General features: G+C 36.4%; 3 protein-coding genes and 3 long non-coding RNA genes across 9 annotated transcripts; 3 read left to right on the top strand and 3 right to left on the bottom strand.

Annotated features, from left to right (window-relative positions):
* Positions 1-797: 797 nt before the first annotated feature.
* Positions 798-83446, bottom strand: Ns2 (nucleostemin 2). 4 transcript variants are annotated; one of them, XM_069839789.1, is made up of 5 exons: positions 83300-83446; positions 76518-76633; positions 63102-63225; positions 55255-55372; positions 798-5984 (listed from the first exon to the last, which is right to left on the bottom strand). In XM_069839789.1, the coding sequence occupies exon 5, from the start codon at positions 5973-5975 to the stop codon at positions 3654-3656; it is 2322 nt and encodes a 773-aa protein (XP_069695890.1). In that variant the 5' UTR covers positions 5976-5984; positions 55255-55372; positions 63102-63225; positions 76518-76633; positions 83300-83446; the 3' UTR covers positions 798-3653. The 4 variants fall into 4 exon arrangements, with proteins under 4 accessions (XP_069695890.1, XP_069695889.1, XP_069695888.1 ...); XM_069839788.1 differs by lacking the exon at positions 63102-63225 and adding an exon at positions 79827-80084 and having other exon boundaries at positions 83300-83382; XM_069839787.1 differs by lacking the exon at positions 63102-63225.
* Positions 34528-36272, top strand: LOC138708620 (uncharacterized). The gene is made up of 3 exons (XR_011334726.1): positions 34528-35774; positions 35874-36088; positions 36198-36272. It is a non-coding gene; the product is annotated as an uncharacterized lncRNA (long non-coding RNA).
* A 5672-nt stretch (positions 83447-89118) lies between the features above and the next one.
* Positions 89119-90545, top strand: LOC138708619 (uncharacterized). Its single transcript, XR_011334725.1, has 2 exons — positions 89119-89412; positions 90006-90545. It is a non-coding gene; the product is annotated as an uncharacterized lncRNA (long non-coding RNA).
* A 1408-nt stretch (positions 90546-91953) lies between these two features.
* Positions 91954-94091, bottom strand: LOC138708535 (myb/SANT-like DNA-binding domain-containing protein 3). The gene is made up of 4 exons (XM_069838650.1): positions 93837-94091; positions 93597-93735; positions 93127-93452; positions 91954-92001 (listed from the first exon to the last, which is right to left on the bottom strand). The coding sequence occupies exons 1-4, from the start codon at positions 94089-94091 to the stop codon at positions 91954-91956; spliced, it is 768 nt and encodes a 255-aa protein (XP_069694751.1).
* A 2158-nt stretch (positions 94092-96249) lies between these two features.
* Positions 96250-97958, top strand: LOC138709198 (myb/SANT-like DNA-binding domain-containing protein 3). The gene is made up of 3 exons (XM_069839786.1): positions 96250-96781; positions 96962-97132; positions 97478-97958. The coding sequence occupies exons 1-3, from the start codon at positions 96518-96520 to the stop codon at positions 97895-97897; spliced, it is 855 nt and encodes a 284-aa protein (XP_069695887.1). The 5' UTR covers positions 96250-96517; the 3' UTR covers positions 97898-97958.
* Positions 97286-98093, bottom strand: LOC138709199 (uncharacterized). The gene is made up of 2 exons (XR_011334870.1): positions 97952-98093; positions 97286-97610 (listed from the first exon to the last, which is right to left on the bottom strand). It is a non-coding gene; the product is annotated as an uncharacterized lncRNA (long non-coding RNA).
* Between the last annotated feature and the right edge of the window lie 23803 nt (positions 98094-121896).

Raw genomic sequence — 121896 nt, 5'->3', positions numbered from 1 at the left:
CATTTAAGTATATAGGCGTTTTTAAAAGCTTTATAGTAAAAATGTCAATTTCTGAATACTAGATACGACAGAAAAGCAAATAATAGGTAAGGAAGCTTTCGCATGAGTTTCTTAATAATGCGAACATAACCACAAAATGTATATTGAGAAGTCAACACGGAGATGGAAACCTGCAGCATGACTGCGGCTGCAAAAGTAGCGCCTTGTGTGTGAACAGACTCGCAACCTCCAGTTGCAACTTTTGCAGCACTCGGGTTGCGCAACACGAAAAGTAGCGTGCAGCACGCTACTTTTGGCTTACGTGTGAACATGACACGCAACTTTTGCAGCTGCAGTACAAAAGTTGTGCTGCAAAAGTAGTGATGTGTGAGCATACCTTTAGAATCCTCAAGAGAGCCATTTTTAGAATGTATAAGAATTCAATGTGTCAATAGGTCAGCAAAATTTGTTTTTATGTTCTTTAGCTTCAGCTACTGAAAGTAGTTAAATTCTTCCACAGGCTTTGACCACTTCTTGAGATATTCTATGCAAATTTCATAGAAATTAATTACATTTTCATGAAATGTTCCTACATTCTCTGTGGAATTCATTTGCAGAAATTGAATTTAATTACAGTTTTACTTTTAGTGGTAAGAACTGATGTTTTAGCTTATCAAGCGAGAACTGACATGAGCAAGTCATAGACTTCCTTCCACAATAGAATTACACTGCTCAGAAAAAGTTTTGCACCACTTCGATTTTTTTAAATCACAGTGAAGCTAATAACCTGAGGGGGTAAGAGATGAAAAACACCAACCTTCTGAAACTGAAATAAAGATTTATTGTAAAGGTAACAAAACACTGACAAAAACAAAGGCATTATTCGGGGAAGTGCATCTGCCTGTAAAACTCTGAAATTAAAACATCTACTCCTGCCTAGCTTCAGTATCCTGTTACCCCACCCCGTGCATTACAACATGCTCAGACCCTTTGCGACATGCTGTCCAGAAAGTGATTGAGACAATTCTCGTCCTATCTGGCCCATTCTTCGACAGCAGCTTTCCGAATGTTATCCAGGGCTTGGGATGAATTCCTACATCATTACACATCTCTCTTCAGTTGGACCCAGGCATGTTCAACAGAATTCATGTCTGGAGACATCGTAAGCCATTCCATCTGACTGATTCCTACCTCTTGAAGGAAGCTGTTTACAAGACGAAAGCAGAGTTCATGGGCATTGTCGTCTTGAAAAACAAAATTGTCTCCAAATTCTTGCTCAACAATGGACTGGAAAATCCTATCCTGATATTCCACAGATGTCAAATTGCCCTAGATGGCAATAAGCAGCACCCAGTGTCCATACATGATACCAATCCAAAACATTACAGATCCATCAGTCTGCTGGAACTGTGGAACTGAGTACATAAGATGCATAACCCTACCCGGCTCTCTCCACACTCTTCTCTGACGTTTGTCAGGCATCAGACAAATTCTGCACTTATCGCTGAAGAAAATATTACGCCAATGTTCCAGATTCCAATCCAAATGCTCCCTAGCCCATCTGTTTCTGGTGCTATGGTGCAGGGGAGTCATCGCTGCTGCTCGCAAAGGTCTCCTGGAGTGTAAGTTGTCCATGTGGAGATAGTTTCTGACTGTTTGGGTTGACACAGCCCTTCCAGTTGCGCGCAATAGGGCATGGCATAGCTGTGTTGCGTTATCTTCTCAATTTCTACCAGCCGTTATTTGCAGCAAGTCTTCACACGATAGTGGTTTCATGTTCTAACAATATCACTATGACGTCTTCAGACTGATTTCCCTCATGCTGAAGCCTTGCTGACAGAAGGTAGTCTTCCTTCGTCTAGGCTCTCGTGCTACTCTATGCATTGCTAACTTAACTCAAAATCTGCTTAAAATCACGTTATCAATGAGAAAGTGGAAGTCCTGATTCTCACAGTAGTAAATCAGGGCTCCATCTTGAAGTGAAAATGTGAGAAGTGGTAGTGATTCGCAAGATTGCGCCTCATCTATCCCCCTCAGGATTACTACCTGAATATGCTTGATGTCATCAACTACAAGCTTGTCATCAGGATAGGACACCTCAATGATGGCCATCATGTATGAAGTCAAGGCTTCCCTATAGAAGACTCCAAGGTTCAGTGCCCCTGTGTCTCTTAACAGGTTTAGCCTTTGCCGAAGGTGGTGGTGTGTCTGTAATGGTCCTAGTTCTTTCAGAAGTACCTGGCCCAGTTTGGGTCCCACTACCGCTAGGTTGAGGAGAGGGACCCGGTTGAGTGTTCCCAGTTTCTTTCTCCTTGCCTCTAGCCCTTTGTGATTTCCTTCTAGCCACTCTTAATAACTTTTTAGTGCTCAGGTGCAGTCAATTTACAGAAGAGGCAGTGATGCCCATTTCCTCGTTGGGTGATGGGTTTCCCTCAACTGGAAAGTCCCTGTCACCCCTCTTTGCTTTTGAATCTTGTGTTAGTAGTTCTTCCATAGGAGTCCCATGAGTACCAGGAAAATAAAGGTCACACAACACAGAGCCCCGATTGTATTGGGAAGGCTAAATACTGCAGGGTTTTGCCTGGTGCCCTGCAGAGATCATTAGCGACACCATTATTTTACTACTCCAGTGCCATACAGCCCTCGGCACAATGCATTTACATTGGCTTGAGTAGACCAGAGCCCATATATGGTAGTGATGCTTCATCTGGGAGAATCGCTGAAGTCCCTCAACTGGGAGTCCCTTTGGGTTGGATGGAAGCTACTTCATCTAGTACCTCCACCATGACCAACCTAGTATGAGTATCTCTGCCAGTACAACTCCCAGTTTCATTGGATACACACAAGCCCTCCCACCAACTTCAAAGTCATGGGGCTTGTGGGGGGGGGGGGCTGTGTCTTACTTAGATGGATTGCAATAAAACTTCGAACTCTATAGTGACGTATATTCTGCAATAATTTCCCTTTTTGAGCAGTAGCCCAACACATGACTAAGTGTTTCAACTTCCTGGCATCTTGGCTGGCGGCATAGTTGATCTGTCAAGGAATGACCAGGAACAGAGATTGTACTGCTAATATGAAGTAAACTGTAGAGATTAGATTACTTCAGACAGTCAAAGATTGCACAATAAAAAAAAAAAAAAAATTAAATGAAATAACATTTATAAAATCAAAAGTGAGAATCTGGTACAATATTAAGTAACTTGTCTCTTGTCTCATATGCAACAAATTACTGCAGAAACAGTTCAGTAATATGCAACTGAGAGTAGAAGGAATATCAGTGAAGTGATAGCCACTTAATGCTAGAACAGACTTCCAACTCTAATCCTTCAGCAAGGAAGAAATGTACAAGATATTCCCAACAACAGTTACATCGAGAATTAAAACAAACAGTGGAAAAAACAGAGACATTGAACTCCAGCAGTTGTATATTATGCAAAAATGGCAACTCTAAAATGAGTGCCAAACACCTAATAACCTACTCTAGCCTTAACAAGGAACAATTGAAATGAAGGAACATGATAGGCCTGTACAGGGAAGCAAAGAGAATTATGTGACCCTCAAGAATTTGCCATTAGAAACTCTATAATGAGTTTTCCATCGTCAGATTACATGTTTACCAAATTGTTAAATTTACACAATAAGAAATTACATTTAATTTTTATCAAACATGTTTATAAAAATTTCTTCCTAAATCTGTTCCTGTTTTTTACATTAACTATTCCATAGAAATTACTACCTGTACGCTTTGGTTTCATTTGTCTATCTATTCTCCTGCGCATCTTACTTGTCAACTTGGCTGATACCTCTTGCTTCTTTATCTGTCTTTCATCATAGTTCATGTCCGTAACATCAAAGGCACCACTGGTTGAATGTGTCTGTATATATGATTCCACTTCAGAACCACTCAAACTCGATTCAGAGTCTGATTCCACTTCTAACTGATTTCCTGTTCTCTCTTCTGCATTGTTATTATCGTGTAACCTTATACAATCAGAGTCTGTGCTGCTATCTGGAAGACAGACTTTGTTTTCTTCATTTGGATTTGTAACAGTATCTGTAGAGAAAATTGGATTAATCCTAATTCTGCTGAAGTTCTGAAAGCCTATAACTGTTTTCTTAGCTGCATTCTTGTAAACAGGATTTGAAACTATTTTCTGATTTAATACTTTATCCAATTCTTCATCATCAATTTCACTCAATTCTATGTCAGAATCATCAAACTTTTCACTTCCAGGGACTGTACTACTGCCTGAAACTCTTGCGAAATGTTCCAACTTTTGCTTTTTATCATCATCTGCTGTGTAACTCAGATTAACTCGAATTTTATTAAAATCTTGAACAACTTTGAACACAGGTGTAACAACAATTTGATTGGACAGCTTTTCCAGTTCTACTCCATTTTCAGGGCTGATGTCAACAATTTTCTCAATCTTTTCACCAGTTACATTACTGCTTTCTGGCACTACGGCAACATCTATATGCATGTTGCTTTGTGCACCATTTCCTTTTCGCACCCCACTCCCATTGGTTTCCTGTTGATCCTCTGTGGGACTTGGTACAAATTCATTACTTAATGGAACTTCAAAACCAGGTGGAAACACATAAAATGGCAGCTTACCTCTCTGCCAGTCATTTAGAACAATCCGAGCAACAGCACTAATGTCTGGTTCACCTCCTTTCAGCAGTTTTCCCATTCTTGTGGCCAGTTTCTCTAAAAAGTCTTGTGGAGATTCCCAATCCTGTACTTTGTAAGTCTTTGCCATGTACTCTCGCTTCACCCTTTCAAGGACACTTGGGATGTAGTCCTCTGGGGTCTCCACCAATTCAACTCTCACCACACCTTTTAGAACTTTTTCAGTGTCACTTTCAGCAGATGGATACACTACTCCTGGACAGTCAATGAGATAAATCCGACGCATTAATGTAATGTATTGCCACACTTTCGTTTCTCCTGCAATAGGTGCAACTTTACACACCTTCTTAGACCGTAAAGTATTGATCACAGAGCTCTTTCCAACATTTGGATAACCTATGAAACCAACACTAATTTGCTTCTTATCAATATGTAATTTTGCAAACTGCCGTAACAAATTAATCAAAGAGCCTTTACCAAAGGGATGAGTCAAAGATGCATGGAATGCAACTGTGGGGTATTCTGCACTGAGGACTGCAACCCATCGTTGGGTGACCCAGGTGGGCACCAAGTCCACCTTGTTCAGTATGAATATCAAGTGTTTGTGTGGCTTCTCTGTGTGTAGATACTTCTCAATGTGTGGTGAGCGGGTGCCGATGGGATCCCTGGCATCCAGCACTTGCAGAACGACATCAGATGAATCTATTACTTTGTACAGCTCATTCCAGATGCGCTTACTCTGTCCTGCAGCCATGATCCATTCCCTCGGTGAGTCCTTTATGCCTAGATCTTCACGAATCAAATCTCGGTCCTTGTTAACATCATACGCTTCTGATGATTCTGCAGCTATCTGAGACAACTCATCTAAACTTCTGATTTTTAAATTAGGTTTCTTCCTTCTCTTTTTGGAGCCAAAAACATCCTCAAAGCTTTCTGTGTCCAACAAATGTACTCTAGCATGCTTTACCTTCTCATTAAGCAGTGTTATAGGCAGCTTAGTGGGCCTCATGATAACTTGGTATGGATCCTTCACAGCCACTCCCAACTCTTTCTGAAACTTTTGTAATGCATTTTGTGTGATGACTCTGGAGTTCCCAAACCACTTCTGATTGGGTTCAACTCTTGCTATAGTTCCTGATGCAAGTTTCCCTTGAAATGGAGCAGGACTGATAATCTGTCCAATTTTGTTGCGTTTTGGTTTGAAATTTCTGTACATTTGCAGCCTCTTGATTGTAGACTTGCTTCTTACAACAGCAACTCCCTTTAAACCTTCTGTCTTGCGTTCAGGATTCATGCTATGGCCAGAGCGATTGAATCCCTCTTTCCTAGGGGCTTTTGACGTTGATTTCGTTTTCGCCATCTTTACTTTCTAAGGAGAAAAAAAGAGAACTGTCAATAAACAAATCAACAACCATGCATTTCAATGAAAAAGGAGTTCATTTAGATATATCAGAAGGAAAAAAAGGTAAGGAGTGGTGTTGAAAAGCGAGAGGGGATTATGTGTGAAGGGGCACAGACAGAATCATACATACATATTTATTCATACATCATGCTTACTGGCTATGGTTCACCACCACATTGCTGATATGAGCTACCATAACCTTCTAATTACAACATTTACTATTTATCACATCCTAGATGTGTGCTTTTTCTATGTTTTATGCTGTACTATTACAATCATAATCTACAAAAAAAAAAAGTACATTCACTATTCTCTGTCCTATTTATACACCCAAACTAACCTACTTTTACCAAACTCGTCCCCCCCACAACAGCACCTTCTCCATTCTCTTTCAAATCCCCTGCATCACTTCCAACAAAAGTCCGTATGTCATTCTTACCCTACTAAACTTTACCTTTGCTCATGCACTGTACACTTTCACTTATACTTTTTCTCTACACTGCTTTTGTTCTTTACCCTTGACTATTACACTTTTTGATTATGCTGTCACTTTCCATATATTTTCACTTTACACTTAATATTATGATTCTTTACTTCACTATTTCACTATTTTTTTTCTCACTTCATTCACCCTTTCTCACCCACTAATTATGCTTCCTCACTATTAGGGTACGGCCATTCAAGCTATATTTGTAGCAAGTTTTCTGCTACAAATGTACCTGCCTTAATTGTCGCAAAATGGGTTACCACATGGGCGCTACAATTACTGCTAGTTTCTGCATTAAATGTCGCTATGTGTGGCCACATGACATGCCACACATAGCGACATTTGTAGCTAGTTCTTTTGCGTTTTGCAGCACTCAGCAGTAGTGTGGTGGAAGCTTTCTTCCGAGTTGGATTATGAAGCCAAAGTCGCTTTGTGTGTGTTGTTAGTGTACATTATTAGTCACACATAATTGTAATGCACATGAGAAGAAAATTTATAGTAGTGCTATAAAGTTAACTTTTATTCCTGTGTCGATTTTACAACAGGCAATATTGTTCATCAGTAACAATCAGAAGTACGATGTGGGTGAAGGGTTTGCTGAAAGGCTGTATAAAGACCTAATTTCTCGTGGTTCTGTAGAAGGGTCATTGGGATTTACAACAGATTAGACATGCTCTTCCCTTGTCAATATATGAATTTCTAAAGCATCTCCAAGTAAAATGAAGTTTTAAACATGACCCAAAACACAACACAAAGAGGCAATCTGTTTGTAACATATTTGAGAGATCTGTCTTGTAAAAGAATTGTGTTTTTTAACAAATGAAGTCGCTGTAAAGGGTTTACTGGAACGCTATTGTATAGATCTTTATTATTGAAGGATACCTTTGGTCGAAAATGAAAGAAAGAAAAAATATGTACTCTCAAAGAACGATATTTTGAAAAGAGTATAAGTTAACACATCTATTATAAAAGTTCTCTTTTTCCTGGTTTTGCAGAATGCTTATCGGACATTGCGGAAATTTAAATTTGACCCTTATATCCGAAAATAAAACTCAAAGTGGAAATGTCTTTATAACACAATAATATTTATAAACAATCCTGATTTGTGAAGTCTGTACTGGAAAAGAATTGTACGTTTTTTTACCAAACGAAATTGCTGTGAAGGGTTTGCTGGAATGCTTTTGTATACATTTTATTATTCAAGAATTCTTTAGGTCGAAATTGAAAGGAGAAAAATGTATGGACTTTAAAGAAAGATATTTTGAAGAGAGTTGAAAAATAGGGAACTTAGCCTGGACTATACATAAGCGAAGCAATATTTATTGGCACCATATTGTTAGTAACAAAATACGTCATATATATTGGCATCGTATTGTTATGAATCTGTCATAATAATAATTTCCCATCTAGAAGTCAATTTCCCTCTCTACTTCACTCCCTCATAAACACAAGTTGATTCTGTTGTTATGATTACATGTACATACTGAGAATTTCAACCATTAAAAAAACGGGGTTTCCTTCAAATTTGAGAATGCCTTTCTCCCATTGTACATCTTATTCAATAGAAAACAGAGTTTACGTTCTCTTATACATGATAGATCACGTTTCTCAGATTATTAAATTTCGGGGAGGGGGAAACTGAAAGGTGAATCTCAAGGTATGTTACAGTCTCATGTCTCATAAAGTGTCTGACAAACAAAAGATATTCTCACGCTATAAGATAAGCGGGGTGATACAAATTGTGATATCTTATAGCTAATTCATCACTGCACTCAACAATATCACTTGTTTTATTTTTTAATACATTAGGCCTGAATAAAATGCCAAGGTGTTGTATGCTTGGCTGCAAATTCAATTACCAGAAGGGAACTTAGTGGCGATATTTACTTTTCCTTCTGGTGAAGTAACAAAAAACAGGAGTAAGATTAAGAAAATAGTGTTTAAAATTAGCTTACGCATGTATCCATTCGCATTTGTAAATTTACATTGCACTAAATTATTCTAATTCTCTACTGTAAAATGAATAACTTTGATTTGTTACTTCACTGTTTTGAAAGTCTTAACTGTGTGTCCTCTACATGACATTTGATTTTCGCTTTCTATCTCATTCCTAAAAAATTAAAGCATGGCCATTCATTTTACACGGTTGTTTGTACTTTTATTACAATTTTTTTGTTTTGTTTTGCATGATATTTATTCTTTATTTATTGTCAGTTAGTAGATAAAAGTCTTTTGACTTGTATATTCTTTAACTTGCTGAGTCTCCTTTGGGAATTACTAAAGCGAAAATGAATATATTAATATAAATTTAAAGTTTCAAAATATGGAACATACTAAGAAATTCCCAGTTACTAACAACAATGTTAATTCGTTTAAGGTGGAAAATTATTGGTCACGAATAGGCCTAACATGTCAGATGCTTGCCCCTAAGATTTAGTTTATTATTACTATAATTATTCGCTGTTTCTAAAATTAATTTTCCCTAATAAAGGATTGTTAATACGTGTGGGTAGTCTACTGAGAGGGAATTTTTGTAGAATAACTTTACAGTATATTTAAATAACTTGAAAGTATTTCGTTGACTAAAGAAACACACGAATATCACTTTATTAATACTTTATCGCTGATCATTCTTGCTATTATTATTATTATTATTATTATTATTATTATTATTATTATTATTGTTGTTGTTGTTGTTGTAAAATTAAGAAATGTATGTAAAAAAGTTTATACAGGTTTTCCTACGTATAATTTAAAAATTATAAAATGCCAGATTGTGCCGTGTTCGGATGCAACAATTATGCGAAGAAAACCAAAGGCAGAGAAGTCAAATACTTCCAGGTTAGAAGAAATGATGACCTGGCTACAATATGTAAATGAAATTACAAACATACTGACATACCGCACATCGCAGCAACATTTGTAGCTGCACGTGTAGCCACCCATGTGTGGCCACCAACAGCAGTATATATCGCAGAAGAAATGGACCCAAACCCATTTGAGTTGCGACATGACCTTGGGATGCGCCAAACTTGCTACATTTACTGCTCCGTGTGGCCGGTTGCATTTAACTGAATGCAGTCTATAATTCCAGCTACATTTGTCGCAGAAAACTTGCTACAAATGTAGCTCGTGTAGCCATAAACTTACTCTACTAAACTTTACCTTTGCTCATGCACTGTACACTTTCACTTATACTTTTTCTCTACACTGCTTTTATTCTTTACCCTTGACTATTACACTTTTTGATTATGCTGTCACTTTCCATATATTGTCACTTTACACTTAATATTATGATTCTTTACTTCACTATTTTTTTTCTCACTTCATACACCCTTTCTCACCCACTAATTATTCTTCCTCACTATTGCCGTTTCTGCCTTTGTCTCCTGCGTCATTGTCTTTTGTCTTTCTCTTTATGCTTTCCTTTTTTAAACACAAATAGAATCAATATGTTTTATGTAAATGCGTTAAGTGCAAGAATGACACAAATGAATGCCAGTCATATTCTCCAGATTAGTGCATGACTTGTCTGATAGCCAGCAGAACACATAGGCTATGAGGACCTCTGTACTGGTTTCATGTGCTTGCACACCTTCATATGTTTCGATGGCTGAGAACCAGACTGTTCTAAGTCCAACTTTTTGTACGAAAGAAATCTGTGTTTCATTGTATTCCAGTTCTTGTCTGCATATATGAATTGAACAAAATTGTAAATATTCCTCTCCATAAGGTTGCTAAGAAGGTATTCCAAATTGTTTCATGAAGCTTTGAATGTCAGGAGCTTAAAATAACTCTCCTGGAAAAAAAAAAAAAAATAGTAAAATGGACTTGCAACAGTCTGGTTCTGAGCCATCGGTTTGTTGCCAGTTTTCATCCATTAAGAGTATTGTCTCCAGACAATTACAAGTAGCCTACATTTCTTTTTAGTTAATCTGTGGATGAAATTCCAGCTAGTAAATTTGTGGAGGATATAATACGAGACCAATAAAGTTTCAAGCAAATGATCAGTTTTGTGCATATGAGCAACTTGCTAGCTTTGTTGAGTTTCCATCAACAGGGAGTACTATCTCTAGGCAACTGCGAATACTACTTAAACTGTGGAAAGGATTTCGGGCCAGCAACTTGTAATAATACACTGACCAGAAAAAAAAAAAAAAAAAACCGATCACTTGAAAAAAATACTAAAATTCCAAGTTTAAATGTACATTATGAAGTAATCCCAGAAATAACATAACTGTAATCATACTCAATTTATAGATTACACTTTTATGAACTTGTGACACGTAAATTCACACCTTTCACACCAATTTTGAATCAAAGACCGTCATATGTTCATAAATCTACACTATTGTTGAAATTTTGTAAAATTTTTCACTAACTTTCAGCTGAATATTTGTCCACTAAACTTCACTGAAAATGATGTTGATGCACAAAACTTAAATTCACACTAACAATAACTGAAACAAACACTCAGTATCTGGTATGTCCCCCTCTGGCCCTAATTACAGCTGCCATTCTCTCAGGCATGGTCTCAATTAAGGTTATGATGTCTCTCTGGCCGATATTGTCCCATTTCTCTTGGAGTGCTGCCCGCAGATCACCTATGGTCTCCGGAACAGGATTACGATCGCAGATACGTCTATCCAACCTATCCCGGAGATGTTTTATAGGGTATAGGTCGGGACTCCAAGCTGGCCAGTTGAGACAAACAACCTCCAATGCATCAAGATACTGTGATACGCAGCGCGCTGCATGTGGACGAGCACTGTCATGCATGAATATGAAATCATTTCCAATGAATGGAGCAAAGGGCACGATGTGATCGTCGAGAATCTCGTTGATGTATCATTGAGACTACCATTCTCGACAATCACCAATTCCGTTCAGGCCTCCATCACGGAGCCTCTACCGAAAGACATCCTTGCAGACAATGTACACTCTGCATACTGGTCTCCAAACTCTTTCCCTACCATCTGGGGATTTCAGGGAGAAACTGGACTCATCAGAGAACAGTACACTGCTCCACTGCTGCACAGTCCATTGGGCATGCTGACGAGCGAACTGAAGACGGTCGGCTCGGTGCTGTCTGGTCAGATCTGGTCCTGTAGCAGGTCGTCGTGATTGAAGATTTTGTTCTTCAAGGCGTTGTCGAACAATCCTCTCACTGACATTAACACCCCGCACATGTTGTAGTCGATTCCGAGCTTCAACTGCTGTGGTATGGCAGTTTCTCAGAACCTGGCTGACGAGAAATTGGTCATCTTGGGCTGAAGTCTTTCTTTTTCTGCGAGATCCAGGTCTTCTGGAGTAACTCTGTGCTTCCCGGAACCATTTCACAACCTCTTGCACCATGGTGTATGGTGACAGCTCTGGCAACATCTTGGGGTGACAGAGGCACTGTCTGAACTAAACTTGCTGACGAAATGGCAAACAAACCATTTTCGATAGTTGTTATTCATTTTCAAAAAGAAAGGAAAGCAATAAAACCTCTTCATTTGTTTATGATGGCCTACCCCACATGTTCAGCACAGAAACACACTCCTTCATTCGTACGCGATAAACCGAAGATTAATTGGTGTGAAAGGCGTGAATTTACATGTCAAAAGTTCATAAAAGTGTAATTTTTAAATTTAGTATGGTAACAGTTATATTATTTCTAAGATTACTTCATAATTTACATTTAAACTTGGTTTTTAGTATTTTTTTCAAGTGATCGGTTTTTTTTGCCGGTAAGTGTGTTTTCGGTATACGGCATTCTTCATCACAAAGTATAAAAATAGGTTACGGTATGCTTAGCATGAACAGTAGATACTACAATTGTTGAGTTTAAGATAATTCATGTTGTCTGAAATACTGCAAATACACTGCTAGCCATAAGAGACAGTTACATTTATTAAAGACACGTGATAATATTAAGTTAAAAGAAGGAACTATTTTGCAAGAAATAGCAACCTGACAGAAATGTAGTGGTGAAAATGTAGAATGAACTAGACTATTGCAAGGAGTATATACAAAGATGTGGTCATGGATTCATCAACATATTCCGTATTACTGTCACTAGAGTACAGTAGAACCCCGATTATCCGTCACCCTATTAACCGATTGATGGATTATCCGTCTGTCTTTCTCGCGCTTTTTTCTACAGAAATATATAAAGTACTGTACATTGTATTAGCACGTTATTTTTTTAGAGAGTGTTATTACAAGCCTTTTCCCTTACACAGTATAGTCTACTGTTCGAATTGTGGTACTGTATAACTTCTGTATAAAATGTCTTCTACGGATGTCAAAAGAAATCTTGTTAAGTATCGGAGAGAAAAGATGTAAATAATTGAGTGGTTTGGGGAAAGAGAAATTGTGGTTCATCTCTTAACAGAATACAAGTTTGGAGTGTATAAAGTACGTAAGTCCACAACATGAGACCATTTTCCACAGGCAGCCATTACAAGGAGTTTTCTTACCCTTCTAAACCCGTCATTGACAATGAGACAAATTAGTGAACTTGTGATCCACTACCTAGCATGTTAAATATAAGGCCATAGAGGAATTTACCGAAGTGTATTGTTCACTAAATTTACGAAAATATTACATGGTACTGATTATCCGATTTTTTCAATTAACTGTTCAGCCCAACCCCTTCATTAACACGGATAATAGAGGTTCTACTGTACTAGAAATGTGTGTTGACATCCATCCTACATATTCAGTATGGGTATCTGAATTGTCAGGACCATAACTCTTAACATGATCACAGCACTGCACCATTGTAAAGTGACACATAATTACTCACCGATTACGGAAACAGAAAATTTTGTTTTTGTACAACCATTATGACAAATAATGCAACACAAGGTAGGCCTAGTTTAAAATATGCTTATAGCTACTGAAATTGTTGACAGAATAGAAATGACAAGCAGTAGGGAAAATGAGCCATAAAAATTGTAAAATGCAGAAATAATCTTCAAATATAAGAATAGTCCTCGGTAACTGGTCCACAAATCTACAAAGAGAATGCTATGATCACTGACAGATGGAAAGTATACTTCTTGAAATAACTTGAAGAGGTGAGTTTTCATAAGCTGATTTTGAGGGCAATTCATAAACATTTGGGGCCTTAAACATTTTATTCTTCACGATGGCAATGGAGATATGAGACATATGAGTGTCAAGTGATTATTTTGAAAATTCGTATCTCGAAGGCTAGGTCTTCTCCGGATGTAGAATTTATAGGGAGGTTTCTTATTTCAAATGGAACGTATGGAAGAAAAACCGTTATGAAAATCCATTATCACTTGGTGAGCCTTCCTTGTGGGTCAATCGACAATCTGTTCCTTTTGTCTGTTCAATGTGCTGATATCAGTGAGAAAACCTTGTCAACATTAGCATTCTCTTTAGAAATAAGATAAAAATACTCAGCTAGTTTCAGAAGTTCAAAATGACGATTTTCATGCTTACTATCACTGAAGTAGATTACCTATCATTGCAAGACAGCTTTTCAAGGGCAAAAATATATTTGTTACTTTATCAATGATTTTAAGAAACGGTGGAAGTTGTGCTGGATTTTTGACAGGCTTCTGGTGAAGTATTTGGAATGATTGAAGGTTACAGTTAAGTTTTCTCATTAGAAACTCAATGGTATAGTTAAAGAATCTTGCATCTCACTTACCAAAGGGACATTTCAATTGCGAGCATAAGTTCTTTTTCAGAAAATTCCTTTGTAAGCAAAAGAACAATAATTTGTTTCATTTTGAGTCCTGCCTCATGAAAGGGTTTTTTGGGCCACTCAACACCCAAAACTGATGGATCCCGTAATGTTACACTACTGGGTTTCTACTCGTATTAAGAAATCTTCATTTCAGACTTCAACCATTTCGAATATTTGCCAGAAATCTGCCTTTTTGCACTCTGCACAACTTCTACTGTTTCTTAAAATCATTCATAAAATAACAAATAGAATTCTTAATTCCTTTAAAATGCTCTCTAAACAATCTGATATTTATAATCTAGTCAAAACATACTCATATAATGATTCAGAAAAGTTTTTCTTCTCGAACATTATTTCAATGAACTCTTTACGAGTCACCAAAAAAAGGTGTGCGTTGACAGTTAAACTGCAATATGCAATAAAAAGACGAAATGTTGTTTCGTACACAAAAATTCCATGCAAGTGAGTGCCGATTTTTATAAAATCTCAGTATAAAAATGAACTTCATGACCGAAAATTTAATTTTAATTCAGTAATTTCGAACACTGTTATTACAGTATTGATATGGAATAAACCCATTAAACTTTATATAAACCAAAAGTGCATACATTTAGGCAGACTTTCAACGTGGAACGTGGAATTTAAAAAATACAGTAGAATTCCTGTATCCGGCAACTATGGGACAAAGCCAGTGCCAGATAACTGATTTTGCTGGATAATTGGAAAATACGTTTATAGGTTATGTAAAGACATGCTGTATTGCACAAACTTTTTTTTTTCATGTTGAAATGTAGTAAGTTTCATAGAGATATTTAGAAATAAAGTTTTGAAAATGTACAATGTTTATTTTTAGTACTGAATACAGCAATGTACAGTTTCCCTAGAAAAGGATGAGACGATTGAGTATTCCTAAGTCTCAGATGCAAGACACTGTGCATGATCAGAAACCAGAGCACTGATACACAAGATAACGAATACTGAGTTACTTAAATTCAGGCTATTTGGTTTGTTACTAGCATCGTTCCGAAATTCACTTCAAAAACTGCAAAAAATATGATAATATTACGTAAATAAAAGGTAAATATATACATAAATCGTGTAGTTAAAGCGACAATGAACCTTCATGACTAGATCGACACTCCGCACAGAAAGGAAAACTTTCGTGTCGTTTCAATAGCTCAGACGCTAAGACTTCTGCGTGTCGTGTAGAAGAGTTCGAGTTCGATTCCTAGTCTACACAACGATTTTTTTTTGTCTAAATAACTTTGAAATTGCTAAATAATGTTGAAGTAGAGTTTTACAAAGTCCTCAGATTAATTATTAAATGCATATGTTAAGTAACAAATTGCAGTATCTTTTGCAAAATCTTGAATGTTTAATTTGTCAATAATATTTCTGTACTACGTATATACTATAAGACATTAAAAGAATTTGCAATAGATTTGGGATCCTCTACTTTATAATCACTGGTTTTAATGAAAAAATATTTTCTTTCTTAGGATATCTACAAGTTTAACTTTAATAATATTCCGAATAGCTGTAATTGCATTATCTGAATTTTGTACTTTTCTATTCAAATGTATTCTATTTCCCTCTTTCATTATTTTTGATAAATTACACTGTACTTCTTGTAATATTTAAGAACATGAGGATCATTACATTGCAATTCATTACATATGATTCTTATTTTTAATACATGAGATTTTGTAGTCCCTGCGTTATCTACATGTTTTTACTTTTGAATTTTTTCACATTGAGTGGAGAACATCCACTGAAGTGATTCTGAAATTAAGTTAAAAATACAATACATTTACTCTTAATATCAGTAGTACCAGTATCATATACGTTTTTTCCAAGATTCATTTTGTAGACATAAATGTAAGTAGTCACTAGATACAGCATTTACGACCCTTTTTTAGTTTTTAAATTAATACTGTTCAGTGACATTGGAAACACTTAGGATTTGTTTATCATGTTCAGACAAGCTATTGATTATAGGTTCTGTCGAATAGGAATTCAGTCTAATTCTGTGTACAAAACTTTTATCAATGGCTGTGCTACTTCAGCTTGTATGCTGGTGGGAAAACGACTCTACCGGAAAAGTTCCGTCACTACAGATCACAAATTCCATATGAGATTTCTAAAGTCTTTTCTTTACAAATTCAATGTTGGCTATAAATATTAATAAATAATGTAAGAAATATGAATGATTGTAGTTAGAAGTCTGATTTACATTATAAAAAGCAAGAAGTTACAGTCCTTGGTCAAAATTCGAACTTTCGATGTTTGGTTTTGTCGTCCAACGCATAAGCACAGACCTATTTAAGGCTTATGTTAATAACCTAGAATTTAGCTGTAGCAATGTGGTGTCATAACTTGGGATTTGTTTACTTAATGTAATTAGATTTAATTTGATTAGTTTCGCAACAATAATTGGACTTCCTGTTATATCCTGTTATTATGCAAGATGCCCCTTATTTCAATAATTCTATATCAGGTTAAATAGTCATTGTCTGCACTAAAGTATTATCGTCATCCCTCATTTCTCATCGTAATGGCGAACCGACGTGACATGAGACAGCGAGTTATAGCTCTAATTGAAGCTGGATATGGGGCTAGATCTGCTGGCCGTTTGGTCGGTGTTCCTGGAAGTACAGCCACGAAGGAGTTTATCGTTACCAAGATTCAGGGGAGGTCGAAAATCGCCCTATTCCTGGGCGTCCGCGGATTTCTTCATTGGAAGAGGATGCTCTCTTATTCGAGACAGTTCGACTGGATCCCTTTCGGATTGCTAACGAAATAAGAGCAACATCTAACTTTCCCGGTTCTTCACAGACTGTGATCAGCAGGTTGAGGAACCGCTGTATTAGGAGCCGGAAGGCTGCGCAAACGGAAATATTGGGGGAAGCACAAGCTGTCAACTGTCTTGCCTTCGCTACCAATCGAGTGGATTTCGATTGGAGAAATGTATGATGGTATGTGGACAAGATTTTAAATTAACAGGTCTCTTTTTGTTTTTTTATGATTTTTGTTTCAGGAAGAATACTTTTAACTTCCAAGTAAGATTTATTTATTTTTTGACGAGGTTCAGCCCACTTGTAGACCCAAAAGTTGGGCATAAATTATTCCAAATTTTTCGACAAATTATACAGTCGAGGAACTCTGAACAAATTAATTACACCTCAATAAAAAAAAAAGTTTTACCTGGGATCGAACACGAAACGTTACGGTTATATGGCGGAACCGACACACTATTATATGAGCTACCGAGACAAGACAGTGACAGCAGCAGTCCAGAATGTAGATCCGATAGCAGGCATTTGCCATTCGGTACAGAGAAGCAATGATATTTTGTTACCCGAGCTATGTTGTGAAATCGTGGCCTTAAATGGCTGTCTTCTTCGTGATCCTTATTCTGATCCTTGTCCTTGTTGTGGTCCTTGTAACAATTCTTGTTCTATTTGTCATGGTACTTATCGTTATACGTCGATATCGAGTGAACCGCGCTGTAGAACTTTAACTTCCGACAACCAAGAATCGTCTCATTCTTTTTAAGGGTAACTGTACATTCATCAGTTCATAATTATTGGGATAAATTTTAAAACATGGATGTCACCCTGCCCCCACCACACCTCTTGTATCCAGCTACCTCTCTCACATTCTCATCTCATCTCACTCCACACAAGACATATTATGAACCTGTCACAGACTACGCAGTTTCTCCAATCTTACAAACAATGATAATTTCGATGTAGCAAGGGAGAGCCTGCCAACGTCTGCCAGGCTTAAGTTGTAGATATATCTTAAATATTCGGAGCAAAAAAAAAAAAAAAAAAAAAAAATTCGACCCTTGGCGGAGGGGAAGAGAGAGAACATGTACACAACCTGCAAAGATGCAGTATCTACCCAAGACCTGTATGAATAATTCGGAGCATGAACTTACATTGAAGATATAATCGTAGCAGAGAAGAGGGCCCAGAGAAAGGTAGTAGGCTAATACCACTACATGTCAAAATGTTATCCATAGCTGGGAAAATGCGCTATGTTGTAGGCATAAATTGCATTCCCGAAATGCTAGTTTCTCTAATTATTTTGCTATATTTCTCTCCGATTTTTCACTCTTTCCTACTGCTTTCACTGTTCTTTCTTCAGCTCTTTTCAGAGGAATACCTAGCCCACACTTTTTTTCTGCTTTACAGAACTTAAATACATTATATATAATCTTTCTACTTTGCAAACATATTTTGCCCGCAGTGACTTCTAGGCAGAGTTTCCATGTTTCAAAATTACACACAATGCTATTACTATGTGTAGACTACTTTCGAAGCAATGTTGCTAACTGTACAATCTGGATCATACATGTGCGATAATTTGGTAACATATACAATTGTACGATACAACCTGTGGATGGTATGTAAAATGTACGATCCTGTCGGCAAACAGGGTAAAACATGTCAAAAAGAGAGAACTTTAAATATTTATTACAATTTACATTTGAAATTTTATATAATTATACATTTCTGCAGTATTACGGGTATATTTCATTTATACCTTTATAGTAGTGTCTGTATTTAGCACTTCTGCGTTACAAGCACTGTACATATCAGACTATCACAAAACATATTTCTATAAACATTGCTCTCCTATGTCTCCAAGTCCAGGTTACATGAGAGCTTGATTTTGGTAAACATTATTACAGTGACAAGAAATCACGTACTGTCCATTACTTGTGGCTATTCAAAAAAGATGCTGACAAACATTCCTTTGTTTATATCCAAATATCTCAGAGAAGCACTGGAAGGGATGGTGAACAGGAGAAGAGTTTGGGGCAGAAGATATCAGATGATAGACGACATTGTGATATACGGATCATATGCGAAGACTAAGAGGAAGGCAGAAAATAGGAAAGACTGGAGAATGTTGGGTTTGCAGTGAAAGACCTGCCTTAGGCAGAACATGTATGTATGTATGTATGTATGTATGTATGTATGTATGTATGTATGTATGTATGTATGTATGTATGCATCCCAGAAAAATAGTCCCTCCAATCCTCTCAATAGCCTAAACATAATTACTGTTACCATGTAAGAAAGTAGCTTAATAACTAATAAGTTGGTTGTAATGATTTGAGAACCCCATAACAGGAAAAGGAAATAAACATGCAGTATTCATTATATAGGCCTCTTTTGTACAGTCCACACCTGTGGAGTAACGATTATCGCGTCTGGCCAGAAAACCAGGTGGCCCGGGTTCGAATCCCAGTCAGGACAAGTTACCTGGTTGAGGTTTTTTCCGGGGTTCTCTCTCAACCCAATTTGAGCAAATGCTGGGTAACTTTCGGTGTTGGACCCCAGACTCATTTCACAGGCATTATCACCTTCACCTCATTCAGACGCTAAATAACCTGAGATGTTCATACAGGGTCGTAAAATAACCTACTTAAATAAAAAAAAAAAATTTTTGTACATACAAAGGAACAAGAAACAGTCTGTTATGGTACTTGCTTGTGCCAGTAGTGTTTCATGGTAGTGCACGGGCACTAAGAAATCAGGTGTCATTGTGATAGGTTCTCACATGAAATAATGGCAATGAAAAATCTACATCCGGTGTACCTCAATACACAGGACAGAAACAAAATTGCAGAAAATTATAGTAAACAATTCCTTAATTTAAAGCTTGGTTTTGCTCTGATGAAACAAACTGTAAAAGGGCTAGATGTAGGTTCTGGCTCTTCTCTTCCCACTGTTGTTGGTCCTTCTGAGTATCCTCCCAAGGTAAGGAGACAAAATGTTACAAAATCATTTTATGTGCTGATATTTAATTTTTAACAATTATTTACTTATAAGAATTTTAAAAAATCATTTAAATAAAACAATGTGGAGGGATGCAAATCTAGCTTTCAGGTAAAGCTCCCTGTGAAGCAGACTTGAATAATTTCAAGAAAAAATTGTTCCCAAGCCGCGTATCAATCCTGGGACCTCTGGCTGAATGTACCAGCACTCTAACGACTGATCTACCCAGGAACTCCACCCGACACAGTCTCAATTTTTCCGCTTTTATCCACATACATTGAGTGGGCTGACGACATGCCAGAACCTGCACTCAGTGCACACAAACTCTGCATGACTAGAAATTGTGGTTTTCTGTTAACCTACCTACAGTAACATATATATTATACAAATTCACTGTGGAGCGAGTTCAGGTAAAATAATCAAAATAGACCTATTTTATATGTAGTGTATGATCCTCCAGTAAACAGCCCTAGTAGCTGATGCACCCTTTTCAAAAACCCCTCTAATTGACAATCCTCTAATCAAAAGTACGATAATTTGGAACCAATTGTATGATGCAATCAAGCCTCAGAGATGGCAACGCTGTTCCGAAGTAACCTCCTTTCCACACAGTGACGAGTGTACTCCTGATATTGCAGTGCAGGTGAGTTGGTTTATAAACATGCCAACAGTAAAGATAGCTGTTCCGAGTAGTAAATATTATTCATACTGTGCTATTATTGACAATTAACAAAAAATTGTAATTCACACTTTTTAACATCTAAGAACTTTGGAACTTCAGACAAGCAACAGTTCAGGATGTTTAAGAACTCAAAAAATCTCATATTCAACATTCCAATTGGAAAATGTAAATATAGTACAGAGTGCAGTGATAGGAAAGACCTTCTTTCCGATGCTAAGCAGACAAAATTAGAATATATAGTCCGGATCAGGTTACTTAATACTCAAAGGGTGAAACCTAACCACTTTTCCCTCCATTACTACATATGTTAGTGGATTCAGGTGATTTTCTATTTTGAAGGCTGAAATTTCTTTTGCAAACTTCGTTTCGAATTTCGGTACTGAAAAATACTACAACTGGAAGTCATTTTCTAACTGTTATGTTGGCAGCAGTGACAGCAGTTGTCGGTAATGCAAATTCTGAAAATTCAAATTGTTCTAGATTTCTGTGCCGATTACTTACTTACTTACTGGCTTTTAAGGAACCCGAACGTTCATTGCTGCCCTCACATAAGCCTGCCATTGGTCCCTATCCTGAGCAAGATTAATCCAATCTCCACCATCATATCCCACCTCCCTCAAATCCATTTTAATATTATCTTCTCATCTACGTCTCGGCCTCCCCAAAGGTCTTTTGCCCTCCGGCCTCCCAACTAACACTCTATATGCATTTCTGGATTCGCCCATACGTGCTACATGTCCTGCCCATCTCAAACGTCTGGATTTTATGGTCCTAATTATGTCAGGTGAAGTATACAATGCGTGCAGCTCTGTGTTGTGTAACTTTCTCCATTCCCCTGTAACTTCATCACTCTTAGCCCCAAATATTTTCCTAAGAACCTTATTCTCAAACACCCTTAATCTCTGTTCCTCTCTCAACGTGAGAGTCCAAGTTTCACAACCATACAGAACTGGTAATATAACTGTTTTATAAATTCTAACTTTCAAATTTTTTGACAGAAGACTAGATGACAAAAGCTTCTCAACCGAATAATAACAGGCATTTCCCATATTTATTCTGTGTTTAATTTCCTCCCTAGTGTCATTTATATTTGTTACTGTTGCTCCAAGATATTTGAATTTTTCCACCTCTTCGAAGGATAAATCTCCAACTTTTATAGTTCCATTTCGTACTATATAATGGTCACGAGACATAATCATATACTTAGTTTTTTCGGGATTTACTTCCAACCCTATCACTTTACTTGCTTCAACTAGAATTTCCGTGTTTCCCCTAATCGTTTGTGGATTTTCTCCTAATATATTCACGTCATCCGCATAGACAAGAAGCTGATGTAACCCATTCAATTCCAAATCCTCTGTGTTATCCTGAACTTTCCTAATGGCATATTCTAGAGCGAAGTTAAAAAGTAAAGGTGATAGTGCCGATTACTGGAAGTTGAAATTTGAACATACTGTGGCAACCCTGCTAGAAACTTCTCGTTGCCTCGGGAGTCGAACACGCGTCCGGCAGAAGGGAGGACGCGCGAGAAGAGAAGAGAAAATGCTGTGAGACGCTGGCAGCTGTATGCGGGGAGAGAGGAAGGCCAGCACTGTGGCACGGCGCATGGCGAAGGGAAAGGGGGAGAAAACCGACTGCAATGGACGTACGTAGTCCGAGTGATGGGGAGACCGAGAATAGTCCAGAAATCGAAGGCTCGCGAAGTGTTACCTAACAAATAAAAGCGAGCAGCCTTTGAGAGGCCAGTTCAGTTTTGGACAGCGAGTTCAGTTTAGAACAGCGAGTTCAGTTTAGAACAGCGAGTCAGTCTTGTGAAGTAGCAGTGGACGAGCAAGGAAGCCAGCCTTCGAGATCTGAGTTCGACTTCAGGAGGACTGCAACTGTGGCAGCAACGCAGCGAGTGCGGCGTATCCGGAAGTCTTGAGTTCGAGTGCAGTGGACTGTCTCTGGAAGCCTTGGGTTCGATAAAATTGTGAACTTGAGTGAATGAGCTAGAAGAACTAGCCAAGGCAACAAACTGTGAACTGAAAACTGACAGTTTTGTTTTATAAATAGTGCTTTGTGAACATTAGTTGAGATTAGCAGTACATTGTTGTTCTCAATAATCCAGTGAATTGTCATTGTCGTCTGTGGAGTGCAATAACGAATACTGTGTTGCTGTGTGGAGTGAAATACCCATTGTTGATGGGAATGTTTAAATTCAGTTATAGAAAGTCATTCTTGTTGTAAATAAAAGTAACATTATTCTTTTGACTTAAAAGTCACAATACTAATAATTAATAATTAATATCAGTATGTTGTGTACATCAATTTTCGATGCCTGTGCGTCCTACTTTAAATGGTTCAAACCTACCCGCGCAAACGACAGTCTCTGTTTTCTCTCTCTAAGAAAGCAGGTTGGCTCGCTTTTCCCTCTTGTGAGGGAGAAAGCAAAGATCGCGCGACGACGAGTCACGTTGGCAGTAGAAATGCCCCCAGGCACTGTGATGTCAACCCACGCTAACACCCCAAACAAAGAAGAGCTTAGTGACATCAGCTCCGAGAGGGGTATATAAGAAGGCCCAGCGGCTGATAGCGTTAGAATCGACCTATTACTTAAAAGCCAAATTGGCTAGTCTCTTATATTGAGACAACTCATCCTGCCTAAGGTATTTCCGTGGTTTTCCCAAGGCGTTAAGACAAATGTCGGGATGAGCCCTAAAAGAAATGGGCCACGGACCTATATGCCCTTCCCCATAAAATCCCCCTTTTTCTTTTCTAACAAACGACTTAATGCCCTAGTTCAGAGTTTATAAAATTACTATATATATGTGCAAGGTCACTGATGTAATTGCAATGCGAAAGGACAGGGAACCTTCCAACTGCAGATTCAGAATTCACGGCGTCTCCTGGAGGTCTTCACTTGCCTCATCATCTAACAACAGACAGTCTTCTCGACGCCTCCTGCACTGCGAAATGACACAGTTCATTTCAATGTGCAGATTTACACCAGCCATCTCCTCCTCGTCCCGTCCCGTGATCATTTGATCACATTTCCGTCCCCCTCGCGTATGTGGTACCTAAGAGGTTACGTCCATTTTCGGTTTTCCCCTTCAAAATTTTCTAGAGTTCCTTCAGTGGAGCAGCGTAACCCGGAGTGAGACTAGTGGCCAACAGGCTTGGAGCTCACAAATTTAGTTTCGTACAGTCCCCCAACCCCTTGCAAGGACGCGTTTGCGTACCTTTTAAATTTGTCCTCCCAATTCTCCTCTTCGATTTTTCAATTTTTTGATAGGGTTAGACTAGTCAGACGGGGGTTAGCTAGCAGCTACCCTCGTCCAGTGCTCACTCTTCTCGCTTAGGCGCAGACACTTGCTTTTTGTTTGGACGTGTCTACACACAGCCACCACCCCAGGAACAGGGAGCCGGCCACGCCCCTGTCTCCTGTATTCTTTCCTACACCAGCCGAATCTTCCTCACTTCTTATGTACTTATTTTATTCTCGTCTCGCCACAGGCCTCATCACCATCTCCAACCCGCACACTTCTCTTCCCTGATCACCCTTATCTCTCACCATCCTGACTTCGACTCCCAGCCCTTATCCCAGCTAGTTCGATTAAACACAACCATCTCCTCAGCCCCCCTCTAGAGTAGGTAAGTCGCGAGTGTGCTCCATTGATCCGTCGATGATAGAGGTCACCCTTCCCCACTCCTCAAGTCGGTAAGTCGCACAGTACACTGTGTTGATCCTCCGATGCCAGGAGCTTGTTCTCGAAGTCAGTAAGTCGCACAGTAACGCTGTGTTGATCCTTCGAACTAGAGAACTAACCTTCTACCTCATTCCATCTCTCTCGTTTTCCTGCCCCCCCCCCCCACAAAACACATGAGAGCAAGCCGATTTTCCCCAGGCACTCCCGTTACCCCTACCTCCCTCTCACTCAAATCGTACTTTACCATCACCCATCATAATTCTCCCGGCATCGAAGCCTCAGGTAGAATTTCTAATTTCTATAACGACTCCCCCCGTTACCCCTACCATAGAACTAGGAGGGAACCATAGTTATACTTTCTTTGTTAGCCTATTTCTATAATAAACAATTGTTACTTCAAAAACAGTCTTTCCTTTAACCTTCACCACAGTTTCGTATCATCACTCCTTCCACCAGCTGCAGCCATCTTGTCACGTCTCTCCTGCTTCCCCTCCTCACCATGACTACACGTCGGAGAGAGGAACCACCACAGAGACCGGCGTATGACAAGTATTAATATTAATACATAATAGTTACTTTGTGTGTTGCGTTGTGGTTACAATTCAAGATTATAGTCAGATAACATACGGTGTGAGACATGCACTTGGGTGATCGACAGAAATGCCATTTCACATTTTAATTAATTTCTTTCGTGTTTAGATTTTTACTACAATAATGTCAAAGAAAGGAAACAGCATGGCAGTGACTCCTCCCTGAAAGAAAGTGTGTGCCATTCAGAGTATACTTCAGGAATCTGTTCATATGTATAATGAACTGAAGAAAGAAGATAATGAAGAAATTATGCACATGGAGACAGCAATTATAACTAAAATAGCAAAATTATTAGGTGTTAGTATTCTTAAGCACACATCCATTTCAAAGTGGCATTCAGTTTTCGGAGTTCATACTAATAATTTCACGTGATCAAACAAAATACTGTTTAGTCAAAGAAATGAATTTCATGTTATCAGAAAAAAATGCATTTTAATATTAGATCATATTATTCTACTAATTACCAACAAAATGTGCGAGAGGTCCGGGAGGAAAATATAGGCCTACTCTTTCACAAATTATTGAACCATTTAGAAAACATCTCTCTACATAAAGATGAGATGTGGTAAATAAGTAAATAAGCAAGACATTATTATTGTTAATACTATATTATTATTATTATTATTATTATTATTATTATTATTATTATTATTATAGTACATGGTATTGTGATTTTACTCTCTTTGGTAATATCTGGTATTAGTTGAAAACACTGAGACGGCCAAATTAGCATTTTAGGAACTGCTCTTACATAATCCTCACTATACAGACCTCCAAGATTATACTGTCAGTGCAGCAGTTTAGTTATTTTTACAAGCTTTACCATCAATGTCATATTGCGTGTGTAGGATCTTTGGGTATACTAATAGTCCATCGAGTATTATCGAGATTCTGTTTCTATTGTCGTGTGTTATAGACTCCTGATTATAATATAAGATGTATGTGTAGAGACCCAAAGTATAATATACCTGCACTTGTGCCCCAACTGTAACCTGCAGAATATTTTCAGCATTTTTCCTCATGTCAGTGAATTTTTTGAAGTGTAGAATTATATTGAACTTCAGAAATAAAACAAATAACTCAGAACTCAGGAGGATAGATCACTTGTGTTCATGTACAGCTATGGAAAATTTGGAGTGCTTTTATTGTATAAGTTTCGCTTACAACACACTATACATGTGCAGTAAACAAGAGCCCCTGCATATATGCTTCTTGTGGACAGCAAGTTACATAACTTACAGATGGACTCCCATCAAGACTAGCTCCAAATTTTAATTCCACATCTGTAGCCGACTGATTTGGATTTTGTTTTAATATATATATATATATATATATATATATATATATATATATATTGGTGATTAAGGCAGTGATAAATCATAGTATGCAAATTTGCAATCAGATATTTGACTTAGTGACTGAGGGAAACAGTGAAAAATAAAACCTAGCTAGACTGCTCAGCTATGGAGTTCAAACCAGACCTCCAGAATGTGAGTCTGAAACATTACCATCTGAACCATCTTACTCGCAATGAGCATTTTAATTAATAAGTTCTTATTGAAATTCATAAACTGGCTATTCTCGAAGTGTTCTGTGCATGGACAGCAATTTGCACTCAAATATTTTGTATTTTATTTTAGCAAGTTTCCTCGCATTTTTTACATCTGAAATCATTACAGCAAAATTTGACTTAACAATTAAACGAAATAAAAAGATAAAATTCCGAAACTTAACCACGTTAAGAACACATGATAAGCATAAACTAGTAGGCCTACACTAAAATATGTATGGATTTTTTTTTTTTTTTTATCTTTGGAGAAAGCAAAAGGATGCAGTTCTGGGTTTCGTCCTTTATTGTAGCTACAATTTAAAGCCTGAGCAATATGATCCTTAGGAAACCCTCATTCTTCTAATAAATATTTCGTTCTGTATGATCACCAGACATTGAATTTTTAAGCACTAAAAACTGGAGTTCTAGGTGCCTAAAATAAGCTCAAAAATTTAATTAATTAGGCTCCATTTTAGTAAAACTAGGCATTTTAGGCACATATGATTAGGCTTCAAATCTATTTATTTCACTGAAATTGTATACTAAAATACACAAAATATGGCAAAAAAAAAAAAATGTAAGAAATGGCGGCAGACTACTTACTTATAATCTTTTCGCTGTAAGAAAAATCCTAATGTAAACAATAGCACGTGACTGAAGTGAGGCTTCAATGGCCACTGTTTGGCGCCATAGATTCTCAGTACATGTTCCCGCCTACTGTTGTACATTCTGTTTCATGTTAAACATTTCCCGTTACTCATCAAGTAGGCCTAACCTCACTACTATGCAGTTGTTTGCTTAGGAAACGTTTACTTTATAATTACTGCAATTAAATTATCACATAACTTATTATATACCTTTGTTTTTCCGCTTTTGAGAGGGTTTCCATTCTTATGATTAATAACCACACACACCGAGGATACAGAAGCCGTACTATGACAACTACGAGCTCAAGTGATGCCAGCTTGTTACAAGAACAGACTACCGCGGTGTTACTGTTGGTATTCATCCGCGTTCATTGTACATAATAATATATAAAAATAGTTTTTCTTTTACATAGCATTTTACATATGAGTGAAGTTATATGTTTCATTGTATTTAACAACTAGAATTCAATTTTTTATTTTCAAATAATACAAGATTATGGTTTCCAAATACGAACTATATTTTCCTGCGTCATGTGAGTGTTTCGACTAGGAGCCAATCATAGGTATGACAGCAACGTGCTTATGTTTACATTAGGATTTTTCTTACAGCGAAAACAGTATAGTTACAATGGCTTTTAAGGAATCCGAAAGTTCATTGCCGTCCTCACACAAGCCCGCCATCAGTCCTTATCCTGAACAAGATTAATCCAGTCCCTCAAATTCATTTTAATATCTTCTCATCTATGCCTTAGCCTCCCAAAAAGTCTTTTCCCCTCAGGTCTTCTAACTAACACTCTATATGCATTTCTAGATTCACATATTGTGAATTGCCCATTGTGCAACTCAAACCAAGAAATGGATTCGGAACACCTCAAAATCTGTGCTTCAGTGGCTGGCCATGATAATATCTTTGAAAAATATTGGAGTGCAAGAGGTCAAATGACTTTATTGTCAAATGCCTGGCATTAGAAAACAACAACAACAGATTCACATATACGTGCTACATGCCCAGCCCATCTCAAATACAAAAGGTGTGTAGCTCTGCATTATGCAACTTTCTCCATTCTCCTGTAACTTCATCCTTCTTAGTCCTTATTCTCGAATACTCTTAATCTCTGTTCCTCTCTCAAAGTCAGAGTCCAAGTTTCACAATCATACAGAACAACCAGTAATATAATTGTTCACAAATTCTAACTTTCAGATTTTTCGAGAGCAGACTGGATGATAAAAGCTTCTCAACCGAATAATAACAGGCATTTCCCATATTTATTCTGTGTTATTTATATTTGTTACTGTTGCTCCAAGGTACTTGAATTTTTCCACCTTCCCAACAGGTAAATTTCAAATTTTTATATTTCCATTTCACACTATGTTCTGGTCACAAGACATAATCATATACTCTATTTTGTTGGAGTTTACTTCCAAACCCATCTCCTTACTTGCTTCAAGTAAAATTCCCGTGTCTTCCCTAATTGTTTGTGGATTTTCTCCCCACATATTCCATGTCACTTTCATGAACAAGCAGCTGATGTAACCTGTTCAATTCCAAGCCCCTTCTGTTTTCCTGGACTTTCCTAATGGCATATTCTAGAGCTAAAGAGTTGATCTTCTCAAAAGAATATTGGACAAAGTTTGTATGACATCAATAGAAGTGATATTTCTCAAAAGTTACACAGTTAGTGTAACCTTCTTAAAGATAGGTACAATTATGGACTCCTTACTTTCCCAAATAGCATGTATAAGCTTAAAAATTTTACTACATATTGTGTTTCCATCCTCTGCTGGAATCTGATCAATATCTGAGACTTTTACTTTTTCAGAATTTCTATCGCAATTTCGACTTCAGAAAGTGTGGTTTCGGGTATATATGGCTCAACAGTTTGTGTTTGAACTTCGTCCTGATCATTTCTATTTGGCCTATGCACATTTAGTAGTTGTCCAAAATAGTTTTTCTATCTGTTCAGGATGGAATGAGAGTCTGCAAGCAAGTCACCATTCTCATCCTTGATCATGTTTACCCTTGTCTGATATCCTTTCTTAAATTTCTTTATGCCCTTATATAAACCTCTAATGTTTTCTTTCAAGTAATTTCTCTTCTCATTTCTAAGTGTACAACTCGCTTTCCGTTTTTCACTGAAATACAGTGAAACCTGTTCAAATCGGAACCTGAATAATCCAGAATCCTATCTATTTCGGAACAATTTATTGGTCCCAGCGAAATTCGTATGTAATATGTGTAATTTTTCCTGAATAAAGCCGAAACTGCCCAACGCGGAAATGGACACTGTCTGCTATTGTTAAAAAAAAAATAATATTTTGGATACACTACTTTAATGTAAACTATATTCTGAAGCAACATGTACTTTCAAGGAATGTACGAAATAAGTAGGTCACTAAGATGAAAACAAGTTTTCTTTGCAAAATTTTAGAGGGTGCGAGGATGTGTTGGCCTGATGTTCATAAACTTTATTACGTCTATTGACTAGGCAGACGAGTCCCTTCGAAGATTTTCGACAGTTACGATTTTACTGTCATAACTGGGCAGAATATAAGTGTAGTGATTTCATTATAAAATGTGGCAATTAATTAAGTGATGAAGTAAAAGATATTGAGTTAAAGGAAAATGAGAAACGAAGTGTATGGGAAATGTGGACAACTAAGGTGCAACACTGAAAAATAAAGGCCATATCATGAGTGAGTGGCTTGTGGTCAATAATGGGGACATAAAAAAAAAAACAGAAAACAACTGGTTACATAGAAACAAATGAACTGTTATGGGAGTGGATTCCTCATACTAATTTCTGGATCTATTATGCAAAGCAAACCCTTGAACTAGCAAAAAAATCAGATAAGCCAGAATTTAAGGTTTCTAATGGATGGCTCCTAGTTCAATTAAATTAACCCTGCGTAAGTGTGGCTCAAGACTGCAACATCTTTAGTGTGGCCGGTCTCTCAGACCATCCTACCAATATATTCTTTCTTTTTAGTTTTATTTCATGTTATGTTTGTGGGTAAGATAGCTGACTTAAATTTTGAGATATCTTGTGTTCAAATTAAGGACAGGTAGGTATCAGGTCTTGGGTTCGAGCCTGTTATTGCAATACAAATTGTTTAATTCCGTGTCCCATTCATTGCAACTGGAAATACTTATAAATTGTGAAAAGATGAGAGAGTGTTATTTTGAAGTTCATGGAATTTCATAATATATAGAGGGGGATTCTATAGAATGTTTTGCCTGAGGTCTGGCTTTAAATCTTGTCATTCCAATGAGAATTTTTTTCCTAAATTCTGAATATGTGGTAACTAGATAAAAGAAAGATTTATGGGCCTACTCCGTTGTGTGAATTCAGATTTCAATTAGTTACATTTTGGTAAAGAATCCTAGGTTCAAATCTGTCATTCCACTTCAGGATTTTAACTCAAGCCCCATTCTCCATATTTTGTAAGGGCAACGAAACTTGAAAAAGTTTACTGTGTCCCTTTCAAACTTCCCACATTTTAATTAATCACTGGAATTATGAAATGAGTCTGGTAATAAAAGAAGGAGAATCTCAAAGAATTATTTCATTTGTTCCAAATTAATTCATCTGTGACATGTTCGGTATAAAACAAAATGGCGACTCCGTAGCAACATGCACAAACTGTTTTCTGGTATGCAGAGACGAAATAAATAATTACCTGTGCAAAGAAATTATAGAAGAGAATATGGAGGAAATGCGCCTGATGGGAAAATCATTAAGGCATGATGTGAGAAGTTTCTGGTGACTGGAAGTGTGAACAAACAATTAGGAGGTTCTCGTCGACGTGTCTCAGAAGAGAAAATTGAAGAAATTAGAGCAGGATTTCAAAGAATTCCTCAAAAATCAATTCGCCATTCATTCCGACAGTTCAATGTGCCGAGATCAACTGTGCATCCAGTGCTTCATAAGCAACTTCGTTTGTACCCTACAAGAGGTAAATTATTCAACAATTAAAACCAGATGACAGGCCACGACGACAGACATTTGCTATTGAAATGCTGGATCGTATTGACAGTGACCTTCAATTTCTTGAAAACCTTTTGTTTTCAGACGAGGCAATGTTTCGTGCATCAAGATCTGTCAATCGACACAATGTAGCCCAAAAGTAAAAGTTTAGTGCGGTCTGATGAAGAACAGGATTACCGGTCCTTTTTTCTTCCATGAGGAGTCAATAACTGGCACAGTATACCAAAACATGTTGGAATAGTTCTTGTACCACCAGGTAGCTGATCTGCAACCTCAAGTAGTCTTTCAACAAGACGGAGCCTCCTCATATTAGAGCCTGGATGTTCGGAATTCCCTACAGAAACCTTCCCAGATCACTGGATTGAACGAGGCGGACCAATTTGGTGGCCACCACGTTCGCTAGACATCACTCCACTGGACTTCTTTCTCTGGGGCTATGTAAAAGACCATGTGTTTGCGACTCCACTACAAGATATTCCAGTTTTACGGACCCGTATCTGTGACACAATATTGTAACAGTATCAGTGGACTTGTTGGACAGAACGTGGAACGAAATCGAATACAGACTTGATGTTCGTGCTACCAATAATGTACATGTAGGGGGTGTATTAGTGTATGACAATGAAACTTTGAGTTTCTCTTTCTTTTAATACCTGTCTCATTTCAATATTTCGCATTTTTTTGTTAGCAATGATTAATTGAAATGTGGGACTTTTGAAAGGGATGCATTGTATTTTTTTCTACAATACAATATAATGTTCAGCGTCTAGCTCATGTTCACTTCCTGAATCATCTTCTCTCGCCTCTATGATATAGTCTTCCACAGCGTCTGATTCGCTATTTGATACTGGTTCATGTTCGGAATATGAATACTTTCTAGTAGCCTCTGAATTCGACTTTCTTGTTCATAATTCATTACATCTAGAACAACTTACATATATAAATAGCAATAATAATAATAATAATAATAATAATAATAATAATAATAATAATGAAGATAACAATAATGATAATAATAATAATAATAATAATAATAATAATAATGTGATGAACGTGAGATTGGCCTATATCGTATTTTATTGTAATGTATTTCATCAATATGCTAATTTTACAATTTACCTCCTTGTTATTATCGTTATTGTAATTAAATTAACAAAATACGAACATTATTATATAAAATTGTACTTATATATATGGAAGTTATATATACCTGCTTGTCGATCTCCAAGTTACGACAACAGTGTGGTCGGTCTCTGACACCGAATCGCCTTGTCTTACTTGAAAAAGGCATCTTTTGTTAACTGGCCTTGCTCTGGTATGTAAAGGGCAATAAAATAGAAAGCTATACAAAATAACAACCCCTGTCCTTGAGTGGATGGGGAAAGAACAGTAAATTTATTCTAAGGTCGGTCTCTGACACCGTGCCACACTAACGCAGGGTTAATAATGTGCAGTGATATACAGTACAGGATTATAGTGTAATGTTAGATATTAAATTTAGTGTTATTATTATTATTATTATTATTATTATAATACTTTAATAGTGTTTAATGAATGAGTTACGATATAATTTATATAGAAAATGAGATTTTCATGAAGATGATTCACCAATGGAATTAGAGACAGAAAGCTGATTTAATGTCAATAGTGTTAAACGGAATATTTTGTACTTAATGCAATTTACGGCATGCCATTTTGTTTCTCATTTATACAAATGATAAAATATTCCATTTTAACTTCACACCTGAATAACATGGAAACCCGTCCACAACGAAAAAAAAAAAAAAATTTAGAACCATGTCACTTCCGTCTTGAACAGGTTTTACTGTAATTATCTCTTATTCGTCTAGACAGGATCCCATAAGAATTTCAATTTTGCCCATTTCCTTCTTTCTACTACTATGCAACAATCTTCATTAAACCACGGTTTCTTTTTCTTAGTTTCATAATAGCCTATGCTCAGCTCAGCTGCAATTTTGATGCTATGTCTGGTACTTTCCCACACACTATTAATATCTAATTCTACCTCAACTTCATTGGAACTTCGTGAAGTGATAAACCTATTGAAATTTCGATATTGATAATGTTGCTTGGTTTCATCTTTTAATTTTGGAATACTGAATCTCATAATATTTACTTGTTGCTCTACTTGCTTGGCTACTGATAGTCTTTCTCTTAATTTTCCAATTATCAAATTATGGTCAGAATCAGTCTGCCTCTTTGAAGGATCGAATATCTATTATACTAGTATGTCTTCATTTATCTATCAAGATGTGATCTATTTGGTTGTGTATCAACCCATCTAGAAGTCGAAGTATATTTATGCAAATCCTTATTTTCACGATTCAATTTTTTGATGTGGCAAAGTTGACTAACCTAACTCCGTTATCATTACTAGTTATGTATAGGGTCTTTTTTCCAATAGTCGGTTTAAAAGTATCCTCCCATCCTACTTTAGCATTGAAATCCCCCAATAAAATTTTCACGTTAATATCTAGATAATTGATCAAAGTGTGTTCCAATTCCTCACAGAAGCTATCCTGTAGGGGCGTGAGCATTTATAACTACGATATCGTACCTAGGTAATTGATCAAAGTGTGTTCCAATTCCTCACAGAAGCTATCCTTTATATGGTCTGTAGGGGCATGAGCATTTATAACCAATATTTCGCAATATCGCAACATCTACCCTTAAGTACTAAATATGATAATCTATCACTGATAAATTCGACCCTTTTTACCGCTGATTTTATTCTTTTATGAATAAGGATTCCTGTTCCTAATTTGTGATTATTGTTTCCTTTCCTGTAGTACAACAAGTACCCTCCTATTGGCAGTATCATTCCCACCTAACCTTCCATACTCCCACAAAGTCTATTCTATATCTAACTAGTTCTTTTGCTACTAATGTTACCCCTCCTGTTCTATAAAGACTAGTTACATTCCAAGTACCAAATCTCGTAACCTTATTCCTTTGCTGTGGTCGCGCCAAAGAATCAGTCCCATTCCCAATGGGGTTTCATAACAAGCTGTTTTTTTTACGGTGATGGGTGGTTAAGCCATATGTCCAACCTCCAAGCTGGAGAACACCCCTTATCGGCTGTCCATGACTGCTTATTCAATATATTCGCAGCTACACTCCATATCTGGAGGCTCCCTCTTCTAACTGCAAACTGACGATGTGCCATGCCGTGATGATAGGAACCCACAATACAAAGATATTATATAAACACAGCTGCACAAATATAATATACTGAAAAAAATTAAATAATTATTACACGTTTTAAGTCATTGAAATTCAGTTCCATCATGCTCATTCTTGTTCATAATTATCTGCACAATACATCACCAGAATTTTTTCTGAATTCTCCACAGTTAATATTTATCTTTTGGCAGTGAGAATTATTGTGAAAGCAGAAAAACTTCTTTCTACTGAAACAGATGTGAGAGGAGCAAATTTTAAATTAGCTACAGTAGAAACATCAATACCTACTGGAACATTTACATTTTCCCCCAATATAACTTTTGATACTTTTTCCAACAATGAAAATCCTACCACAGTATAGAGAACATACAGTAAGGACACCTAAGCTATTTCGTGGGAACAAATTCTGAGTGCACATGTCACAAAACCGGGTGTATTATCTGAAACCTCCACCAGATGGATCTGCATGTACGACAGTGCTGGCATAATTTAATATTAACTGAAAACATTACATTACTCATCTTTTAACAATTTGAAAGACATAAGGCAAAGGAATGGCAATATAACCATAATAATAATTACTTCCGTATGGAATCATCATGAAAATATTCACTAACTGACACTAAAGTTCACTGTTTGAGGCTTATGTTGGTAGAATTGATCCAAGTACAACGTAGTACATCATGGCGTCCGTTGCAGTGAAGTGCGAACATGAACGTCAACAATAAGTATTTTGACTTCCTAGCGACATAATATTAATGATAGATAATGATAATGGCTAAGAGCACAAAGATTGTATGTACAAAAAGAATGTAAAAAAAGTGTGTGTTATTGGTACTGCCTGATTTGTCTTGGTGTAACTTATTCTTCATCGCAAACTGAAACCGTTAAATTCGGAGTTGCGCTTGGGCGCGGGTTCGATCCCCGCTTGGACTGATTACCTTGTTGGGTTTTTTCCGAGGTTTCCGTACTGCAACGCGAATTCAGGTAATAAATGGCCAATTCTTGTCCTCGTCTTGTCAAATACCAACTCGCTATCACCAATCCCATCGATGCTAAAAAAAAACCTAGTAGTTGAAACAGCATCGTTAAATAATTACAAAAACACTCTTCATAAAAACTACAGAGGACTGTGACAAGATAAAATACCATTTCGCCACTTCACAACATTTGTTTTTCATTGACATACAACCTTTGTATTCTTACTCACTGCTGTCTAATAATGAAACGAAATTAACCTAAGCTACATTATTTCCCGATTATCTCTGATCACAGGTATTAAGTGGCAGCAATCTCAAAGATAATGGATACTGAGAAAACAACAACACGAGGTGGTATTTGTGCTGTGAAATTTTGTTGCAATAATAAAAGGAACCTAAGTCAAAATATAAGCTTATTTCGTTTTCCAAAAGACAGAGATAGGTAAATACAATGAGATGATCACATATCTTAATAAAAAATTACGAACTTCTTCACTCAAAAAAAAATAATAATTCTGATACATACTCAATTTAATTTCAGATGTAAAATATGGGTTCAAGCATGTGGCTGTGAACACTTATTCCGGATTATGAGGGATCTTAATGGCTTAATGTATAGGGTATGCAGTTTACATTTTCCACAAGAAATGATTACAAAAAAAGGCACTTCCAAAGTATCCCGATTAACTGCAGATGCTGTTCCAGTGCTAAACATACCTGAATTTCGAAATAATTCAGTACAACCTGCACGTTCAGGTTAGTATTAATTTTTGGCAATTGTGAAAGTTTTAACAAAGATTCTGTGGAATCAATTCCATTTGTGTGAGTTAACCTAAATAACAATTAATACATCTCTTATTTCTAGATGGAGGACCGCATACTGGCCCATTCCGCATCGTACCAGAATTTCAAGAGAGTGCAGTACAACCTACACGTTCTGGTTAGTATATATTTTTGGCAATTGTGAAAGTTTTCACAAAGATGCCGGAGAAAACAATTCCATTTCTGTGAGTTAACCTAAATAACAATTAATTCATCTCTTATTTCTAGATGGAGGACCGCATACTGGCCCATTCTGCATCGTACTGGAATTTCAAGAGAGTGCAGTACAACCTACACGTTCTGGTTAGTGAAAGTTTTTACAAAGATACCAGTGAAAACAATTCCATTTCTGTGAGTTAACCTAAATAACAATTAATTCATTTCTTGAATAATTTCAAGGGAAAAATTGTTCCAGGGCCGGGTATCGATCCCGGGACCTCTGGTTGAACGTACCAGCGCTCCACCACTGAGCTACACGGGAACTCCACCCGACACCGTCTCAACTTTTCCCTTTATATCCACACAACTCGCGTGGGCTGACGAAACGCCAGAGACCCACAACGAGTGCACACAATCTCTGTGTGACTTGAAATTGTGGTTTTCTGTTAACGTACACAGTAACGTATATATTATGCAAATCTAGTCTTTCAGGTGAAGCTCCCTGTAAAGCAGATTTGAATAATTTCAAGGGAAAAATTGTTCCGGGGCCGGGTATCGATCCCGGGACCTCTGGTTGAACGTACTAGCGCTCCACCACTGAGCTACACGGAAACTCCACCCGACACTGTCTCAACTTTTCCCTTTATATCCACACAACTCGCGTGGGCTGATGAAATGCCAGAGACCCACAACGAGTGCACACAATCTCTGTGTGACTTGAAATTGTGGTTTTCTGTTAACGTACACAGTAATGTATATATTATGCAAATCTAGTCTTTCAGGTGAAGCTCCCTGTAAAGCAGATTTGAATAATTTGAAAGGGAAAAATTGTTCCGGGGCCGGGTATCGATCCTGGGACCTCTGGTTGAACGTACCAGCGCTCCACCACTGAGCTACACGGGAACTCCACCCGACACCGTCTCAACTTTTTCCTTTATATCCACACAACTTGCGTGGGCTGACGAAACGTCAGAGACCCACAACGAGTGCACACAATCTCTGTGTGACTTGAAATTGTGGTTTTCTGTTATACTTCGCACGAAAACATGACGACCTTCCCTCATCCCCTTCACCAGTTAACTGCAGGCACGCGCAAGGGATAAACACTTAGCCAAGTTGCCAATTCTTGAAGTCATTGTGATTTGCGAACGTTTTTCAAACTGTGTTCCGTGAAACCGCGATTTTCAGCGAGACTATATTATATTTGTAATATACCTTAATTTATGATTACTAAAACAAAATTGGTATAAAAATGAACAAACTTATTTTAAAAATACTTTATATTTATATTTTCACTAACATGTTTTGCCTAAATAAACAAGGGAATGCAGAATTATATAAGTGTTAAATTCTCATGTTATTGAAGTTCCAGAATTTTATACTTAATTAAGGATGTTGCGCTGGTAAAATTTTCGGAAACTGTAATCATTGAATAGAAATTTATAGTACAAGAGAGTAAAATTAGATTTTGGGTAATAATGTCCACGATTGCATAAAATCCGTTTACTCTAGTATGCTATACAATATTTTATTCATTACTGGTATGTAAATTTAATTTTAAATTGTAAGTCTTTTCTTTGTAATGTGTTGTTGGAAAAGAAGTTCATATATATTCATTTTGTTATTGCGAATATGTTGGTTGTCATGTAGAGAGAGATTTAAAAACATTTAATTCACTGCTGTAAGTTAGAAAACTTTTAAGCACTGCTGTGAATAACGTCATTATTTAGGTTGCTAAGGACGGTGAAATAAAGACCAGTTTAGATACCAGTCATGGATAAATGTAGTCCTTTTACATAATTATTTCATAACACGAAAATCATATTAAAGCACAAAAGAATATATCTGTTTCTCTGCCAGTTTAGTTGCCGATTCGATGCAAATTTTCTGTAGGCCTAAGGAACGTTATAAGATACGAAATACGATTGAATTAATTAAGGGGGCATGTACACTTCTTATACCTTAAAATTCTGTTATGTAATATATATGCCTAATATAAAATTTAAATTTCTACACCAACTATTGAAGTTCATTCAGGTAAAACAACCTGTATTAGTTTTTTTTAGTTATTTAACGACACTGTATCAATTACTAGGTTATTTAATATCGATGGGACTGGTGATAGCAAAATGGTATTTGACGAGATAAGGCCGAGGATTCGCTATAGATTACCTGACATTCGCCTTACTGTTGAGAAAAACCTCTGAAAAAACCCAATCAGATAAATCAGACAAAGCGGGAACTGAACCCACGCCCGAGTGTAACTTCAGATCGGCAGTTAACTCAGCCATCTGAGCTACGCCAGTGGCTCTGTATTAGTTCTGAAATTATGATTTTTAATGTAAAGTGCGGCATTGGCTATAATAGCTGTTACAAGGAATACGGCATAGGGTAAACTAGGGTCTGTTGGACAGTCGGGCATGTTGGACACTCCGTACTTTAACGTGTTACCACGCCACTTGTGGGCACCACATTCAGCTAGAAGTCAATGACTGAAGTAGCCACGAGTGGGGCTACTTCCGTCATTGACTTCTAGCTGAATGTGGTGCCTACAAGTGGCGTGGTAACACAAAGTAGGGGAAAGGTGGGTAGCGCCGGACACTTAAGAATTATTACTTCTACAGTAACTAATTAACATATATTCAACTTACACATTAATGTAATACACTTTGCATGACATAAGGACATTGTTTATACACGTTACTAATGATAGAAAACACTGGAATAAATATTATTAGTAATATTTGGAAGTTACATTTCTAAGCTTTATTGGCAAATGTAGGGTAACCCCGGATACTTTAAATCAATGCACAACTTCACGTTTTCTGCTGAAAGCAGCGATTACAATGAAACGAAACATCATCTGGCTCAACCTCAGCACATTCTTCATGTTCCCACCCTTTGCATGTGCAGTACTGAATCCAGTTTTCTTCAAATATTTCTCCACATATTATGCAAACCGTTTTCTCAGGCACTCCAGTTCTCTTTCGAGAAACACCCTTAGAAGTTGACTGAATCTCAGATGTAGGGCCAAATAAAACCTTTCTCTATGATTTTCCTTGTGCTGTACTGGATCTGCTTCATTTTTTAATGCTCTTTTCTTCAAGAACTTGAATGGAGATGTTAAAATTTCGCTTCTCTGAGCTTTCCTTTTCCGAGTTTTGCTCCTTCTCTTACTGGCATCTGGGAGAGGTGAAAGCTCCTTCAAAATGTTAACAACCGGCATAGCCTTGTTCTTGTCCACCTCGAATGATGTTTTAGGGCTTTCATCTGCAGGCTGGAGCTTCTGTTTGATGGTGTGGTGAGGCTTTCAAAAACATGTGGACTTGACCTGAAATTTGAGGGAGCATTTCGTTCTTCTGAGGCTTGTACAGGAGTTTGTTCCTCTACGGCTGGTCTAGACCTGTTGTCAGCAGGCAGTTCGTCTAGGGGTGGTTTGGCTGTGCCCTCCTGAGCTTCTGGGATGTCTGTGAGGAGTGATGGCAGGAAATCATTTTCTGTAAAAACTCCGGGATTTAAGGGTGGATTCCTGTGCATGAAAACCCATATCTTGCTATATCCAGGCGACAAGATTTGGCGTACGCGGTTGAAACTAACCCAGAGATTTCATTCTCAGTTATTCGAAGCCCAGAATTTTGCCTCATCCACATAGCAGAAGCTTCTGCATACGCTGCCTTGAACGGTTTCATAAACGTCCTGTCTAAAGGTTGGAGTTTATGCGTTGTGTGAGGAGGAGTGTTGTTCATATGCACATTACTTTCTCGTGCACAGTTGATCACTGTGAGCTCCTTGTGGCTACTGTGCCCATCCAAAATCAGGAGCACAGGATTTTGAGGTATAGGCTTTGTATGTTTAATAAAATATTTGAGCGAGATTAGAAAGGTTTCTGCACTCATACAGCCATTTGGTTGTGCTCAACCGCATTTTTCATAGATTCTTCCGACCAGGAACCCCGGTTAGTGCACCTTCCCTTAAAATTCGGCATTATTATCTGCAGAACTGCAAGGAACAAAAAAGCTCTTGTGATAGAGACAATAAACATTCATATTACACTGACTACCAAAGAAAGTGTAACACAATTTTCGTTTCTACTCTGATCATACAGTATTTCTGGGAGTGGAGTGCTGGGAATCGAACCCGAGTCCTCTGGATCTATAGTCAGACATTCTAACTCATGACTATGTAGGCGGTCATTATTATTATTAGTAGTAGTAGTAATATTACTACTAGACCTAATAATATGCATGCCAGTTTATAATACAAGCTGTCCGCGGCTACCCGCGATTTGACTGTCCGCGGCTACCCATTGTGCATATAACGTTCTATAAATTAATAGAACCAAAACCATACCAGCTTTAACGCTGTAAGATGCAATACATGTAAAACACATTCCTAACGACACACCGGATGTATAATAATAAAGATCAACTTACTTGTGTAACCGGTAGGAGGTCTTCAAATTTAATCTCGCTGCCAGAAGTCTAAACAATTACTCACAACAATTATATTACAAGCACACCAGTCGACGCAACTCAATCAACTGATAACATTCAAGGTCCAACAAAGCGGGAAGTCATATGCAAGTAAAACAGGATTACCAACTTTTGTTAGTTTAGAGAAAACCCTAGTGTCCGGGGCTACCCACTGTCCGGGGCTACCCACCGTTCCCCTACGGAGTGTCCAACATGCCCGACTGTCCAACAGACCCTAGTTTACCCTAAGCTTTTTTTTTCTTTTTCACAAACTATATTCCTTAAAACTCTTTTCCTGGTAATTCCGAAAGTGCTGGATAGAATCGAATGAAATTTTTTCTGCATTCTTAAACATAATGTACAATTCAGGCCAGAATATTTCCGCAAATTTATTTGCTGTTGGCGATATCTCTTTCGAGTACTGTTCACATACTGTTCGACGAAGTAAATCACGCATAAAATCGTCTATCTTAACGAATTCTGTTTTAATTTATTTTCTCTTCAGTTGGTGAACCGTAATTCTTAATTTCTATGTCCCATATATATATATTTTTTAACAACTCCGCCGGTTGCGTCCGATGTTAAGTGATTAAGATTTGTACTTATCAAACTGCCTCAACTTTCGATTACTCTATGGATAGAATTTCTAACGTTAGCTGTATAAATTTAACACTTCGTTTTCTTAGCTACGCTCCTCTGCAAATAACATATTCTGTTTTCTTCGACGGTGTTATTTGTTCTTGTCATGATCTTCAGGTGAATCAGGAGGCCTGACTGCTCCAACACTCTTTAATCATGGCCAGAATAAATTAAACATATTGAAGCGCACAACGGTATAAAACAACACGTCGACAAATGTCTAAAAAGACACTGAGAACGGGTGAAACCGAAAAGGTATAGAGGCAATGACTGCTATATTTGGCAATGCTGGGATATATTGTATTTCTGCCACGCGGCTAGGGGTTGAGTAGAGGATGGGGGTTTATGAGGGATTACCAATTCCAAGAAGAGAGGCCGTCATGTTTTCGAGCCAAGTATAACGTACACAGTAACGTATTATTATGCAAATCTAGTCTTTCAGGTGAAGCTCCCTGTAAAGCAGATTTGAATAATTTCAGGGGAAAAATTGTTCCGGGGCCGGGTATCGATCCCGGGACCTCTGGTTGAACGTACCAGCGCTCCACCACTGAGCTACACGGGAACTCAACCCGACACCGTCTCAACTTTTCCCTTTATATCCACACAACTCGTGTGGGCTGACGAAATGCCAGAGACCCACAACGAGTGCACACAATCTCTGTGTGACTTGAAATTGTGGTTTTCTGTTAACGTACACAGTAACGTATATATTATGCAAATCTAGCCTTTCAGGTGAAGCTCCCTGTAAAGCAGATTTGAATAATTTCAAGGGAAAAATTGTTCCGGGGCCGGGTATCGATCCCGGGACCTATGGTTGAACGTACCAGCGCTCCACCACTGAGCTACACGGGAACTCCACCCGACACAGTCTCAACTTTTCCCTTTATATCCACACAACTCGCGTGGGCTGACGAAATGCCAGAGACCCACAACGAGTGCACACAATCTCTGTGGGACTTGAAATTGTGGTTTTCTGTTAACGTACACAGTAACGTATATATTATGCAAATCTAGCCTTTCAGGTGAAGCTCCCTGTAAAGCAGATTTGAATAATTTCAAGGGAAAAATTGTTCCGGGGCCGGATATCGATCCCGGGATCTCTGGTTGAACGTACCAGCACTCCACCACTGAGCTACACGGGAACTCCACCCGACACCGTCTCAACTTTTCCCTTTATATCCACACAACTCGCGTGGGCTGACGAAACGCCAGAGACCCACAACGAGTGCACAAAATCTCTGTGTGACTTGAAATTGTGGTTTTTCTGTTAACGTTCACAGTAACGTATATATTATGCAAATCTAGCCTTTCAGGTGAAGCTCCCTGTAAAGCAGATTTCAATAATTTCAGGGGAAAAATTGTTCCTGGGCCGGGTATCGATCCCGGGACCTCTGGTTGAACGTACCAGCGCTCCACCACTGAGCTACACGGGAACTCCACCCGACACAGTCTCAACTTTTCCCTTTATATCCACACAACTCGCGTGGGCTGACGAAACGCCAGAGACCCACAACAAGTGCACACAAGCTCTGTGTGACTTGAAATTGTGGTTTTCTGTTAACGTACACAGTAACGTATATATTATGCAAATCTAGCCTTTCAGGTGGAAGCTCCCTGTAAAGCAGATTTGAATAATTTCAAGGGAAAAATTGTTCCGGGATCTCTGGTTGAACGTACCAGCGCTCCACCACTGAGCTACACGGGAACTCCACCCGACACAGTCTCAACTTTTCCCTTTATATCCACACAACTCGCGTGGGCTGACGAAACGCCAGAGACCCACATGAGTGCACACAATCTCTGTGTGACTTGAAATTGTAGTTTTCTGTTAACGTACACAGTAACGTATATATTATGCAAATCTAGCCTTTCAGGTGAAGCTCCCTGTAAAGCAGATTTGAATAATTTCAAGGGAAAAATTGTTCCGGAGCCGGGTATCGATCCCGGGACCTCTGGTTGAATGTACCAGCGCTCCACCACTGAGCTACACGGGAACTCCACCCAACACAGTCTCAACTTTTCCCATTATATCCACACAACATGCGTGGGCTGACGAAATGCCAGAGACCCACAACGAGTGCACACAATCTCTGTGTGACTTGAAATTGTGGTTTTCTGTTAACGTACACAATAACGTATATATTATGCAAATCTACTCCTTTTAAGGTGAAGCTCCCCGTAAAGCAGATTTGAATAATTTCAAGGGAAAACTTGTTCCGGGGTCGGGTATCGATCCCGGGACCTCTGGTTCAACGTACCAGCGCTCCACCACTGAGCTACACGGGAACTTCACCCGACACCGTCTCAACTTTTCCCTTTATATCCACACAACTCGCGTGTGCTGACGAAACACCAGAGACCCACAACGAGTGCACACAATCTCTGTGGGACTTGAAATTGTGGTTTTCTGTTAACGTACACAGTAACGTATATATTATGCAAATCTATTCTTTCAGGTGAAGCTCCCTGTAAAGCACATTTGAATAATTTCAAGGGAAAAATTGTTCCGGGGCCGGGTATCGATTCCGGGACCTCTGGTTGAACGTACCAGCGCTCCACCACTGAGCTACACGGAAACTCCACCCAACAATGTCTCAACTTTTCCCTTTATATTCACACACAACTCGCGTGGGCTGACGAAACGCCAGAGACCCACAACGAGTGCACACAATCTCTGTGCGACTTGAAATTGTGGTTTTCTGTTAACGTACATAGTAACGTATATATTATGCAAATCTAGTCTTTCAGGTGAAGCTCCCTGTAAAGCAGATTTGAATAATTTCAAGGGAAAAATCATTCCGGGGCTGGGTATCGATCCCGGGACCTCTGGATGAACATACCAGCGCTCCACCACTGAGCTACACGGGAACTCCACCGGACACCCTTGAAATTATTCAAATTTGCTTTACAGGGAGCTTCACCTGAAAGACTAGATTTGCATAATATATACGTTACTGTGTACGTTAACAGAAAACCACAATTTCAAGTCACACAGAGATTGTGTGCACTCTTTGTGGGTCTCTGGCGTTTCGTCAACCCACGCGAGTTGTGGGGATATAAAGGGATAAGTTGAGACGGTGTCGGGTTGAGTTCCCGTGTAGCTCAGTGGTGGAGCACTTGTACGTTCAACCAGAGGTCCCGGGATCGATAGCCAGCCCCGGAACAATTTTTCCCTTGAAATTATTCAAATCTGCGTTACAGGGAGCTTCACCTGAAAGACTAGATTTGCAAAATATATACGTTACTGTGTACGTTAACAGAAAACCACAATTTCAAGTCACACAGGGATTGTGTGCACTCGTTGTGGGTCTCTGGCGTTTCGTCAGCCCACGCGAGTTGTGTGGATATAAAGGGAAAAGTTGAGATTGTGTCGGGTGGAGTTCCTGTGTAGCTCAGTGGTGGAGCACTGGTACGTAGAGGTCCCGGGATCGATACCCAGCCCCAGAACAATTTTTCCCTTGAAATTATTCAAATCTGCTTTACAGGGAGCTTCACCTGAAAGACTAGATTTGCAATTCATCTCTTATTTCTAGATGGAGGACCGCATACTGGCCCATTCCGCATCGTACCGGAATTTTGAAGAGAGTGCAGTACAACCTACACGTTCCGGTTAGTATAAAATTTTGGCAATTGTGAAAGTTTTTACAAACTTGTCGGTGAAAACAATTCCATTTCTGTGGAGTTAACCTAAATAACAATTCATCTCTTATTTCTAGATGTAGATCTACCTGGACCTTTGAATGTATACAACAAAGGGAGTAGATCTACCTGGACCTTCGAATGTATACAACAAAGGGAGTAGATCTGAAGAATGTTCATTATCAGTGACAAATGTAAACACACAAACACCAACTGTGCTCAGTTCCAATACCCCTAGAAAGCGAAAACTAAAACGTAGGATCTATACTTTAAAGAGAAAAAATAGGAAAATGGAAAAACAAATTGAAACCAATAACGAGAAATCTGTATTGTCAGATGTTACATGTGAAGACTTTAAAGTGTTATGCGAGAAATTCCTCCCTCAAAAATGTATTGATTTTGTTAAACAGCAGGCTGATCTTCATAACAAGACACCCCATCAAAGGAGATACTCCGAAGAATTTTTGAACACTTGTTTGAAACTATATTTTATGGGTCCTAAAGCTTACAGGGGTATGTCCAAAATATTTACATTGCCAACGAAAAGAACCTTGAACAGGATCACAGAAAGTATAGATTTTAAAGCTGGCTTAAACAATTTCATCTTTGAAGCTCTCAAAGACAAGATTCTTACATTTTATGACGCTGATAGAAATTGTTGCCTTTGTTTAGATGAAATGTCCATAAAAACTAATTTGTTTTATTGCATAGGGAAAGATGAGGTGGTGGGATTTGAAGATTTGGGGGAAGGAAAAAGTTTTAGGCCAGCTTTAAATGTTTTGGTGTAATGCTGAAAGGTATATATTACAACTGGCAGCAGCCTCTTGCATATTTCTTTGTTCATAATACATGTTCAGCCTTAAAACTTAAAGATTTTCTGTACACGGTTATTTCAAAAGTGAATGCTATTGGTTTGAAAGTTAGAATAGTTATTAGTGACATGGGAACCTCAAACATTAAGCTAGCTAATACCTTATTCAAAGATGAACCAGTATTTCTAGTTCAGAATGAAGAAATAATTTATATGTTTGACACTCCACATCTTATGAAGGCGACAAGAAATAATCTTGACACTCCACATCTTATGAAGGCGACAAGAAATAATCTTCTAACCAACACTTTTCACTTCAGAGGGGAGACGACTTCTTGGCAATATATTGTGGATTTTTTTAACAAAGACCAAGCATTGCCAAACAGATTGGCTCCTAAATTAACGGATTCACATATGCATCCTACAAATCCAGAAAAAATTAAAGTGAAATTAGCAGTTCAGGTTTTAAGTTCAACAGTTGTAGCTGCAATGTCAACATACATTGCACTGGAAGAGCTCTCCCCTAAAGCAGCTGCAACGATAGAATTCTTAGATAGATTTGATAAACTTTTTGATATGTTAAATTCGATGTCAGAAAAAAATGTAAAAGAATTTAAAGAGGCATTCAGTGGCAAGGCATATCAAATTGATTTTCTGAAAGATATGTTAATCTTCTTAGAGGAGGTTAAAGTGTTGACCAATCAAAATGTTGACATTACAAAGAAAATAAAATCACTTAAATGTTGGAAATTGACAGTCTGAGCACTACTTTTGTTGTGGGAAAAATTGAAATTTGAAGGATTCCGATATATTCTCACAAGAAGACTGAACCAAGATTGTTTGGAAAACTTTTTTGGAGCAGTGAGGCAACAAGGTGGGAATGCAGCAAACCCAACTGCTGTTCAGTTTAAAAGGACATTTAAGAAGATGTTCAGGATCGAATTTTTTAAGTCAAATAACCAGAACTGCGAACCAGATTTCCATAAAATTCTAAATATCAGCATGGAAACTGTGAAGAAATTTCAAGAGCCCCTTCCTGAAGTACAATGTGTTGAGAAACTTAACATAAAAGACTGTGACTATCACTACCATGATGTAGAAAAAAATTCTGTAAGGTACATATGTGGTTACTTGATGAAAAAATGCTTGAAAGTCCACTGTTGTCAAATATGTGAAGATTTTGCGAACCACCACACTGACCTAGATGAAACAAGCTATTATAGTCATTTCCGCAGCTATAAAAATGATGTCAACAATTTTGGAAGTCTTTGCATGCCCAGTGACATTTTTTTTTAATACATTTCAAAACTTGAATTAATTTTTAAAGATACTTTTGAACGTATTGTGATTAATGAAAGACCACTTTCGAATTTCATCACCTGTTACGAGGAAGTTACACTTCATCACCCTTGTAATAGTTTTCCTCACAAGTATTTAATCCATTTGTATGCAAGGATGAGGTTTTTTTACACACTGAAATTTATAAATTCAAAATTCGGGAAACTAATTTAAAAGGAGAGAAATCTGCTAGGAAGGAAATTATCTGGAAGCATATATAGCGTGTATTGTTATCCAGAATTGCAAACAACTAACTACTGCTACTACTATTACTACCACCACCTACAACGAGTACTACAACCACCACCACCACCACCACCACCACCACCACCACCACCACCACCACCATCACCACTACTATTGTATTATGTTTTTTGATGACAGTAATTGTTAATAAATTGGCACATGTAGTATAGTATAGTGAATGGAAAACTAGAGTACTCGTCTACTGGAATGAACAGATATTTGTTTTCTGACACTATAATAAGCCTCTCGAACAGTGCTATAGCTTTGAATGTTGACAAAGGACATAATAAAGGGGAAGATGATTCTTAAAATGTCCAAGATATAAAAATGACAATGAAATGAAAAGAAACCGTTGTGGAAAGCCACAAGTCGAGATATTTCACTTCGGCTGCAGCCTATTAAATCATGGAGAAGAAGAATATTGTTGATAGTAGTCGATGAAAATTTCTCTTAGAGGTAGTATTACAGAAGATTATAAATATGGTGATAAAAAAACAAATCATTCACTGTCACAAAACACCTTAACAGGATTAGCAAGTAAAGCAGTATTATGAGAGAATCAGTACATGTATCAAAACCTAATAGAGATTTAATTGAAATGTATAATAAAATTATTATTAGTATTTATCTTGTATGTAGAGGTGTTTTCTGGTCTGTATGCAATATTACATTATAATTTTTGAAAGAAGATGCAGTCTTGTGTGTATTTATATTTTCATATGTTAGCGCGATGTATTTTTTGTGTTCTTGTGTGGTGTTTGTTTCTTGTGGTCATAGTATTAATAGTGGTAATGTTTCGTCTTTTTTTATGATGTAGTCTGTTATGTTGAAGTGTATCCATTCTCTTATGCTGTGTATTTGATAATGTAAATTTCCTCATTGTTGGGTCATTTGTATGTTGATTAATTTGTATACCATGGACCAAAATGCTGCACGTTTGTGTTCTATTGGATAATTAGATGTGTTGTGGATTTCCTATAAAACTATCAGCACTTGTTTAATGAAGTATTTCATTTCAATGATGAACATTGAAATTGTCGTATGTATTTTGGTATTAGTACTGTAATGTTTTGGACACATAGTTATGTGTTATAATAGTTGAAGTAAATAATTACTATCATACATCAACCCCTATCAACATCTATGGATTGTAACATATACCTGAAAATTCACTTCCTTCACTTCCATCTTGACTTTTTCCCCGAGAATTATGACGATTTCAGTGATGAGCATGATGAGTGCTTTCATCAAGAAATTTCAACTACGGAGAAAAAGAAAATACCAAGGACAGTGGAGTACCAATATGCTAGCAGACTATTGTTGAACTTTATCTCGTGATTTACTTCATGTCCAGTATAAAAGAAAATGCAGAAAAAGAAAGCTGTAATCTTCTGAACAGTGAATATTTACCTTATTATTATATACAGTAAAGCAGTATTTTTAATAGATATAAATTCTAAAATTTCTCAAAAACCGTAACCAACAACGGTTTTTATTGTCATTTTCGTATTCAGGAGGCTCAAATTATATAAAAAAAACATGTATCACATGACCAGCGCAGAAAAAAAAAGTTAAAATTTGTTCGCAGTGTTATTAGGCCCACTTTGTACACCCAGGTAGTTAGGCCTACAATTCTGCAATGCTTGGGAAAAGTGGCATTAGTTTCCACAAACATTTTTTAATAATTTACTGACAACTTACGGAACATCTGCTCGCTTGGGAAAAGAGACACATGTATTTCTCCCATTACAATAATTCATACAGAATAAAATCAAATCGACATAAACCAGTGTAAAGACAGTTTCCCTGGTGTGTGTGTTTTGCAACATATTATGATCCAAGACGAAATGCAATGGATATGAAGATACAGAATAAAACATAAGCACTTAGCTCAAAGTTTATTTCATTTCGTTGATGAACACTGAAATTGTCGTATTTTGGTATTATTACTGTAAATTGTGTTTTGGACTAAATATTACGTAGTTACATATAATAGTTAAGGTAGATAATTATTAGCCCATTTTGTATATCTAGGTACGTAGTTTGGCCCACAATTAGTACTTCAGGTACTGGTATACAGTGAACACACATTTTTAATTGCTACAAGCTACCCGAATTCTTGTTTATTTATTGAATGTTTCCCTGGTGTATGTATTTTACAACATAGTGTGATCCAAGACAAAATGCAGTGGATATTATGATACAGAATAAAACAGCACGCACTTCGCTAATAGTATATTATTTTATTTCAATCATGAACACTGGAATTTTATATGTAACTTGAAAAGAAAAAGTAAATTTTCATTAGACGTACATTATAAAACAAATATCGCTCTATAGAAAGGAGTACAACAGTTATTACATATGAAAGTTTAACCACAGTGGTTTAACATGTCTAAATGTGATCTGAACAGCTGATCGTTGGCTCAGCTGTCTGCTCTGCCGATATTAGCGACATAGTTGGATTCATTGAGAACTAGACCTTGCTGAGCTCGATTTTAGTACCAACAACATCAAAGGTGCCGACAAGAATTGTCCCTACTGTATGTTCTCTATACTGTGATCCTACATTCTTATTTACTTACTTTTAAAATTTTTCCCAGTTTCAATATATGTTCACCTAGGACATCCTTTACTATTGCTATTTGGCTACAAAGAGATCATCTTTACATTCTAATTGTTCAATACTTGCAGGTATTATTGAAAATTTTGATGTTATGTAGGCAATATCTTTTTGACTGATGTATCATACACTCTTTCACTGACACACACACTGCAATATCAGATTCAGGTAATTCTTCAACAATTGTGACCACGTCTTTAAAATATTTAGAATAATACACCACTGACTGAATCCATGTTCCCCATCGTGTTGTGTAGGAGTGAAATATCTGGCCATTTCTCTCTTAATATTGAAATGCTGGATGGGGCTTTACAAAAACATTTTTTCATATTGAAAATTAACAAATTGACAAAAGGGAATTCCTTCCTGATCGTTTCAGAAACCCTGTGAAGGGAATGACCTAACAGGTTACATAAATGATGTTAGGATAAAAAGTTTTAAGTGGAACTGCAACAACCATGTATGAGGCAGCATCAGTACAAAACAACAGAACTTTAGAATCATCTATATTGCCAGAGTATAACGCCTGTAGGCCTTTCTTTACAAAATAAGCAATGGTTTGGCTATTCACTTTCGGAAGTTCCTTAACACATACAAGGTGTGCAGGATCAAAGGTTCATCAGGGTCAAGTTTCCCTACTGTTATACTTGCTAATATACCTATTCATAGAGTCTAAGGTTTCATCTACAGAGACCCACATGTAAGAATCACCTATATCCTCCTGAATGGATGCTAAAGTTTCATTGTACATTCTGTCTAATTAATTTTTTCTAGGTTAGATTCAGAGGAAATTTTCTGTTTGCAGTATTTTTGTAAAAACTCTCTTATAACCGGATTTTCAATTGCATTCCTTGAAATGTTGGCAGCAACAAACACTCTGTTTAAGTCTGCATAGAAATTGGATGAAGTAGCCTGTGTCAGTAGAGTTTGTTTCATTTGATTTTTCTGCTGAGCTTTTGCCTATGTCCTTTTCATTGCACATGCTGCCTCAGGTGGCACTTCTTATCATGGGAAATCTAAAAAATATACCGGTAAAAGTTAAATGAATTAAAATCCTAAGTGTTGTATTACTGTATTTCTATTACAAACTGCGATTACTTGGTTTGAACAACCAAAATCTCAATGACCTGTATATACTTTTAACTGTCGAAATTAGAAGCTTAAATTGCAGTTGTCTTTAAAAAAATTTTACGTCAGCATAGCTCAGTCAATGTATAAATATTATAATAGACCTACACATTAAAATATATTTCAACTATTGTTACATATCTGTTTGCTACAAATCTTGCAGAATATTATTTTTTCAACGAAAGTGAATTGTGGAAATTCTGTTAGCCACTGCTGGATCAGCACAAATATTGCACTTTTATCTTTTGGCATTAAGCTGCACAGGATAACATGCTACTACTTAAAACTTCTCAACACAAATAAAGAGAGGGAAACTTTACATTGATTTGAGCATTTTAAGCCGAATATTAACAAATTAAGCTCTTAACAATCATTTCTGGGCACTATCAAACTCTCAATAGCTTTCAATTTTCATGAAAAGTAAATACTAAAAAAGGTATCCCTGTAACATGCCATGAAGGCACTTCGGGGGCATGGAGGTAGAGCCCCATGCTTCCCATGACCTCGGCACTAGAATGAGGCGGTGTGGTCAGCACCATGCTCTGACCACCTTTTACCCCCAGGAAAGACCCGGTACTCAATTTTATAGGAGGCTGAGTGAACCTCGAGGCCGTTCTGTAAGTTTGGCAACGAGAAAAAAATCCTGTCACCACCTGGGATCGAACCCCAGACCTTCCGGTCCATAGCCAGCTGCTCTGCTAACTGAGCTACCGGTGATACTAATCATTATTTTTTTCCTTTCTCCTAAAGAAACAAAATAGGCAGTTGCCCTAAAATCCGATGTTTGATCATCACCATAACATAAAACAGCTGAGTTATTTTTCAGATCAGTGGTCCCCAACTTAGAGCACTGTGTTGTCATCAAGCCTTGCCCGCTCGCCCGCGGAAAGTCGTAACAAGGCAGGTAAGACGTTCAGCGGCGGGACCACAATATGAATTTACTGCATTGTTTTATGATTGTTTTCTGATGATAAAAGATACTGGCTGAATATAAATAACTAAATAAACTATCTTAAGCAATTTGAAAAAAACATTGTAACCTATTTTCAACAAAGAAGTTAATAAGTTTATAATTACTTTCAGAAATATAATACACATTTCGTGTTAATTATTTGGGCAATGCATGACAATTACTGTAAATGTGTAAACTGTTTCTGTTAGGGAAAATGTTGAACAAAACACATAAAAACCTTAAGTATAGTAATGCAAAAATTAACTCCATTCAGTCCACTCAACATGGCATTAGCACTGATTTTTCGGGATTTGTTTAATTCTGTTTTCCCTCAGCTATTTCTCAACGTTTGGAACTATTGTTTGTATAGTTGTGATTCGATACTTGGCTTCCATGACATGGCTTGTTTATCTTCATCATAGGAAAAAATTACTGTTTGCACAGATATGTGAATCCGAAAATGTATCTCTGTACAATTGGGGAAATCGAACACATGGAAAGTTCATATAAAAGTCAGATAACTTCTTTTGTTTTGAAATTTGTCCTTCAATTCACTATCGTAAAGTAAATCAATAAGTTCCAATTACAAATAATAATCGAATACCAAATTGAAAATTTTCCTAGTTTTTAAATCTCGAATCAAATTCCTGGTGCAGATCGCATGATGTGTGAATATATTCTTCGAAAGCCAAAGTCTTGAGAAACTAGTATGCCTATATCATTGTTAATTTTGAAAAATGTGATGTAACTTATCCTTTCAGTTAAGCTAAGGTTCCATAATTAGAGGTGGTTTCATATTGAACGCCTTCACTCTGTCATATAACTGTGTAATAATCTTGTTGTTACCTTGTAGCAAACAATTTAAAGCATTCAGGTAATTCCATTAAGAAGGCAAGTTCACAAATCCATTTTTTTCATTTTTCACTTATGATATAGACTTTTCTTCTTTCTCTGTGAACAATGATGTTTCCTCCCTCAGTTCAAAGAACCTATCCAATAATTTGCCACGACTTAGTCAACGCACTTTACTATATTATGACAGATCGCCATACTCGCTAAGAAATAATTTCATGGGATAAATTAACGCTTTTCACTTCGTCCCTTAGACTCCTTATTACACCCGTTTTACTTCCAACCATGGAAGGAGCACCATTGGTTGCCAAGGATATAAGTTTATTCCAAGGGAGTCCAAAATAATTTCTACAGCCTCTACATGAAAATATTGGAACCAGTAGTAGTATCTTTTATGAGAACAATATATAAGAACCCTCCTTAACCTGAAGGTTTTCAATAGCGCCTCTTACAAAAATCACCAGTTGGGGATTATTTATCACTTACATAAATATTTTCATCTACTGCCAAAGAATAACAAATGAAAAACTGACAAACAATTACTAGTTGCACCTGAATGTCCTCAGCTAGACCTCGGATGGGATGCATCATGGTGGAAGGACACAAACTGATAGATTCTAACTCCTACACTTGTTGTGAGAAAAGCTCTTCAGTTGTAATTAAACATTCTTCAAATTTTCAATCTTTAAAAGGTTTCTAATATTTTACTATTACAAGTGAAATTTTATAACTGAGTCGCATAGCCAATTCACTAACATTATGATCTTAAACAACTTCTAGTTCATTTTCTTTCAATTGTTGAATTAATGCTACACGCTCTTCTCTTCATATCTGCCATATTCGTTCCTGTGAGTTGTATAATGCATCTGTAAGTTTTATTTCTTCAGTGTGGCCTACGTTTTGAAGTGTTTTCTGCTCCTCACATTTCTTGTTTGAATGACTGGCAAGAACCACCTCTGTTCACTACAACGCAATGTCACAAACTGGTCCTTTGCCCGGTACAGTAAGCACGCATGAGCCAAGCACTGCCCGCACCCGTTCATATGCGAGTTGATGATCACTAACCTAGATCATTAGCTGTATGTGCATACATTATTTGTCTGGCAGAAAAAGTGGCAAAGTTTTCCTTACAGTATGAATACCTATACTAAGGTAAAATTAAATAATAAAAGATAAGTAGTGTTAGTGAAACAATAATAAACACTGATAATAACAACAATAATAATAGTAGTAGTACTAGTAATTGTTGTTTAGTGAAATATCCAAAAGCAGGTCTGAATCTCACAAGTGATACCAACAAGGCACCTCTTATGAGGCAGCTAGGCTAGAAGATAATGGGGTAGGATAGGCAGTTTCTTTCCTCTCCACTGCACACATCACTCAATTGCTACATATTACAATAATCACACTTCAGATGTATACAACAGTTACAGTGAAAGAAGTTGACTATTAGAAATTTTTAAAGTGAGATACAAGATAGACAGGAGTGGAGAACTGCACCATGACATTGGATTTTCTACGATCTTCTAGATGGAGCCAGAACATGTCAAGGGATGGTGTTACATGGCCAGTCCAGTGAATATTGCAGACAAAACAGATTCACATATTATGAATATGCTGCAGTCTCTGAGCCAAAGAAAGTGTAGGTAGGTCAGTAAACAGAGTATCATAGTAATCAAAGTGAGGCATCACGAGTGTTTGCACTAATCTTTTTCAAGAGAAAAAAGAAAATTCTTTAATCGTTTAAGTAAGTGGATTAATGAAAATACTTTCTTGCAAGTGTCTGTATCCTGAACCAATTTAAACTTTTATCAATATGTATACCTAAGTTGTTCACTGATTCACTGAAGGGAATTTTGATTTTAATGGGAGAAAGATTTAATACGATAATAGTGTTTAACAAACTTGGATGATCCACTATTATTATTGTCTGTGATTTTTTTTAGATTAAATTTAAGTCGAAATTTTCATGTTCATGTCCAAATTGAGTCTAGTTCATCGTTAATTTTAGCTATTGCGTAATTTATTTTGTGAGTATAGAAGTTTATGTATACGATCTTAAGATCGTCTGCATACAGATGCTGTCAGTAGTATTTTAAAGTTTCTGGTATGTCATTTATATAGATGGGAAATAACAGCACCCTAAGAAGCAGTCTATATGCTTACCAAGGAGGAAGAAGAAAAAGAAAAAGAACCTTGTTGCAGATAGAGGGGAGCTATCTGTAACAGACCTTGACCTACCTGTCTCAAATCTTGGTGTTGTCACAGATCTCGGTTGTATTTGTATTATTCTTTTAGTATCTCATATGCTGCTATGACTGCCAACTAGAACAGGCCCTGGCAGCAGATTTCGCAACTCCTATGAAACAGTTTTAAACAGTGAGTGTACAGTATTAACTGACAAAATATAATACATATATATTCTAATCATTTCATGTGCAGTAATGATACACATATGTAACACAGTGCATGGAGAAGAATGTCTTCTTTTATTTTATAGGTCAAAAATCATTTCACTTATTCGTGATGAAAAGTGGTGTACCTGTATTCAATTCTGTATGAATCGAGAACAGTGACATGTGTCAGATGCAGTAATAATTGGCAGACCAATTAGTGAATACACTGAAATGTTTGTTGTGTGTTTGCCATCTAAAATAGCTTATCAAATGCTAAGTGAAATTTGATCACTAAATTAGCATAATGTGTATGACAATGTTACACAGATGAACGTTTTTGGCAAATGTTTTGCCATCTTCAGATCATTTAGGTATGAATATAACAATGTATGAACACTTTACAGGCTTAGAGTACAAACAATGTCAAGGTTAAAATCAGTTATATGTAAAATAGTTAAACAATTTGAAGTAATTTCTGCTAATTAGTAAGTTATTTAAAATGTAACAATACAACAATGGAGAAAATTAGCTTCCATTAATGTGTTGTATAATAAATTGTATTGTTTTAGCCATTTGTTGACTCATGTAACTAATATTAAAAACATATTCTTCCATAAAGAAGGTCGTTGTAAGTTGTGTAAATCAACCAGGCCATATGCAACTGCAAATATTCAAACGAAAAGGAATTACTATTGTGTTTAACTTCAACCAGTAATTAATGCTTTTAAAAAATTTTTTAGTATGTGTGTGGAACTTACGTATAGTATTGGAAGCTGAATAGTTATGTCGTTGAATGATGAGGCTGGAATGATGGACACAAGCAGGCTTACAAAGTGCATACGAAGATGTTATGTCATATGGGAAGGGTTGAGTGAAAAGATCGGTGAGTGGAGTTTGGAAAGAACTGATTACGGAGGCTTGTAAATATTGATGAACTTAAATTAAACAAAGGAATGTGTACATTTGGGACTTGTTCGTTGGAAAGTGAAGTTCCTAGATCAAATTCTTTTGCAATGAAGTACTCTTCAATGGTTTCTATTTTAGAACAATTATGTAAAACGCGCCAGGGCGATTGCCTGCTGTTTCCAACAGGTGGCAGCACGCACAAGGCGCGAAGGAGTCGGGCATCGGATGGTCGGCAGGTGGCAGCAGGAGGGGGGCACGCGGAGAAGTGGCGGGCATCGTCTCGTCCACTTGGTTGAGAGGCGTGCTCGCAGCAAGGTGTGATTGTGAGACAAGAAGAAGAGGAAGCAGTGACTATACTCGTGGAGATTAGAGACAGCCAAGTATTGCGTGTGATAGAAAATAAACTACAGGCGTATCTTAAAGGTCTACTAACAATTCAGAAGTGGGATATATCTGCGTGTCAGTCAAAGAAAAGCTACTAGGTGAGTTAGCTAAAGGCGCTACTAACATGTGGTAATCTCGTTCTTTTGTTAAATCTCTAAGGTGCTGTAAGAGATGGCGAGTAATCTAAACCAGGTTGAGGATAGCGTGCTGGATTACGAAATGGAGGTCGGGGACCGAGAATCGAGCCCCGATTCCGTGGCGTTTTCGTCATCTGGCACGTGTAGGGACCACGTGGACCGGAGCGTCGCGTCTCTGGAAGACGACGAGCCGGCAGCGGATCCGGTCCAATTGGCGGTGGCCCACATCCTCAACCAAGGGGATGTTGCCAGGGCGATTCAGAGCATGATGCAAGAGCAGGCGGCCCGTATCCTCAAGGAAGTAGAGGAACGGGCGCAGGCTACCTTGCGTCATGTGACTGATCGCCAACCTGAGGTTGGAGGCGCCAGCAAAGGGGCAGCAAAGAAGAAGAGGAGTCCCGGAAGGCCAAACAGTAGCGCACGTGGGCGCTGCTGTAGAGAGAGCACCTCGTGTGGAAGTGCGGCCAGCAGCTCTAGGGCGTCATCGCGCCCTACAGCGAGAGCAGGGGGAGAACTTGTTGATGCTTTCGATCCAGACGATTGTGAGTGTAACGTCGATCGTTGGCTCAACAAGATCGACCAGCTGGGCCGCATCCACGACTGGAGCGATTATGAGAGGGCGTTCTTCATGCAGGCGAAACTCCGAGGTGGGGCGAAGGCCTGGTATAATCGCCTGGATGATTACGACCTCTCGTGGTTCGAGTGGAAGAAGGCATTGAGGTGCGCCTTTCCACGGCAGCATGACTTCGGCGAGTCATTGGAGCAACTGGTAGCGAGGCGCAAGCTACCAGATGAGACCATGACGAAATATTACCACGCCAAGCTTGCTCTGTGCGAGAGGTGCCGCATCAAGGGCGAGGATGCCATCTCCTGTATCATCAGGGGACTTCCACTAGAGCTCCAGGGGAACGCGCGTGCTTACAAGTGTAAGACTCCAGAGGAACTCTACTCTGGCTTCCTGAGTACGATGGACAGGTACCGGGAGAGTGGACGATCCCAAGGAGAGGTGAAGAGGCGGTGCACGGAGACCGGGGCGAGGCAGGCACATAGCCATGGTGGAGCGCAGTCGGGCAGGAAGACTCAGAGGGTGAGGTGTTTCAACTGCCAAGAGTTGGGCACTCATCTGAGTCGGAACTGTCCGAAACCAAGGACGCTTTGCTGCATGCGGTGTGGGCAGGCGGGCCACACCAAGTTTGCGTGTCCAAACCGCCCCATGGGAGAAGCAGCCAGCAAGGTGCCAGACCGGAACACAACAGTAAGACTAGTTGACGGCAACAGTAGTAATTTATACAGAAAGACTGCATGGGGCGAAGGCGGGGAACGCATCCTCGTATATCTGGACACTGGCAGCGAGTTTAACATTGCCACCAAGCAGTGTGCTATGCGGTTGTCCAGGGGCGAGATGCGTCCTACAGCAGTAGTGCTGCGAGGGTTCGGTGGTGGTACCATACGGGGTGCAGGTGAGGTCACTCTAGATCTGATGGTAGATGAGATCCCTCTCACAGTTGATGCTATAGTGGTGCCGTGCAGTCTGGACGGTGTGGACGTGCTGCTGGGTCAACCAGCGCTGAAAGGCGAGGTGGCGCTGGTGGTAGCAAGGGGAGTAGCTACACTAACTCGGCAGGACAACCTCATCCAGACAATTACGCTGGACAAGGATGATCTGGTGAATGAAGAACGATACCAGGTAAGAACTGCCTCGGAGGTCACCTTGGTTCCAGGGACAGCAACCATGGTGAGTGTCAGAGTGGAAGGGGTCGATTCTGGCAACGAAGTGCTGGTGGGAGCTCGGAGACATGAGGAGCAAGGGTCCTGGATAGCGATGCCAAACACGGTGCTGCAGGCAGGTGATAACCAGCAGTTAACAGTGAGTAATCTTGGTAGACAATCTGTGGTGTGGAAGGCGAATCATCTGATCGCCAGGGCGCGGCTTTGTGAGTCTCGTAGGGCGTACCAAGTGAATCGGGAAATAGAAAGATTCAGGCAGTGAAAGACTTTCCTACCCCGCAGAATGTGCATGGTGTCAGGCAGTTCTTGGGACTGGTGAGTTATTTTCGGAAGTTTATCAGAAATTTTGCTGTGATTGCCAGGCCGCTGACAAACCTGACGAGGAAGGACGTTCCATGGTGTTGGGGCCCAGGGCAGGTTGAGGCGTTCTCGCAACTGAAGCAGTTTCTGATTGACAGGCCAGTATTGGCATTATATGATAGCGAGGCTGAAACTGAAGTACATACTGATGCCTGCAAGTGGGGACTGGGTGGCATATTGGTGCAGAGGCAGGCGGATGGCAATCTGCGCCCAGTAATGTATTTCAGTCGCAGTACAACTCCGGCAGAACAGGCGTATCACAGTTATGAACTGGAGACATTAGCGTTGGTCGAAACGGTGAGGCGTTTCCGTATCTATTTGGTGGGCATTCATTTCAGGGCAATCACAGATTGTTCTGCAGTGCGGGCAACCTTGGTGAAGCGGGACCTGGTTCCGCGGGTGGCTCGGTGGTGGATGGCTCTCCAGGAGTATGACATGGAGTTGGAGTACCGTCCTGGAGTAAAAATGCAACATGTGGATGCATTGAGCCGAAATCCAGTGAATGTCCATCTAGTAAGCATGTCTCAAGGTGATTGGTTCTTCACTGTGCAACTGCAGGATGACAAGACTCAGAACATCTTCACGGCATTGACGCAGGACACGGCAGACAAGAGTCTCAAGGCGAACTACATGGTGAAGGAAGGGAGACTCTACCGGAGAACTCAGGTGGGAAACAGGCTGTATGTGCCAGCGATGGCCAGGTTCAATTTGATGCGTAAGCACCATGATGAGGCTGGCCATCCCGGGTATGAAAGGTGTCTGAGGTTCATCAAGGAGACCTATTGGTTTCCTAGTATGGGCCATTTTGTCCGAAAATATGTGAATGCCTGTCTGAGCTGCGCATTCAGCAAGGGTGGACATGGGCGACAAGAAGGTTCGCTACACCCCATCAGGAAGCCCTCCATACCCCTGGACACGGTGCACATTGACCATCTGGGGCCATTTGCTAGGAGTATGAAAGGGAACAGTTATGTACTGATGGTGGTGGACGCGTTCACAAAATTCACCTGGCGAAGGTCACTCGAACCCTCCGTTCGACAGAGGCCATTGAGAAACTGAAGGAGATATTTAGCGATTTTGGATATCCAAGGCGACTTATCTCTGACAGGGGACTGGCATTTACCAGCAAGGCGTTTGCTGAGTTTCTGGCGGGGCGGGGTGTGCAGCATGTGCTGAATGCTATTGCCACACCCAGGGCGAATGGTCAGGTGGAAAGACAGAATCGCACTATACTTAATGCGATTGGGGCGAGCACAGAGTGTGAATCACGGTGGGATGAGAAGCTGAGTGAGATTGTGTGGGGCATGAACCGCTGTGTCAACAGCAGTACTGGTTTTTCTCCTGCGCAGCTCATGTTTTCTCACCAAGGTGGAGCCATGGCGGACCTGTCTGGTGGAGTACAGGAAGTCAATATGGCAGAAGAGGGCGAAACATTTGAGGACATTCAGCAGGCGGTCCTCAGGCGTAGGGACAAGGCGGCAGAGAACCTGACCAAAGTGGAAAGGGCGATGAAAGCGCGCTATGACCGAGGGCGGAAGGTCGCAAATCAGTATCAGGTAGGTGATCTGGTGCTATGGCGAGAGGCGAACACGTGTTCTGGCGAAAAGGGAGTCAACCGCAAGTTGTTGAACAAGTATGGTGGTCCGTACAGGGTTTCCAAGGTGCTCGGAAATGACAGGTATCAGGTGAGTGCTGTCAAAGGCATGCGGGGATACCGCAACTTTTCAGCCACAGTAGCAGTGGATTCACTCAGGTGGTATCACAGCACAGTTCCTGGAGGTGAACCAGGAGACAATGGTGACGAGGAGACTTTGACTGACAGACAGGACTTGATTGACCTGCTGGAGAGTTGAGAATTAATGGGGACATTAATTTTGCAGGATGGCCGAATGTAAAACGCGCCAGGGTGAGTGCCTGCTGTTTCCAACAGGTGGCAGCACGCACAAGGCGCGAAGGAGTCAGGCATCGGATGGTCGGCAGGTGGCAGCAGGAGGGGGGCACGCGGAGAAGTGGCGGGCATCGTCTCGTCCACTTGGTTGAGAGGCGTGCTCGCAGCAAGGTGTGATTGTGAGACAAGAAGAAGAGGAAGCAGTGACTATACTCGTGGAGATTAGAGACAGCCAAGTATTGTGTGTGATAGAAAATAAACTACAGGCGTATCTTAAAGGTCTACTAACAATTATTTAAAGCTTGTATTATAGTTAGGACATCATTAATTTTTGTGAGTTCATGGCCTGTTTCAGTGAGAAGGAGGGCAAATTTTGATTTACTGCGATATTTAAAATCGGATTTATGTTCATTATATCAGGTGCAAAAATTTCTTCGAGTTTGTCCTACATATTTCATGGGGCAATTTTTCCAATTCAATTTGTATATTCCACTTTTGGAGAATTGATCAGAGTTAGTGAGTTGGTAATCATATTGTTTAGCTTAATATTTGCTTTTGGGACTATTTTAATGTTTTAGCTTTTTAAAAAAGTTGTTGATTTTATTTTAAATTCTACCATAATATGTCATACTATAGCCCTAGAAACTCACTTCTTAGCCATCGATATATTACTAGACTCCTCTTGGGTAGTGTAAGGATTGATTAAATGAAACTGAAGATTAAACAGAAGTGAATAAAATAAATTCATTACAATTTATGCGTGTTCAATATCACTATCAACTAGTGTTATTTTTTTTTTAACTCTAGCAGTCTACATTAATGCAAACGAATATGACAATTATCTAATAAATTAAATAATTTGCATCAATTTAACATAATAATATGGAATATGTAAATAGCCTATTTACAATGAGGTCAGTATTCAACTATCTTCAACTACTTTTACTTCACAAAAACACATTTTAAGCAATTTTCTCTTTTTTTTTTTTTTTATTAATATAGGTCTGCCAAGTTAAAATTCTGAAACAAGCCGAAATTCATGTTAAAAAAAAAAAAAAAAAAAACAAAAATAAGCTGATACCACTAATTATTATTTTCGTAAGATAAGTAAATACATTACTATGCATACAATAACAAATTATTCAGCATTGAAAATGTAAAACACACAACAAATACAGCCAGATTACTATGAATTATTTTCATTATACTCTTCAGTGGTACATCTGACTTTATTAAAATATTTTTTGTCAAACATTTGTTCAGGGCACTTTCCATCATACACGCAGTTTAATTTGCAACATACAACGGAAGAGAGAGTTCTGAGTTTTATTTCGTCGTTTCTATAAAAATGTATATTGAAAATTGAAATAAAACTGATTAATACAAAATAGAGACTGGCACAGCACTTGTGACAAAAGCTGACAAACTTTAGAAAGCGCTGTCAGCTATACAAGCTAACACTTGGCAAACCTGTTAATAAAATACAGCAAACCTAAGTTAAGCTAAGCAAACCTAAACTAAAGTGACAAGCTGGGCTTGCTGTACTGTGAGTGTATATTTCTAAAAAAAATTTTCACATTCTTTTTGTAAAACAGCAATTAAATCGAGATTCTGTGGAAAAAAAAAAAAGTTACGAAATCCAGTACTGACCTCGTTGTAAATAATGAACATGTAACATAATGTGGAGTTATTGAAAGCCATGGTGAGTAAAATAAAATTACTCAAGTTTTTTTCTTTCTAAAATTAAATAAGGTTATTATGCAGGTTCCCCTTCAAAGTTTGAAGTATATTGTACTTATGGTTGAAAATTATACATTAACAGAAACTGTGAATACATTTTCTATATATCAGCATAATTATTAACATGTTTTTACATATTTATGTTTCTTTATATTTTAAGTGTAACAGAAAGGTCTACACAAAATCTAAAAATATGCTATGAGAATTTAAAAAAAAACGTGTCTGCAAAGACCTTGCAGATAAGTAGAGATGTATAAGACTGGCGGAAGAAAAAGGAACATAAAAAAACAATCAATGATCCTAAACTACTATAAATTATGGGCCATTCCATAAGACCCTTACAAAATGCCTTTGACCCTGATACTGGTTATCAGGGTGATATTTTGTTTGATGGTAATTTGTCAGTTGTAACTATACAGTGTGAGGTCCCATCAACATCAACTGAGCCTGAAATGGAACAACTTGAGCAGGCATCAACAGCATCAGCTACTGTGATACAGAACATCACACAGAGAGTAAATGTACAGACACCAGTCAGTATGGTATCACCTAATATCTCCCACGAAAAAGAAGTGGCACACTCCACAACTCCAGCCAGTTCCAAGCAATACCAATGGAATTGTCGTCAGATGCCTCAGAAACCAAAACCTTCATGTGATGCTGTAACTGACACCTGTTATTAAAAAAAAAAAAAAAAAAAAAAAAAATGAGAGAGAGAGAGAAGAAGAAGAAGAAGAAGAAGAAGAAGGCATAATTGTACTGCAAAATCAATTTCGAATGATGGAGGAAGAACATCTAAAAGAAATTAGGATAAACAAACTTAAAGGAGCAGTCTGCAACAAAATTAAGTTGGCTTTAATCAAACACGTTTTTCAATCTAAGTAGAATGTAATTTGCTGCATGTCAATGCGAGGCATGGTTCTTGAGTTACTGACTCCGCACAAATACTTATGAGGTCACAGCCACTGAACTGGTGTAATTGCGTAGTAGACCGAGAACATCGGCGAGTGCAGCGCAGCGCTTTGTATTAAAACAAATAATCTTCTCTCGCCGTAGTAAACGTAAACAGAATTTCGGACTTAGTTATGATTGTGTGAAGTCATGTTTTGTTTTTCATTTAATCATAAAACCAGCACATAACAATGTTGTAGTTTTATGTAGACGTATTCTCTTTTATATGAACGATTTTGAACTACAGTAGACTAAACAGAAGAAATTGTATCGTAATGCAGTTTAAAATGCTGTGGTGTTGTGAGTTTTCGTGTTCAGAGGGAACAACAAAAACAGAACATGAAGAAGGGATATCATTTCACGTATTTCCGAACAGAGAAAAGTTACTGCAAAGATTTAAAACGTGGGTGAAGCAAATCAACAGAAAAGGTTTTACACTATCAAAAACTACTGTTGTGTGTTCCAGTCATTTTCGTGAAACTGATTTTGAAGAATCATCTTTACTAAAAAGACGTTTAATGAAAGACAATAGAACTCCTATGAAAATTAAGAAAACTTCTGTCCCTTTCCTATTTTTGAAAGGAGAATCTCCCCAAGACAGTTCTGATCTACACGCTCATCTGCTTATAAATGAAAGAAGGTTGTCGAAGAAGCAATAGCAAGTTGCAGTGATACACCTATAGCTGAAAATATTGACATGTGTGTAGTTCTCGAGGAGGCTGAAAATTCACAGGAACCTAATAGCTATAAAGAAAGTTGTGCAGTGTGAGATAGGGTGCGAGGCGCTAAGAAATGTGTGTGGTGAATCAGATGTGGGAGAGCAGAAACTGACTTAGAGACATATTTTCAAATAGAAGAAGAAACTTCAAATTCTAATTCATCAGGTTCCGAGGACGCTGCACATGAAACAGAAAGTAAATAGGGAGTCAAAAAGTGTTCGTTTGTTTTTTTTTTTTTTTTTTTTTTTTTTTGTATTCTGGTCAGCATTACAAATTTTGTTTTTCTTCTGTAATATTTGTCATTCCTCTTTTACAAATATTTGGTAGAAACAATAGGACCATTGCTGAAAGTTAATGCAGTGTGCCAGAATGCCCGTAATTTGGAGTGGAAATCCGAACAGAGGTGAAGCATAGCAGTGAGTTCTGCGTTATACTTGTGCGATATAAGATACAAATTGTTTGAAAAATTTTCAAAAATTTTACAACTATGTTTCATCGGCAAGACAACATTTTATAAAATAATTTCAAAATTCGTAGAACCAACAGTCAGATGTACTTATTTTCAGATTCACGAACAACTTATCAATTCCCTAAAAGATAAAAACGTGCGAATTGCGGTAGTGGCCAATTTGACTCGCCTAGTTACAGTGCAAAATATGTGACTTACAGTGTAATGGACCTCGATTCAGATAAGATTATAGACTTCGTAGTTCTGCAAAAAGATCTAATTGTAGGCGAAGCAGCATGCGAAGAAGTTCTAGATCGCCTAAAGGAAAAAATGAACATTACCCTCTTTCTATTGGACCGCCATAGAGTAATTAGGAAATTGATAAGGACCAAATATGAATGGACTGGCTATCAATTTGACATTTGGCACATGGCAAAAAGCTTAAAGCCACCGCACAAATGTGGAAAGAGAGCATCATAAATCACCTATGTGGTCTTGTGCTACATGTGAAGGTGATTCTGACGACTTAGAAGACAGATTCATTTCTGTATTAAATCATGTTTGTAATATACACAAATGGGGAGAAACAGAGACATAATAAAAAATGTGCACACATTCACCCATACAGTAGTGAGAGGGAATGGATCGAACCTGGATCCAGCGATTACAATGCTCTGAAAAAAGTTGTATGTAACCCTGCCCTTTTAAAAGACCTAAATCAGATTAATCAATTTTGTCACACCAGCAAATTTGAATCATACCATAACGAGAGATTGCTTTACACTCCTAAGAGAAAACACTTTCCATATGGTGGATTGGTAACAAGAACTATGATTGCGACAATGGACCATAATTACAACGTGAAAAGAGATGTAACTGGCTCCAGACTCCAGTACTCTAAAGTCACTAAACGATGGGTGGAAGACAAAACATACAGCTGGAAGAAAAATGCGTGGAGAAAAGATACTATACAGAAAAATGTCTTGGAAGTAGTTCTGGTTATCAACTGCCGCAATTCGATGATCCACATGTTTTAGAGGTTTCCCCAAACATAGCTTCGTGCCTAAACCGTGTGACTCAAAAACTATGACGCAATAGAATAATATAAATCATGTACTAATTTATTGTTGATGTGAGATAAACACGTATTTGCAGTCCATTCATAATGAATATTTCACGTCTCACATACATTCACTCATTCAGTGAAGGCGTTGACTTAGGTTATAATGGATCGACATATTAAACCTTTTCAGTTTGAACCCTTACCAGACCCAAGTTGTTCTAATCACTATGAGTGGTACGAAATTCAAAATGGGTAAGTTATTATTATTATTATTATTATTATTATTATTATTATTATTATTACAGTATATGCATGTGATAGGTCCTAAGTGTGTTAATAATAACTGACTAACATATGAATATATATTTACTCGTTCTATGCTGTATGTCAAACGGAACTACAACACAGTCTTACAAAGCGATCAGTGGTTATGACATCAGAGCTTGCAGTAAGACCTTTAATATTTTGCAAACTAAAAGGCGTAGAGCGATGCGACAAACGCCGTTAATCCAAGGATTACTTTGATAAACATCCTATAATATAATCAAAATTTGGAATTTTATCGCGGACTGCTCCTTTAAAAATGTCAGTGTTATGGCAGAAACTAAAATACTGGAAAAGAAAAAATTCTGTTAATTGAAATGCCTACCACTGTCTCTTCCAATTTTCAAGTGGATCATTCCATGTCACTTCAACCAATATTCTTTCAAAATGTCACCCACCATCTTAGATCATCTTTGTATTAGGTGAACATGTTTGCTTACCTGAGATGTGAACATAACTAAAATATTTGTTTTACCTGTAGCACCATTTCTTTGTTATAGCTCCATGAAAATATAAAAATTACATATATATATATATATATATATATATATCACAAACACGGTTTATAAGACACTCCTGAAACAAAAATTGCTGCAGAAATGGAATAACTGTACTTGATTCTTGTATTTAATTGTTTGTTTGTTAATTGAAGATTTTGAAATTACTACTGATGTGAAATTATAATTCTTTCTTTTACACATATCATCGTAACACTTTTCATGGATTTGAACCAATCTCAGTTATCAGCAGTTGTTTCAATGGTCATCCCTGATGTCTTGTTCCCCAAGGTTGGAAATTTTTCATTATTCTTGGGAGATGATCTCGTGACATCTGTTGAATGTATTCAAACTAGTTACTTTTATATTTTATCCAGCACTGATGTAACTTTTTGTTAATTTAAAATTTCTTTATTAGACTTGTGATCCAACAAAATATATTGCGCTATTTTTCTCATGAACTTCATTTCAGCCACTCCAATTCTTGAATTATCAGAAGTTTTTAGAGTCCATATCTCACTGCCGGCTACGGTCCATGGTATGTCGAACTCCGGTCTTCCTCACGTCGAACTCCGGTCTTCCCAGTTGTGGTCTTCCTCACATCGAACCCCAGTCTCGAAGGCTGGCTTCCTTGCTCGCTCGAAAGCTCTGTATAGACTGACTTCCGAAGACTCACTCAAGTTCACTGCACATCGAACTCAGGACCACCTTGTTCGCTGCTGTCCAAGGCTTGAAGGCTGACTGACTGTTCTCGACAACTCACGGTGTTATTTATTTACCACGATCATCTAGAATTTTCTGCATCGCGAAACTTCTGGACCTCCACAACAATCTGTTTCCAGACATTTCCCTTACTCTCTCAGCCGTGCTGTCCCATAGCCTTCTTTCCCCTTGCTCTGCACGTGCCCCAGCACCCGCCAAAGCTCGAGTCTCGTCTATCCGTGCCTTCTTTCCTGCGTGCCATTCCCCGACACAGCCAGAATATTCCGGCCTGCCGCCACAATATGATAATGCTAGGCCATGTGGACGCATAAACTTAACAGTTATATCCCCTTCATCAGTATTTACTGCTTCTGTAAATCCTTTGCACCAGTATGAATCATATACACAAGCCACGTTGGAGTTTGCACTCCAACTGTAATTACTGCACTTGCATTGTGAGATGATGCTGTAATGTTCATCAGCACTAACCTTTTCGTACCAATTTCATTTATTGACAAGGACACAAATTGATGTAGGCTGCGAGTACCATAAATTATAATAGCTTGCTGGAATCATTTATTAAATTGAACACAAGTCCATCATGTCTTTTTTGATACAAAGAAAAATTTCAATTTCTTTAAGTGTTTCCCTACAAAAGTTGTAGATCAGAGGTATTCATGGTGGGCATATCACCCAGTACAGAAGATGGGTGGGTGCTGGAAACTTTTGTATATGCAAACAGACAGTGTCGAGCACTCAGACCTATCGTAACCAAGCAGTAAGGTTGCTGGCGGTTTGTATCATGGATAGATCTACTGATACAGTATTTAGTGTTTAGTATTTACTTATTTAACCTGGTAGAGATAAGGCCATCAGGCCTTCTCTTCCCCCTCTACCAGAGGATTACAATTACAATATCAAGAATACAATTTAATATTAAATTTACAATTACAATAAAATCAAAGTACTAAACATTACTTGCGTAATAAAGACTGGACAATTTATTATAAGAGTTAGAACCAAAGAAAGAATTAGTTACTGAAGTACAAATTAAACAAAAAATAATTACATAGGGATGAAAATATGAAGATTGAAGTATTTTATGCTACAGTAAGGAAGCTATTTACAAAGAGAACAGAATAAGTACCAGCACTACATTTAAAGTGACTCTTTTTGTTCAAACTGACAAACTTGTCAAGACTTAGTATGTGGACACTCTGTTACAGGGAAAAAATATAATGTTCAGCCACATTACAATATCAGGCATGCTCAAACATTATTATGATACTGTTGGAGAGGAGTGTATGCAAATAATATAAAATTTAGAAAAACCTGTCATCAGTGAAGTTGTAGGAAAGTAAAGTATTATTCCAGACATTTCCCTGCTTACTGCAAAACACAGAAAAAAATACAAACAAAAAAATGCTGAAAGCAAAATCATAATGATAACATTTCGTTGTGTACTTAATGTAAATATATTATAAATACAACACTCTAATTTGAAAAAAAGATATTGAAATGAAGTGATAGAATATTCCTGTCAGTTCCACTACGACAGTGGTTCTTAATCTTTTCTTTAAAAAAAAAAAAAAAAAGAGCTCATTCGAAAATCTAATGAAAACTATGGGCCCCGTTTATAGAAAAATATAAAAAAAAGGACAAACCTTTCTAGACACACTTCTGTTTTTTTATTGCTCTTTTTTAGTTCTATAGTGGTCAATAGGAGCTGGATATTTTGGTGTATCTTACATACACACTGAATTAATTGTATTCCTATTGATCCTGTTGACATACAGTGTTTTGGTCTTAATAAATTGGCAAAATGTTGAAAAACTATTATGGAAGAGTGTTTTGCTTTAATAGAAGAGTACAATTCTTGCAGATTGCAAAGTATAAGGCATTTCTGTTCATGTACTGTATATTTTTTAAATACTTTCTCTCTTATGCCTGGCAATATTCTGGTAAATTCTGATTATAAAAGCCAGTTACCATTTTCAATGTTTCATCCGCTAGCTTCTTTCCTCTTCTTTTGTTTCGAAAGGAAAGTCTCCCTTTCTCCTAAGCAAGTTTTCTTGATTGCCTAATTGCATAGTCAGTCACCTGAAATGTTCCACTCTCTTTCTATTTAGACCAACTTAAAGAAAGTAGTGTTAAGGTAAGCATTCATTACATCATATCTCACTCATCGGACGAATCGGAAAAAGACTATCTTTGCTGTAATTGTTATGTAACAGTGTTCACTACATCTTATCGCACGCATCGCCTCTTGGCAAATCCCTCCACGTTTCTCGGATGAGCAACTTTTCTGATGTGTGCGATCATGGCCATCTTTAACATATAAATTTTAATTGGTCAACTGTTTATTATGCTGTGCCATGTTCAGTGTCGTGCCAAAATGGCAGATTGAAAACTTATTTTGCTTGTAGAAAATTGCTAAGAATTATATAATCTGAGGCGTTCCCATTACAGTAATCAAGTCGTTTCTTACATATACATTATGTAACCAATATTTCTTTCGTTTCTTCCTTTTCAATTAAGACGCATGAAGCAATTACAAATTCTTATTCGCTAACAGTCATAATTAATAGACCTAACCTCAACTCCTCTGTTTTCAGCAATGTCAATATCGTACGACGTCATGTTTTAATCAGCTGATAGGGGAATCCGATGAGTGGAGCCGTTACAGTGAACGCACTGCACTTAAAATATCCGTTGTGTGCGATTCATATGAGGAATGCGATATGATGTAGTGAACGCTTACCTTTAGTAACAAAATTTTTCCCTGCTAGTTACAGTTTGAATTTTTTGTTTTATTAGGTCTAAAAGTCTGTCAAAATCTTCTGTCTTTAACAGATTTTAACTGATCAAACTTTTTATTCAGTAAAAGAATTCTTAAATCACAAGTTATGATATAAGCACTACTACTTGATTATATTATTTAATATATGTTTTTTAACTTATAGTGTTTTTAAATTTTATTGTGTTTCTTATTTATTATGTAATTGACGTGTACATCCATTTATATGGTCATGTATAGAATAATCAATCAATCAATGAATCAACTTGTCCTCATAGTAACCACAGCATGTTGCCTTAGTTACAATACTTGATACTGCTATATCTTCTCTCTGTAACGAAATTCCTGCTCTTCTTTTGTTAATTCATAATTAAAAGACCCTTGAGGGTATTAGTATCTGAACAAAAGGTGGCATTTGCATTGACTTTTTGACAAAGCAGCAGCAGTGGCGGCGGTGGCAGCAGCAGCAGCAGGTTTATTTTGCCTGGCAGAGTTAAGGCCATGAGGCCTTCTCTTCCATTCAACCAGGTTTCAATTATATAAATGAAATACAAAATTAGATTAAAAACAACACAAAAGAAAATACCTTAGAAATTACATAAAATATAGTAGAAATTATAATAGCCAAGATCAGTTACATAATATAAAATTACAAATAGTCAAGATGGTTACATAATATATAAAATAAAGTAGAAAATTGCACTTAATCAAAATCAGTTACATAACATATGGGGGAAAAAAACGCACGCACGCACACGCACACACACAAAATTTATAAGACCTAAAATGCCCGAGATAAATTCGACGATTAATTCACTTGAGATATATTATACAGTTAATATACTAATAGGAGAATACATGTGGGTTACAAGACATAAAATGTTGATTAGCAAAGTCGTACTAAATGCATACAAACACAAATGATTAAGTAATATATCAAGATAATAAAAAAAAAAGAAAAGAGAAAAAAAGAAGAAGAAGAGAGAGGAGAAAAAAATAACAACTTGGTCATTTAAGACTATTTAGAAACTTCCATAAGAGTCTAGTTCTGTTCATTAAAATCATTTCTAAGTAGAGTGTATTTAAAAGATTTTAGACTCCGACTGCTCCTGATTTCCTATGACAAGGAATTCCAGGAACGAGCTATGTGTATTGTGAAGGAAGCAGAGTAGAGAGATGTTTGATGGAATGGAATTGATAGAACAAGGTTATGCTGTGAACGTGTATCACGGTTGTGGTGGGATGCTAAAAGTGTGAAGCGAGGAACTAGGTAAATAGGTGTAGAATTATTTAAAATCTGATACAGCAAACAGAGTGAATGAACTGAACGTCTCTCCCATAAACAAAGCCAAGATAATTGAAAGAAATACTCAGAGACATGATCATAGCGACGGCTGTTAAAAATGAAACGAACACAAGCATTATGAACACGCTGAAGCCTCAATGACAATTCAACACTAAGATCACTATACAAAATGTCGCAATAGTCAAAGTAAGGCATCACCAGGGTCTGTATCAAGATCTGAGTTTTACAGATAATAATCCATTATAATCAGACAGAAATCAAGGTAGCCTAATTTTATATGAAAGACTGAAAAGAATACCTAACGTATACTACTGCAGAACCTACTCAGATACTCCTACAAGCTTAGAGATCCAACAAGGTTTCATACAGAAAGTTAAATATCTAAAAAAAAAAGAAACAATATAGCCCACCATTAGACAAGATAGCATGTAAAAGTCACATCTTCCACCTTATCCTGTTAATAGATTAAAAATCCAAATTAAAATACAAAACTATCAACACAAGATTCCAGAAACTGAGTGGGTACACAACTACACTGATGGCTCTAAACTTGGCAAGAACTTTAATAATACAAATGTTGCTGGAATATACAGTAAAGTATTTTGCTCTTCTATATTTCTCGGTCAAAATTCACCTCAGCTTTGATGGAGAACTTGAGGCGGTCAATTATACATAAAAACAACTTTTCTATCACAGTAACCTCTTTACTAAAGCTGTTATTACTTAGTGATTCTAAATTCTAGTGATTCTACAAGCCGTTAATGCAAATTCCTATCTAACAAAAAGAATTACTGAAATTCACCAAAGCATCAAATACCATCTCTTCACAAAAAATAGTTTTGCAATGGATTCCTTCACACTGTGGAATTCTTGGTAATGAGATAGATTTCTTAGCAAAAAAGGGCACAATGATCCAACAAATTAAAAATTCATGTTTATCATTTCAGTTCTCCAAACTAATAATTAAGAAAATCATCCACCAAGAAATACACGAAAAATTAATACATGAGAGTGTAAATAAGCAATGAAATATTTTATTAAACAATAAAAATTTAATTCCAGAATGCCCATGAATGAAAGCTGTCGCACTTTTTGAATTATATATGTGACATGATTGTTTGGCTGCCCATCTATATAAAATAAATATTTTTCATATGCTAATTGTTTATTTTGTAAAGCAGAAAATACTATAATGAATATGACACACCTCAAGAACTGTACAAATTTAACAGTACAAATCTGTCATCATAATACTGGAAAGCAAGAAGGCAAATGGAAGAACTCCAACACACCGAGCATTAGCAACCAACCAACACTACTTTTGAGACTCTATTATAGTATAACATGTAAAGCAGAGTTTGAAAATTATATTTTACATATGTTTTTCTCATATTCCTCAATAAAAAGCTTGATCACTACAAAATTTTCTCATTCATACCTACAAGAAATAGAATCAAATGCTAAAGACAAAAAATGGATTACGCTACTTTCCAACCCAGATATAATCCCCCAGAGACCAAGGAAAACAGCAGTTGCAGCCTTCAGACTATTGACAAATCATGACTGTCTAGCAAGTCATCTCTACAGAATAGGTATCTCAGCTTCACCCATATGTGTCCTGTGTAATGATCCAGCAGAAATGAATGAAGACCACTTGAAGACCTGTGAAGCATTAAGATAAGAAGAAACTACAGTTCAAAAATATTGGAAAGCACAACTGCTAATGGCTTCATTGCCAAATGCAAGGCACTAGACAACAACAACACCAACAACATATGTTTTATGTGGCTTAATTTTTAGATTTTATCAAAGTATTTTTTTTTTTCGAGAACCTCTCAGTTCTAAGAAAACAATTTCCTTCCCTAGTAAAGACTGGTGCAAACTTAAAAGAAAAAAAAAAGAAGGAAAATAAAGACAACAATGTTCAATATACAGCAAATTGTTCTTTGCAACATTATACATATCTTAATTTTTTAAGTAATTTGACACGTAAGTAAATAAATTTCAATAAATTAATTACCGGTATAATATCAAGAAACCATATTGTGAAATTCTCCAAGGTATATTGAATAAAATAAAGGAAGAATAAAGACTCTGGTATGCATTCTTCACTTTTTACATGTACATTTGTTCCACTCTGCATTCATGAATATCACAGTTACTGAGTGAGAACACATGAACTTCAACAGACTGTAACTCATTCATGCAACAACCAAATAATCTAAAATTATGCCAGATTTATGTACTGGTACACATAAAACTCATGACCAAATATCATAACAATTGCTGTCAGAGAGTGACATGTCCTGATTGAACTGACACGGAATGACCCAAGTGCTTTGTTTAAAAAATAAGTGTTTCAGAAATTGCTAAATATAAAGTTAAAATTAAAGTTCATAATTAAAAACAATAAATCTTAAAATTAATACACTGATGCCACTGACTGACTTACCTTATTGAAAATGTTGATTACTTATAGCTTGACGAAATGCTCTTCCAGGCACAGCATCATTGCGCTGCATTAACTCTCCATGGGGAACGGGTTCATTAATGTTAGAGTCTCTTAAACTTCGTAACTCCTCTAGCAATCACACCATCTGTGGATCTTCAGGTGGTTCTTCATTGCTGGTACTTCTGGCAATGTTATGCAGTACTGCAGTAGCCATTATTATAGTCATGGCCTTCTGAAGACCACATCTCAAACCCACTGACAATATTGGAAACCTTCTTTTCCAAATTCCATACTGTCTTTCTACAGTGTTCCTTCTTTTAATATGTGAGCTATTATATTGCTATTCTGCTGGAGTTTGTGGATTTAGCAATTTAGCTTGCAAATATATTTGCAGGCATAACCTCGATCCTCCTAATAAATAACTATGTGGTATTTCACCATTTTCAAATTATGCTCTACGAGCACAGTTGCGAAATATGGTGCTATCATGCACAGATTCTGCCCATCTTGCCATAATATCCTTTATCAATAGATTATGGTTAATTGATTGTTTGAGAGTTACGGAAGTGTTCTGCATTGTCTCCCCCAGGAGAATGAATTCTAATACGAGTGCAATCTATTGTTCCTATAACACCAGGAAATCCATCTATTACACTTTGTAGATCTGCCCTTGCTGGAAAGACAATGAAGCATGGAAAAAAACGATACAATGATTTCCAACACATCACTGGTGATACACTGTACTGTTGTCCGATGTATATTAGGAGTGTCTCCGATAACAATATTAAAGGCCATGTTCAATTCAAGATAATCGGTCCCACACCCGTGATCAAATTTGATCATCAACTCTCTTGTTTAACTTTGATCGAGATTGATGCACTGTAAATTGGCGTTGAAGATGTCAGGGCCGGGTATTTATGGAGATCGCGAAAATCACGACATAATAGTTATACAATAGATTTTTGCTAATCTTTATGAATTAAGTGATTCTGATTAATAATATGCAGATTTTTCGCGAAATAGAGTTATAATAGTGAAATAAGAACACAATCGTGAATTATTACTACTGCATCATTTTATAGCAAATTTCATATTTTCAGTTTTTTTTTTTCACTTGAATTTGTTATATACTTATCCAAGCAACTACATTCCTGAGAATCAAGCACCTGCATGTACCCGAGATTTTACAGCCACCAGTCGCCTAACAAGAGTGGGACGAGGGTGGAGGTGTTTGTCATTATCACCAACTTGCTATTGCCAGGGTTGAGGAGTCGAGGACCCTTCTTGCTTCTTTCATTATGTGACATGAGCTTGTTAAGATGGGACATACAATCAATCCAGTTTCCGCTAAAACACGCTCAGAACAATATTCCAAGGAAGGTTTTTATGCAAGTGATGGGATCTTTTTCTATAAGTTTTGTAATGTTAGGACTGATTATAAGCAAAGTGACACTTGTGAGAAACACGTAAAATTTGTAGTCCACAAAAGAAAGAAAGAAACATCGATAAACGACACTGAAACGAGGAAGAGGCAACTTGCCATCGGAAAATCATTTTCCAATGCAAAAAGAGTCAGAAAATACAAAGAAGAATAAATTCAAAGGCATAATTGTTCCGGGGATGGGTATGGGACCTTTGGCTTAGCGCACCAACACTCTACCGACTGAGCTACCCAGGAACTTCACTCGACACCATCTCAACTTTTCTCTTTTATCCACATTGAGTGCACACAAACTGTGTGACTTGGAATTGTGGTTTTCTGTTAATGTATATATTATGCAAATCTAACTTTCAGATTAAGCTCCATGTGAAGAAGACTTGAATAAATTCAAGGGAAAATATATATATTTTTGTAAATCAACCTAAATTGTAGTGTTATCATTATCATAAAACAAATATAATATTGGCAAAAGTATTCAATATCACCATGTTTTACCACAGTGTAATATTTGCAGTAGTGCAATTAATCAATTTTTTTTTCTTGGACATGCTACCATACCTTTACCAGAATCCATTAATTATTTGGAAAGTAATATTCATACTGAGTTAATACTCCAATTCCAAAGTAATAGTATTTTCCACAATTTTCATTAATCTCCACCAAGAGTACAAATCAATCTTCAACAATCGCCGCTGACACCAATATTAAAAAACACAAATGGTAAAATTAATCTCCATAATACCTGTCCCTGAAAATGGTTAAGTGCCGACTTAACCATGGTCAAATTTTAATCGAGAATGGTGCACACAGGCATAAGCCTGTAAAGTGTCCATACATTGTGACAATCATACCTAAATGATCTGAAGATGGCAAAACATTTGCTGAAAATATTCGTCTATGTTACATTGTCATACACAATATGCTAATTTAGTGAATAAATTTCACATAGCATTTGATAAGCTATTTTAGACGGCAAACACACAATAAATAATTTCTATATCTCAGCTTATCAGAACTTTATAATATGCCTGTAAAAAAAAACATTAAAATGTATTAAACATTTTCTTATGTCTCATGGTATAATAAGAGAGGAAGACTGTCCATTTCATGAATACTATTGCGGGTACTAGGGATAACTAATCCAGCATCAAACCTACTAACCTTGTCACAGATAATGGGGCCATTACAAACCTCAGGGCTATCCCTCATAGATCTCTGCCTACCTGTTAATGACTTTAAGCTATCTGTCATAGAATTGCGCTTACCTGTCACAGATCTCGGAGCTATCTGTATTACTTTTTCATTCACTCTTTTTTTTTTTTTTGTATCTTGCCACTACTATTACTATTAAAATGGCCTCTTGTAGTAGATTTCTCAATTCCTAAAATGGTGAAAAATGACATGTGATATAACCAATTAAAAATATAATACACATATAAAAGTGGGGATTGTTTAACCCAAAAGCCCAAAATACAGCTTGGAATGGCTACCGTGACAAACTCATTGCCCAGACCTAAGACAGAACGGCTGTAATGAGTGGAGAGAAGACAGGTGTACAAACAATTTATTATTAAATAATCCTATAAATATACACATCCTGTGCATTGTTACGCACATCAGCTGAATCTAATCATAGAAAAGGCAGTATCATAGCATTCACAAGCTTGTATTTTTTTTCAGTAGTCTTGCTGCTATACCTACATTCTTTCTAAGTCACTCACGATTAGCTGTGCTGGATAGTGTTTATAGATGAATACCTAGAGGATCAAACACACAATGGAGTTTTCATAGTCGATTAGTTAATACTGTTTTTGAAAATAACGACAGTTTAATAGAATGCTTTGAGAAACTTCAAATTGAAAGAAATCATTTCACTGTACAAGGAGCTACAGGGATTCTTCGTATGCTGAATGATCAGAACTTCTAATTTTGGCTAGAAATTTTTCATCATATCATGCCTTATGTGGATACTTTGTATAACCAACTGCAGCATCATAATGCGAATTCCACCAGTACCTACAATGCAGTAAATTTATTTCTTGAGGCATTCAGGAAAGAAAGAAACTTCCTTTTGTTCCTCATCAACAAGAAGAAACTCCTCCCATGAAGAAAAGGAAAAGTAAGTTGCAAAATCTTGTCTCTGTCAAAGAGGTGTGTGATGCCATTTCTTGTCAGGTAAAAGAGAGATTTGGTTGCAATACACATTTTTCGGCAGCAAAATTGTCAAATTTCTCTCTTTTCAAAAACAATAAAAATGACATACAATTTTCTTTAGCTGAACTTCATCAAACCACTGAAGTTTATCTTTTCTTGTGAAAAGAACGTCTGAAAACTGAAATATCTGTTTTGTGCGAGAGGCAAGAATTCCGTAATATTTCTGGACTTATGAAAATTTACGAAATCATGTTGGATACAGGAATTAGCGATTCCTGCACAAAAGTATTCACTCTCCTCAAAATAATTTTTACTACTCCCATGACTACTGCTCAGCCTGAGAGGTCTTTTTCTGCCCTGAAAAGAGTGAAGAATTTTGTAAGAAGTACAGTGACACAAGACAGTCTTGCTGCTTTGGCAATGTTAAGCGCAGAAAAAGTGATGATTGAAAATATTGTTAATTTCAATGACAAAGTTATTAATACCCTTTTTAACCACAAAGAAAGGAGGCTAGACTTCGTATTCATATAAAACTGTGAATCTCTATGGGGTGGATGTTGATGAAAAGTCATCTACTTATTTTTCACATTAGGACAATGCCTATTAACATAGAAATCCTTTCTATGTTAATATCAACGTAAAAGAGTAATTTCTTATATTCCTTTTTTTGACGTTTTTGAACTAATAGGTCATTTTTATATTTCTTTTCGGCATTTTTTGGTCATTTTTTAATACTTTGAAGAACTTTTAGATCATTTGGAATGCATTTTACTTTCTTCTTTACCAATAGGTCTGTTAAATCATTTTCTAACCAAATAGGTCACTAGTAATTACCTACTGAATAAGTGAATAACAGTGAAATTTGAGTTTTATGGTTTGGAACATACTCTAAAGTCCAACCTTCATTCCACTGAAGGCTTCATTTCACACAATGGAAGTAATATAAAATGCTTGAGAGCAGCTTAATTTAAGTGAGAACTTTGACGGCTACTTTTTTTTTTTTTTTTTTTTTTTTTTTTTTTTTTTTTTTTTTTTTTTTTTTTTTCCCCCCCGGTACGAGGGTGTCTTTAGAATTTGTTTGGAAGGGGGGAAACTTTCACCATGTCCTGGACAGGACGTTGTGTCCTCAACGTAGTTCGGAAGGGGTGTCTACTGTAGTTAACAGTATTTTTAATACAAAGATTGCAAGAATGCATGCTGCGCTCACAATTTGCTGTGTCATTCACACTCCCTCATCTGGAAGATCTGGTAACAAAAGTGAAGCGCGGAAGGAGGAGGAGATGGAGAATGAAGACACTGACATGGACCACTCCTGATTGAAACATATTGTAAACCCTCATTAAAATCTATAGTTTTCCCTTAAAAACTTCATTTTGTTGCATGTTCTTTTTGTGTATCTTAGCCAAATTCCAGGAATTTGTCTCCTCTCTTCGAGATTTGCAGGGCAGTCATTGAAACAAGGTCATTAATTTTTAAGAAACTGTGGTGTGAGTACGGTGAATAATATTTAAATGTCATTTTCTTTTAATTTCATATCATTTTTCCATTAGTTTAAGGGCATTTTAATGATAATTTTAAGTAGATTTTTAGGTCTTCAACATCCAACCCCTAGTTATCTCCAATAAAATTAATAACATAAGCCAATAAAATTAAATTTTATAGTGCATAGTGTTCCATAACTTTAATTATAAACAAACAAATAGCAACAACAACCTTCTGTGGAACAAAATTCAGCACACCGACGACACTGATATAACCTCGGCAGTTGCGAATGTTGTTAATAAAATATAACATTTTAACAACATCACAACTACAGCAGCAGAACAAAAGGACTGAATCAGTGGTTGATTATGGCTTCAGCTTCAATACAGGCAAAATTTATTAATATAACCAATTTTCGCTGAGGTACATATGACATAATAATGTTGTATTTTGAAAATTTTAGTGCAGTCCCACTAAGCTAAAATCTCATGTGCCACCACTGGTATGTTCTATGACTTTTGTCATGGATAAGTGGCTTAAAAAATGATAGTTTGAAGAGGGCAGGATTCACCCAACCTTACTGACGCATAGAAGTTCAAGACAGCAGTAGCAATCATGAAACTTCTTGAGAATACAAATATACAATGTGGGGGAAAAAAAATCAAATGCTTCTAGTTTTCTCTTCACTTCGTAATAATGTCAGTGTTTCTGCCCCGTATGTCACACTCCACACAAAGCACTTCACTAGTCTCTTCCTTAGTTCATTGTTCAGAGGTCCGCATAAGATGCTCCTTTTTCTATTAAAAGCTTCCTTTGCCATTGCTATACTCCTTTTGACTTCCTGGCAGCAGCTGACATTACTGCTTATAGTACCATGTACCTCAAGTATTTGAAGCTATCTACTTGATCTACTGCCTCATTTAGTATTCGTACTTTACCTTCTTTATTTTTCTTCCGACAGTCGTGGTATTCATCTACTTTGCATTTATCCTCATCCCATTCTGATCACAGCTGTCATTTAGCTCCAGTAGCATATCCCTTAGTATCGACTCCTCTTCCACTAACTCCATACCATGAGCAAATCTTATGCACTTTATTCTTCTTTCTCCTACTATCACCCTTCTCATGTTATGAAAACACTTCTTCACCAAATCCTCCAAGTACATGTTGAACAGGATAGGACTCAAATAATATACCTATGATGGAAAATATATGTTTTGTTTTTATTGGTCTCACCACATTTTGTTCATTTTCGTGTAAAACTAAATATCCATAAGTTTTCTTGCCATATCTCAAAATTTAAGGTACCGGTAGCTCAAGGCCCTTGGATATTCTTATTACATTATGTACAGAACTCAAACACGTACAATTTATAGGCGTGAATATTAAACATATTTTGTTACACTGTAATTTATTTAAGTCATAAGCCTACGTTGGTTTTCAGCTAGAATTAATTGATCTATCCAGTTAGGCTAGGGCACTTCCTTCAAGCTCCAGTAATATTAATTTATAAAAAGACACTGTAGATATCTTGGCGGCCGGGTAGCTCAGTTGGTAGAGCAGCTGGCTACGGACTAAAAGGTCCGGGGTTCGATCCCGAATGGTTACGGAATTTTTTCTCGTTGCCAAACTTCCAGAATGGCTCACTCAGCCTCCTATAATCCTATAAAAAGTTGAGTAGCCTACCAGGTCTTTCCTGGGAGTGGCAGTCAGAGCATGGTGCCGACCCACACCACCTCTTCTAGTGCTGAGGTCATGGAAAGCATAGGCTGAGGTCACGGAAAGCATAGGGCTCTACCTCCATGCCCCCCCCCCCCAAGTGCCTTCATGGCATGTGATGGAATACTTTTACCTTTTTACTGTAGATATCTTAAAAGGAGTCGTGTATTTATTATTAGATATTTTTATCTTATTTCCAACATCTATACAGCAGTTCTATATTGTTTATCAAAACATTATTCCATTACATTACATGCAATACTCAACACGTACTGTACAATTCCTAGGCCTAGGCAGTACACTATATTAAATACGTTTTATCTTATTTAGGCCTACATTTTTCAAATCTTTTTCTAAAATGTCTGCAATTTTCCTTTACCATTCACTGGCTTACTGGCAGCTATGATATCATTCCTTGCCTTTGAATATTATTATTTAACTATGTTCATAATGACAAAGTATTTTATCAGCAAGTTTAACTTATCCCATCGCACATGGGCATACATAGTTTACAAAGCCAACATCACTACACAAGACTGTTTTTGCAAGTAACTTCAACAACTTCTTTTGATTTCCACATTTCACATAGTTTTCTTCATTAATACTGTTTGAAATCAATGTATTTACAATGCTCTGACAAAGAAGGGCAGCACTGCTACTTACAGACCTGCTACTAAATCTATGTATTACTCTGTGAAAAAATTTATTAAATCTACATACTTAGACTTCAACAAACAAAATTTGATAATACAATCTCAAGGGAAAAAATGGAACTCCCTGCATCAGAATCCACAGTTAATTCCCGATTTACCACGCAAATCATCTGTAGCTGCCATGAATGTTTGGCCAAGCACCTACATAGAATTGGAATATATCAGTCCCCTAACTGCCCATTGTGTAACTGAAACCAAGAAATGGATTGGGAACACTTTAAAATCTGTGCTTCAGTGGCTGACCGTGACAATATCTTTGAAAAATTTGGAGTGCAAGAGGACAATTGACTTTGTCACACAATGCAGTAGGCAATTGTTGCAATGTAAAAGTACAAAATATGATGGACGAGTAAGTCGTCCTCGATTCAAAGTGACAAAATAAATATCATGACTGTTGATTTCTTTCTCTACCAGGTAGGCTAAACATTTATTTATAACATTTAATTTCCTCCACACTCTGATATCAGAATGATCTTTTATCAAAGATAAAAATACAAAGTGAGCAATGTAACTTTAAGGATACCTTGAAACAGGCATAAGCTAATATGTTCAGAAAGCTGGATGTATCAGCTTCAAAGCTAAGAGTATCAGGATCTTGGATAACTTAAAAAAATGGAGCTACCAGTACCTCTACCATTTCGTTTATTTCTGGTTCTATATAGTCTGCTGTTTCAAATGTTCCCGAACATCATTTTAGTAAACCATGATTTCATGCCAAAACTTAAAAAGAAACCTCAGAATAAATTGTAGATATTCAATACGCGAAAGCAAGGCTTAAATCGCATTCACCACGCGCTTGTGCCTGATGCACATGTAGTCAAGTTTCTGGCTTCCGACCTTCTACTAGAGTCGACCGTGACTGTACCTATTCCGGTTGATTCTACTCTGAGACAACATTTCACATATGGCAATCAAGCAACAAGGTTTGCAGACCTTCACGATGCGAAAGGAATATGTGGAGCAATGAATTTGTTGTCAAATTGTATGAAAACACTCCTGAAAGCAGTATTCTTGATACAGGTAAACAAACACAATGCTGATATTGGAAAAGGTAAAGTACAAAATAAAATTCATGATGGACATGACAATATTAACCAAACTGCTGTTAACAGAGCTGCTAGAATCCATCTCAGATCACAATTCCTCTTTTATAGTAATGAAGTACCATATAGCCAGGCAACATACATTTCAGAGTGCGCAGAAACCAAATACTCCTACCGATCAGTTTGAATGCGGATTAACCTATTTATGCCCACTGGGTCATTTTCGACCCATTCCACTTTTCCCTATTAGCTCACCAGACACGCTACGTGATAGGCCAGTGCTGTGTCGAATGCACATTTCATGTAAGTGGGGATAACTTCACCTACTGGCGTTCGCTATATTACGATTTATCCTCTAGAGAAGAAACGGTTACGGTAACTTGAGATAATATTTCCATTATATCTACTTCCTTCAATCGATAATGCTGGCGATACTATGCATGACTCATTGAAGACGGTAATAACAACTCTGGTCATTTGTGTTGTAACCTACTAAAATAATATAAGTGGTAACGAAGAAGGGTATTTTATGTATTTTGATAGTCATCAAGGCCATACTGAAAATATTAATAGTAATAAGCTTGAGCTCGGAGAATCTTATCATTTACTATTTTGTCAGCCATCAAACAGAAATTCCCCAAATCAACTCTTTTCTTTGTATCGGTACTTGGAACCCTAGATCATAGCAATATCATAATTGCAAACTCCGAAACATATATAAACAACTCATCTCATACTTCTATGATCTAGGTTGCATCTTTTTACGTCTGTTAATATTTACGCATTAAGTTTATAACACTACGAATGAAGAACAGTATTATGCTTGTTCAGCTACAATTAGTTCAATATATATAAATTATTTATTTACAACATTTAATTTCCATCACACTCCAATATCAGAATAATCTTTAATCAAAGATAACAAGATGCACTTACATTTTATAAAGAAATCTTTTATCAGACAACCTTCTACCATATCCATGCTTTTACTCTATGGTCAAGAATGGTGAACGTGCGGAAGGCTACGAGACGATAGTCACCCTCGGCTCCCTTTATTGCGCATGCGCTATCGGTGAAGAAATTCCGCTTCCGGTGTGACGCTGAGCCCCGTTGTAAGCATAAAAATGTTTTATTTACCGCAGTAAATGTGAACTGGATTTCTTTTACTTTCATTCGAGATTGATGGATTAGTTTTCAAACTTCTGTAATAATGCCTGTGGTATGCAAACATTGCAGTACCATATTTAGTAAGCAGTCGAATTTAAACAGACATTTAAGACATGTACATAAAATAGAGCACTGAACATGATATCGTATCAGTAATATTATATCTTTCTCTTGTAAAATTTCCAGTTTTGGAATTACAAGGTTTTGATCGCCACCCGACGATGAGCCATTAGTTTCACTGTCATTAATATAACCCAATTTATCATTGTATTCCCGTTCACTGCACTTTCAGTGGGGACAATTTTCTTTATTAAGCATTTATCCATTATCAGTAGTTATATAGCCGTTGCTAATCAATTAACGAACACACACCTACGACGACGATCATAACAAAAAAAATCAACCTAAAAACGAGTGTTGATAATGGTTAGTTTTAAATTTTGGGTAATTAAGTAGTAATCACCAGCCAGGCCATCTTCCCGTAATAGAGATCCAGGATAGATACATTACCAAGTATATACATATATTTTAATAATTGTGTAGAAACAAACCATCGACAGGTCGTATCGGCCAGGCCATCATCTTACTACAACAGAGATCCAGGGTGTAAAGTGGATACTGGATGACAAGTTAATCATACATATACAAACGAAATTTAATAAAAGAAAATACATATGATAACGAAGGTGCCCTGGACCTCTATTGAGGGAATATGGAGGCCTGGCCGATTATTACTACATAATTACCATACACTGTTAATTAACTGTTAGCTCTGTGTTATTTCCGCTTGGTAAGTCTTAGGACCATTACTGTTCGATCCCAATAGTTCATAGATTTGAACTGAACTACAAAAATGTGGATCATGGATAGAGAAGTGGAGTCACTCTGTTGCATGTGTGAAGATTCACCGATCTCAAATTCAGGAACAATAGCGGCATTGTGAATTGCTTTACTAACATGTTCGACAGCTGACCTCCTCTATCAGTGGTTTAGATGGATAAAAACATTTAGGGCCTACAGGAACTCATAAAGTTAGTGGTATGTTTCCTAATTTACCATGATATTTAAAATGCTATTGTTCTAAGGGTGTCCCGATTTGTTCTTTTGAATGGTTCCTTGTCCATTTTGTTACTCAACTGTGGAATAATAAATAATAATGAATATAGGTCTATACCGGTAATAATAATAATATATATATATATATATATATCTTCTTTTTTCCGAGATGTTCCAGTCGAACCAAACCACTACTCTCTATAGAGTTCAAATAATAATCTTTGGCCTATAACCTACTTCATCTTTCAAACAAATTAATTCAATTTTTGGCTAAACTAGTGCTGAAGTAGTTCCCCGCTTATATACATATTGCATATACGAATCTGTGACAGGTTAGATTTGGTTAGTTTAGGGTTTTGTTACGCCATGCATATATTTGCCTATGATGCATATACGATCAACTGTATCTACATAAAAAGAAACCCTTATAAATTCAACAATTTTCACTTCCGAAATCACCAGAACTACTTCAGCGCTAGTTTCGCCGCTTTATTTACATAGGAATATCTCTTCGAATTGTTAACAAGGTTGAGATCACTCTTAATTTTACTGGATGTGTTGCCCCTGGTTTTATAAATTTGGACACAAAGTGTCTTGCAGCCCCTCTGAAGTTGGCACCTACGTTTGGTGATATTTATTTGCATATCACGAGATTCGTAAGTTGGTTTACAGTTGAAATATCCAGAACTACCTCAGCGCTAGTTCTTGCCGCCCCTCTGAAGTTGTAGATGGAATATTGTGTTAGCCAAGTTTAATATCAATACTACCACCAAAAATTAACTCTTAATACATATAGCCTATCAAGACTTATGAGGAAATATTCTGGAATACAATTATACGAAAATAACGTTTGACTTGGATAACAGGAGCTGGAGTAATAATTGTGAAATCTAGCAATGCACTATTATTATAATTACGTAACTTGTATCACCGAAATGTAAATTAATATATGATCGTGACGAAGGTGAATCTAGAATGCGGTGAATAAAACAATTTTTATGCTTACAACGAGGCCCAGCATCACACCGGAAGCGGAAATACTACACCGATGGCGCATGCGCAAAAAGAGAGCCGAGGGTGACTTTTATCGTCTCGTCGGAAGGCTATCCGTGCGTTTTTTTTTAAAGCAAGACGTAAAGCGCTGCAGCAAGACCGTTCTTTTATTACATTTGCTTCACCGTCGCTGCAGCAGCGCTGTAGCAAGCGTGCAGCAAATCAAAACTTCGCTTTAAGGTGCGTACACACTTAGCGAACGAACAACGAACGAATGATGAAGCAAAACTTCGTTGTTCGTTCGCTGTTTGAAGCGACGTACAAATCATCAGCAAATTGTCAGAAAACATTCACATTCGCTGATTATCCGCTATAAAGGCAGACGAAAATATAATTATAGCAAGTGCAGGCCTGTTTCATAAACACAGTAATAATATTAAGTAATAGTATTGCAGTCATGAAAACAATTTTATTAACCGACTAAATTCTGTTTCATAAACGTTTTGCACGAGTCATAAAATACGTACAGTAGCCAGATGATTTGAGGTTAAGGCTGACAAACATAACCAAGTTGGTCTGCACTCTACAGCTATTTATATTATTCTCTCTGTTAACAGTTGTTGAATGAAATATGTTTTGAAGTACTATCTTTAATAGCAACAACAGAGTAAATCGTAATATGTGTGAAGGTTTGGGAGACAATTTATTTCAGATAAGATTGTAAATCACTGCAACTCGAAGTTATTGTTTCTGTTATTTGATTCAGTTGATTTACGAGTAAAAGAAACAATATGATAAATCTAAAATATTGTGAACAGATATTTATCATTCCTAATTGTTCACGTCTCTGCTGTTGTAAAGTTTGCAATTCCAAAAACAGTGTATCAGTGACAGAAGCGTGTGTGTGCGCGCGCGTGTGTAAAACTTGGACCTCGTTATCTAAAGAAGTACCATATGAAAATGTTAAGCAGTGAAAACTTTCGATGACAATATTGTACCAGCCTTAAGGACAGTGTTAACGACAGGGTTAGTGGACCCTGCAAAGCGTCTTATGTAAGATATTTCAAGTTCCGTTATAATTCGGAATACTGCGCAAGTACTTATATAAAAAGACTTAAAAATTATTGGTGCAAGCGTAAATAAATACACATAAAAATTACTCTTTTACCAAAAATAAATAAGTAATGCAATAACGACATAAGTACTTACGCGGTGAAGTCGGTCCTAGGAAATATAGTGTTTGAGTTTGAAGGTGTGGATGTTGTAAAAGATTAATGTTATGACGAAATTAATAAAAATACTGAAATTGTCTTAATGGGTTTTTATTGCTGATTATGTTGTAAGTAGTATTTTCAAGAAGTTACCTGACTATACAAAATGCAAATACATATGTTCTAATTAGAGATTGTGATGTGGAATTGTGGATACGGTACCTATAAATCTCGTAAGTTAATTTTAGTTTATGCCCTCAATAGGGATGGTTTAAAGTAGTCCACATATTTTGTAATAGATCTACTTGTTGATATATGTATGCAAAAGATTTTGGCTCACCAAGATCTTCACAATGTTAATTAGTGAAGAGTATATAGATTCAGGTTGTCACAAGTATACATTGAAAAAAACATTTCAATAGGTACAGAAAATATTAATATTACTGTATTTTGTGATGTAGATGTCCCATAGGCATATATTTCTGAACAATTATTATAATTTAAAAAATGACGAGAAAGGAGGGAAAAACGTTAAGTTTAATCATTCAAATAACATAAAATAATGTAAAATATACAGTAATTACTTTCTAACAGTTCTATACTGTAATTGAATTTAATTTAGGTTTCATCCTTTCCAATTGTTCCTCTTTTACAATTAGATAAGATAGTTTTCAATTTCAGCCTGGTCCACCTACATTGGCGCCTATGACAGTTTGTAAGTATTTTTAAGTATGGAGAGGGACTTTGTTAGTCATTCATTTTGTCTCTTATGCTTTTTAAAATGGGGAAAAGACGTGAAAATAACTTGAAGGAACAGAGTTTTTTGCGAAAAGTTCTCGAATTGAAAGGTCAACTATTTCATTATATTCGTAACTTTCTTGCATATGGTTGTAGGATATTCGTTGTCTAAAATTTCTTGGACGTCGGACAAACACTCCCTCTTCATCACTATTTGAGTCAGAATTATCCATTCCAAATGGTTTCATGGTTTTATCTTCAAAATCTAACCCTACATTGGCATTTACTTTTTACAAATTATTAAACTATTACTTAAAATACAGTCATGGAACTAACGTTAATATTATTAATAAATTTAATTATCTTTGCTGCTTTATGAAACACTTTAGTAATATTATTATTTATTTTAGTAATAATATGAGCGTTTACAGTAATAAATAATATTATTAAATATTACTTTTATGAAACAGAACAGTAATAATATTACTTAATGTTATTACCTTTTTAGTAATGGTATTAAATTATTACTTTTATGAAATAAGCCCCAGGGGAAAGTTTCAGTACATGGATACCTCACTGACAATAATTATCTTAAAATATTAAAAAGAGAGATTTGTCTGTGTTTGTCGTATGCGCATCATGCTTACGAAAATACACTTTTCAATGCCAATAATTTATTTTGTGTGCACAAGGTTGGAACTTTGTTTTTCCTGGGCGTGAATTTGTCCAAAAGGAACGACATATGTTTATACGCGAACCAAGTTGACTCGTACACTTCGTCACTCCCCATTCCAGAACTTTTTATGGAATTCTGTCTTTCACTCCAGAATGATGTCAGTAGGGATTCAATTTTCAATTTTCTTTTTGACTTCTGCTCCCTACAATAAACAAAAAACATATCCACTGAAAATAAATAAACAAAAATAATTTTCAAATTTTGCACGTGTTTGACTCGCCTATCTTGCAGCTAAACATCTTTCCAATAGGTTCCCAAACATCATGTTTTCTTATTTTATTGTGGTAAGTAGGATACTTGGGATTCCATGAAGTTTCCTGCTCCCTATATGCATTAATAAGATTTATAACAGCGTCTTCCGTCCACTCCAGTTTCGACATCCTGTTAGTGAAATTGAACTAAGCGCTGCGTTCTGCTACGAACTACAAGCTAGTGGCAAATCCCGTCCACAACGAATACCAACTTCCTTTGATGTACCGACAAGCGACGGATCACTTCCGAAGGCAAACCAAACGATCGGTTTGCCTTTGCTGCGACGTACACACGTACCGATTTCAATCAACGAATGCAATCGTTTGTCGTTCGTTCGTTGTTCGTTCGCTAAGTGTGTACGCACCTTTACGAGTTTGCTGCACGATCCATCATGGCGGAATGTGTGTTTTGGCCTAGATCATATATACTAACAGATAGCTCTTTTATATAGGCTTTAGGGTTTGCAGTCGAGGCCGGCTTGATTTAGTTCAATAATCGTCAACAGATGGCACAATGACCAACACCATCACGAGACACGAACTCTAAATCGATTATTTCTTGCTTACGAGTAATCTCGGTATGTACCGTTGCTTACGGGATTACACAAGCTGGCGCATAGCACGATCGAGAGTAGGTCTCTGTGAGTCATGACAATTTCTGCCGCTAGGTTCGCCTCTCTGCCCTATGAAATGATGAATAGTACCATTACAAAGCATTGTGCATCGTGAAAATAATTCGATTAATTGTGCATTACTGATTGAGTACGAATATTATAAATATGCCAAGCATATTACAGTGTTATTTGAAGTTTGTTCAGCTAAGTTATATTCGAAAATTGTCTGTGTTTTGCTATGTGAAGAACTCGGTACCAACAGGTCGTATCTTTATAGGTTAAGGTAAATGTCAAAGTTCTCTCATATAACAAGCAATGCTATGTTAAAAGTGGCGAATTGCATTTTCCGACTCTCGAATGATGTGACCCGAAATGTAAAATAATTTCATGCATTGTTTCACTTGCCAAGCATTACTGATATAGGCCTAATGAAAATGTGAACGACGTGATGTAAACATTGAAGATAATGTTGTTACTGTTTTCCCTTTCTCTTTTATAAAATACCGACAAAAGTAATGAATTATCTTCATGCTGTACTTATTAGGTAATTAATGTGTATTTGTCTGTATTTTAGACCTGTGTATTGTTACGTAATTTTCAGTGAATTAGGTTAGAGAACTTAACAAGGTTAGTATGAGATTGGGTAATGCACCTCAAACTGTAACTAATAATGGCTGCTGCCGAAATAGGCTGAGGTGGTTATCGTGTGAAACAAATTATATCTGGAATATCTAGTTTTATTATATACGGATACGTAAAGTTTTTTTTGTTTTTGTTTTAGCATGTGTTTGTAATTTTGTGAGGTTATGTCTAGCCTAATTTATTTTTATTCTTGTATCATTATCAATACATTAATTTATTTTATATTCATTTCAGGTGTTACATCTATGGTGGCAACTCTACTTATGTTAGGATATGAAGTAACAATATATAGGCTATTCAACTTCATCATTTGCTAAAAATTAAAGAAAACTGTATGTGTTCGACTCATTCCACCGTCATTTCTTCTTATGTATGTGAACCACGTTCGTTCTAAAAGTGCTACAATAAATGAACACTATAGACAACGTGATGGAACAATTTACAAGTTACTGTTAAAATGCTCAACATTTTCAAGTGGTGCTATACCCATTGTTTCAAAATGTACATACATATTTTTACATTTCTATAAGTGGTGTCAAATTATTTCAGCATATTTGTAAATTCTTCAAAATTAATTTTTCTAATTAATACCATAAAGTAATGAAATAATATAGCCTAGGCCTATATGTGATTTTATACTACCGGTATTGATGTTGATCTTGGTAAATTAATCCAATTTCACAGTGTTGTCTTTTGTATTGTGGTTCATAACAATTATAACAGTATGTACGTGGAAATGTTTTTAAAATAATAAATTCTAGCTCATGATTTTAAGTGGTCGTTTCAATGGGAGGTTATATTGGAAAGATGATCACAAATGGATAATTTACTGCAAGATGCAAGAACTGTAAGTGAGTGTTCCGTTGAAAGTGAAAGTGAAAATTTCGTTTTACAAGAGCTAAGTAGGCGTACACGCACTAAAATACTACAGCGTTTACTATTACTATGCTCAATAGATTAATCAGTAGGCCTATAGAAATGTTTTCACCACTGCAAGAAAAAATCGCGCAATAATTATACTTCTCAGTTATTGTGACGTCCGTATTTTTTTTAAAAAGAGAGGGAAAAGTTAGGCCTTCTTGCAAATGCGTAATTATGAATTCAAGGAAATTAAAGATAATGCAGTACCTTAACTAGTTGCAATATCTTATTTAATAACAATATTAATAATATTAGGTGAAAAGGGTGGGCTATAGTGCGTATATGTAAGATGTCAAGTTAATTTATTTCCGGAAATGTTTGGTGTATGAACTGAAGTACAGAGCAGACAGTCCCTCAGTTTATATGTAATATGTTTTAATATCAAGAATGACAGCCTTTTATTGTAATATAATTGAGGAGTAGAAGTTTGGAAATTACGTCTATTGTCCATAAAATATTGTACGAAGCATTTAATAAGCAATGGTGAGTCCTTTAAATGTCCCAAATGTCAATGTCTTTTAAGTGTTCTGCTATGAATATATAGGGCAGAACAGCGCTCCGAGCGGCGGAATTGGCATTACGAGGGAACCACTTCAGACTCGTTTTTCAAGCTCTATGCGCCAGCTTGTATAATCTCGTAAGCAACGGTATGTACTGTCGACAACTGATGACCATGGATAAATATTATTGGCCTATATGACCTAGGCAAGTTGGAAACGAGGCAGTTCTAATTATAGTTGTCACGTTGGCGAAGCGGAGAGATAAGATAAAGTACTCCTTTGTATTGAATATAGAGTTGAGCTTAAACGATATTTTCAAGTATCTGTGACAACTGTGACTGTGACAATTAAATATCTGTGACTTTTATCTGTGATTTTGTCACACCGATATTTTATATCGCTAAGGCCCGGTTTCTGAAACATATGATATCCACTATATAGCTTTATCCAATGGAGAAGTGTTGCCGAAATGTGAGATAGCGTTTATCCAATGTATAAATCTCAGAATAACTTATCCCCCGAAAAATGAAGGAATAACTCTTTATCCACTGAATAAGTTATACAATATGGCGAATGCGTAAATGTTACAAATTGCGAGTAAATATTGTATTAATAGCAAGATGAACATTTCTTCATCCTCATCATCATCATCTTCCTCGTCAGAAGAAGAAATGTTAATGCCGATACGACAGCGACAATTTCGTGACCGAAATAACCCTTTTGATGTATATGACGATGGTGAATTCAAGAAACGATTCCGGTTATCGAAAGAACTTGTAATGAATCTCCTTCATGAAATCGGCCCACATCTGGAACCAAGAACAAGAAGAAATATGGCGATATCAGGAATGAACCAGCTGCTTTTATGTCTTCGTTTCTATGCGTGTGGCAGTTTTCAGATTGTGATTGGGGACAGTATAAATGTTAATAAATCTACAGTTAGCAGGATCATTAGGAAAGTGACACATACATCGCCCTACTTCGACCCAATTATGTAAAAATGCCAGAAACTGATGCAGAGGTGACTAACACTAAAACACAGTTTTTTAATATTGCGGGGTTTCCTGGTGTGCTCGGATGTGTGGATGGTACGCATGTGCGAATTCAGTCTCCTGGTGGAGACAATGCCGAAGTGTATAGAAACAGAAAAGGATATTTTTCTTTGAATGTGCAAGTGGTGTGTAATGCAAAGCTAGAAATATGTGACATTGTTTCCCGGTGGCAAGGCTCAACTCATGACAGTACTGTTTTCGATTCTTCACATCTTCGTGCCCGTTTAGAGACAGGAGAAATAGTTAGCAGTTACATTCTTGGTGATAGTGCCTATCCTTGCCGAAGGTATCTTATGACACCTATTATTAATCCAGGAACAGCGGCCGAAATCAGGTACAATACAGCTCACACAAAGACGAGGAATTGTGTGGAGAGAACAATTGGAATATGGAAGAGGAGGTTTCCTTGCTTGTCTTTAGGAATGAGGACAAAATTGCAAACTACAGCAGCTGTAATAGTAGCAACAGCTGTACTACATAACATGGCGAAGAGAGATGACCTACCTGATGAGTTACATGAACAATTACCTGACGTGGATTATGACCATGCTGTTCATAACAATGATGCTGAAGGGAATGCAGTACGAATGGAAATAATTAACACATTTTTCAATTAATACTTATAATATAATTGGACTTATTGGACACAAATTACAAAATATAGCCTAATCCAAACATTTTGCTTTATATTCAGCTTTCTTGTATTCTATCTCTAGTTTTTTTTAATTCAATTTCATACTCAATTAATTGCATTTTCGCTTTATGTTCCATTTCCATATGCTGTAATTTTACCTTATGTTCTTCTTGAATTAAACGTATTTCTTCTTCTGCTTTTTTCAGTTTTATTTCGATCGTACTGTTTTTGTTTATGCACTTTCGTACAGCACCTTCCTGTTGTGAAGTTACAGTTGTAGGATGAGACTGTGTAGTAGTTGGTGTTGACTGTGATGTGTCAGTTGAAGGGTGTGGTATTGTGTCTAGTGTTGTTTGTGTTGAAATAGTTGTAAGATGAGGGACTGATGATACTGTTGATTGTGTGGTACAGGCTGTTGAAGGTTGATGTACCGGTACTGCAGTTTCTTCTGATTGTGAGTCCAAAACACGAAGCGATGCATCTTCTAATACACACAGGTCTACTTGATTGTCTTGTGCTCCAGATGTTCCTAAATAGTCAGCTGCATCCACCTCTACTTCGTATATCACATCGTCTAAAAATAAAAAGTATTGAAATTTAAGGCCCATTCACAATGAAAGTTAAACGTAAACGTAATAACATAAAACTTAAACGTGTAAAATTACTGGGATGTTCATATATTTAGGACTGATTTCCTACATAAATGTACGTGACTTACCATGACCAAAGTATTGTGCACTTGAATCATATGCCGTGTCTAGTGGTTTAAACTGAGGCTGAAGCAAGTTTATTATTTTTGAACCCGTTTCACTCAGGTTAGGAATGAATACCCCACCACCAGTTTTGTACCTCTCCATCTGCAATTAATTAAACAGAAACGATTATTTTATACAGATTGTCATAAGAGATACACACTCACCATTTTCGACGAGCATTGTATGTTTAAAATTATTCTTACCTTGTCTCTGTTTAAATCCTTTCTAGCTGCTTTTTTCATACAGTTGTACAAAGCATGAAGCTGCTTTGCAGAGCGTGGCCCTGTACGGCAAGACGCATTGTATTTAATAGCGATCTCTTCCCATGCTTTGTTTTCTGTTCTTACGGTTACAGAATCGGTCTTTTTATTTTCAATTATGTGCTTATAATCGGCGATTAATTCAATCAGAAAGTTCTTTTCAAAATCGTCGAAATTTTTGCCACGTTTAGCAGCCATTGTGTAATTAATATCGATAGCAATACTTTTATTTTAAATTTCGTCCAATAGTAATATGTAATGCTCCTGACCACGTGATCAGAGAGAATCTAACCATGTATATTCAACCATGGTACAACCATGCAAATACAAGTGTCGACATCTATTAGCAGCAGAAGTAACTTCTTATCCAATGCATTGTTATTTCATCTGTTGATTTGCTTTCAGAAACGGACGTGTGTTTATCCATTAGAAAAAAGATATAAAATGGATAGCTATGTAGTAGATATCTCAAGTTTTATGCAATCGGGCCTAAGTAAGCACAATATGCATGAATTATACCGATATTTTGTCACACCGATAAAAATTAACAGGAAATATTCAAGAGCAGTGCAATGTGAATACGATTTCTCTATACACGCCACATTTCAGTGGTTTATATGGGAAAATCCAACAAATAAATTATGTACATGTACCATTAACAAATAAATACTAATCAAACTGAACAGTAACATGTAAAAAGTTAACATATACCAAGAGGTTATATCGTAGTTGATTGTAGATACGAAATCAGTTGATAATTTTTAATGTAGTTGGGTACGGAGAAATTGAGGTTATGTGATTATCCTAATCGTTTTAAAAATTGATCCTTTTTATTGTATATAATATAATCGATAAATTATTTTAAGTCGTGCATTAACATTATAATATTGAGTCAGAATAAAAATTAACGAAACGTAAGTATTCGGAAAAACAATAGAAAATAATTACAGAACAAGACAGTTGTTCAGACAGGATTTTACACAAGATAAAGTATTGGTAACCAATGGTATTATTATTATTATTATTTAAATCGTGTAATCACTACATCATTTATAATAAGATGGTGAAACTAGCGCTGAAGTAGTTTCGGCAATTTCGGATGTGAAAATCATTGCATTTATAAGGAATTTTTTTGTGGAGAGACAGTTGCTCAGGTTAAACTAGCGCTGAGGTAGTTTCGGTGATTTCGGAAGTGAAAATCGTCGAATTTGATTGTTTGTGGAGATGCAGTTGATCGTATATCTAAGGCATAACAAAGCCTAAACTAACCAAACCTAACCTGTCAGATTCGTATATGCAAGGTGTATAAGGGTAATACGAAGGAAACTACCTCAAGGTTAGTTTAGCCAAATAAGTTTTATCTCGTTCGGTTTTAATTCTATAGGTGCTGTTGTCGGCTTGTGAGAAATGCTTCGAAAGTTCGGAAGAGCATAACGTTCAGTGATACGGAATGAACTAACATGATTTACGTTTGATACCCCTTATTTTCAAATGTAATTAATTATCCCATTTATGTGTAAGTGTAGGTCTATTTTAAAAGTGTGCAAGGGCAATGAGAACGATTTGTTGGAGCAGTGTCTGCTAGATGTCAGATCTTTTTGGAATTTATAAAATCGACAATTTTTGCTAATACCCCATATTATTATATTTAAAAGTTGAAAATTACTTGTAAGTTGATGATTTTAACAATATCTAGATAAATATCACTAAATGTCAAGTTTAGAACATTGATTAGGCCTATTAATTGGGTAAAATAACACCCCACACGAGTACCAATGTTAGAAAGCACTGTGTGATTTCCTAAGAGTTAATAACCATAAACATACCGGTAATGAACTTATTACAAATAATTTTATTTTAAGTTTAATTATTTTAATGAATACTACCCTGCACTGTTCGTGTTTGAGCTATACATTAAAACTGGATCTTACATAAATGACAGAAGTACATGTAAAGTTATTAAAATAATGTAGGCTCCTGTAACTATTCTGTTTGTAATTAATAGTATAACTAAAAAAAATATTGTTACTGCGTAAAAATTGAGTGGAAAATACTTATACATTAATATATATTCACAGTAATATGAAAATGTGAAGATCTCGGGGGAATATATAAAATATTTATAAAACATATAGACTTAATATGAAAACAAAATGTTAGATTCATGATTGTATTATTATAATGCCGCTAATAACTTTGCAACACATCATCACTTTGAAAAAAATAATATTGAACAAAATATCACGAAAAAATAATCAAATACCACCGCCCGATTGCTGTTATTGTATCATGCACATGCGCAAACCCACGGCCTACGGCCCGGTTGCAGAAACGCAAATCAAATCAGTTCCTGATCGCCAATCAGTTGATGTCTGATTTATTTGATTGTTCATTGGGTTGCACAAACGTAAATCTCCAATCAACTTGTCTCAATTTACTAATTGTTGATTTGAGAAAGAAAAACATTTGACAACATCGCTATTTAGCAACCACAGCCAATTTGATGCTCTTTTACAGTCGCGAAACGTATGCATCTAGTAGGCGGTGAATAGGAAAACAAGTGAATGCTTTGCTGTTTTGTTGTTTTTGTAGAAGGGAAACAGCGGATTGTATTTGTATAGACTATGAAGCAAACAAAAAACGTAAGGGGGCCCAATTTTTCTGACAATGATAGAGCCCTCTTATTGAACATCATAGAGAGCTTTATGCATATCATTGAAAATAAGAAGACAGATAGTGTTTGGGTGAAGCAGAAAGAGGAGGCCTGGAAGAAAATTGCTTCAGAATTTAATGAAGCTACATATGAGGTCGCAAGAACACCCCAGCAATTAAAGATTGCATATGAAAACTACAAAAGGAGAACCAAGAAACTTGCAGCTGACGATAAGGTAGGCCTAAGCTGTGACGTATAATTTTTACCTATTTCTAGATTTATTAATGGACAGTTACGTTTTTGTGGCATTCCATAAATATTATTACGTCTCAAAAATATAGAGGGAGATTTAAATTCATAATTATTTTCTTCTAACTAGTTTCTTGATCTACATTGAATCTTTGTTTTTTTCCAGGCAGAGCTCTACAAAACTGGTGGAGGAACTTTTAAAAGGAAGCTAGATGCAGATGGCGAAAGACTAATATCCAGGCTGAATTCCCATTTTGCACCTGTGAATAATCCTTGTGACAGTGATGGCCAGTACCAAGTTTTTCAAGTAACAGAACAGGATTGCAATATACTGGAGGTAAGAATATATAACCTTAGTTTGACATAATTTGGGTAGGCCTAAAAAAAAGTAAAAAATATCCATCTACATTATCCATCATCATCCCATCACTCAGAATATAAAAATATCGATTGAGGTGGTGAAATGGAAATATAATTGGAGTAGATGAACTTCATTTTGCCTTTAATTTATTTACAGTCTTATAACCCTATTTTATAAGAAACCAGCTCACAGCAAACAACAATACATTAACAAAAAAAATTAAGGAAATTTTTCGGCTAAATAGTGCCATTCAGTTCAAACACAAAACAAATAACTTTCCAGTTTGTGTATTTATATTGTATACTTCATCTTGTTTTACAGGATAGCCATGAAACTTTATTTGATGGAGCTGTGTCTATAGTGCACCCTGCTCGTTTGCATTCAACTTCTGGTCATGATGTCAATGGGGACAAATATGGAGATGAGGCCTCATCTATTCCGCCGTCCCCGTCTTCTGCAAATCAACAAGATTCATTGTCAGCAGGTCGTCATCTGTCATCAGAAATTACACCAATAAACCCACTGACAGGAAGCAGGAGTGGAATAATTAGGCCCAGATCAAGATCACAAAGAAGCAGGCTGGAAGACTATACGTCCAGTAAAACTGATTTTAATGAATTAAGGTGTCGACTTCTGATCGAAAAACATGAAATGGAAATGGAAATTTTAAAAACTAATCTACAAGTGGCCCAAGTAGAGTTAGAGATTAAAAGGGCAATTCTAGCCAAAGAAAATAAATAAATAAAGTTTGCATCAAAAATAAAAGAACTAATTAATTACGAGTATTTTGCTCACCTTTCTGCCAGTGTTGTAAAGTGTGTATTTATTAGTGTAGTTCTGACTGTGTTCCCTCCATTTCTCCTTCTTCCCATAGGTGCTTCACCCTCATCAGCTTGTGGGTAGAATCTTGCAATGAGATCTTCATCAGGAGGTGGGGGATTATTTTCTCCTCTCTCCAACAATAAATTGTGGATGGCAAAACATGCAACAATACATTCTAGTGTTGTTGATCGTTGCCTTCCCAACTTGAAACGGAGACCCAACGATAAGCATGGAAACCTTCTTTTTACCACGCCAAATGCTCGCTCTATACAGTTTCGAGTGTATATATGTGTTGAATTATACAACTCTTCTGCTTCTGTCGTGGGGTTTGCTAGGGGAGTCAACAAGAAATTTGAACATGCATAGCCTCCATCACCCAAAAGAATTCCATTTCCCATCTCTCTGTTTACGAATTGAGCTCGTAACCTACTCATTAAAAATATTGTGCTGTCATGTGTAGAACCCTGCCAACGGGCTACAACATTCCAGAATTTCAATGATGGTGTACATATTGCCTGTACATTCACAGAAAAGAAACCTTTTCTATTGCGATAAAGTTCAGCGTCATTTCCACCAGGTGATTGGATGGGGATGTGAGTGCAATCTATACATCCAATGACTCTTGGAAATCCTGACATGGCTGAAAATTCTCTCTGGATTTCAAGTCGTTCCCTGTCTGAGGTTGGAGGCTTTATGAAATCCTGCGAAAGCAAAGCAATTTCATGTGTAACATCCCTTACTACTCGGCAAATAGTTGATTTGTGGACCCCAACAAGATCACCCAAGACCGCTTGAAAAGTTCCGACAGCATAAAATCGCAGCGTTATTAGAAGTTGGTTCATAGGAGAAAGTGGTAAGTTTCTATTTGTCTGTCTGCATATATTTGCTTCAATTTTCGAAAGTAAAAAAACACACGAATCCTTACTTAACCTAAATCTCTGTTCAAATTCTCTCTCATTATACATAAAAAACAATTCATGTCTGTCGCGGAAATGCCGTCTTCTTAATAATATTTCTTCATATTGTTCGAAAATTTCTTCATCAGAAGAATCCATTACTACGTCGAAAACAATATTATTACGCTGTAACTAATTGTTATATAAATTACAGTACGCACAATGAACAGAACAACATATACTTGATCAGTGATCAGTCACTTAACCAGCGAAAATCTGTTGATCAAATCTGACGGAAGACTGATCTCCGATCAAATACTGATTGTTCTTTCTGCAACAGAAATAGAACTGATGGCCAATCAAACCCTCCTTGATCGCCAATCATATTTTGATCAGTGTTTCTGCAACTGGGCCGTAGAGGAGAAAATATCAGTCGCAGACGTTGCAACAGTCACAGAGTACTGAATACGGAGCAGATTTCGATAGCGATATTTTGTCACAGATATTTCGCATCATCAGTCACAGGTTTATCTGTGACAAAAAAATACCTGTGACAAAATATCGGTTTGTGAAATATCGGCCATCTCTAATTGAATAGAATACAATGCAGAGTCTCGCGCAAAGCCAATCTACCTAGAATTTTTAGACCATGTTATAAAGTTATCGGTGGGCTAAATTATGATTCGTTATCTCCTCTGTTTTTATATATTTGTCGTGAATATTATTTATATTATCAACTGATTATTTATATTATCAACTGAGTGTATAACATAATTTATCCGTTAATTGATATTTCACTAATGATAAATCCAAAGAACAATGGGAAATAAGGGACTAAACACTGAAAAATAAATAAAATAAGAGAATTTGACGTTCATAATTATAATGTTGTCGGAGTTCTGTTATACTTTACTTTGAATTATTTTAATTTGCACCACAAAAACTTATGAAAATTAATGTTAACATTACCTATTTAGTTATGATAGTAGTATATTGGAAAATTTGTGCTTATAGCCTGATTACAATATATAAGTAATCCTATCCTAACCTAACCAATGGTAGTCTTGTTTATTTCAGATATGTTCGTATAATTATACAAAAACAAGAATAATCTAGTTTGCAGCCTGTGATATTGTCTCGTTTACAGTATTATATAATATACATATTACGATATTTACTAGGTACTTTAACAATATATAATTAATAATATTATAAAATATACAGGCCTAATCCATTACCAAGAAATAGCCCTTCCCTCACATGTTCAATACTGTTTACCTCAAAAGGCCTTCAAACCTTAAAAACTATTAGAAACTGGATTAAAATAGTCATGTTGATGTAGGCCTACAACATTACATTTTTTGTCACTACTCCTGATCCCATTCTAACAGTTTCAGGTTTTGTAATTTGTAACAATACTAACAATACTGATGGGTCATTCCATAGTCACACACATAACATTTTCGAAGTAACTATGATCTTCACATGATACTTAATCAAATACTTAGGAGTTCATGAAAGATACATCACTGTTTTTTAACGTAAGCATTCCAAAATATAAACAGAAAATCATAATGAAAAGGAATAATTAATAATGTAAAAAATATTAAATATTATATGGTGTGACACATGAACATTTTCTTGCCACTTAATTTATTACCAAAATGGAAAATGTTCATATTATTGTGCCAAATGTCATAAATGCATTTAGTTGTTTTTGAAACAATTAAGACATTTGTGAAGTACATGTAACTACTAAATCGCATATTTTAATAAAAATAACAGTGCCATTAACAAATAAAATATTACAAATTATATTGTGACACACGAACATTTCTGTCAAGTTGATTACTAATCTTTTCAAATGCATATAGAGATTTACCGTATACACTGTGCCTACAGTTCTTATTATACAAAGCAACACTTGATTACACTAAAGTGTCCACACCTGTGGAGTAAGGGTCAGCGCGTCTGACTGCGAAACCAGGTGGCCCGGGTTCGAATCCCGGTCGGGGCAAGTTACCTGGTTGAGGTTTTTTCCGGGGTTTTCCCTCAACCCAATACGAGCAAATGCTGGGTAACTTTCGGTGCTGGACCCCGGACTCATTTCACCGGCATTATCACCTTCATATCAGCGTCGTAAAATAACCCAATAAAAAAAATTACACTAAAGTACACTTTCAGATTTAAAATATCCACGGTTGTTTACAACTATATGTGGTAATATCTCCTGTGTATTGTCACGTAACAAATACATCAATATAGGCTATCCACTTTTTCTGCCATTTGTAGTACTTTCTTTTTTTAACAACACAGACGCTTTAAATTCTTCGCCACTACAAGCTTTTGTAACTTCCTCTGCTTATCTGACGTCTTTTTTTAAATTGATTATTTAACGATGTTGTATCAACTACTAGGTTATTTAGCCTCGATGGAATTGATGATAGTGAAATGATATTTGGCGAGATGAGGTTGAGGATTCTCCATAGATTACATGACATTCGCCTTACAATTGGGGAAAACCTCGGAAAAAACCTCAACCAGATAACTTGCCCCAATCAGGATTTGAACCCGGGCCCACTCATTTCACGGTCAGATGTGCCTACCATTACTCCACAGCAGTGGACCGAACATGGGTTATGTACATTAATTCTTTTGACTTTCGGTTAGCTTTCTTAAGAATACGCATAAAGAAATGTAGTGTTTTCCAGGCTATCCTTGTAATATTAGTGACTTATTTCAACCAGTTTGTTACTAAAATATATACAGTACGTAAGTGTTTACTTGTGACACTGGTGATCCATTTAATTGGTATATGAGACGAATTTAATTTTGTGTTTTACAGAAGGATACATATTGATTTACTTTTGCTCACATTGATTTTAATTTTATTTGTTGTAGTCCAGTTTTCAATAATGTCAAGCTAGTTTTGCAAGGCGGTGATATAAGATTTATCACTAATTTTTTCTGTATATTATACAGTCATCCACGAATAACCTTGCCTGAGAAGTGACATTTCTATTCAAATCCTACAATAATTTCCAGTAAATATTTTGCACCGAGAAGCTATTATACATTTAATTTTACTTCTGAGACCAGTGAAATATATGCCAATTTTATTAGAAAGGTGCATGTATAATTATCCAATAGCATGATATTATCTGCAACAAAAACTAAAGGGCATGAAAGAAAAGAAGAAAACATTAATGCTGTGGTTCTTAGAGTTCCATTAGAGTTACACGTTCATTGTCCACTGAAAGTTGTATTTCTCTATTGAAGTGTAAAAGAGAAACTCTCATAAATTATGTCAGAAACAAAGAAAGGCACCACCCAAATATGTGGGATAATTAATTTAATAATGTTATTACTGGGACTTGAAAAAAGCAATCATATGTAATGGGTGGGGAAAAAAATACTTTTTAATCGCGCTTCTATAGTTCGACAATGCTGACTATTCAGAGTTTTGCCTGACAGGTGAGCTACCATAAATTCCTTGAAGTCCTAGTTATTACTGAAGCCAAATGTGTGTCTTTTGTCAAGAGTCCATTTTATTTATACTTGTTAAGACATCATTCATAGACTAGTTACCGCTTTCAGTTTTGATACTACATACACTGAAATTAATCTATTATTATTCGTCCTATTTATACATTTATATTGAATGATTCGGTCTACCTTCATAACACATCTCATCAACAATACTCGATAAGAGTTGAATTAGCTTCCATGCTGCGTTGTATTTATTTTGTCATGTTCCTATAGCAGGAATATTAAATAGGAATTCCTTAAAACAGATTTATATTCACTCCTATGCCTTTATATAGAATACCAGTACATATACTGTATTTCTTAAGATTTGGTTACTTTATAAACAGTATGTTAGTGCAAGAACTCTTTTTTTCATATTTAATAATTCTGGCATGTGTCAATAAATATGCTTGAGACCTCTGTCTCTCTGAATTACTCTTTACTAACTGGAAACATATTCCAAATTTATATTTTAAAAAAGTATTAAAATATCCTCACAATTTAGAGCATAACAATTCCCGAAATAATCATCCTACATTAAATTATTAAGATAAAAATGATTCAATCTATCGCTTGTAACAATACCTTTATGGTCCTAATAAATTAAGAAATAATTTACATCCAACAGATTTATTTTAAAATGGCCTGCAGTTATTATTTTGAATTTTATTGTACCTTAATAAATTGAGTTAAGGTACAATAAAATTTCAAGTTTCAAACAAAGTAATTCCATCTTTCCAACAGGGGGACAATAAATACTTAAAGTAATGTTAAACTCGAAAAACTTATTGATGCAACTTAATTTCATATTCTATACCACTAACACCAAAAAAAAAAGTGTCCTATTGTTCATACTGATTCAAGATGAATAGTTTCTTAGTGTTTGTCCATTCCACTTTTTTTATTATCCTTCCCATTTCTATTTCTCTCATTTTTAGTAGGTACTTCACAGGTAGTATATATTTTATTTTAATACATATAATGACCATGAAGATATTTGGATATGTCTTACAAAATTCTTGCTGAAGACCATTGTGGTAATATTCCGCCGCATCTGTAGTTTGTACATTTCGAAATTTTCGTGCTTCAGCCCAGAATTCAGGCGGGGGGAGGGGAGGTTGATGTGCCAATGTAGTTTTCCAGAATATAATAATATTCAAAACATTCTCTAATAGGAGGGGCCTCTGATATTAGCTCTGCAAAAAATCTGATATTGGTACTTCTGTTGCTGGTAAATAAGAAAGAACGAAATATAAACATTTTTAACCACTTTCGAATTTCAGGTGCTTTGTGTCTCAGCTGCTGATTTGATATACTGTTTGTTTCCTTTAATTTTCCAGAGCAAAAACTGTCCTAAGCGAAATTTACACTCTGTAATTTAAACACTGGGAACATTTATTTTGGCAGCATTGTGTGATGCTATTTCATAATATAACAAGAGCTTTGAAATGATTAACTGCTAACTACTTACCTGGGTGAAGCGGTTCCTGTGATTTCTGAAGTGAAAACCGTTCAATTTATAAGGAATTTTTTTTTTTGTGGAGATGCATTTGATTATATATGCAAGGAAGGGCGCAAATAGCCATAGATGCTGACGCGCCCTTTTTAAACCCCACTAACTAACTATATGCAAGGTGTAAAAGTGCCTAAACTAACTGACCCCAGTGCTGTCATGGAGGCCACACGAGGCCATATATCGTATGGAACCTAAAATTTTTTTTAATTAATCGTATGGGGAAATGAAAATTTTGTCTGTAAGGAGCCATACGGTATATGGGTGCCTAAGTTTTGTACGTGGAGATCTATACAGATCTTAGATCATCTCTTCCTGTTTCTACTGTACCTACCGCCTATTTTGTTTGATGTTCATAAACAAAAATTATCCACCTCTTCAGCACTGGAATCCAGAATCATATAAAATAATGGTTGAAAAACAAGAAGTGCTGCAAATATACACTCCAAGATTCATCGAGACAAGTGTGCATCTATGGTGGTGCTACATGGTGTATTCTTTAAATCAAACTTGTACAATTAAATTGTAAAGCAAAACAATTTCTTTACTTCTTCTTTAATATTAAAAAAAAATAATTAAATGACAATTGGAGAAATAGAGAGAGGAGAGTAAAATATATTTCAAGGGAGAAAACAAGGGGTGGGGTGTATGGCCAAGAAAAAAATTACCATGACAGCACTGACCAAACCTAACCTGTTACAGACTCATGTATGTAAGGTGAATAAGCTGAGTATGAAGGAAACTACCTCAGCGCTAATATAACTCTTATAGATGAACTATATAAAGAACTTCAAGTGTCAATATTGTCTCAAAGGTTTCTGTGTAACAAACTTCATTTAGAAATGCCCATCTGCGATTATGTTAACTGTAGAAGAAGGAAGAAATATTGTCGTCATATGAAGTTACTCAAATTTCCAATTAAGGACAAGGAAAGGCTACAAAAGTTATTTTTGATTTCACCCTTATAAATTGAACGATTTTCACTTCAGAAATCACCGTAACTACCTCAGCACTAGTTTCAGTAATTTAAGGACCAGTATAAAGTAAATTTGATTAAAGTGAGAAAGAAATTCGTAAGGGAGGCGGTCAGGAGGGATTGAGGTTGTCTACTAATTCGTTGCAAACAACTATTATAGGCTATTTCATTTGACTAACGATGATTTGTAGAGAGCAAAATACCTACAGTAGGGTAAAGAATCTAAATCAGTACGTTTGAGAACGGATATAAAAGTGTCAGGAAAATAACAGAATTACCGTATATTGCAATTAACTCTGCATTGGCAGAGAAACCGCACAGGGTATCGTAAATCTGCTCAAAATTAGAAAATTGTGTAAAAAAAAAATGAATTCAGAGCGAATTTTCCAGCCTGATAATATCTCGCCCACGTTATGGACATAATTCAATACCGTAAGACTGATATAAAACGAATACTAGAACAATTTGTTAACCAAAGACGATGTTCAGTAGTTATTTAACAACATACAGAGCAAATAAAAACGCAAACGCATATTCTAGCAATAGTTCAGATGAAAAGAAAATGATTAGTACGACCGCTTATTCGTAAAAAGAACACTGCCAGCTGTGTAGCCTACATGAAGCAATATATCAGGTCTACGTTATGAACACGTTGAATTTAATGTGGACGAGAAACGTACAGTTATTATTTATCTGCTTCCATATCGCATCATATAATACACCTGTAAAATGAAAACATATAGGCCTAGAAAAGAGGAAACATGTTTGGGGGTAGGGAGTTGTAATTCTTCCCCTTCCGGATAAATTTCAGAAGAGGGATACCTGCTTTTCCTTCATATTCAAAAATTGTAATCTTGTTCACACAAAATAAATTAGTGCCTTTTCGTGAGCATCATGATGTGCATTCAACAAACGCAGGCAAATCTGCTCTTTTTAGTACTTTGTGATAATTGTTGCTAGGGAGGTATTGTATACTGAAAATTAAAAACAATTAGATTTCGTACATAAAATGATGACAGATTATATATTGAACGCAAACAACATTATATCAGCCATGTACCAAAATGTCATCTATGTGTGTTGATGAATTTGGGTAAAACAAGCTTCTGTATACTACAATTTAGCGACAAATCAAAGTCTTATTGTAACATAACCTCACATTACAATGAGAAATAAATTTGGAGGTGGCATGACGTAAAAAAGTCATCCCACAGTCGTATTACTCTATGTACTGTTCAGGTACTTTGCCATCTAGTGTTTGTTATTGCAAGCTCATTTCTCGACACTAGCGACGCATAGCGTCCGTTATTTTCCAGTTGCGTCTAAATTTAATATAAGCTTGAGCAATCTGTTTTATATATGATCTAGGGTACTGTTCAGGTACTCTGCCATCTAGTGTTTGTTATTGCAAGCTCATTTCTCGACACTAGCGACGCATAGCGTCCGTTATTTTCCAGTTGCGTCTAAATTTAATATAAGCTTGAGCAATCTGTTTTATATATGATCTAGGGTTTTGGTCAACGAGTTAGAAAGAGAAGACTATAGAGTGGCCATGTTGTCCTGTACAGCGCTCTTTGCGGTGCCACCGCGAAACACGGCAGATCTCAGCTAAGCGCCCACCTTTGTAAAAATTCGTCTGCTTACAATGTTGTATAACGGAGGTAAGAAGCCCAAAAAAACGAAGAAAAAACATGCCTGTTGTATGTGCTGCATATAACTGCAATGTCAAAAGGAAAAGGACAACTGATATATCATATTTCATGTAAATTTTATGAAGTTAAGTCCATAGTTTTCTTAATTAGCAGCATTTTTTTCATGCACTAATGTGTAACAACGCCCGGCATAAACAAAATAAATGGTTCATTGGTAATGTACTTAAACTAAATACGGATAAAACCAATACAATTCCGTTTCAGACCCAGTGAAAAACAAATAGCAATACAATATTAGAACTGTATTTCGACACCGGCATCCTTTATTTCTGCTCCTTCTGTCCTTACTGCTTATACAAGAAGACGATGAGCTGTAGCTTATAAGAAGTAGGCCTATTTCGAAGACAAACGAGTAATCAAATAAATGGTTCACTAGTAATAAAGTTAAACTAAATACGGATAAAACCGCTACAATTCCGTTTCAAACCTAGTAATAGCAATCAAATATTAAAATTGTATTTCGACACTCGCATCCAAAATAACGCAAAACTCTGGGATAGGTCGTATTGTTGTTAGTATTTTGACTGGAAGGACATGAAAGAACATAATTGAGCACCCACGTGCAATAATGGGGTAAGTATGAATATATTTGAATCCTCTAGATTCAAAACCCCCTAAAGACCATTTTGTTCATAATTGAGTTATGCCTACATATTGCTTGCTAAGAATGAATTCTAATGATTTATATAGTTTGAATTAAAAGAGCCATTAAATTTAAAGCAAGAGGTTTGTTAAAAGTCACTGTCAGGTTGAAAATTCCCACTATTTGGAACCAGTTACTATCAAAATCCATCAATTTGTGAAAGTGGATATAGAGGATTTTGAATCTATAGGATTCATTTCGTAACTACTTACCCCATTATTGTACGTGGGTGCTCAATTATACACTAATAATTATCTGTGGTGCCACAGCCCTTGAAAGGCCCAGACAGACCAGCCGGCTGTTGGCCTCACGTTCACATTTCGATAATAATTATACTTTACTATAACAAAAAAACTGAAAGCGTGTTTTGTCATGTTTCACCCACGTTACCCACGTTACAAGCTTGGAGGTAAAGGTTGTTTACTACAGACAGGGCCTACTTTCATTCTATATCTTATGGTATAGTAAATAGTTTTGCAACGTGTAGAGACTGGGAAAACAATTTAATAAAATCATCCTCATCATTCTCGTTCATTTTATAGGCAATCTTGTAGGTCGCATTTAAAAGAACCTAGGAATATAGGCAATCTTGCAGGTCGCATTTAAAAGAACCTAGGATTATTAACATTTTCTTCAGTATATTTGCTAGGATTTCTTGTCATACTACATGACAATTTTGCTTAGGTTATTCTTTTAAGCATTCCTTCTAGGAATAGCTCAAGTGTTTTAAATTTAGCGTACAGATTTAGTTTAGATTAAGTTCCTAGCATGTATTTGACGAAATACTAGGTTTTTCCACTTCAGTTTAACTGATTTATGCAAACGAAATTAAGACAGCTAACGATTCTAATGTCAGTTATCATCACGCCCACTTGTTTTGGGCGCAAAAGTTCATTACCGACGGTCGTTCAATTTTCTTCAAACATGGCGGTGCAATGACCACTCTATATCTTTCTCTTTCTAACTCGTTGGTTTTGGTCTTTTGCAACGTTTATTATTGTCAAAATCGTCTAGTAATAATAATCCTATGTCATTATCATAGAAGTCGAAATTATTTAACAGGTTTGGTTCTTTTAGGGTTAAATTTATTACGGCAGAAATAGAAGCCAATATTAATTGTCCACCATTTTGCAGTCATTTGACCTACTTACGTTTTTTTTCGACCCTCATTTTGCTGCAGCAAAGGCATGAAGCGCTTTACTGAAGAGCTTTAAAAAAGAACGCATGGTATTTGTACATCAAACAAATTATGCATATATGCATGGAGGCCAACACTTGAAAGCTACTGTTTTGTTCACGACGACCTTCGCCGAACGATCATCGCTGATGTTCTTCGTTGGGATTCCTTCCCAGCGATGAAAGAAAGATTCTATTTTATGTTTAAAGCGTTGCTTACGAGATTACACAAGCTGGCGCATAGCACGATCGAGAGTAGGTCTCTGTGAGTCATGACAATTTCTGCCGCTAGGTTCGCCTCCCTGCCCTATGAAATGATGAATAGTACCATTACAAAGCATTGTGCATCGCGAAAATATTTCGATTAATTGTGCATTACTCATTGAATACGAATATTACAAATATGCCAAGCATATTACAGTGTTATTTGAAGTTTGTTCAGCTAAGTTATATTCGAAAATTGTCTGTGTTTTCGTTTTGCTATGTGAAGAACTCTGTACCAACAGGTCGTATCTTTATAGGTTAAGGTAAATGTCAAAGTTCTCTCATATAACAAGCAATGCTATGTTAAAAGTGGCGAATTGCATTTCCGACTCTCGAATGATGTGACCCGAAATGTAAAATAATTTCATGCATTGTTTCACTTACCAAGCACTTACCAAAATGTGAACGACGTGATGTAAACATTGAAGATAATGTTGTTACTGTTTTCCCTTTCTCTTTTAGAAAATACCGGCAAAAGTAATGAATTATCTTCATGCTGTACTTATTAGGTAATTAATGTGTATTTGTCGGTATTTTATACCTGTATATTGTTACGTAATTATCAGTGAATTAGGTTAGAGAACTTAACAAGGTTAGTATGATGAAAGAGTAATGGAACGGAGAAAAATTCTCTCCGGCGCCGGGATATATAATATATAAAATAAATATAAAATATAAGGTTAGTATGAGATTAGGTAATGCATCTCAAACTGGTAACTAATAATGGCTGCTGCGAAATAGGCTGAGGTGGTTATCGTGTGAATCAAATTATATCTAGAATATCTAGTTTTATTATATACGGATACGTAAAGTTTTTTCTTTTTTTAGCATGTGTTTGTAATTTTGTGAGGTTATGTCTAGCCTAATTTCTTTTTATTCTTGTATCATTACCAATACATTAATTTATTTTATATTCATTTCAGGTGTTACGGAGGTGTTACATCTATGGTGGCAACTCTACTTATGTTAGGATATGAAGTAACAGTATATATTCGACTTCATCATTTGCTAAAAATTAAAGAAAACTGTATGTCTTCGACTCATTCCATCGTCATTTCTTCTTATGTATGTGAACCACGTTCATTCTAAAAGTGCTACATTAAATGAACACTATAGACAACGTGATGGAACAATTTACAAGTTACTGTTAAAGTGCTCAACATTTTCAAGTGGTGCTGTACCCATTGTTTCAAAATGTACATACATATTTTTACATTTATATAAGAGGTGTCATAAATTATTTCAGCATATTTGTAAATTCTTCAAAATTAATTCTTCTAATTAATACCATAAAGTAATGAAATAATATAGCCTAGGCCTATATGTGATTTTATACTACCGGTATTGATGTTGATCTTGGTAAATTAATCCAATTTCACAGTGTTGTCTTTTGTATTATGGTTAATAACAATTATAACAGTATGTACGTGGAAATGTTTTTAAAATAATAAATTCTAGCTCATGATTTTAAGTGGTAGTTTCAATGGGAGGTTATATTGGAAAGATGATCACAAATGGATAATTTACTGCAAGATACAAGAACTGAGTATAAGTGAGTGTTCCGTTGAAAGTGAAAATTTCGTTTTACAAGAGCTAAGTAGGCGTAATATTTATTTTAGAAATTATTTGAAAGCTACAGAATATGAAGAATAGACCTGTAACCATAGAAATCAACTGCGAATGGTGAGTGGCCAGGTTTCATTAATAATTGAAAGGAAGTAAAAATTATTTTCTTCTTATCCTGTTTTCAATATTTAAATTTAAGCACCTTTCTCTTCCTTGTTATTTCGTGAGAGATGACTTCATACTATCACATAAGCTAAATTTTTTTCTGTACAGATAATAACAAATACATAAGTAGGCTACTTGAATACTGACGATACAAACTTCATATACATACCTAATGAAAGAGGGACATTTCCTCATCTTTACATGTGTCGCACTTCAGGTCTTGCGAAAATCTTGGCTTCAGAAAAGAATACTACAGCGTTTACTATTACTATGCTCAATAGATTAATCAGTAGGCCTATAGAAATGTTTTCACCACTGCAAGAAAAATCGCGTAATAATTATACTTCTCAATTATTGTGATGTTCGTATTTTTTTTTTAAAGAGAGGGAAAAGTTACGCCTTCTTGTAAATTCATAATTATGAATTCAAGGAAATTAAAGATAATGCAGTACCTTAATTAGTTGCAATATCTTATTTAATAACAATATTAATAATATTAGGCGAAAAGGGTAGGCTATAGTGCGTATATGTAAGATGTCAAGTTAATTTATTTCCGGAAATGTTTGGTGTATGAACTGAAGTACAGAGCAGACAGTCCCTCAGTTTATATGTAATATGTTTTAATATCAAGAATGACAGCCTTTTATTGTAATATAATTGAGGAGTAGAAGTTTGGAAATTACGTCTATTGTCCATAAAATATTGTACGAAGCATTTAATAAGCAATGGTGAGTCCTTTAAATGTCCCAAATGTCAATGTCTTTTAAGTGTTCTGCTATGAATATATAGGGCAGAACAAATAGCAGGCTGGGTGCCGTGGTGGCTACGGTGCTGGGTTCCGTGATGGTTTTCGTTCACACGGAGAGAGCTGCCTTGCATGCTGGATCCAAAGAGTTTGAAGTATTACAAACTCTTTGGCTGGATCACAGTTTGGAAGTTGGAGATGCTGGCGCGGTACGATTTGTAAACATCAAATATGGAAGCTGTGTGTGAAGCTGTACGAAGGAGACGTTTAGCAGCCTTTGCTGTTTTGCTAGCTTTGAAGGCTGAGGAGACGGATCAAATTAAAAAGAGTAGAATCTGGAGCAGAAAATGGTTACTGCGTAGAAATACGGGCCAAGATATCTTAACAATGCTGTTTGTATAGCATATAAACATGTTTCCTCTCTGTACGCCTCAATTAAAGTTCTGACTTGATCTTTGGTCCAACCGTAGGAATTCATAATCAAAATTTTCGACTTGCTCTCTTAAGGGGAGAGGATGATATTTTTTAAAACTTCTTTCCTATTTGGTGTAAATTATTAATTTTTTGTATGTAGAGAGCTCATTGCTGTGGCAACTAAACCAAATAAAAATATTTTGAAAAAAAAAAATATTTGGGGGCCCAAATTTGAAAAAAAAAAAAAATATACCCAATGCAGGATTGTACTAAAACCGATATATCTAAACCGTTTTTAAAGATAGATTCAAACAGTTTTTGCAATGTATTTGCAAAAGTATGTTCTACAAACTGTCTGTAACAGAATTTTGATATTAGTCCCTAAGTTGGTAAAATAAACAATTAAAATTTAATAACAATTTTCTGATTTCCTTGCTTGCAAACAAACGCACGTATTTTTAAAATGAAATCAATTAACAACATTCTGTTACAGAGAAAAGATTCCTAATAGTCTAAAGAATGTGTGTTCTAAATATCATGCATGTATCTTTAATAGTTCAGAAATTATATTCATTTTGTCTGGCAATGTAGCAAAAAAAAAAAATGAAGTTACTGGAAACCAATAAAAGCGGGCGTGTGATTTAAAAATCCATAGCGCAGGAAGTTTAAAAATGACGTCTCAACATCCGATGAGGGCACAAATACCCACAAAATGTTGTGCAATGTATTCCACACATATCAAACGGTATTTTAAAGAAAAAAACAATTTTTTGAAAATTTAATTTACCGGAAACAACAATAAAAGTGGGCGAGTGATTTAAAAATCCATAATGCAGGAAGTTTAAAAATGGCGATCCACACATCACAGAGTATTTTAAAGAATATATATATATATATATATATATATATATATATATATATATATATATATAATTTAGTAAATTTTCATCAAAAATACCATCCTCTCCCCTTAAAATAGTAGCTTCCCGAGGTTGATCCACACTGTTGTTTTCTCGCTCCCAAAGTCCCAGAACAGTCTAGATAACACTCATGATAAATAAGAAACTAACCATAAGTGGAAAACAACTAAAATTCTACATTAACAATAGTAAATGTTGCAACAAAGCAATTAAACGAGAAATTTAAAAGAACTAAAGTTCTATATTTGATTATTCTATCCTTAGAAACGAAGAAATACATTAAAAAAAAAAAGATTTAGTTGGAGAACAACTATTTTGGTAACACTGAACCAGCACAGAAGCACGCAGGAAAAATAGCAAAGAACCTATCCTCGAAATCCAGCAAGCTAGCCACCCACGGAGCCACCAGAGCGCATTATTAATGGTGAGTGACCACGCAGGCGACCCATCCGCGCAGCCACCTTGGAATCCATCACAGAAACACGCACCGTCTGAACCGGGCATAATATGGGTCGACCCGCAAGCTTGCTATACAGACCACTGTTAAATTATGGAATATCACATGCAGAATATCATCATGGATAAATATATATTTATCCATGATATCTTCTTCTTCTTTCTCTTTTATGGCCTCGGTCACCAAAAAATGTCCATGTAGCCAGCTCAAATTATTTATACTATAGTCTCTGACTTATCATGATATCCTCTGTGAAGTACAATATCTTCTTTGGTTTCATAAAAAATCAATATTCCTCATACTTTAATTTTGCTACGTCTAATAAACTTGATTAATATACTTATAATGTCCATATTTGCCGACGCTAGTAATGTTTTAAGATTAGTCGGTAAAGGTATCTTCTTTTGCTGTAATTCCTCATACATTTTTTCCCTGTGTCCATTATTTAATTCACACTCAAAGAAAAGATGTTGATTATTTGGCCTCCTATTTCCACAACGACAATAAGGATTTGAAGTTAATTTAAAAAGAAATAATTTTTCCGGGTTTAGTGTACGATTTACCCTCAATCTATTAATGAAAACTATTTCGTTTCTTTTTAGCTTGTATTTACTGAACCATGGAACGTGTAGCCATCTGTTTTCGAGAGCATATAAATCTGTAGGTGATTGTAAATTTTGATTTAACCACCAGGTTTGATTTGCAGTTTGGAGATTTAGCTTCAGTTTTGGTGTGTAGGTATTATACGGAAGCAGTATATTTCGCAGTTTTCCTGAGAGCACTGCTCTTTTAGCCAGGTGATCTACATACTCATTATCTCTTATGTTTGAGTGTCCGGGAATCCATGCAAGTGTGATGTCCAAAAATTGCTGGCGGGCTCTCCATAAAAGGAATCTAATATTATTAAGGTACCAGTTATCTTTGTTCGATTTTAATGTATGTAGATCCAATGTTAAGGACAATGAGTCTGTAAAGATAATTAGTTTGTTGTTCGGTCTACGATTATTTCCACTAATGTAATATAAAATAGCCTGTCTAATAGCCATTACTTCTGCTAAGAAAATAGAAGTCTCACTCGGGAGCTTATATATCTCATAATAATTTTGGCTGGGAATCCAGAACGCAGCACCAGCTCCTGAATGTTGTTTGGATCCGTCTGTATAAATGTGATCGTAATCAATGAATGCAGACAATTTCTGCTGGAATAGAGAGTTATATAATGCTGAGTTATTCTGTGTTATTGGATGTTCTATATTATGAAAATTTAAATGAATAGGAATCTTATAGAATGATGCCAAATACGGAATAGTATAACTGGGATGTGTTTTGTTTTTTAAAATATTAGGCACAAATATTTCAACCTGCAGATAACTCTTAACCAACGGAGTATTAAGGAAAAGTTTGCGACTATTTCGAGCCAATCGGCCCAGTAATTTTAGTTTTGGAAGTAGGATATGAGAAATTATTGCCGTTCTCTTAATTATAAACTTATCTGTTAGGAATTGAAAACGGTGTAAAATTGGGAATATTGCAGCCGTATGCAAGACCGATTTAATCGGCGTTGTTTTCATTAAGCCTAAAGCTATTCTAAGAGCTGTATTTTGAAGTGTATCCAATTCGGATATATTACGTTTATTAGTACTAGCGAAAGCGAAGCATGCATATTCCATAATTGGTCTAATATATGTCTTGTATATTAATAGCAATAACCCGGGATCTGCTCCCCACCATGTATTGGTTAAGCATTTAATTATATTTAATCTAGGAAGGATTTGGGATTTTATATGTTGAATATGCGTAGTGAATGAAAGCTTCGAATCTACTATTAAGCCCAAGATTTTAACCGACGTTTTGTAAGGAATGACCTCGTTATCTACTTGATATCTTTCTTCGGTGATGTTTCTCGTCCAATTAAATCTGATGTGGGAGCTATTTGTAGGATTTATGGAAAGTCCAGAAGTGTAAGACCATTTTTCCATATCTCTTATTGCTGTTCCAATTGCGAAAGCTAACCTCTGCGAAGACTTATCTGATTTATAAATGAAGATATCATCGGCGTACATGACAGTTCGTACGTGTGTTGTGAGAATTTTTTCAAGAGGTTGTAAGGCTAAACTAAAAAGTAAAGGACTCAAGACAGATCCCTGGGGTATTCCAGTATTCACCTCCTTCGGTTCTGTATCCTCTAAATGGGATTTAATTGTTACAAGTCTATTCGAAAGGAGTTTCCCTATTATGCAGATTATCGGAGACGGTATTCCAATCTTTTCCATTTGCTGAAATAAATACCAAGTACATATATTATCATAAGCCGCTTTTAAATCTAGGCAAATTAAGTCCGTAATCTCCCCTCTATTTCTGGCTAGTGTAATATCAGTTAAAAGAATTGCAAGGCAATCATATGTAGAAGAATTTTTTTTGAAAACCAAACTGTAACCTAGGCATTTGATGATTTCTATGAAGCCAATTTAAAAGTCTATTCTTTAAAATATGTTCAAATAATTTCCGAGTGCATGGTAAGAGGGAAATGGGACGATAATGTTCTGGCACCTCAGGCGTTTTATTAGCCTTTAATATTGGTTTTATTAATATATACTTCCATGCATCCGGTACCTCTTGTGTGCGAAGAATATAATTGAAATGTTGAATTAAGAGGCGAAATGCTTCGTCTGGAAAATGTTTAATCATATCATATGTTATCTCATCTTTCCTGGACTTGTACTCCTAACTGTTTCAAGCACAATCTCTATTTCTCCTTTTTCAATAGGGTGTAATAATATGTGGTCACTGAAACTCAGATCACTCTGAAAGGCATATGGAGAAACACCCACTGTAAGGGGACATATGTGCTGCTTGATTTCTTCTATTGTTTTCCAGTTGAGTGGTGTTGAGTCTGTGAAGATCCTGTTATTTTTCAACGTCTTTATTATTTGCCATACTTCCTTTGACCGTGTATCTTTCCTTAATGTATTGCAATATTGTTTCCACGAATTCCTTTTTTTCTTACGTATAAGTTTTTTCGTTATTGCAGATTGTTTATTAAGTAACCTGTAATTTTCTGGCGTCATATTTTTAATATATTGAGATGTTAACTCCTTCCTGAGCTTTATGTTGTTTTTTATATCCTCATCCCACCAAAGAGGAGGGCGGAATCTACTGTTTAGAATTCTTGTTTTAGGGTGTTTACTATCTAGATAATTTGTAATTGTCGCATTGATCTCACATATGCCTTCCGAAACCTGTATGTTCTCCTTTTTATTTAACATATCTTGAAGGGAAGTAGAAAAATGTATCCAATCAATATGAGCAATTCTTTTTCTCTTCCGAATCGTATCCTGTACATTCCTACTAAAACAAGACACTCCCACTTCTGTGACAATAGGAAAATGGTCACTGCCCATTGAATCTTTTATAATGCTCCAGTTTGTATACAATGCCAAAGGAGGTTGCGTAATAGTTAAATCGATTATAGACTGTTCTCCATAAGGTGCTATTAAACGCGTACTATGATTTTGATTTAAAACAACAAGATTTAAAAGGTCAAGTGCCTCATAAAGTTGTTGCCCTCTTTGATCTGTGTGGCTACTGTGCCAACAGGGATGGTGGGAATTAAAATCACCAACTATAATTAGTTGTTCGTTTTGTGGTATTTGCGAAAAAACTGCGTGCCAACTAGTAGTAGATGAGATAACATTAGGAGGTTGGTAAATATTAATTATGTTTACATTTTTCACTCTAATCCCAATAACTTCTACCTCTGGTGGTATATTTGTGAGATGTAATAAGGAATATGGTATACCCTTTCTAACGAGGATTGCTACTCCTCCTCTACCGTCCGTCCTATTCTTTGTATTTAAAGTAAAATTTCGAAATTTTGGTAGAAAGGATTGATTTATCCATGTCTCGCATAGGGCTGCAATATCAATCTGTTGTAAAGATAACAAATTTTGTAGCTCTGTTATTTTATGTTTGAGACTACGACAGTTCCACTGCAGAATTTTTAAATTTAGATATGCCATCGGAGAGTTTGGAAGGGCTAACCGAAAATATGTATAAATAACCTAGTAAGAAGTATATATAAATATGTATATAAATCTATGAAACGGTGAAAGGTTATGTCTGTTTAAATTTTATATCGATAGCTTCTGAAGAGGAACACTCTTCATTGTACTAAATTAAGGAGGATCTTTTGTTTATAGTCTTGGACTAGTTTCTCGCTCAATTCTGTGTTCGTGGGATCCATTATCTGTACGCTTTTATTAAACGATTTAATATTGAATCTATAAATGTCATTGATAGAGCATTTGTTGTATTTGGGTGAACTGGAGCAGTTGCGTCTTCTTGAAGGGTGTGTTGACTATTGTGAACCGTATGTATTTTAGATGGACTATCTAATAGTAAGGTCTGTCTCTGAGATCTAGTGGGAATACCGAGCCTGCCCGGTTGGGATTTGTAGAAATGTTGAAAAGGATTTTCTTTGGAGTTTTTTTGGCCTGGAACTGTGGGTAAATCTACCCGTGTTCGCTTACGCGGAGTACTCTGTGTTAGAGGGGTCGGAAAGTGTTGGGTGGATTGTGTCTGGCTAGGAAGGACTGATGGCAATTGTGGGAAATCTTTTTCCGTTACTGCTGAATACGACCTTTCTTGCTTTGAATCAATTTCTCTTGCTTCATGAAAGGATATATTAAGTTCTGTCATCTTCTTTTTAATATTGAGCTGGGATTTCATCATCACACACTTTTCACTATTCGCTAAGTGATCCAAGGAACAATTACAACATCTCAATTTTGAACTTGAACAATTAGTCAAGGTATGATTTTCTCCACACTTCACACATCTGGATTGTCCTCTGCACTGTTTTTCGTGATGTCCATACCTCTGGCAATTTTTGCATTGTAGAACAGGAAATCTATATTTCTCTACCTCGTATCTAACAAAGTATAACGTAATATACCAAGGTAATTTTTGTGCTTCAAAAGTAATCTTCACTGTTTGAGTTGGAATATATTTCACCTCTTTCCCTACATACATCTTTCTATAAAAACGTTCTATTTTGTATACCTTTTCCGAACTATTTATGTCCTTTTGTATCTCTTCAATAGAAATTGATGTGTCGACTCCTCGTATTACACCGATGGAAGTAACCAGGGGGGTTTAACTCAAATGATAGATGTTGGATGCTCATAGATGTTCCATAGTTTGCCGCATGTGGTCAGGACAGCGCTGGCTGTATTTCGATCACAGAGTTTGTAAAATTAGCAGTACAAAACTCTTTGGTTTCGAAAGTTCTTTGGTTGTAAGTTTTGCTAATATGACAGTTTTAAACAGATATTATTAATATCCATTATTTACAGAATGTGTCAGTTTTATAATATTCGGATTATTATTACTATTACTATATAGCTAATTTGCATTTTCATTCGAGGACAAAGTAGCCATATTAGTGTACTGTGTATGACCTATTAACCTCATTTGTTCAGTTGATCAATTGTTGGATGTTGGCATTTCTATTCTGTTTAAATCTTGTATAAATTATGGAATGGACGAACATTTCTGCTTAAGGAAGAAATTTGAACAGATCGAGTTAATTGAGAAGTTACTGGTGCTTTCCTGCAACAAGAAATAATTCGCAACGTTAAAGGTAAGAAAGAAATATGTTTGAGATTACATCTACACGGTTCAACTTTTCTTTCAACTTCACACATTCAAGCAATGCCTGCAAGATTGGTATTTAATAATAACGGAAGTGCACACAATGTGCAGGATAATATATTATTTTAGCTTTCGCTGCTGCAGAACTTGGTCAGTGAAACTATAATCGGTTTTTACACTCCATCACATGGTATTTTGGTATTTTAATATTAATATGGCGTACCTTGTAGATAGAAAATCTTAATGTATCTTAATTCAACATGCGCTTTAAACTTGATTCTTTGAATATTCTTCCCAGACTGCGTGCGTACGAGCATGAAAAACTGAACCGTGTAGATGCAGCTTAACTGCACCGTCATGTTTTCTAATTTAAACTGAATTCTTCCGTCATATCTTAAACGTTTATTAAACTGAGATCTGTAATTGTTTTCAGGGATAAATTTCAGAACGCGATTATCTTCCTTCTACCACTACCACATGATGAACTGACTTCTGTGTTGAATTACAACAGTGTATTAGGCCAAACTGCAATTACGCCAAGAGCTTTAAAGGTAAGCTCACAGAGTTAATGTACACTTTGGGTATGAACGAACATCTTATTTTTGTATATAGCTAAGTTAAGTTGGTTACCATAGTACTTAAAAATAACAATACATTAAAATGGCATACAAGTGAATTACTTACTTGTTAATTAATTATTTTCTTGTACTTTTTATTCATCTGTCTCGCTTCTGCATTATCCTGCACTCCTAACCTCTTCCTCTTGTGTGCTTCAGTTTTGGAATTTAGATACTTTATCCTCACGAAAAATATAGTTTTCACAGCTGCTTCAAGTATCTCTGAAGGGATATGTTGTAGGCCTACACTTGAAGCTACGAAGTCTGTGGTCCTTTTTAAAACATTTTTCCCCCATTGAACATTGTCTTTATGAAATAATGTGAATGACACAATATTTTTTAATTCTTGTAGCCAGGTTTCAGAAGGTGAAGTAAGGGCTCCGTATGAAAGATGTCTAACGCAGGATGGAACTGTGTAATTATGTTCTGTGTGAATTTTGTGCGTGAAGTTTCCCAGATACGGATATTTATCTTTAAACTTCTTGGCAATGTAACCTGCAATATATTCTAAACCATCCTCTTCACTTTGTTGTACAATTTCAGTATGGGAAATTTGTTCATTTTCAAGATCTTTAATGTGTAGTTCAACAGGCAGACAGCTTGATTCAGGTATGGTTATTTGAGCTTTGTTTAGAGCTTTCGCTACTATAAATTCATCCTGGTCAGCATCAGTTGTATTTGTTGCCTTTGAATAACTCCAGGGTTCTTACCTAAGATAATGATTCTTATTCTGTATATACAGTCCAATGGAGAAGGATGATCATGTAGTCCACCTCGAGTCCGGATTTGAGAAAAGAAATTTTCTACCAGATCTTGGTTTAGTCTGTGTGTTAAAATGTATTTGATGTTGTGCTTTTCAACCATATTTTGAAACAAGAGGTGAAGGGATTTAATGGAAACAATTACAGCTTTCTCAAAGGCCTGTAAACTATTTTTTCCAGTGCAGAATGAGGTGGTCATGACTGTTTCCATTTTATTTAAAATTATATTTTGCTGCTCTAGATATGTTCCATAGGGCATTTTAGTTGGAACTCAATGGTTAGGGATATAAGAATTAAATATGTCATACCATTCATTTACCAGTTCTATGAAGGCTCCTGTTACTTCAGCTAACTTTTTGTCAGGTCCAGGTTTGTAATGTTTCAAAGCAGTGGCTGTAGTGTGAGAGAGTAACTGTGCAGCTAATAGACCATTTTGCCTTTTAGTTTTTTCACATTTCACATGGCTGGTACTTAATTTGTGGCATGAAGTTATTTCTGTGGCAGTACTTTTGATCAATTCTTCCACACGAACACTACTGATTTGTTCTCCATTTTCCAAAGTAAATCCGTTGTCTAGGAACCAGTTACGAATCAACTTTAAAAGATGGGGGGCATCAGCAAAAAAGTAGATGGGTTCCTGTGAGACGGGATGCCTGTAGATTGTATTCTGAATTGATATTGACAGCTCCCTCCAGAGACCCATATTCCCTCCACCACAGTCACTAACACAGGCAACTACTTTATAGCCAATATTATTTAATTTAATGATAATATCATCCAGTATGACCTGAGTGATTTTGCAATCAAAGCCAATATATATTGCCTGCTTCCATTTCGCAAAAAGTCCTCTAGCCATTACAATCTGGAGATAAGAATGAGGTCCCACAACTTCATCCTCTTTCTGATCATATTCGAGAGTACTGGGTATTTTCATTTCGTCATAGGATAGAACTGTTGTTTTTTCAAAATTATTCATATTCTGTCCTGCAACATCCATTATTTGTATGACATCAGGCAAAACACCTTGTCGCAGTGACAGATTTGAAGCCCACCTTTGAAGTGATGAAATTCCAGGTAAGGGAATATTCATTTCTTCTCTAAGGTATATGTAACACCTTTATTATTATACTAAGGTATCTAATAGTGAAAGCATTAGAAATGTTCATCAGGTGACCATTTCACATGTTTTTTTTATGTCTATTTGATTTTTTACTGAAAACCCCTGAAAGTACTTCCTGAATTTTGTGATTTAATGCAAGAACTTTCTTCTCATCCATTTCAGCAGATATTTTTAAAATTTTTTTTCCCACTTGGCTAATCTGTTTTTTATATCCTTCAACTTCATATCTACTTTGTAAACATTGCTTTTTGAGTTTCTTATTTTCCTCTAGAACTGTGTTATAATTTTTAAGTAGAATTTCATACCTCGCTCCTTCATTCTGTGGCTCAGGTTCTGGTACTGACTCACCCACTTCATTAAATTCAGCATCTTCTTCTAACATATTGTGAACAATAGTTTGAGATTTCTCTTCTCCATTCTTATATTTCGAGGTGATACTGTCTTCTGAGTCTGTTCTGGTGTTAAATTTAATGTTGGAACAGCTGAAAGTAACACAGAATTAATAATTATAATTAATAATAATAATAATAATAATAATAATAATAACAATAATAATGCCTATCATAATAAGAGTATAAAAAATCAATCATGTGATAATTTATAGGCAGAGCTTGACAAACGGGACTTTATAATAAACAGGAATATTCATATATGCATTAATAAAACCTACAAATTCCAACCGATTGTGATAATTCCTTCTGAATGGGTTGAACATTCACAATGAGACCGCAATTCATCACTCGTTTCGAGTTTCCACTCTGACAAAATTTCTCTAAAAATTTGGTTTTTGCGA

Source organism: Periplaneta americana, chromosome 11 (genome assembly GCF_040183065.1).
Source record: "Periplaneta americana isolate PAMFEO1 chromosome 11, P.americana_PAMFEO1_priV1, whole genome shotgun sequence".
Classification (NCBI taxonomy): domain Eukaryota; kingdom Metazoa; phylum Arthropoda; class Insecta; order Blattodea; family Blattidae; genus Periplaneta; species Periplaneta americana.
Note: the sequence above shows the minus strand (reverse complement) of the source record. Positions and strands in the feature narration are given on the sequence as shown.

Excerpts from the sequence above, each read along its gene's own strand:
- LOC138708535 (XM_069838650.1), bottom strand. The coding sequence starts at position 94,091 with ATGGCTGCTAAACGTGGCAAAAATTTCGACGATTTTGAAAAGAACTTT. Across the intron at positions 93,453-93,596 it reads TGCACAATACTTTGGTCATG|ACGATGTGATATACGAAGTA; the intron begins GTAAGTCACGTA and ends TTTTATTTTTAG. Across the intron at positions 92,002-93,126 it reads CTTCACAACAGGAAGGTGCT|ATGTGGGCCGATTTCATGAA; the intron begins GTACGAAAGTGC and ends TCTTGGTTCCAG.
- LOC138709198 (XM_069839786.1), top strand. The coding sequence starts at position 96,518 with ATGAAGCAAACAAAAAACGTAAGGGGGCCCAATTTTTCTGACAATGAT. Across the intron at positions 96,782-96,961 it reads AACTTGCAGCTGACGATAAG|GCAGAGCTCTACAAAACTGG; the intron begins GTAGGCCTAAGC and ends GTTTTTTTCCAG. Across the intron at positions 97,133-97,477 it reads AGGATTGCAATATACTGGAG|GATAGCCATGAAACTTTATT; the intron begins GTAAGAATATAT and ends CTTGTTTTACAG.
- Ns2 (XM_069839789.1), bottom strand. The coding sequence starts at position 5,975 with ATGGCGAAAACGAAATCAACGTCAAAAGCCCCTAGGAAAGAGGGATTC.